This window comes from Trichosurus vulpecula, chromosome 2 (genome assembly GCF_011100635.1).
Source record: "Trichosurus vulpecula isolate mTriVul1 chromosome 2, mTriVul1.pri, whole genome shotgun sequence".
In the NCBI taxonomy this organism is placed as follows: domain Eukaryota; kingdom Metazoa; phylum Chordata; class Mammalia; order Diprotodontia; family Phalangeridae; genus Trichosurus; species Trichosurus vulpecula.
Window position 1 is genome coordinate 239,546,530 of NC_050574.1, and position 121,896 is coordinate 239,668,425.

At 38.2% G+C, this 121,896-nt stretch overlaps 1 protein-coding gene across 1 annotated transcript; it reads right to left on the reverse strand.

Annotated features, from left to right (window-relative positions):
* Positions 1 to 67,858: 67,858 nt before the first annotated feature.
* FRZB (frizzled related protein) lies at positions 67,859 to 121,109 on the reverse strand. Its single transcript, XM_036745739.1, has 6 exons — positions 120,587 to 121,109; positions 105,953 to 106,000; positions 79,760 to 79,825; positions 71,837 to 72,041; positions 71,429 to 71,492; positions 67,859 to 68,116 (listed from the first exon to the last, which is right to left on the reverse strand). The coding sequence occupies exons 1-6, from the start codon at positions 121,056 to 121,058 to the stop codon at positions 68,006 to 68,008; spliced, it is 966 nt and encodes a 321-aa protein (XP_036601634.1). The 5' UTR covers positions 121,059 to 121,109; the 3' UTR covers positions 67,859 to 68,005.
* Positions 121,110 to 121,896: the final 787 nt, after the last annotated feature.

Consider the following 121,896-nt stretch of genomic DNA (forward strand, 5'->3'; position numbering starts at 1 on the left):
GGAACTATGCCTAAAGGACAACCAATCTGTGCATACCCTTTGATCCAGCAATATTACTACTAGGTCTGTATCCCAAAGAGATCATTAAAAAGGGAAAAAGATCTACATGTGCCAAAGTATAATACCCCTTTTTATGGTAGCAAAATATTGGAAATTGAGGGGATTGCCATCAATTGGGGAATGATTGAACAAGATATGGTATATGAATGTAATGGAACACTATTGTGCAATAAGAAATGATGAACAGGCAGATTTTAGAAAATCCTGGAATGACTTGTACAAACTGATACAAAATGAAATGAGCAGAACCAGGAAAACACTGTATACAGTATCAGCAACATTGTGTAATGATCAGCTACGAACAACTCAGCTCTTCTCAGCAACACAATGATCCAAGACAAGTACAAAGCACTCACAAAGGAAAATGCTATCCACATCCAGATAAAGAACTGATAGACTCTGAATGCAGACAGGAGCATATTTTTCTCACTTACTTTATTCTTTCTCATGTTTTTTTCCTTTTGATCTGTTTCTTCTTCCACAATTGTGACTAATATGGAAGTAGTTTTACATGATAACACATGTATAAACTATATCAAACTGCCTACCATTTTCAGAAGAGGGGAAAGGAGGGAGGAAGGAAGAAAAATCTGGAACACAAAATCTTGTAAAAATGAATACTAAAAATTTTCCTGACATGTAACTGGGGAAAAAATAAAACACTCTAAAAAAGGCAATCAGTGAGTTTGGGAAGTTACAGGGCATTTATCTTGAGATTTTTTAAAATTTAATTTAATACAATCCTTTCAAAATCTCATGTTTTATATCACACATAGAAATAAATGCATATCCTTAAGCAATGAAATGAACACTAGAGTATTATTTTTATTTATCAATGGTCAGGTTCTTTTTCCTCTGCTTACTGATTTTTATTTTATCAGCTTATTATTAGAGTCAGGTTTTAATCCACTGCTCCCCCTAGCTGCCCTAAATAAATATTAGAATATACTAAGGTGTGTGGGCTGTATTTGCGATTTCATTAGCATGAGGAACTCCAAGTTTTGTCTTTTATGTTCTCAGATTGCTACCCGGAGCTCTGAAAAGTTAAGTGATTTACTCATTGTTACAGAGCTAGGATATAACTGGAGTTGGGACTTGACTCCAAAACTGGTCCTCTAGCCACAATGCCAGATTAACTCTCAGAATGCAATTATATTCTCCTAAATTATTTGGTACAGGAATTTTATTCTTTTTATTCCTCATAACTGATTCCCTGTCTCACTTCTACACAAGCTATTCCAAACCTCCTCTTCCTTCAAGACCTCCACAGATCCTCTTCAATCACCTCCCTTAGTCAAATGCCTTGTTTCTTAACTAAAAATATTTCTTAATTGAAGCTTTTTGCTGTGAGCTCTCTCCTATTTGTTTCATCTTGAAACCCCTTGACATCTTTTTCCACTTTTTATTCCTTTCTCCCAGTCTCTGAAAAAGAGGCGACTCCTCCATTTTAAGCCAAATTTCTTAAAAAAGCTTTCTATGCTCACTGTCTCCCCTCCTCCTCTCATTTGATCTTTGACCTTTTGCAATGTGAGTTCTGACCTCATCATTCAACTGAAACTGTTTTCATAAAAGGTATCAATGATCTAATAGTCTTTTCTCAGTCCTATTCCTTCTTGAACTCTATGCTGCATTTGACATCGTGGACCACCCTCTCATCCTCCAAACTCCCGTGTTTAGGAGTTTTTATTACACTAATTTTGACATGACACAATTTTCATGATGCTGCTTCCACTCTTACCTGTATGACTTCTTCTCTGTCTCCTTTACTGGCTTATCATGCCTCTTAACTGTGAATATTCTTCTAGGTTCTGCCCTAGATCTTCTCTTCTTCACTTCACACCCAACCTTTTCAGATCACATAGGTTTAACCATCATCCCTATGCACACAGCTCCCAAATCTAGTCTTTCCCCTGAGCTTCAGTCTTGCCTTGTCTATTGACATTTCAGACTAGATGTCATGGAAACGTCTAACTAAATACTTCTAAAACTGCACTAATTATCTTTTCACCTTTTACACATCTCTATTTCTGTCTAAAGCATCACCATCCTTCTAGATTCTCAAGTTCCTCAGCATTATCACTGAACTCCTCATTCCCTCCCACTCAACATATACAACAGTTGCCAAATCTTGCTATTTCTACCCTCAAAACATCTGCGTCTGACCCCTCCTCTCCATTCACACAGCTACCACCTTAGTCTAGCTCATCCCTTCACACCTAGATTATTACAGTACCCTCAACTCTCTCAGTATCCCAGTTGATCCTATACAATGCTATTAAATTTTCCTTAAAAAGGAGATCTTATCATGTGACTATATTGCTCAACCAACTCCAAGGGTTTCCTATTGTGTAAATTATTACATAAGTTCTACTGTGTAATAATTTCCTATTATCCTAAAATAAATATAAATTCTTTTTTTCCCTTATTGCTCTTAAAGCCCTTTATTTCTTGGCCCCAACCTATCTCTCCAGCCTCAGGTAACTGAACATTACTTACCTTTCCATATTCTTTGATCTATTGAAACCAACCTTCTCCTCCTCACAAACACCACTCAGCATTCTATCGCCTATCTCCAGGCCTTTGTGCTTGGCTGTAACACATGCCTGGAATGTTCTCTCTACTTACTTCTGTTCCACAGAGTACCTTTCTTCCTTTAAGATGGTGCTTAAGCACCATCTTCAGTATGAATCCTTTTCTGATCCCCCAACTGCTAGTACTCACCTATTCACACTACCTTGTATTTAGCCACTTTGTATATATTTGCATTTATTAACTTCATATTTATGTTGTATATATTTTATGTGTACTAATCTCTCCCATTATAACATAAGCACCTTACAAGTAAAGATTTCATTTTTTTGTACTTGTATTCCCAAAATCTGGCATATAGTAGGTTCCTAATAAACATTTTTTGATTAGTTAATGTGAAATATCAAAAATTCTACACCTAATTTTGTGTGCTTAGAACTATTTAGGAAGGTATTTAGAGAATATCAAAATAGTTGTTCAATTATTAGCTAAATTTGAGATACATTCTGTCTTGGATCATGAATCATCCTGAAAAATAGGGAAACTATGCAAATGATCATGACAACTTAGTGAAGAAGAAACTTCAAGTCCAAGGCTATTGGAAATTTTCCCTTTCTGGTGCAACTTAAAATCCCTAACAACCTAGGTAGAATTTGCTTCCCCTCATTAGAATTCCCTTATTTTGAAACATTCATTTTATCCATCTGATATATTCTTCCCCTCCAAGAATGAGGCAGAAATGGACATTAAAACACAAGAGTCAAGTATGCTAAAGTTTTCACTTCATTCAAAATAAATGGTTAAATTGCCGATTTTAAAACAAATATTTTGGTTTATAAGCCTTAAGGCCAAGTGAGGGAGACAGACAAGACAGAGAGACGAGTGTTTGATGGTTGTTATAAAAAAAGATTCCATGGCAAATCTCATCTATTTTAAATTATGTCCTTTGAGGAATGCAAAAGGTTCCAAAACCTGAACATTAAACTCAGTTTCAGAGTTGTGTTAGTAGAGCCAAGTTTCATGTTTACTAAAATGGAACTGTCATAACATTTGTCCTGCATGTTCCTACCTTGAGGACAGAGCTTCATTGGTTATTTAAAAAGAATATAAAAACAAACAAAAAAGCTTCCAGGTTGTCCTGTCCCCATACCTAGTCAAAAATATAACATATCTGAGATACTACCAAAATTGAATTCTACTGTCAGAAGTAAATAAAAATTTTAGGCAGTCTTCAAAGAAAAAATACAAGCTATCAACAACCATATGAAAAACTGCTCCAAATCACCAACAAGAAGTAAAAAGCAAGTTAAAGCAACTGAGAGTTTACATCACACACATTAAATTGGCAAAGATGAAAATGGCAGTTATTGGAGAGAAATTGAAGGACAGGCACACTGATGTACTATTGGTACAGCGTCAATTGGTCCTACTTTAAAAGTAGGAAATATTGGTCCTAATTGGAAAGCAATTTAGAATATGCCCAAAAAAATCATTATCCATATCTTTTGACCCTGAAATACTATTTCCAGAGATATAATGAAAAGAGGTCAAGGGATGAAGGAAGTAGCTCATAAAGATATTCATTGTAGATTCCTCTCTGCCTCCTTTTTAGCAAAGAACTGGAAAAATTAGGGATTGCCTGAACAAATTATGGTATATGACTATAATGGAATACCATTACTCTGTAAAAAATGATGAACATGATGAAATCAGAGACATCTGGAAAAACTTATATGAACTGATGAAGAGTGAAGTGAATAGAATTACAACAGTCTATAAGATTATAATAATATAAAGGAAAACAATTTTGAAAGACCTAAGAACTCTGATCAATGTAATGACCTCTCCTGGCAGAAAGGTGACAGGCCACAGAAAACATGTTGATTTGTTTTACTTAACTATACTTATTTTTTTTTATAAGGGAAGGTTCCTTTGGGGGAAGTTTGGACTGAGGGCTGGTGGATCATAAGAGTGATTCAAAAAAAGAGGAAAAGAATATACACATATAGACATAGATGAGAACAGAGGGGAGTTCAGAAGGGGATGTCAACCAGCAGGGCAGCTTTCTTACTATTAGGTTACATTTAATATAGTTTTTTTAAAACTATACAACTGACAGTCAGTTTCATAGCATTCTTTTTTTTCTGTTCTCTGTATGTTAAAATGTTCATGTTTATTGATTTTTATATGCATAATAACAAAATTTAATAAAAGTATACAAAAGTTTTCAAACTGATACAATGCCTCAGAAAATGGGTTTGGCTAAACCCTAAGATACCTTGTGCATATTTCATTTTTGATATCTGAAGTCATTTAATCCAATCTTCTCATTTTATAGAGGAGCCAACTGCAACCCAAGAAGTTTAGTGGCTTACACAGGGCCACATAGCTTGCTAATGGTAGAACCAGCACTACAAACCCACATTTCCTTACTCTACCGTGCCATCCTGCCTCCCTTAAAAATGTTAACTAATTTCCTGAGTAAATAAGAAATGGTGAATTCAATCTGATACTTATCACAAGAAACATAGGGTTCTACTTATAAATGTCTCAAACAGCAACTCTCAATTGTTAAGACCTGATTATTCCATTTTCTGATTTCTTCAGTGAGATCATTTTTGTCACTCACTAAGAGGCCTCCAAAAAGGAAGTGTGCCAGGAAGAGAAGTTGAAATTCATAATGGCTTGTATTGCTACTTATTAGCAGTGCCAGAGAAGTGTTTCCTGGAAAAATAAATTAAAAACGTTCATATGATTTTTTTTTATTATTTGTGGAATTTTGTCATGACTGAGAGCTTTTATACATTTTACCATTTCTTATTGTAATCTGTAGTTCAGAATCCCAATCTCTTGGTTTATATATAGTGGGATTGATCTTGATGGCTGAACCAAATTTCATTTTTTCTTTAGCTCCTCTTGTCACCACTCAAAGTTGCCTATAGATATAGATACATAGAGAGAATTATAATGTAGTTTGTGTATGGCTAACCTCAGAGGTAGGCAAATATACCCCTAGATCCTATACAAGTACTCAAGATAGCAATAAAAATAGCAGATCCAGGACAGCCTTTATTCTACCACAAACCCAAAAATGAAGAAAATACATAAAAGATTCATAGTATTTCACAAAAAGTTTTGGTCCAATTTTCAGCCCTCTCTGGTAAGACTATACAACATGTGGTTTGGATTCCGCTCCAAAGAAACAAATTTGGGGGTTGCTACAGAGGAAAACTTATCCCATTTGACCAGCACTGTCCAAATAAGTCCCAATAATAGCAGAGGATAAAAGCCAGGCCTCTTGTTTTCCCACATTATGGCTCAAGTTCCTTGCTGCTCCTCTAATATTGGCAGCCACATGTATGATAAATTTCTCATCTCCAAGATACTAGAAATACCCAGGAAATAACCCTTTCTCTCTTTTCAATAAACCTTATTATCACTCTGTAACTCTAAGTCTCTCATAAACTCAGTTCCTGTGCCTCTTAATTCAGACCCAAGCACTGATTGATTTGTCTATCAGGCTTAATGCAACAAGATACAAGAATGGAAACCAGAGCTCTTACCACACAACTATATAGTACTAATAAAAAATGAGAGAAATTCCTTTCAAAATACCTACAAAATGCATAATAGAGCTAGGAGATAACCTACCAAAACACACAAAAGGTTTATATAAATACAACCACAATACACTCTTTGCAGAAATAAAAGGACATTCAAATAACTGGCAATACAGTCACTATACATGTTTAGGTCATGCCAGTATAATAAAGATAATACTCCCTTCAGCAAATCACATATTTATTATTATACCAATAAAATTACTGAGGGGATACTCTTTGAAACTAGACAAAATTCATTTGGAAGTCAGAAGGTTTGTCCATTTATATTTGTCTCAAATATAATACCTTTTACTTGTTTGAGACCTGATTATTCCATTTTCTGACTATTCACATGCTTTCCTTCTCATCTTTTATTTCTCCAGTGAACCCACTTTTGTCACTCATTATCAGTAACTCCAGAAAGGAAGTATGCAAGGAAAGTAGCTGAAATCTCAAGGGAAAAGATGAAAAAAAGTATGATAGAAGCATAGCATTAGTAGATCTTAAATTATATTATACAGCAGCAGTCATCACAAGTATTTGCCACTCAAAATTAAAAAACAAAACTAGAAAAGTATATCAGTGGTACAACCTAGATAAGCAACAAACAGAACAACTGAAAATGGTAACCCACTGTTTGAGGAAACCATAAATATAAATTCCTTGAGGAAGAAATTCCCATTTGATAAGGTCTTCAGGAAAAGCTGGAAAACATTTTGACATAAATTAAGTTTAGACCACCATTTTACAGCACATGGCAGAATAATTTCCAAAGGATCCATGACCCAAATATAAAGTACCACAACATAAAAAAGAAGAGAAGATAGGGTATCTTTCACAGCTCTGACTAGAGGAAGAATTCTTAATCAAACAGAAAGAGGATTTCAAAAGATAAAATAGAAGGTTTTAAATATATAAAATTTAAAAGCTTTTATACAAAAAGAAATTAAGATGGAAATAGAACAGAAGCAATAGAGCTAGGAAAATATTTATATCAAATATCACTGGGGAAAGATTAATATTCAAAATATATGGGGAACTAATCCATATATATATTTCATGTATGTATATATGCCCACATATATCAATGCATATTATATATGTAACAAGAGACACTTCCCAATAGAGGAGTGATTTAAAAATATAAAAAATTTTCAAATTAAGAACTGCAAATCAGAAATGGCCAAATGAAAACATTCAATCACTAAATAATAAGATAAATACAAATTATATAGCTCTAAGGTTTTACCTTACACCATGCAAATTAGCAAAGACGACAAAAGATGGGAATGGTTAATGTTGGAAGGAATGATGCATTGTTGGTAGAGCTGTGAAGTGGTCCAGCCAGTCTAGACTTCATAAGGCAGCTGGTATCATAATGAATACTATGCATTGGATCTGGAGTCCAGAAGATTTGAGTTCAAATGTAGCTTCAGATACTTCCTTGCTGTGTGACCCTGGGTCACTTAATCTCCCTCAGCTTTCCTCAATCAACTTTGTGCACCAAGCCTGCAGGAGCAGATGATCTTTGACACATAACAGATGAGGCAAAATATAGTGTTCTCAATGAATTTTTTCAATCATTCTTCTTAGGGCATTCTAAGCATCCTGGGTCATGGCATCTGCTTTATCCAAGATGATGCATTTAAAACTTTTCTCAGTTGCTGTCTTCATGATAATAAAACTCAGGATTGAACTGTGCACGATATCTATTCTTCAGTCCTCTGAAGAATTCAGTTCCAAGATGGTAAGTTTAACTTTTTGTCTTTGCAGGATTACCATATTTCCCCATGCATAAGACGCACTCTTTTTCGAAAATTTTAGTCCATTTTAAAAACTAAAAACTGGGTGTATCTTACACAGTGGTTGTAGGTTTTTTTACTTGCATTTCCCGCTTTTTCGCACTTATTGTTGTAGATTTTTTTACTTGCTTTTCCCTCTTTTTCGTGCTTGTTTTTGCACTCATTGTTGTAGTTTTTTTTTAACTTGCATTTCCCGCTTTTGTTGTCTTTGTGCTCATTGTTTCACATTTGTTTCTGGTATATTAGGTTACGTCTTGCCACATTCTGCCCAGAAATGGCTCAGAAAAATTTTCATACAGTGCTAATTCAAGTTAAAAGTGATCCAGTTTGCAAAAGTGAATGGAAATCGTGCTGCTGAACGTAAGTTTGGTTCTCCTCCAACTGAGAAAACAATCCAAGACTGGCCCGGGAAGAAGAAACCCTACTGAAAACGCCACAGCAGAAGAAGGCCATGAGAGGCAAGTCAGCAAAATGGCCTGATTTAGAGAGGGAATTGAAGATGTGGATTGAAGAGCAAAGGGTGATTAGAATTTCTGTGTCCACAAAGATGGTACAGCATGAGGCAAGAAGAATTGCTGATGAAAAAGAAGTTACTAATTTCAAAGGAGGACACAATTGGTGCTTCAGGTTCATGAAACAAAATGGACTAAGCATGTGTACACACACCAGACTTGCACAAAAGATGCCTGAAAGCTATGAGCAGATGAATAAAACGAGTTCAATAACTTTATGTAATACTTCTTTTTTCAAATTTCGGGCCCAAAAATTAAGATGCCTCTTATACATGGGGAAATACGGTATTTAGCACAAGGCACTATGGTGGATATCTTTCCTAGAGGATGACTTGTCCTAGAGTAATCAGAGAAAAGTACATGTGATAGTCAATCTTTCCTGTAAATTTTTGAATCATGCTTAGAATATCCTAAATGAGAGATTAGATCATTTGGTGTCTGTGGCTGATATTTCTCAACCCAGGATCGGCTCCTGTCCTTGAATGCCAATGCTAATGCCTGCTGATATTGTTGCCTGATAGTGAAAGCTTCCATGGCAGTGCTAGCCCTAAGAGGCAGATGAGTCCTAATGACTTTGGGGATTCTGGAGGGGAACTAAAAATCACTGATTCAATTGCTAATGTGGAGCTATGACTGTGATTCAAAACTCCTATTGAAAACTATTGCTTTCAAACCTTTGCTCACTCACAGAAGTGCTGCTGTGGAGAACTATACAAACTCAAACTATGCATTTTCTAGAACTCCTGGGCTACATCAACATCCATCTGGCCAGAGACTTTTAGGGACTAAGAATATTAGGTTTGCAGCCTTTTGGTGAACGTTTTATTATTTTGCATTGTTTCTTTATCATCATGTACTAACTACTGCTTATTGATTCTCTGCTGAGTAAAAGCAGCTCTTTGTAGTAACCAAGCATTTCTGTATGCTTTCAATTCCTTTATGCCAAGGTTAGTAGGGCTTGACGACAGCTACTTTAGATAAGAGGTGGTGTTTAATAGTGGATAAGGACTCAAGACTGGTACTTGATAAAGTAAATCCACAAATCCATTCACCCTTCCTTGCTATTGACAATACATTAGTACAGTCCTGCACAGAATGGTAGAATTGGGGCAAAGAAGGTTGCTAACTCTCTGAGAAGCAGAGAGAGGTTAGGACTTTGTACTCCTTTCCAGTTGGATCTATTTGCTACCATCAGGGTGAGCATGGCACTGCCCAGAAACCAGTCCTGAACAGGACTGGCTGAGCAAATAGCTTTAAGCATCACTGCCAAGGGATTTAATTTACATGACCTAAGGAGGCTATATCATTGAGAAAACAAAGACTGGGAATTTGAGGGACAAAGCGAATTTGTTAATAGGACAAAATTTCCAAAGGGCATCGTTGAAGGAGTGACAGTTGAAGGAGTTGGCAGAAAAGGACGCAGACTGAGAAGGATGAGTAAGCTGAACAGGAATGAGAGTATGGAGATAGATGGCAGAGAGGTTTTTGTCCTGGCAAATGGTAGATCTAAATGATAAGAATTAGAACAAGATGAAGAAGTAGATGGCTCTCCTAGCCATAAAGCTGGGACAGTACCCAATATGGGCATCTACAAATTTAACCAGGGCCATGTTTCTAATTAGAATGATGGCATGATAGTGATTCTGACAATGGCATCTCCCATGGGGAAATGACTTGGTTTATACTTTGGCTAAGGAGAAGTAGAGATTTATGACTGATAAGAGGGTCCAATGATAAAGAAAGCCATGGGCCAATGGAATCTTCCTGGAAGAGCCCTTCAGTTCATATTAGGGTTGGACTTTAGAATGCTTCATTGGTACTTTGAGCCCTGAGACCATGTGTGGTTTTGAGGTTACAACTCTTCCCTGCAGCTGTATCTGAGAAGCAAAGAGGACAGAATAATGGAAGATGTAAATGTCTGACTAGCAGTTTTCTGAGATTCTCAAAGGTATATTCAGGAAAAAGTCAGCAGACCTGGAGTCTGAAAGTTGGAGTGTATGGTGGAGAAGGCCAACATCACTTAGGAGGGCTATTCCAACAGTCTAGGTAGTAGGAGGCGATGGCCAGGGAACAATAGATTTCAGAAGTTAAGGACTTGGGAGTAACAACTTCCCATTAATAAGACCTCACCATTTATGTAGTACTTCGAGTTTCTTCACAAAAATCCTGTAAGGCAACTAGTGAAAGTCCCATCATTTCCCTTTCACAGCTAAGGAACTGAAACAGAGAAGCTGCAATTTGCCTGGAGTCATGTAGCTATTAAGTTTTGGAACCAGGACTTAAAGCCAGTTCTCATCTCCAAGTTCACTACAAAACCAATCCATGGCCAAATCTTGTCATTTCTACCTTCAAAACAGCTCTCACGGGCATTATCGTTTCTCCACTCATAGTTTCATCAGCCCTAGTTCAAGACTTCAACACATCTCACCTGACTACTATGATCACCTTCTAAATGGTCTCTCTGCCTTGGCTCTTTCCATTCCAATCCAACTTAGCTGCCAAGGTGTTTTTTCTAAAGTACAGATCTGACTATATCACTGTCCTGCTCAGTGAACTTCAAAGGCTCCCTACCGCTTCCTGTTAAACTCTTCTGTTTGGCATTTAAAGCTTTTCATAACCAGGCCCCTTTCTACCTTCCCACTTTTTTATATCTTCCTTGTCTCCATAAGAGTTGTCTCCATAAACTAAGATCCAGCTACACTGATATATGTTATTTTCCATATGCAGTATCTCCCCTTTCCAGGCCTTTTCACTGTATGCTCCCCATGCTGGCAGGGTCTCCCTCAGCCCCATTTCTTAATATCCTTGGCTTTCTTCAAGACTCAACTCTGATCTCACCTTTACAGATTCCCCTTTCAAATTACCTTCATCTATTCTGTATACATCTTCTATGCACCTGGTTATTTACATGTCTTCCCCCTTCTTAGAATGTATACTCCTTGAAGCAGGGAGAGGGTCTTGCCTTTCTTTATGACAGTTTGACAGCTAGTAGTAAAATAATTCACTGAATTTTCCATTACTTCAAAGATATGACAAATGTTTTCCTCAAAAGACTCTTAAGAAAAGAAACACAATATGTATCAGCCATAGAATTTTCAGATTGTAAAGAAGGTCAGATTATCTATCCCAATTCCTTTATAGCAGAGGAAAAGGAGACCCAGAGAAGATAAGTGACTTGGCCAAGCTCATGGAGTCTGTTAAGTGACAAACCAGGTCTCTTCAAATCTCGGTCAATGATCTGTCCACTAAACCATATTACAGTTGGCTGGCACAGCGGATAGAGCGCTGGGCCTAGAAACAGGAAGACCTACGTTCAAATATGACCTCGGACACTTGCTAGTTGTGTGACCCTGGTCAAGTCATTTAGCCACTATTTGCCTGTTTTGTCACTGTAAAATGAGGATAATAATAGCACCTACTTTCCAGGGTTATTACGAGGACCAAATAAACTAATAATTATAGTTATAAACTGCTTAGCACAATGTCTGGCACATCGTAACTGCTATATGAATGTTAGCCATCATCGCCATCATCATCACTAACCTGATTCCAACTGGTACAAAAAATCTCTCAGATTTGGGACAAGTGACTGTTTCTATTCTATCATCTAAAGTCAATCCATCGAACACAAACCCAACAAAAACAGTTCCTAAACGTGAAACAATGGTTAGCATGTAATACTTTAGATTTTTAGATATATTTATAGACTTAATCTTGAAATATTCTTTAGCTTTATTAGAAGAAAACCTAAGCCAGATAGTGGAAAGTCTTATTTCCCTTAGAAAGATATATTGAAACTAGTTTTGCTGAAAGAGAAGCAAGAATAAAGATATTTCTCCTAGATGAAGCAGAATCACTGCAAGGGTTCTGAGGCACTTGGAGTACAAAGTTCCTCTGATTTCTGCTTACTCTGTCCCCTATGTCAAACAACAAATTCTTTAGATAGATACTCTGGGCTACTCTTTCTTATACCCCCTTTTCACTCTCAGGTCTTTATTTAAAGCTTTAAAATGGTGGTGGAGCATAGGCGGGAAAAGCAATGGATTATGATATGTGGGCATTAGCCCCAGCTTTACCACTCTGTCTACAGACAAAGGCATCATTTTATTCAGTCTTTATTAATAGCAGCAAGTGTTAGATACTTTGTGGACTAGAGCAGGGAGGAAAGGCAGAGACAGGGTGTGGGTGTAAGTATTATGCCACCTCATCATGCCATTTTTTCCACTTTAATTTCAGAAACACCAAAATAGACAATGGAAAAAACACATTTTCCAATTTTACAACTGGAAACGACATTGGTTTTTGTGGTTCATTAGAGAAGTGAGAAGCATCAGATAACATACCCACCTATTACATATACTCTTTGGTTCCACCTTGGTTATGGTCAGTTGATTTCCCTTGATGGAGATTTCCTCAGGCTAGTGCAATCTGTAACATGTGGTACACCAACAGGAAGTGCCATCTTAATGTTCCAAGGGAATTAGGGGTCAAAAAAATGCATTGAAGTTTTAGTATTTGAATCTGGGTTGCAAAAAATACCTTAATGTGCATCTGACAATTAAATTAGCCAAGTCCAACATGGTATCCAGTTGTTTGTTGCCAAATGCCAATTCTGAGAAAATAGCTAAATGGCATGTAGTATTTCTAGAGATGATGAGTGCCAATTTGTCTCTATGCCCAGCAACAGTAAAATATTTTTAATATCTATTATATGCTCACAGTGGGCTAAGTGAACTTAAAATAAAGACATCATGCCTGCCCTTAAGGTGAAAACACATCTGTTTTCACGCTTACAACATTAGGAACATAGAATGTCAGAACTGGAAAGGTCCACCAATTTGAGTCCAAGCCTTTCATTTTAAGTGGGGAAACTGAGGCATACAAAGGTGAAATGACTTATCTAAGATTATATGGGCAGAACTAGAACATAACACCAGGTTTTCCTAACTCCCAACTTGGTGTTCTTTTTGCTAGACCTTACTGACAAATGGACATTCGTAAAAGTCACTCAGAGAATTTTTATGAAATCTATACTTTAAAATATTTGAGGAGGTAGGGAGAAGTGATTGAAAATATTACTGAAAATGAGTCAATATGAAATTTGAAGTTTCTCTACATCTTAACCTCAAATTTCAGTAAACTTAGTAACAGGTCAGAGAAGTGGTTTGTTTTTTAAATGTGCACACTTAGCTTTCATTCACTAGGCATTTATAGAATATCCCTGAGGCCCAAATCACTGTGCTACATACTGCACCATGACTCAAATTCTTCTTTCCCTTTACCCTCCAAAAAAGAAGATTGCTCTGGGAATCAGAAATATATTAAAGTGATATGTAATTGTAAGAAGTCATAAACTTTTGCAAGTGACAGTTTAAAAACAGAAAAAGCTTCTAAATATGCCATGTCGGATTTACATGATGCCAACATACTTCGACTCATCCTGATGATGTAAGTTTTTGCATTGGTTCCCATTTGGTTCAGTTTCCTTGATCCCATAATCAATAGAGAGGAAAGGAACTTTTTTATGGCAGAGAGGGGTAAAAATGCCTACTAATATCATTTTCAGAGAATTATGTCCATGATCTCACCACACTCTGTTGAAGGTGAGTATACAATCTTTGTAAGGAAAGAACGAATGAAATCTGGCTATTAAATATCTTTTCTAATGTCTTTCCTCTCCACCTATTACTGCTGGTGGAGTAGAAAGAATATTGCCTCTGGAGTTGGAGGATCCTAGTTCAAATCCCTCTTTCACCTATAATGTTGGGCAAGTAAGCTCTCCAAGCCTTAGTTTCCTCATCTGTAAAACAAGTGGGGTAGAACTGATCCCTAAAGTTCCTTCCAGCTTGTCTCTGACCCTCCTCAGGAAAATGTTTTTGCAAGCTCAACAAAAGGCTTCCTAATTTTGTACAAGGCTTACTCAGATCTTCCTTTGCCCCAGATTTCAGGCAATAAAATGTGATCCAAGTTTAATTTCAGACTGATGCATATAGAAACTAGTCAGCAAGTAGTCCACATGTTCAGCCAGGCTGGGAGATCTCTAAAGAGCTATTGTAGTCAGTAAATTGTATTTCATGTCATACTCAATCAGTCTCTACCAAATTAACAGTGATTACAAGTTTCTCAACTTACCACAGGGAGGGCAAATAATTGATGGCAGCTGGTAGTATTTAATATAACACGGACCTCAGCAGATGAAGGAATTCTAGCCTAACCTTGAACAAAATTTGAATGGCCAAGAACATTAGTTAGAGGCAACGTCTCCTGCTATCTGATTCCTTCCCCTTTGCTAACCTTCATGAGTGTCTAAATATTTTTAAAATTACTCACAGAAGTTCTATGACCTCCTCAGGGACCAAGAGGAAAAGCAAGGTACCCAACAAGCGCTCTTCCAGGAATTGGAAACAGTCCCCTCAACAAGAAGAACCCTGCAATCATTCTACACAGACTTTTAAAAACAACAACAGTTATTTGCCTCACATTTTGCAAATGTTTCAAAACTCTAAGCAAGAACAGTGATATTGTGAGAGATCATTAACTTAGGGCTGCAAGAGACCTTGAACATCATCTATTCCAGCTCAATCCCCTCATTGTATAGGCAAGGAAAAAGAGGTAAAGTGACTCTATGTTTTAAAATATTTGTAATGTCTCCCTGTAGTTTGTTTTTCACAAAACTGATATTAAAGGAGAAGCAAAAATGACAAAACACTTTTTATGCAGCTTGGTTTTACAATCTTTCAACATGGTAAAATATTTGACCTACTTTGCTGAATTAAAATTCAAAGCTGAGTGTGTGTGTGTGCACTCATTTGCCTGTGTGCACAAGGGCTATGTATGTGTGTGTGTTCTTCAATATTATGCATGGATATTGGGGAGGAAGGAAATGTAAATATTTAACTACAGTGGCAATCATTTTGAAAGAGATACAAAATTATTCCAACCCTGAATAATCTCTGCAGTTTGAAGGAACCTTTATTACGACTTTAGCCTGAAAGTTCTTGAAGATGATCCATTTGCCTGGGTACTTTAGGAAAGGCAAAAATTGATGTTAGAAGGCATTTCTGAGGATATCTCTTTGACTTACTAAAAACAGAAGCACCAAAAAAATAGACTAATCTGGTTGTTTGTTTTTTGAATTGAACAAAGACTGCTGCTGTGTCAATGAAGGCATTTAAGGTCCGCATTCAAAGTAACAAAATAACTGTTTAAAAAGAAAAAGAAAAAAGCTAGGATATTAAGTTTACAAAAGAAAGAAAAATTAAGATTCATTGAGGTAAAAATATTTTTCCTATAATAGTATAATATGAAAACCAACTGGCAAATTATTAATAAGAGTAATAATAGCTGACACAAATGCTTTTAGTTTTGCAAAGCACTTTGTATTCATCATCTGACCTAATCAATTTGCATTAGGGAGCTTGAAATATTTAAATCAATTTCACTAAAACCACAATGGACTTGGAGTCCTTTACTACTAATTGGAGAACGGCTATTTGAAGTGTCTTATTGTCTCAGGGAGCAATTGAATAATGCTGAACTACTCCGATGTTTAAGCGATCTTTAAATTTCTGCATGCTTATTTCCATTACTCTATTCTAACAGTTTTACTCTTGAAAAAGTCATCCTGGCACACTTCAAATATGCTTCCAATATATACTTGTCATTTCCTAGGTCATAATGGACTTTGTTCTTACACACATATTGAAGGAGTGCATCTTGTTTGTCGGAATGAGTATACATGTGGATGTGGGGACTATAATTTTATTTCTTTTCTTGGGGTACAATACCTTGGAGTAATTTGGTTCTCTAGTGGGATAAGACTAGCCCCACTTAATTGAAATAACCTCAACCACTAGGGTCCCAGAGGAACTCCTGGGGTTCCAGGAAGTGAGCTCTTATGGCCCTTCCAACTCTCAGTGCTGTAAGCCTACCCTGATGCCTCCTCCTGCTGTGGTGGGAAGCCTTGCTTCTCTCTCTTTCTCTTTTTTTGTTTTTTTCCCACTGCAGGGTCTAAGTTTATTTATCTCTTCATTGATACAATAATCTAACACTGGCCATCGTGATCAACTTTTCCCATTACGTAGAAGTCAATATTCCCTTCAGCCTTCTCTGTCAGAATGTTTCATGTTTTTTAATTTTAGTTTTATTTTCAATTCCAAATTCTCTCTTGCCCTCTACCCCATTCCCCCACCCACTGAGAAAGCAAGAAATATGATACCCATTGTACATATGAAGTCATGCGAAATATATTTCTGCATTAGCCATGTACTGGAAGAAAAAAGCAAGAAAAATAAAGACAAAAAAATGCTTCAGTCTATACTCTGAGTTCATCAGTAGAAGCCTTATTTCTCAAAGGCTATGCCAGAGGAGCACAACCTCTGGAAATTGCATCAAAGCTTTTATAGATAATTTAACTGAGGCCCAGAGCAATTGAATGCCTTGATTAAGGACACAGAAAGGAAGCCAAAAAACTGCAACTTAAGCCTAGATCTTTTCATTCCAAAACCAGTGCTCCTTCTCCTACATTCTAGATCATTTATATTTTCAGCTAGGTGGCACAGTGGATAAACACACAGGGCCCGGAGTCAGAAAGACCTGATTTCAAATTCAGCCTCAAATACTTACTAGTTGTATGACCCTGTCCAAGTCATTTAACCACGGCTTCAGTTAACTCAACTGTAAAATGGAGATCCTAAAAGCACCAATCTCCCAGGGTTGTTTCAAGGATCAAACTATATAATACTTGTAAAGCTAATCAGTGCTTATAGTAGGCACTTAATAAATGCTTGTTTCCTTCCCTTATTAAGAGCCTACCCCTTACACATACACACTAATATGTACACTATTTACCTCATGGGAGTATTGTGAGGATCAAATAACAATATATATCATGGTTTGGCAAAACTATGGCCTATGAACCAAATCCAGACCACCAGCTATTTTTTGCATGGCCTGAAAACTAAGAATGATTTTTATATTTTTAAATGGTTAAAGAAAGGAATATATTTCATGGAACATGAAAATTATATGAAATTCAAACTTCAGTGTCCATAAATGAGGTTTAATTGGAATAGACATGCTCATTCCTCTACATATTGCCTATGGATGCTTTCACTATATAATGGCAAAGCTGAGTAGTTGTGACAGATGGTATGTGGCACTCATTGCTTCACACACCTCTGGATAGACTACAAATTTCCAGCAGATAGATTTTCAGAGCTCAAACTACAGTTCCAGTAGTACTTTTCAGACCCAAATGCAACAGCAAAAGAAATTTCAATATTTCAAAATCCATTTAACTGTACAATTGAGGAACTTCCCCCAACCTTCAATTGGAAGTGATTATCAGCAATGTAATGACATGCTAAAAGGCAGTATCAAGAGAAGAATCTAATGGAATTCTACAAATGCCTTCCAAGCAATGAATATACTCATTTAAAATCATATGCTTTTGTACTAATATCAGTATTTGGCCAAACTCATTTGTGGGAAAAGACACTTTCAAAGTTGAAATGCATAAAATGCCATTACAGATCAGCATTAACAGATGAACATTTGCAATCAATTTTAACGATAGAGAGCACTAACTCTGAACCCCAATTGAGTGAAATGTTATCCCCCTCCAAAATTCCATTCTTATCATTAGTAGACCTGTATCACAAAAATTGTTCATTGGGTCACATAGAGTCAGATGCAACTGAATGACTGAATAACAGCAACCATCACAAAAATTACACTCAATTATAATTATTATAATTTGAAATTTTTAATTAGAAATTTGTTTTGTCTCATTTTATTTAGGTATCTACTTAATATCTTCAATTTTGCCCACATGTAGCTTAAAATATTTACCATCTATTTCTTTAAACAAAAGTTTGCCTACATCTGGTATAAATAATTGTTAGATTACCTTGGGGTCCTTTTTACACCAAAGTCCTTTGGGTACTAATATGTGGCAAATCAAAGACTCTAGGGCTTGCCATTGAATGTAGGTAGGTAGATGATAGATAGATATACACAAGAATTTGGAACAAAGAATTAAAGTGATAGGTAATATCTCAGAGAAGATCCACCTGGAGTTTTATTTTTGCTCCTCTCTGCTCTCATTTATAGACACCAAAAGATGCTGAGAAATCAAAGAAAAACTACAGGGACTTATACACTGTTCTTTTGGAGTTTCTTTGGCAGAACAACCTCCTCCCCACCCCAAATATATTTGACAAAATCATATCTTCATAAGGAGATGTAGAGGAGCTATAAGTAATCTCTAACTCTAAGTCAGATAATTATCTGAGACAATGGACTTCAATTTAAGGCCCATTTTGTCTTAAAGACAGAGGCAAAACTTAACTATTTTGTGTTCTGTTCTTCTGAAAGGAAAAACCACATATAGCTAAGGCACTGAGAAGTCAGATCTTTCTTACAATAGAAAGGCAGCTGAAAATTTTTTCTTTGTCTGATAATGGATGTATAAAGATCCTTCTTCTCTCACTAAAAGAGCTGAAACTTATGCCTCTGGACAATAAGCTAAAAGAAATATGGATGAGCCCTCCCTTCCTTTTATAGGGAAACCTTAGCTGATAACTTAGCTGAAATTAGAAACAGCAACTCTCCATAACCATGTGCCCAGCAGAGCAACAACTAGTGGTGACCACTAGACCAGTGGGGAGCAATGCCTGGTAATGCTATATGAAATCAGAAGGGAGGAAGACCACAGGAGCAATCCCAAGACATGATAAGAAGACACCAGTGACCCCACAGCATCAGACATATTAGTCTGACCGCATATGTTCTTTACATATGTGCCTTTACCCAGATCTTCTCTAGAAATATTCCTTGTTCCCATTGATAGTGTTTCTGTTTATGGGACAGTGTATCCCAGGTAGATGGGGAAGATTCATTATTGCTATTTTTCATACTATACTATTTCCCTAAATGCCTTTCCCTTGAACCAATTATAGACTCAGATTTTCATCATGAAATGTATGTGCCAGTGGAGCCTTGTGAGCTATGATTGTTGTTGTTCGTCCTTGGGTTTTTTTTTTTTTTTTGAAGAGAACCAATTACATCATGGGATGATATGTTGATTTACATGTGAAATGGATTTAAGTGAGGCACAATTGCACAAAGTCATCAGCCTCACTCTGTCTTCCAGTCATTGAAGTACAGTTGAAAGACAAAAGTCAAGACAACCAGAGATGGTCTGGGATGACCTTGGCATCTTTGATGTCTGACCAAGTTCTAAGCTCTCCACGCTCAGCCCCCTTCATGGCTGCTGGAACAAATTTTCTCATCTACCCATTCCACCTGTGGAAGTCTTAACATGCTTGGAGTAGACATCTCCCTAACTCACTGATAGGTTTGAGTCCTGTCGCTTATCCTCAGCCTGATTTAGCCCATCCACTGAGACAGTTTTACCAGGGTGTGGCCACTGGGCATGCTATAGCTTCCTGGAACCACAGGTGAGAGCTGGGTGATAGGTGGATACCAAAGGTGGATGAACATCCCTCAAAAGGGCTGAGTTATAATTACTGAGTGACTATATACCTAGAGAGCACCATGAACCTGGGTGGACTTTCACAGGGTCCCTGAATAGGAGAAGCAAGTGCCCCAGGGCTACATTAACCCTGATTGGCTGAACTCCAAGAGGAACTGAATCTTCTTTTAGTGTATCTCACCACAGAGGAGTGAGAGGCCAAAGTATTTTGTTCACAGAGACATATATTTGCTAGCAGAGATTATTACAGTAGTGCATAAAAACTGGGATATGTTTAGCAGCTTCAAATTCAAGAGTGGAGCTGATACTTCATAACAAAAATTGAAAATTTATAAGAAAAAAGTAAAATTGGGTACCACATGCCCCAGCAGATGACTTTTATCAACTAAGGTAATTTAAAATGCTGCAGGAAAAACACATGGGCAAAAATGACGTCCAATAATAAAAGGCAAATTGACTTTATGTTTTAACTTTAGTCACCTGACTTGCTACAGTCTTTGCTGGTCTTTAATTATTCCAGCATCTTTATGAAGTCTAGATTTTTGTAGTCACCAAGTTTTGCTGGTGTCCAATGGGGCTGTTGTGTCTCTCAGGAATACATCCCCACAGGCTGTACTACAACCTCCTTTGTGCAACCATGTGGGAATTCCCCAACCTTTTCACAATCACAGCTAAAGAGGCAACAAAGACGTATGTATTCATTCAGTATACATTCTTAGCATTAATACTTAGCCTGAGATTGGTAAAGTTATCAGGCTAGTCCATATCCAATGCATTGTGCTTCTGCCTTAGTAAAATAAGCATTCAGTCAGGGCTCTCATGCTTTAAGGCTAGACACCAGTTTATAGGGCAAAAGGCAACAGAACCATTTAACTCTGAGTTAAGTGCTTTCCCATTAATTGGGCCACACATTGTTACAAGGACAATTGCAGCCAGTTTTGTCCTGAGAAGATTTGCAGGGTTTTTGTGTGTCTTTTGTCAGTTTCGACGTACAGCTTAGCCTTGATTTAGCAGACTGCAGGGTTCGACAGGACTTTTCTTAATTGCTTTTCATGCATACTTGGGAGAAACAGCAGGCAGCCTTTTACAAAGTTTCTGTAGCCAGCAACGGTAGCTTAAAGTGCTTGCTTTTCTTTGTTTGTTGTTGACAATTCAATTAGCATGCAAAAGCAGCTGGAGAGATTTAGGAGGAAGGGTCAAACTGGATTGCTGATAAAACTAGCTTTATTAACTAAGGAAAAGAAAGTGGAAAATTAACAAGGATGCATTTCTCTTCAATGTTTATTCAACTGCATTACTGGAGGCTAAAAAAAACAACCAGTTGTTTGAATTTGTGTGAAATTGAACTTAACATGGAAGGTTACAAACACGAGTTTTGTTTTCAACTACTCGTTGGTATCTGTCCATTTTCTGTTCTTTTTTGAGTTTCATCTAAGGTCACAGGCAGTAAGAAGAAACTTTTATGACCCCTTAAGATTTGAAACATAAAAAGTGACTTCCATTTTATCAAAAGAATGGAATTTTTAAAAATACTTCTTTAAACAGGCCTTCCTTGAACACTTTCTCCCAAATGAAAGATTTCTCTTCCTCCTAGGATGTCCCCTGACAGGTGGTTTAGATCTATCATTTCACTGTTAAGTCTTAACTTCTGCCTTTTACTGTAGTTATTTGTTTACATATCAAGCCCCTGCTATTAGACTGTAAACTCCTTGAGGGCAAGAATTCTCATTTATTTCTCCACTGGTCCTCCTCTGTGATCTAGGTACTGCAATTTTGAACTTAAGTAGCACTTAAGAAATGATTGATGAATTGAAAAATAAAATTTTATTATTTTGAAAGGTTATAGAGTACTTTAGACATCATTGAACTGAAAAAGAGAATATGGGCTACTACCCTACAGCACCCCCTATATATTGGCAGTAACAATGGATTAACCCCACTATACGATAGATTCTTCCCACTATAATAATGGCAAAGAAACAAGTTGATCCTTTTCATCCAAGTTCCTTCATCAACTATTACAATACCGTAATAATTGCAAAGCAACATGTAAATAACTTGATAGTAATTCAGTACAAACTTTCATACACAGCTGCCAAAGGGGCTTGGAGAAAAGGAAGGATCAAAGTCAGGTGGGATCAGAGAGGTTTTCTTGAGATGTATTACAGCTCCAGGATTTGACAAGAAGTTAATTGGGCTAGGATTTAGTACTGAAGTATCCCAGGGAGCACTTAGGATCTATTGAGAAGCAGTCTCTGGAGACAGGGAGGTTAGAGACAAATGCTTGGTTCTAAACTTCAGTCCTGGTGGCCTCAAATTTATCTCATGTAATTGGTACAATTTATCCTTGTTCTCCATTCACAGATTTCATGAAATAAACCTGATGGCCCTGTTTTCTTTCATTTGTGGGAGAAAAAAACCAAACATACACTTAATGAAATATCTTCCCGTCTAAATTTAGTCATGGAATCAAAGAACCAAAAGGGATCTTAGATATTTAACAATTACTAATCACTGCTTCCTCTAGCCCTAGTTTTCCTTGCAAAAGTGAAGTAGAAAATCTATCTGGGAAGTTTTCTTATATTCAGAAACCCGTGTCTCTACCTAATATTCCTGCTTCAGAACAGCTTTGATGTCAAAAGCCCTTGAGAATTACTCCATCTCCTGATGTCTTTCTAGCAGGACAGAGCTTTCACTGCCAGCTAAGAATTTATCTGATAAAGGGCTTTCAGTGTTTAGAGGCTTCGCTTATTTTTTGGAGCAATCCTTCTACAAAAGAATGTAATCCCTTTCTATCCATTTTCACAAAGTTGGAACTGGATTTAGGCACCACAGGCATCTTAAAGGGTGCAAAAGGGAGATTATGGTCATATCATGTTGCACATCCATTCATGTGACCATCCTTTTACAAATCAAGAAGCCTCTCTGTCAACCTTTCTTGCTAAGTCATTCAATGCACTCTCTTATCTCTTTGCTGAATAATTGTTTTCTGGATTACTGTTATATGTACTCACTGACCTGATACTTCTTTTGAAATCTGTAGGATTCTATCTAATTTTTGAAGGAGCTGAACATTAAAAAAAATTAAGTAGTACATAACTAGGTTTTTAAACAAATGTAGAGGACATTCCTCACATAGGCATTTGTGTCTATTGATACAACTAGGAAAAAAAGAGAAATAAATAGGTGCTTCTCTGTTTTAACAATCTACCATCATCAAAAAAATATTTATCTCCAACTACGACCCCATCTGAACCACTTGGAAAAGTTCATAAATCTTTATGGGCTTTTAAGCAAGTCACTTCTTCTCTTTGGGTCTCACTTTCCTCATCTGTGAAATGAAGTGATTGGACTAGATGATTTCTCAAGTCTCTTGATCGCTAACATTCTATTATTCTATGATTTAATAAAAGAGATGAGATCCTTGCACTCAACTCACGTTTGCAAGCTGAGCGCAGCTTAAAAAGGAAAGAAAATTGTAAAAATTAAATCCGGACAATACAGTCACAAAAGATCCTGATAGAAGAAAAAGGTAAAGGCATTTAAAGACACTGCTGTAGCTATGAAGAACTTTCTATCATAAAGGACTTACACAAGGATATTCTTTTGGAGATATTCTATGACTGTGACTCATGGGATAATATGGTCCCAGAAAAATGAAAAAGTGAATAGGATCCAAAGGGCAATAGTACGATGCATGATGGTGTTTTAAGCAGGCCTCAACATTATCACCAACAACGACATGGAAACGGATACAAAAGACATCATGGATGAGAACATATATGACCTTAAAAGGAGTCAGAATGGATAATTCAATTCAAATTGCAGAAAGAATAATTTGTAAGAGATCAATAATACCAGGACAGCAATGGTAGCCATAAAATACTAAAAGACCTAGAAAAACATTTCCAGTGTATTAGATTTTCTACAGAGGATTTATAGAAAGACATAGTCAAGAATCAAAGAGAATGAGAAAGTATAGAGGTAATATAACCTGAAATAAAACCTGATGAGATCACAGATCTAAATATGTGCAAAAACAGATTGACTTGACAAAGAAATATACAAAACAGTGACTCAAAACAGCAAGAATAGTACCAGAAAGGAAAAAGTTCAGAATGATTGGAGGCTTGAAAAAATTACAGTTTTTAAATAAAAGTCTTTTTAAGGAATGTTCAGAGAAAGAAGTCATGGAAAGAAGAGATAGGCCAACTACTTTTGATGGATGAAATAATATTAACAAATGACAGAAAGAAAATAGAATTATTTAACTCCTATTTTGCTCCCATCTTCTCTATCAAGCAGAATGATCCTTAAACTATAAAGCCTAGAGCTACACAAAAGTAGTATGGTCTATTTTGGGATATAATAGGTACTTTCTAAATGGAAATCTCACAAAACCCCTTCCATCTCTCATATCATGTGTATGTGAAAAATATCATTGAGACAATTAAGTCTAAGACAGATGAAGAAATATAAAGACTGCATCTTCCTGCTTTAAATTAATTCAGGTGTCTGGAGACAGACAAATTATTTTTGACAGCAAAATTTGGCAGCTCAGTAAATATGTGGGATGAGAGTGAGAAGCTGCATATGACTCCAAGGTTAACCTGGGTGACTAGAAGAATGATGATGCCACTGACAGAAAAAAGGAAGTTAGAAAGAGTTGTGGGTTTGGGGGCAGGGGAGAGAAGATAATTAATGCCTCTCATTTTGGACACATATGCCGATGGGGCGTCCAGTTCCAAATGTCTAGTATGCATTTGGTGATGCAGAACAAGAGTTTAGGAAAGCATGTCTTGATACATACTCCTAGCAGTCATCTGCATAAGGTGATGCTAATTAACATGGGAACTGATGAGGTCACAGAGAGCGCATTTCTGTGTGTTCCTGTTAATCCTTTGCTTTTGGAGAGGACCCATAATATGACAGGGTAACATCTTGACTCATGCATAAACTGGATTCAAGTGAGGCAGACTTGTGCAAAGTCAGCAGCCTCTCTCTTGCAAAGTTATCAAACTCCAGCAGCGAGACAAAAGTCAGGATGAATGATGATGGCCCAGGATGCAATAGATGACCTTGGCACCTTCGTGTTCTAATTTCTAAGTGTTCCACAGCACCTGCTTCAGCTGCCTTCATGGCTGTTGGAACAAACTGTTCTAATCTGCCCATTCCACAGGGGGAAGGTTTTCACATGCTTCAGGTAGACCTCCCTTTAATTCACTGAGGGTTTGAGGCCTGTTGGTTAACCCTCCACCTGGTGTAGTTTATCTGCCAAGATGGTTTACTGGTGTGTTGCCACTGCACATGCTACAGCTTCTTGGAGCCTCAGGTGAGAGTTGGGTGAATCGAGTGGACACCAAAGGTGGTTGAGCAGCCCTCACACCAGAGGTGCTAGTCCTCCCTGAATACTCCATACACCTCATTTGTGTGTAGAGAGAAAAGAGAAAGCCCAAGACAGAAATCTGAGTTATCTTCACAGTCAGATTCTCAGACTTTATAATTCATTGATAAAAAATTCCATAAATTGTAGAGGGAGAGTGTTGCAGTTGAAAGAAAGAGGATTGGTTCTGTAGTCAGAAAAGCTATGTTGAATCTTGGCTCTGCCACTTATTACCCATATGACACTGGACAAATCACTTTACCTCTCTGGGTCTCAGATTTACATATTTTAAAAGTACCGGATGACCCATAGAAACCCTTTTGGCATTAATTCTGTGATCAACTACATGGCTCAGAGCATAGAATATTAGGCCTAGAGTCACGAAGACCTGAGTTCAAATTTGACCTCAGACACTTACTAGCTGTGTGACCCTGGTCAAGTCACTTATCCTCTGTTTGCCTTAATCAACTGGAGAATGAAATGGTAAACTATTCCAGTATATTTGTCAAGAAAACCCCATGGAAACAAACAAGCAAAAGACAAACCAAAAAAAAGATACATTTAAGACTCAAAAAAAAAAAAGAAATGAAAAGAAAAAAGAGAAAAAAAGAAAACTCCATGGATAGCATGAGTGTGCTATGGTTCAGAGGGGGTCACCAAGAGTCAGACACAAGTGAACAACAACTGTGATCATACCCCAGACCATCTTAATCAGACCACTGACAATGAAGAACATCAGTCATCAAAAAACACATACACATCCTTTCCTACTGACTCACACAAACCCTTCCTGGCCAGATGAGCAGGAAAGACATTTACAGAAATTTACCATTGAGAAGCACAGAATTCTCAAGATTTTCTTTTTACAAACCTCCTTTAATCCCATGGACCTAGTCTTTGCCATATTCAGCAGAAGTCTCCAGTATTACTGTTGCTTTTCTTATCATGGGAGGTATTTGCCTAGACCAGCTAATAGGAAAATCAGGAACTTGATGTCCCTCAGATTTTGTAGCAACCCTGTGTTGAGCAAGTCTATTTAGTGCATTTTCCCCACAGCATATGTTCACATCATGTCTCTGTGTCACATTTTGGTAAGTCTCTCAATATTTCAAACTTTTTCATTATTATTGTTTCTGTCATGGTGATCCGTGATCCGTAATCTTTGTTGTTACTATTGTAAAAGTTTTGGAGTGCCATGAACCATGCCCATATAAGACAGCAAACTTAAGCAATTAATATTGTATGTGTCCTGACTGCTCCACCAACCCATCTTTCTCCCTCTCCTCGGGCCTCCTTATTCCCTAAGATACAACAATATTGAAATTAGTCCAGTTAATAATCCTACAATGCCCTCTAAGTGAAAGTAAAAGTCAATTGATGAGGCAGATTTCATTCATGTCTTATTTTAAGAAATTTCCACAGCCACCCCAGCCTTCAGCAGCTACCACTCTAATCAGTTAGCAGCCACCAACATCAAGGCCAAGACCCTCCACCAGCAAAAAGATTATAACTAATTTAAGGCTCAGATAATGGTTAGAATTTTTTAGCAGTATTTTTAAAAATTAGAATATGTACATTTTTAGACATAATACTATTGCACACTTAATAGACTAGCATAGTGTAAATATAACCTTTATATGCATTGGGAAACCAAAAAATTTGTGTGACTCACTTTACTGTAAACCCTCAATATCTCCAAGATACGCCAACACAGTGAGGTCCTGATTAGTATGACTAATGAATGCCATGAAGCAGATGCATATATTTGAACTCACACTATTCAAAGTTATAATTATATAAAATGTGACCACTGGTTCCAGCTCAGTGGAAATATGTAGTGTGAATCCAAATAAGGCAACCACTTCACAGGATTCATTGTTCACACTAATTGGGACCTAGTTGGATAGCTTAGAAATGAGACCTTTATCATAGAAACTTGTTGCAAAGATTCTTTCCATCCTCCCCTTGTTAATTACTAAATTAATCATCTTAGCCGCACTGGATTTGTTTGTGTGAAACCTCTTACATTTTTTGTCTTCCAAGATCCTCTCTACCCCTTGTTTGGTCAAGAACTCTTCCCTACCTATATAGTAAGAAGTAACTTCTTGCTTGTTCCTATAAATTGTTTATGATGTGCCTTTTATGTCTAGATCATATATCCATTTGTAGCTTATCTTTGTATATAATTGGTCTAAACCTAGTTTTTGCCAGACCGCTGTCCACTTTTCCTAGCAGGTTCTGTCAAATAGTGAATCATTCAGCCAGCAGCTAGGGTCTTTGGGTATATAAAACACTAAGATACTAGTTTCATTTGCTTTCATGTTGTGAGCATAATATGTTTCATTAATGGATCTCTCTTTTTAAACCACCGCCAAATTTTTTTGGATGATATCTGTTTGGGGAATAGTTTGATATCTGGTATGACTAGGCCTCATCTGTCACACTTTTCATTATTTGCTTGAGACTGCTGATCTTTTGTTCCAGATGAATTTAATTATTATTTTTTCTAGTTCTATAAACTGATCCTTGTAGTTTATCTAGTATTGCCCTAAATAATTAAGTGTATCTGGGTAATATTTTTATTTTTCTTATATTGTCTGAGACTCCCTATGAGCAATTAATATGTCTCTAATTATTTAAGTCTACGTGTCCATAAACCATTGTTTTGCAGTTGTCTTCATATAGTTCTTATATGTATCTTGGTAAGTGGACTCAAATTTGACCACAGGTCGGGCACAAGTAGTCTTTACGAACATTTGTGCACCTCATGTTTCTTTTGAACTAATGCAATTGTACTTTGTTCATAGAACACATCTTTTTTGATTTGAGCATGCTGTGCTGAGCAGTCCTGTGCCAGTGTCTCCCATGTCTCACAATCAATTCCAAAATTCTTCAGAGAGACCTTAAGAATATCCCTCTATCTCTTCTTCTGACCTCTACGTGAGTGCCTACTTTGTGTGAGTTCTCTGTGAAATAGTCTTTTAGGCAAGTATGCGTTTAGCATTAGAACAAAGTGGCCAGCCCATTGGAGTTGTGCTCTCTGCAGTAGAGTTTGAATGCTTGGCAGTTCAACTTGAGAAAAGACTTCAGTGTCTGGTACTTCATCTCACCAGGTGATCTCCTAAGAGAATTTAAATGGAAGGGATTCAGTTTCCTGGCATGGCATTTGTAGACTATCCAGGTTTCATAGGCATACAACAATGAGGTCAGCACAATGGCTCTGTAGACCTTCAGTTTGATAGGTGGTCTCATACCTCTTCTCTCGCACAGTTTTCTTTGAAGCCTCCCAAATAATGAGCTAGCTCTAGCAATGTGTGCATCAACCTCATCCTCTGTACATTCGTGGAAAGTATATTGCCTAAGTAAGTGAACTTATCCCACAGTATTCAAAATTTCTCCATTTGCTGTAACCAATGGTTCTACAGATGGATGGTGTGGTGCTGGCTGGTGAAGAACTTCTGTTTTCTTGGTGTTTATTGTTAAGCCAAAATTAGATCCATATCTGTTGCATCTCAGCCTCAGAGGCTGTACTGAGTGCACAATCATCTGTGAACAAAACATCACACACCAACTCTCCCTCCACTTTAGTCTTGGATTGTACCTTTTTCTAGTTAAACAACTTACCATCAGTATGGTAGCTGACCTTGATGCCATTTTCATCCTCGTTAAAGGCATCTGATAACATTACAGAAAATATCATGCTAAAAAAACATGGGAGCAAGCACACAGACCTGCTTCATTCCACTGGTGACTGAGAAATCATGAGAGCATTGTCCTGGGAAACAATACTCTTATGAAACTGAAATACAATACTGATGAATTTCTCTTGACAACCAAATTCTGCGATAATTTTCCAAAATCCCTCACAACTGACAAAGGCCTTCATTAGATTGATGAGTGTTGTGCACAGACCTACATTCTACCACTGGCATTTTTCCTGGAGTTGTCGAGCAGCAAACACCACCTTGACTATTCTTCAGCCATTTCTGAAGCCATCTTGGCTCTTGCGTAGATGCATCTTCCAGGTGGAAAGATCAGGAGGATTCTGGCAGGAATTTTGCTGGTAATGACTAAGAGAGAGACCTCACATCCTCCTCCCCCATCATAATTGTCATAGACCAACCTATTTCCCTTTTCTTTATAGAGATGGACAATGGAGGCATCCTTAAATTCCTAGAGGATAACCTCTTCTTGCCATGTTAACCTGGAAAATTTTGTTTGAGTAGTGGACCCCTTCCCTTGTAAATCTTAATTGGAATAGCATCTGCACCAGGCACTTTGCCACATGAAAGGATCATATGACATTCAAAACCTCTTCTTCAGTTAGAGGAGGATTGACTTCCACCTGAAGTATATGGTCAATGGCCTCACAATGACTGATGATCTGTTGAGAACACTATGGAAGTGGTCAGCCACTCTCTCCAGGATCATGTCCTTATCACTAATCAATATGGCTCCATCAACACTAAATACTTGAGATAAACCATAGTTCTTTGGGCTACAAATAGCCTTCAGGACATCATAAAAATGCTTTGCATTATTACTATCAGCGTAAAACTGAATTTCATCTGCCTTTTTACTGAGCCAAGAATCCTGCATTTCTCTAAGCTTCAATTTACTTAACTTTTGATGGAGTTAAATGCTCCCTTCTTAGAGACTGGCAACCTATTGTACAGGTAAACCCTTTGGAGTTTTTTTGTTTGTTTGTTTAGCAGCTTCTGAATTTCCATGCCATTTTTGTCAAACCAATCTTGATGTTTGCAAGTGTTCTGGGATGAGTAAATGCAATGCTGTACACCAAATCTCTAAAAGCTGCTCACTGCTTGTCTGCTCCACTCCAGCTTTCCCTCCAAGTTATCAACAAACTGTTCAGGCTTGGAGAAGTATTCTAATCTGTTGACATTATGCATTCTGGGACCATTGCTTTTGTTGAATGCAGATGTTTAGCTTGGAGAGGATGTCTATGATCAGTCCAGCACTTTGAGCCACATATTGTCTTCATCAGTCTCATATCCTGTCTCTTCTTCTTACAATGACATAGTTTATTGCATGCCAATGTTTTCTGCAAAGGTGCATCCATGAAATTTTATTGCATTTAGGTACATGGAAAACAGTGTTATGGTGAGGTCATGAGATGCACAAGTCTTCAGTAGTAAATAGTACATGGTAAGTGCTGTTTCTGACTCCATTCCTCCCAAGGACTCCCTGTCATGTATGGTAGTCTGTGCCTACTCTAGCATTAAAATCTTCCAGAATTATAAACATGTTCTCTTTTGGCACATTGACGATGAGGGTCTCCAGGTATTCATAAAATTTTTCTTTGACCTTATCAGGGTTTGTCATGGTGTGAGCATATGCACCAATGACGGTGGCATGGCACTTTCCTACAAGGGGCAATCGCATTGTTATGAGCTTGTCATTCACTCCTTTTGGGAAGCAAGCTGTTGACTAGATTAATTTTGATTGCAAAACCTATGCCAGCTTCATGGTGCTCCCCATCACTGTGGCCACTTCACAAAAACATGTATCCAGCTCTAACTTCAGTAAGCTGGTTTTCATTTGCCAGTCTTGTTTCACTAAGGGCTGCTATTTGGATGTGATACCTGCTGAGTTCTCTTGCAACAAGAACTATTCATCTTTCATGTCTACTGGATTTCATGTTGTCCATCAGCATGTACACATTCCATGTATCAATGATAAGTGGAATCGTTTTTGCAAAAGTTTTTGTAATTTTTTTGTGTTTTGACTGCAGAGTGGGATCCCTTCCTACCATGATAAGCAGGCCAGGGTTGAGTGAAGCAGACAATTTTAGGGCATCTTTTCAAGCCCCTTCCTCATAAGCAGTGAGAATTTTTAAAAAGGCTACTCAGTCACTCAGAGGGCTGCCAAATCCCACTGCTTCTTCAGTCCAGTGAGGAAAAGACCCTATGGCCTGGGCCTCCTGTGTGCAGAGTTGCAACTGCAGCTCCCAGAGTATCTGCACCTGCTACTTCAACACTTACCTGTCACCACAGGGCTTTGAGGTAGGTAAAAATGGTAAAATGGTATGGGTGATGTGTTTTACTCGCATGTAAATTGAATTTAAGTGAGGCAGAGCTGCACAAAGTCCTCTCACTCTCTCTTCCCAGGTCATCAAAGTCCAGTGACAACAAAAGTCAAGATGACTGGTGATGAACCAGGATTCAGTGGATAACTTTGGTGCCTTTGATATCTAACCAAGCTCTAAGCATCCACAGCACTTGCTTCAGCCACCTTCATAGCCATGGAACAAATTGTTCTCACCTGCCCATTTCGACAGGGGAAGTCTTCACATGCTTGGGGTAGACACTACCCTAACTCACCAACAGGCCCCCATCAGTAACCTTCAACTTGGTTTAGCTCCTCTGCCAAAATGCTTTACCAGGGTGTGGTCACTGTCTATGCTACTGCTTCTTGGGCAAGAATTGGGTGAATCAAGATGTTCACAAGTTCAGGCATATAGTGATTTGGGATTTAGATATTTTTGAAACCATACCAATCCATGAACTATTTTTTTCGATTTCAATCCTTTCTGCATAAGCTGACTGTCAGAATCTGAGTTACCACAACCATGAGATTGTGTTAAGGATCAAAGAAAGAGTTTTCTTGGTTAATAGCTTAATCCACCATGGCACCTTGACAAAGATACTTAACAATTTCAGTAAATAAATATTGATCCCCAATGTAAAAAGTCACATCATTTTTTAAAAAAAGCCTATTATTGGTAGCATAAAATGGGTTACTATTGATTGGCAAATGTCTAAACAAACTGTAGTACAAGAATGTAATGAAATATTGTCTCATAAGAAATAACAAACATAAGGAATTCAAATAAACATGGAAAACTTGTGTGAACTTATACAGAGTAAGGCAGTTTGATTGCAGTTTACTACTACTGGCCACAAGATGAGAAATCTCCTAGCACGTAAACAGATGTATAGCTTAGCTCTGTACATTATTTTTTCAGGCTTTAATTGTTCATGCAACTTCCCTCCAACTTTGTTATATTTACCATCTATTTTACCCCTTACTACAAGCAAATCATTCTTCCTTGAAAATACAAAGGAAGATTCAATGAATTTTACTCTTGGGAGTTCATGACAGTATTTCCCTCAATTCCCCCCACCCCAGGGACCCAAACAACAAACTACTGCATAAACAAGAATTCTTGACAATGATACAAGTTGTAAAGGTCTCAGGAGATCCTGATTTTTATTGTGATTGTCTGGGAACTTGCCTCCTAGAAGGAAAAGGGAATCCTCAACAAAGGACCTCTTTATAGCTGAAGGACTAAAGCCATACCATGGGAAGGAGCAGGAGAGAAGATCCATTGCCTCTTGCCATCACTGCTATGAAATGAGTTGCTTGGACTGTATCAGTGTCCATGTAAGTTCAGAGTCCCTTGGTGGGGAGTGGCAATAGGGAGCATGACTGTGCCACAAGTAATAGTAGGAAAACTATCTAGAACAAGGATGACCTAGTATATGATGGAAGATCATACTTCTTGCCTATGGGACTCTTTCAAGTTTTCAAGTTAAGACTTAAGCATGTAAAATAGCTAGAGAACAGAAGAATTTGTTCCTACTTTTTAGCCTGGTTTTTCTCCTGGTCCTGGCTATACCATTTCACTTCCATCAAATATAAGGTCCAGTAATCCCTTTCACATAATAGAAGTTCTTGATGGTCCATACCAATGGAAAACAGGATGATTTGGAACATGAAAACATAGATGAGGCACTGGAGTTTGCCGTATGGAAGTTAACCAAAATGTAAATCAAAGAAAACTATACTGTTATTCCATGGTCCCAAAACTCTTGTTCTGTTCTAGTTCATGTAATGATATATGAGGACTTAATGGACTATATTCAATGCACTGCAGATTGAACAGATCCTACAGACAATCACTGAATTGTATCCAGAGTGAAGAAGGAAGAAAAGGTCAAGCTGACATGCATTTGAAAAACTGTGCAGTATGTTTTATGATCTTAAGCTTCTTGCTACTTGAAAAGACCATATCTTTAACACCAACATTTTCCTTCTGATACTATATGGATAGGAATCAAGTACCATTCATGACTACAAAAGCATCAAAATTACAAGTGACCCAAGGTCAATGGGTAGATTTTTAGGCTGTAGCATATTGCTAAGGATCACTTTTAAATAAATTGCAACATTAAATATAATCATCAAAGATGTGTTTGACCGGAAAGGGAAGTGAGCCAGTTGCATAGGAAGAATGAGAAATAATAGATGGGTTGCCCATATGTTTCAACAATCTGGCTAGCAGCTGCTGTGGGGGGTGAAAGACCAACACAAGCCCAACAACAAGCATGCTACCAGCACACTGCAAAAGCCCAGGTTCTTTTCATCTGCTTTAGTAAGGAAAGCAACGTTAAGGAGTTGACAAGCTTGCTTTAATTCAGCATACAAATACCACTCACTTAGTTCAGGGGAAAAAGCCAGCACCCTGAACTTCGGAGCAAATACAAACAAATTACAAACATCAACAGACCAAATACAATTCATAGTGACCAATATCTGAGTTCAGCCCAGGAGCTCATGAAAGGGGCTGACCCAGTCACGCGCGCCACCATGGCTGTGGGTAAGAGCTCCAAAAAATAGAAAGCCAACCTCTGGTTTTATATCTTTTTCAGGGTCAAGGGTGAGTCACACATGCGACTCACCCACGTGACCTAAAATCGTCACAAAGAGGCGACTTAAGCCCACGTGGTCTAAAAGCCTCTGCTGTCCCAGACATGCCACTCAAACCCATGTAAACTAGGCCCTCCCCTGAGGCAAGGAGGACACCAAGGACTCCCAAACTAATCAAGGAAACAAAGGCCAAAGTCTTCAAGGGCTCTTGGCTGAACTGAGTGCTAAGAGCCCATTTAGATTGCCAACACACCATGTGCTACCGAGGGGGAGATTAGAAGAACTAGAAGATCTCGAGTATGGGTGGATCCATTATGGAGGTTGTACAGGAGATAAATGAGAATCACATTGGGTAAAAAGATGTTGGAGGGCTGCATTCTGTGTTAGGAAATATAATAACTACACTGATAAGATCACAGATATTCTATTTTACGCATTCAGAAATAACTAATGTCATTGGTAGTAGGGAGGGAGATAGATAGATAGATAGATAGATAGATAGATAGATAGAGAATAAAGCAGTTTGCTAGTATGTGACTAGCACTGTATTAAGTGCTAGGCACAAAAGCAAAAAGACAATCCCTACACTCAGGAAAGACAATGCATAAAAGGGAGCTAGAAAATGAGGGGAAGGAGATTTTTATGGAGGCACTTAATAAGTACTGGTTGACTACTTGTTGAGCAAGGATGCAACATTGATTCATTTGGGCACAGCTTCCCCGTTTCTATGCTACCTTTGATGATTTGTATGGTTAAACTAAGGGAAAAGTTAAATGACTCCTCTTACACCAGCTTTTTTATATTCATGTCAGTAGGAAGCTATATCAGCAACCCTGCCCTTATTCCCCTGAGCCAATTAAGATCATCAATACCTTTAGATGAAGCGTTAGCCTGGCCTTGGGATATTGCTCCCACTCAACTCATTCTCTGGACTTATTCTCTATGTCCGCGCCCACTGCCTTCCCACACTGGAGATGTCTCTGCCCTGAGACCCCACTTTCCTGATTGGGGATTCTCTCACAAGAACCACCATTTGAGGAGGAGTGTCAGTCATGTTCACTTCCTTTCCTGTTAGCTCAACTCACTCTTGTCCATTGGTAATATACAGAAACGCTAATGAGTTATATGCGTTTATTTTATATCCTACAACTTGCTGTGCTAGTAAATGTTTAACAATTGGCTATCCAAAAAAAAAAGTATGCACAACACACACATTTAAGTTTAATCTGCATTATTAATATTTTCTCCACCATTTTTTGAAGTCTAGACGATCGACAATACAACAAATCAAACGCTGTTGTGTAACATTTCCTGACCTCTGAGGCATAATTGCTCACAAGGAAATTTTAACAATTGACTCTCCTGAGCTGACTCCAGCACCTTCCTGCCTACAACTTTACTGGTTACTAATTTTTTCACTTGATTTTTAGTGGAATCTCTAGATTTCTCCAAGTATACCATCACATATGTCATTTGCAAGAAGCAATAATTTCATTTCTTCTTTGCCTATACGTATTCATTTAATTTCTTTTTCTTATTACTGTAACTAGCATCTCCAGAACTCTATCAAATAGAAGTGATGACAATGGATATTCTTGCTTTGTCCTGATCTTATTGGAAAGGACTCTATTTTTCTCCATTACATTTAATGCCGGCTCACAGTCTTAGATAAAAAGTATTCACTTTGTTGAGAAAATGTCCATTTAGTCCTGTATTTTCTCATTTTTTTAAACAGAAATAGGTGAATTTTGTCAAAAAACTTTTTCTGCATTTATTGACATGAATTTTTGTTGTTCTTTTTACCAAAAGGGTCAATAATGTTTATATTTTTTCTAATATTAAGCCAATACTGCCCTCCTGGTATAAATCTAACTTGGTCATAGTGTACAACTTTATGATGTTATTCTAGCCTCCTTACTAACATTTTATTTAAATTTTTTACATCAAGGTTCATTCTAGATGATAATCTGTAGTTTTCTTTTTCTGTTTCGACTCATCCTGGTTTAGGCGCCAAGACTATATTTGCAATAGGAGGGATTTGGTAGGATACCTTTTGCTTCTATTTTTGCAAACAGTTTGTATGATATTGAAATTGTTCATGCAAAGTTTGATAGAATTTACAGGTGAATCCATTTGATCCTGAGTGTTTTTCCTTTGGGAGTTCATTTATGGCTTGCTCAATTTCTCTTTCTGACATTGGGTTGTTTAGATTCTCTATTTCTTGTTCTGTTAATTTGAGAATTTTATGTTTTTTGTAAATATCCATCCATTTCATTTAAGTTGTTTGTTCCATTGGCATATAGTTGGGTAAAACTGTTTGTATTAACACCCTGTATTTCTTTATTTGTTGTGAATGTTCATTTATGTTTGATACTGATAACTTGGTTTTCTTTTTTATTCAAGGTAGCTAATTGTCTATTTTGTTTTTTTAACAGGTTTTTTACCTGTGTTTTTTAACAGGTTTTACCTATTGATTCAGTGACTTCCTGGCTTTTATTTTTGTTAATCTCTTTTTTGATTTTTAGTATTTTTATTTTGGTGCTTGTTTTTTAATTTTTGGTTTTCTAATTTTCTCTTGGTTACATAACCAATTCATTTTTCCATTCTTTCTTTTGTTCATGAAAGTATTTAGGGATATAAATTTCCCCTTAAGACTGCTTAGGTTACATTCAATTTAATAAATAATAGCTAACATTTATGTAGCACTATGTGCTAGGTAGTATGCTAAGCCCTTTATAATCATTATTTCATTTGATCCTCATAACAACCCTGGAGGTAAGTGTTATTATTATCCCCATTTTAGAGATGAGGAAACTGAACCAAAGAAGGGTTAAGTGACTTGCCTAAGGTCACGCTGCTAGATGTTTGGGACCTGATTTGAACTCAGGTCTTTTTGACTCCAGACCTGGCACTGTCCATTGAGCCACCTAACTGTTCCCAGAAATTCTGATCTGTTGTCTTGTTGCCATTATCTTTAATGAATTCCCTATTATTTCTATGACTTGTTCTTTGAATCACAGATTTTTATGATTAGTTATTTAGTCTCTAGTTGATTTTTAATCATTTCCTCAATGGTTATTTAATATAATTTTACTGAATCACGGTTAAGAAAGGATGAGTTTAATATTGCCCCTTTTCTGCATTACTTTGTGAGTTTTTTAAGTTCCAAAATATGGTAAATTTTTGTAGCGACACCATATGCTGCTGATATATGCTATATACGTATAGGTAAAGTATACATATAACATGTATATGCATTATACATACATGTGTGTATATATTCTATGTTTGTATTATACATATGCATACATATGTATATCTCTCAAAGCATATGATTCTTAGTAAAAATCAATCAAATGTATAATAGACACTAGCTATATGACTCTGGGTTAATCACTTACCTGCTCTGTCTGCTTTGTGCTTTACTTTCTTCATTTGTAAAAGGAGGGGACTGAATAATCTTCAAATTTCCTTAACCTCTAAATCTATGATTCTAGAGGGGGAAAAGTGTTCAACAGTATAAGTTGTACTGAATTCGAGACTTTCTTCCATGTTGATTTCAGACCACTAATGGCTTTGCCTATTCAAATCATTTTAAATTCCCCTTGCTATCCTATCATCTAGCCCACATCTTTCTATTTTCCCCCATAAGATCAACATGAGAAACTTGTCAAATACCTTGCTAATATCTGGGTGAACTAGATTGGGACATTTTTTCCTGCTCTAATCCCACAGTACTTCTATCCCTGACAGAGGCTTAGGAATCACATGTATCAGAACTTTCAGCAGCCTAGGATGGCATTCGTCTGGGCTAGGTCTCTTGGACTCATCAATGACAGCTTTTCTCTCATTGATAATCCCTTACTTATCTTGGGCATCGTCAAGTCAATAAACATTTATTAAGTGCTTACTATGTGCCAGGCATTGTGATAAGCACTGGTTTTCTTCTCTCTTCTTTTTTAGAAGGAGGCAAAGAAAGGCAAGAGACAGTTCTCAAGAAGCATGCAGTCAAATGGGAGAGACAGCACGCAAACAACTATGTACAGATAGGACACAGAAAACACATATAAGGTACATACAGCATAAATTGGGAATAATCTCAGAGAGAAGGAAGTAAAATTAATGAGGATCCAGAAAAGCTTCTTCTAGAAAGCATGACTTTAGCTGAGACTTCAAGGAAGTCAAGGAAGCCAGGATGCTCCCTACTGGCCATTTAGTCTTTCTTTTCTAGTCTGGAGATCATTTTTCCTTGGAAAATGAAATAGAAACAAAGTAAGATTTGAGCAGCTCTGCCTGAGAGAGGGGCCAAGCCATAAAGAATGGTGGAAGCTCTTTCCATGCTGGGCTGCTCACGTGAGGGAAGGCCAGCTGGTCTCTCTCTGTGCAATCTGGATCCATCAGTCCTCCTGGAGTGATCCACCGAGGTCTCATCATCATGACTGAACAGATGACCCTTCGGGGTACCTACCTTAAAGGCCACAATGTCTGGGTGACCCAGATCGCCAGGACTCCCTGTAGCCATAATGGCTTTTGTTTTCTTTGAATGGCTCAGCTTGCCTCATTGAGCCTCTGGACACTGTGGCTTGCTCTTCCGGGGCAGGAGGCCCGGGGAGCATGCCGGGAGGCAGACGGCTTCCTGTGTGGGGAGTCATGGGGCTGGCTGAGGGGAGGTGTTAGCTCCAGAACCTGGTCTACCCTAGGGGGAGGAGCCAACTCAGGAACCAATCGGCCCTGGTCATTTGGGCGGAGCTTGATGATGTCAGAAACCCTATAAGAGGGGAGAGGACAGCTTGAAGATTCTTCCTCTCTTTCCTTTTCCGGTTGGAGCCAGAGGCAGTTACAACGACCGTTACAGAGGCAGTTACGACCGTTACATCGTCAGTTTCAGTTGCAGCTTCAGTTTCAGAAACAGACACAGCTGAGGCAGGAGCTGCCAGCAGCAGAGCTGATCTACGGGAGGAAGCTGAACAAAGACTTCAGTCCAGTGGGTAATCTTATTACCATCAAGGGGGAAACATGATTTTGCTTTACGCAATCATGTTTCTCTGTAGCCTCCTGGTTACTCTTTCAAGGCGTACCTATTGGGCCTGGAAGATTATGACCAACATATCAAAATGGGGCTTCTGGTTCATGGGTTGGTTACTGTGGAGCCTAAATAAATGTTTTGATTCTTCTGCCTTCTACTTTGAGAGTTTCTTCTATCCGGCGATTCCGAACCTTTCAGACATGTTTATGATCCTCTTTGAGATTATAAACTCGGCCCTCCTGATACATTTGGCGCCCGAACAGGCCCCTTCTAGGACCTCAAAGACCTAGGTTTCCATAAAATCTTGTTCAGAGTACTGAAGTGGAAGAGGGACACACACTTTTCCCAACATGTCAGGACTGCTTAGCAGAGGTTAGGCACTCCACCTCTTCCCCTCAAGTGTTATTATTGCTTTCTGGAGGCTTATCAGGACTTCAGGGTCATTTGTATGACAAACTTGTGGTTACTGGGTGGGATGAGGGGAAGGGAAGAGCAGAAGCTAAAAAGACAGGAGAAGTAGAGAACTCTGCCATTCACTTGTTAGTTAGGAATGAGAGCTGGTGACCTTCCACAAGGAGGGGTGAGTCAATCAAGAAGCATTTCCCAAGCACCTACCATATGTCTGTCAGATACTGTGCTAGGTACTGGACAAGTCACACAGATGTTTGAGTCAGACCTTTTGTGTACTCTCCAGGCCTGAGGTTTCTGGCAACTTTAGCTGTAGAGAACTAATTGTATGATAGCTAACCTAAGGCATGTTGCCTAGGGAAGGTCTCAGACTAAAGGGGCAGCAACATGGCCCCTAAAGCTTAAGAAGCCAGGAGGAGAGCCTCAAAGTGGGCAGAGAATCATAGAAAGTAGCAGCAGAGGGCCACACTTCAGCAGGTAATAGCTCTAACAATGGATTGGTACAGCAGGAGCAGCCATGGGAAAGACCTAAGGAGCAGCAGAGGATACCATCTTCCAGAAGCACAGTGATAACACCAGACCATGCACATTCCGGCAGGAGAAGTGTTTCAGCTTCAATGGAAGGCAATCAGCCTCCCCAAATCCTTTACCTCATAGCATGGGTTTTCTAGGATTTATTCCTTTTTGTTACACCTATGTGAACCTGTGGGAGATTGTACCCATTTATGCATGGGTGGGGGAGCGTGTGAATGAATGGGGGACTAAGAATGATTCTAAATTTTAAAATTCTGGCTTTATGGCTTTATGGTTCCTGCCAGGTCTATTGGGAGAGGTAGCATTGAAAAGGGTCATAAACTGAGTATTAGTTCTACATTGAACCCAAAAAGTGTAATGACTGCAGAGCTTAGTGAGATATCCACTATGACACCATTGTGCATTGTTCAAAATCTTCACATGATAGTCATTTGCAAACTACTCAAAATTTAGAAAAATAAGGTCTCTACTAGAAAGTAGTATACATATGGTATAATGGAGGAGGAAGCAATCATTAGAAGAAGAATGATTTAACTTTTCTTCTAGTTTCAGAACTACCACCTTGGGTAAGCCACATAATCTACCTAGGCCTCAGTTTCTTTATCTGTAAAATAAGGAAGTTTGACAGATATGATTTCTATAGTCCTTTCCAGCTCTAAAATCAGATGTTCTATATCTCAAGTCTTTAATATTTAGGTTGCCAGACTTCATTTCCTTTTTTGAATGGATCAGAATCCATGCCTCTAATTTATTGCAGTAGAGGAGCTCCAACTGCCTTGACATAAAAGTTATCTGTGAAATGTTAACTAGTTATCTGAAGTGTGCATTTATGGCTACACTGACACAGGCTAAGTTATTTATCACATCAAGAAGCAGCATCTTGGCATCTCTAGGTGGAGCTCAGTATAACCATATACAGCAGTCAACATAGTTTATCAAAGATTGAAATGCCTTCTTGATGTGGTCTAATTTGAAGATCAATCTGCATTCAAAAATTTTAAAAGCACTCTACACAGATAGGGCAGATTAAGTTGTTTAAACTAAGGAACATGTGGGATTCATCAAGCTCTGATGTCCAATATAAATCACATCTTTGCTGAAGGGGTTAAACATGGAGTGTACTGCTGGGCCTCATCAGCAGCTGGCTAAGCCCCCTTTTCCTGTTTTCAAGGACTTTGGAAGTTTTAAGGAAGTAACATATGTCAAATGGCATTGTTAATGATAGTCACTAGCCACACTGATCATTTTCATAATTGGCAGTGTGCCAGCTTTAATATTCAGAATATGATAAAGGAATAGGGATACATTCCAAGCCTTTATATTCAACTTTAAACAGAGGTGTGTGAAGGCATTAGGAGAGAAAGACAAAGAGTTCACCATCTGTCTGAGGATAAGTTTCTGAACATGGATAGCTTTCCTTCCTAGAAAGCTCACCTATCATTAACAACAGATACTGATGGATTAGGGCAACTATAATTCTAAAAGGAAGTTGAAGGATTAAAGGCTTATGACACTGGAATTCGAATTTTCCATGGAGATATTCAAAATGCAAACATTAATATGTTTTTATAGGTCCTCTTTGCATCTGAAAGGGGTGGGAAGGCTAGTATTCCAATTGATCCAGGCAGTTAGGCAGTACAGTGGATAGAGCCCTGGGTCTAGAGTCAGGAAAACCTGAATTTAAGTCTAGCCTCAGACACTGACTACATGTGACCCTGGGCAAGTCACTTAACCTCTGTCCTATTCAGCTTCATCAACTTTAAAACAGGGATAATAATAGCAACATACCTCTCAGGGTTGTGAGAATTAAATAAAATAATATCTGTAAAAGCACTCGGCACAGTTTCATTTGCATAATCTCAGCACACCCACTGTTATTAGCTAATAGCTATTTCTCAAAGGATCGGTATACTGAAAAATGAGTTCTTTTGCTTGGCAGCTAGCTCACTGAAAGTGAGCAATCGATGAAGAAATATTTATTGATACAGCTTTTAATCCTAGTGGTTAAGATCAAGTAAAGAAATATTTACTGCATATCCACTATATGCACAGTAGTATGGCAAGCCCTGTGAGGGGATGTGTATAAGACATAGTCACTACCCACAAAGAACTCAAAGCCCTTTAGGGGAAAGGGTCATGGGGCAGAAAGATATTGGACTACTCTTCTCTGATTCCAAATACCATTTTGGGTCTCTAGCTTGTCCCCTCTCCAATTCATCCTTCACACAATTGCATTTTTAAAAAAAAATCCTAATTCTCAGGTTTTATTATGTTACTTTTTTGCTGACAAAAGTTCAGTGACTTCCCACAGTATAAAAATTTTAGATAGGCAGTCTTCTCAAACCTTTGAATGTCAGCTCATAGGTAACTGATTTATTTACCTTTGCATAAAGCCAGCTCTTTCTGATTCATTCAGTATGTGAAAACAACCAACTACATCCAGTCCATTGAGTAAGGAAATTCTTGGAATTCTAGGCTTTCATGCCTTTAACTTACCCCATTTCTGAATTCTAACAAAACTGAACTAGTAGCTACAAGCAGTTCCCCCATCTCATCCTATCGTCTCCCACCTGCTTGCATGTTTGCCACATCTACCCGTTGAAATGCTTCCACTGAGATTCCAACTCTAAAATTCTGTGTTTTTCTTCCTTCAGGGTTAAGTTTAAAGGAACTTCTTCCACAAAGCATTCTATGACCTGTACCCCATCCACATCTGTACACGCTTATCTTTCCCTCGTGTAGCACTTTGCCTAAATCTCCCGTCTGCTGTACTCTTATCAAACCTCCCTTATATTTTTATACATGTCATCCACTACTTGTATTTATTAGATTATGAGCTCTTTGGAAACAGGGATTGTGCTGGTTTTTAATCTTTGTATGCCCTAGAGTTCCACTGAAGTCCAACTCCAATGTAGCATCACGACTTGGAGATTGCTCTAGATTCAAAGACTAGGCCAATAGAGTGTTAGTTCTAGTTATTTCTGCCAAACTGGAAAAGTTTGGAAAAACAGTTCTGGCATTAGACTGTGCCTTCTTTCCAAGGGCCAGTCTAGCCACATATGGAGAGGCATGTTGGCCTTACATAATGAACTGGTGGCTGTGGCCACCAATGAAGGAGATGAATACAAGATGTCCCTCAGCAATTATAGTGACAGAAAAGGGAGTGGAGGGTATTAAAAATTATAGTTTTGGGGCCATCTACAATCATTAATTTAATCACTGGTCCTCCTAATGTGAGATCTTTTCCCAAGAGCTAAATCAGTTAGAAGAATCATTAGAGGAACTGAATTACATATGGACAATGTCACAGCAACTTAAACCATGAGAAAATTTTAATTAAATGGAAGGAAAACTTATAAGTTTCTCTTGGAAAGGCAAATAAAGGAAGTGTAGGAGGTAATTTATTACAAACCCAAAGGCAACGATAAATACAATTTCATGGAACACTTGGTCATCTGCTTTGTATTGCTTTTGATAAATATAATTTTTAAATTACCATGAATATAATTGCAGTTTCTATGCCAAAAATCTGTTGCAGAGAAGGAAGAAAAATTCTATTGTATTACCTAATTCTATTGTAATTACCTACTTACTCTACAACTTTCTCTCCCTGCTGCTAGGAGAAACAATAGTAATTTTAGGTGGAGTGAGGAAGGGAGGGAGGGAGGGAAAAAGAGAAAGAAGGGAGGAGGTGGGAGACAGAGAGGAAGAGACAGAGAGGGAGAGAGGGAGAGAGGGAGAGAGAGGGAGAGGGAGAGAGAGAGAGAGAGAGAGAGAAAGAGATGTAATACAGCAGCAATGCAGAGTAGTCAAGATCAGAGAAAAAGAGACACAGGAACTGTAGTCAAACATATAGTGCCATATAGAAACACAGAGTGCTATGGCTTCTTGTTATAACAAACTGCCACTTCTACTTACTGTGCTACATAATGGGTTAATTGTGAAAAGGTCAGATGTCCCTGCGAATGATCAGACAGCTGAGATGGGTAAGCAACAATCCTCTTAAGTTCCAAGTTACATTGGACCCTATGTTCCACATTCATGGGCCATGAATGAGCTGAATCTTCAGAGTCTCTGCATCTTCCAGTCACAAAGGAAATATGTTTTGAATATCCTGTGGGAACTATGTTGTTGGCACTCCTTTGACTGACATAGGTAGGACTCAAACTGTATGTGTCCTAGAACTCCTAAGTCCAGATCAATCATATGTTTGGGATCTAGGAGAGTATCATTATATATGGTATCTGTCATTAAGTTCTGTTTATTTATTGGTTTATGCTGAGTAAAAATATTATATGCAGCATTCCAATGTGTGCATTTTCTTCTTTAGGGAGCCAGCTCCATTACGTGGACATGTGAATGGAACTCTTAGAAATAGAGCCTACACAGAAGGAAGCAAGTGAGGGCTTGGATCTACATCCCAATTTGGAAGACAAAAAAATCCACACAACCCTAGAGAATGAATGTCAACACCCACATCACAAAGAAGATCTGAAAGGTCACTGACTCTCTGGTAGCCATGGAGAACAAAGCACTTGCTGTTTCCACCCCAGTGAGGCATGGGAAGCCACGGACTCCTCAGTGAGTGACCATCAGTAACATCTATTTGGTAAACTATAAAGAATTTGTCAAGAACTTAAAAACTAAGTAAACAAAACCTTGATATTTGGTGACTTCCATGACAGGCTGGGTACAAGGAAAGACAATGAAAATGTTAGAAAATATGGTTTAGGATTACAAAATGAAAGATGACAAATTCTGGTAGACTACTTGAAACTTCATTACTGTTCATCAAGGACATTCTCTTTAAAAGGATGTTCAAGTTCATCTGAAAAGCATTATTACTATATTACTGAGAATGACGGCTAGAAGATTCTGAACAGTACTATCAGACAAAATAGTGAAAACTAATGAATTGGTCAGTGTGGCCATAGAAAACATGGCTTCAGTATTAGCCAACCAAGATCATCCCAAGGAGATTTACAGATGAAAACAGAAAGATTAAATATACATATAAAATGGGAAAGATCTAACAGCATTTCTATAGCATTGTATTCACACACATACACACACGTACATCTCAGCATGAGAAAGGATCAAGAGGTCATTTATTCCAAGCTATAAGTAATCAGGAAATTCCTTTATGAGAATCCCAACAGAGGATTGCCTACTGTCTACTTGAAGACCTCCAATGAGGAGGAACATACTGCCTCATGAGTCAGGCCTTTCCATTCTTTTTTCAAAACTTATTCATTTTTAGTTTTCAACCTTCACTTCCGTAAGTTTTAAATTTTCTCCCCCCTCCCTCTTCCTTCCCTCCTCAAAATGGCATGCAATCCAATAATGGGATTTACACATACATTCCTATTAAATACATTTTCACCTTAGCCATGTTGCATAGAAGAACTGTAACGAATAGGAGAAACCATGAGAAAGAAAAACAAAACAAAAAAGAAAATAGTCTGCTTTGCTCTTCACTCCAACTCCATAGTTCTTTCTCTGGATGTGGATGGCATTCTCCATCATGAGTCCTTTGGAATTGATTTAGGTCCTTGCATTGCTGAGAAGGGCTAAGTCTATCAAAATTAGTCACTTCACACTGTGGCTGTTACTGTGTACAATGTTCTCCTGGTTCTGCTCACTTCACTCAGCATTAGTTCATATAAGTCTTTCCAGGTTTTTCTGAAGTCTGCTTGTTCATCATTTCTTATAGCACAATAGTATTCCATCACATTCATATACCACAACTTGTTCAGCCATTCCCCATCTGAGCATCTCCTCAATTTCCAGTTCTTGGCCACCACAAAAAGAGCTGCTATAAATTTTTTTGTACATGTGAGGCCTTTCCATTATTCAACAGTTCAAGTAACTAGGAAGTTTTCCCCCTCATGTTGAACCTAAATCTGCCTCTCAACACCTTCCCCCACCCCATTTCTCCCAATGTTGTCCTCTCTGGGGACAAGAAGAATACATTGAATCCTTCCTCTATACAAAATTTCTTCAAATTCTTGAAAATAGCTATCAAGTCCCTTCTCTTCTTTTTTTCTAGACTATAAACCTTTTAGGCTTTAAAATGGCTACAGGGCCTTTCAAATTAGGAGGAGCTACAGTACATCCAAGCTGTAGTGGTATCCAGCTCCCTGTGATTTTTTGAGCCTATGTAAGGTAATTAGGAAGTAGCCTCAGGGATGGTGTTTGTTCTTTGGAGGTTGAGAGTTTAGTTTTGAGGTACCAAAGGAAGGTGAGGAAAGAGAGGTAGCATTTGGGCTGAAAGCATTTGTTTGAGAAAAATTTGAGGGTGAAAGCTTGGAAAGAATGAGTAAGAAATTTCAGAGTAAGAGTTTTAAGGACTAGTTGCACAAGCTCTGACCTGAGAAGTTAAGATCATGACCAGGCTTAATTAATTAAAAATACATATATACACACATGTATATATGTATATAGACACACATATATGTATATATTATCTATACCCAAACAGAGAGAACAATGATATAAGAAGTTAACCATCAGACTTTCTAGCACATACTTTGTATCAATCAAATGTTTTCTGAGCACATTCTAGTTTCTTTGGAAAAAGAATGGAGGGAGGAGGATGGATCAGAGTGACCGAAAGCCTGGGGCATTCATGACTATGAGTTATAATAATAAAGGAGATGATGACATGTCTTCCTTTCTCCTGGCTAAACAATTTAGCCTAGAGAAGACAAGACTTGGCGGAACATGATAGTCACCTTCAAGCATTTGAAAGGCTATCCCATAAGAGAAAGATTAGATTTGCTCAGCTTAGCCCCAGAGGGTAGCAATGGACAGAGCAAATTCAGATATTGCCCTCAATTTCTTTCTTACTATGAGTTATATGGGCTGTGCATGTGCCTTAACCCTACGGTAGTCTGAAGGACTAGTGTAATGGTAATTTAAATTTGAAGATCTTTTCCACTCATTAGTAGGCCCATGTGACCTGCTTATGTCACAGGAAGCCTAAGTCACATGTGGTGGGAGGAGCTTGCTGCACGAGAGGAAAAGGAAAGGGTGGAGCAGGAAATAGAGCAGTTAGTGCTAAGGGAGAGAGCAGATGTGTGCTAGCTGTGCTGTGAGTGCTTGTTGGTGTCAAGGCCCCAGCAGGGAGCAGGAATGGTTATGGGATGGCGTCATTCTCTGCTGTGATAATGTGTATTAATTTCTTTGCTGCTATGATAGATTGGACTTACTGGTTTGGGGATCTGGTTCTCTATAGTGTCTAAATAAATGGTTTACTTCTTCTAGCTTCTATATGGAGAGTCTCTTATATTTTGTGAAACTACATAGGCATATTTACAATTATCGTCTATATTGTGATTATTATCTTGCTGATACAACTAGATAGGTCCCTGGAAGGAGGATGTGGGATTCACTGAAGGAAAGGGATTGTTTGATCCTCTAATAATTCCCAATAATTTTCCATTTGAGAGTTACGGGAGTCTCAAACCCAGAGTATTAATAATAACTTACATTCATATAGAGCTTTAAAGTTTGTAAATATATATGTATATATATACATATACGTATACATATATATATCTCACATCTCATTTTAGCTTCACAATAGTTCTAAATCCTGATTTATATCTTGCCATTAGACCCAGATGGCTCCGGAGGAGATAGTGAGGCTAGTGCACAGCACTCCCTCACTTAAATTGAATTCATTTGCATGTCATGGCATCACCTTCCTGATGTCATGGTCATTCAATAATGAAGGACAAACAACAACAAAGGATAGGTACTATCAGTATCATTACTTCATTTTACAGATTAGGAAACTGAAAGTGAAATGTTAGACAACTTTGCCAAAGTTGCACAGTCAGTAAGTCAGAGGCAGGATTTGAACTCAGGACTGCTTGACCCTTAAGTTGTAGCAGTCTATCTATTAAATCACACTGCCTCATTGAATCTATGACTATGTGTTTAAAGGACTATATAGGTCACTTGGAAGATCATGTTTCAGAGTCAGTATCAGAACCCTAAAGAGTTAGTTAGCCTTGTACCAATTGCTTTATCTCATCTCAAGATGAGAGGGGATGATGCACACACAGAAGATAGCCGAATGTGGCTTCTGATTGGGTCTAGTATCTATGTTTCTAGTCCTGGATGCAAATGGCCTGGTGTTTGCGCCCTCAATTGTTTCAGAGGGCTGAGGTATTGGTTTCCTCAGATAACAGTGAAATAGACCAAAGCTGGGCTATCTTGCCTTTCTGATTGGGAGGTACTAATGATCACACTTAGCATAGAAGAGAAGGAAAAAGAACCACTGAGGGAAACAGAGAAAAAGCTCTCAGAAAAGAAGAAGAACTAAGAGAGAACAAAAGCCAAGAGCAAAGAAGTTACCGAGTTGGGGGTTGAATAGTAAAGGAAGATAATTTGAAAGAACTCTGATCCATGAAATGACCAATCATGACTCCAGAAGAATGATAACAAATCATGCTTCCCACTTCTTGGCAGAGAAATTATGGATTAAAAGTGGAAAATGAGACGTATTTCAGGGCATAAACAACATGTACATTTATTTTACTTATTTGTTACAAGGGAATACTTTTTAGGAGGGAGGGAAACATTTAGGAGAGCCAGAAGATAGTGATAGTGATGTCTCTCCCTCTGAAAAATGAAGGGCACCTATGAAATATTTTAAAAATTCATAGAAGACAAAAGGAAATTCAAAAGGCCATAGACAAGTAGGGCAGTGTTAAATTTATTATGTACCTTAAAAAAACCAAGCTGTACATAATTGAGATTCATGATTTAATATACAATCCATTTTTCTGTTCTTTGTTTATAGGAATGATCATGTTGATGTTTTGAAGTTAATAATAATAAAAAGAACATTTTTTAATGGAGGGGTCTGGTCCACACTGTCAAATGCTACATAAGGACTTAAAAGACAGCAATTATGAGGTCACTGGTGGTACTGGAAAAAGGATTTGTTGTATAGAGGGGTCAAAAGTCGCAATGAGGGTGAGACAGGGTTAAGTAATGAGTAGATAGTGAGGAGGTGTAGACAGCAAGTATAAAATATGCTTCCTAGAATCCTGACAGGGAGAGAAATAGGAAGCTGGTGCAAAGAGATCACTGAGCCAAGGGAGTTTTTGTTATTTTTTCCTTTTAAGATAAGGGAGGCTTTAGCATGTCTGTAGATAGAGAAGAATAATTGAAGACCAGACAGGATGAGATAGAGTGGAGTGGAGAATGGAATCAGTGGAGTCAATGCAGTCAGATTCATGCAGAGAATAAAGAAAGAAAGAAATCAAGGGCACAAGTGGAACAGTTAGGCTTGGGCAGGAGGAAAGCCACCTAATCTTCCAAGATAAGAGGGAATGAAAAGCAGATAGGCGAAGATATGGACAGGTTTGAGAAATGGAGAAGAGGCAACAAATGTGGTCATGTTGGATGACTTCAGTCTTTTCAGTCAAGTAGGAAGCGAGATCAGTCAATAAATAAGTCAAGCCAACATGCATTTATCAGTCAACTACTATGTGCCAGGGGCTGCGCTAAGCACTAGAGATATAAAAACAAAAGTGAACCAGTCCTTGATCTCAAGGAGCTTACATTCTAATGAGGGAAAAGGCATCTACTGAATGAAAAGCAGCTGGGAATGGGCTGTCAGTGGGTTCAAGCATATCTGGCCCCTAAGGATCCTGGGGGTGGGGAGTGCAATATTCAAATCAAGCTGCAGCTTGAACTGAGGTATACAAATACATAATGAATGCAGGGAGCCATGGCTTTCCCAGCTAAGCTCAGTTGGGAAAGTGGACCTCATTCTCCATTGCCCAGGGTGAAAGAGACTTTTATCTAAGGAGCTCCCAAACAACCCTTATAACCTCCTCAAGAGAGGCCTCACACCTGCATGTGGACCTGAACCTGCACCTCAGGTAATCCAGCTGGGGGCAGCTGGCCATTGGCATGAATAATTATGCTGTGTGGGATTGTGTTTTCTGCTCTGTTTGTGACCCACCTGCCTTTCTGCCCTACCCCAGGTACACCTGGAGTCTGATGAAGGAAGAAAAAGTTTGGAATAGCTTCTGTGGAAAATAACTGTTCTGTTTCAGGACTAATGAAATCTGACAACTAGTCAACAGGCACTGATCTGAGTAGCTGGGATATCAAAAAAGGCAAATATAGTCCCTGCCTTCAAGAAGTTAGAATCCAATGTGAGAAAGAATATGCAAACAATTCATTCTCTTATTCTCCCTCTGTCTCTCTCCCCATATATGTATGTGTGTGTGTATATATATATACTACATATATAAACTATAAACACATACAAATAACTATATGTCTATCTCTCAACTATATCTATATCCCTCTCAGGATAGTTATTTGCATGTTCTTAAATAGTTTTGTGCGTATATGCATGTTTGTGTGTGTATGTATGTATAACATGCACTGAAAAAAAATTTTTCAATACTTCAATAAGATAGGAATGTTTATCAATTTATTATAACTGATAATGTATTGAGAATTAAGTTCTATTACCTTAATAAGTTAATTTGTCAACTTAGCATAACTGATTCCATTTTGCTGAAATCCTTCATTTTGTGATTGGGCTGTTTTGAGTAAGTTATTTTTCTATTAATTATTTTTCAATAAGATAAGCACTTGTGTGATATGATGTAGTAATGTGTGTGTGTCCTTAAAATGACAAACATATGTGAACCCTCCAAAAAGACAGACTACCAATGAAAAGTATTATAAACAACTTTATCAGTATGTTTGAAGTAAACTATCAGCTAGGTGGCTCAGTAGATAGAGCGCTGGCCCTGTAGTGGGGAAGACCTGAGTTCAAAAGTGACCCCAGATACCAGCTGTGTGACCCTGGGCAAGTAACTTAACCTCTGTCTGCCTCAGTTTCTTTACTTCTAAAATGGACCTAATAACAGCTCCTAACTTCAGAGTTGTGAGGATAAAACGAGGAAATATTTGTAAAGTGCTTGGAATAGTGCCTAACAAATAGTAGGTACTATATAAATTCCCACTCCTCACCCTGGCTTTCCTCTGACCTGGCAAACAAAGTAGGACGACTTATAGCTAAAAGTGTAAAAACACCTACCTGGGACCCCAGCCATCAGGTGCTCCTAAGTCTCCTCTAGGGCTGGCTGGCTCTGAATTCCCCGCACCTGAGTCTCCAGTAAGGCCTCTTTAGTTTGGGGTGATGCTGATTGGTTGGCGAGATTTTGCAGCTGGCCAATCATGGAGGGAGAAGCATGGCCTCTGATTGGCTAGAGAGGAAACCAGGTCGGATCTGGAGCCTATTGAAACCTCTAGGAAGTGCTAGAAACGTCAGTGTGTTTTGCTCTTAGAGGGCACTGTTTACACATTTAGATTGATAAAATTTGCATACATTGAGAAATGTAAGTCTAATTAGCATTAGTCGGCTTATGTAACAGCGATTGGCTAGACCAGTACGCCTTACTTACAGCGTATAAGATATATACAGAGTCGATAAAAGGTAATCTCAGAAACAAGGGTCTGGCAGCTGGAGGAGACAAGAAAGGCCTCCTGAAGAAGGTGGGATTTGGGCCAAATCTTGCAGGAAGCCTGCGAAACTAGGAAATGGAGGTGAGGAGAGAGACCATCACAGACACGGGAGGCAACCCACGAAAAGATCCAGAGTCGAGTTATGGAGTGGCAGGCGAGGAATAGCCAGGAGACCGGTGTTGCTGCATCAAAGAGTGTGTGTCGGAAGAGTAGGAAGGCGCCAAGTTGTGAAGGGCTTTAAAAGCCAGAAGGCTCTGTATATTTCATTCCGGAAGTAATAGGGAGCCATTGGGATTTATTGTACAATGGGGAGGAGTAGCATGGTCAGATCTGCATCTTGGAACAACTCATAGCTCAGTGGAAGGTGGATTGGAGCGGAGTGGCTTAATGCAGGGACATCACTTACAATTGCAGTAGTCCAGGTGACAGAGGATGAGTGCCTGCAATGAGGTGGTGGCAGTGTGAGTGGAAAAATGTTGCAAGGGAAGGAAGAACAAGATTTGACAAAAGACTGAATATGTGGAGGGAGCATGAGTGAGGAGCGGATAACACCAAAGTTGTGAACCTACAAGGTGAGAGGATGGTGGTTCCCTTGACAGTAATAAGAAAATTGGGAAAAGGAGAACGCGAGGGGGAGGCTAAAGACAAACGAGATGATCATTGAACCCTGTTACTTTGTGTTGTTAGATTTTAATTTTTATTCACTTAACTTACAAACCAGTCAGTCAGGAAAGCTTTATTAAGTGCCTGTCGTGTGCCAAGCACTATTCTAAGCACTGGAGGCAGAAAGCAGTCTCTGTCCTCAAGGAGCTCACAACTGATGTGGGAGACAGTATGCAATCAACTATGCACAAGCAGGATATATATATATATATATATATATATATATATATATATATATATATATATACACACATATATATGTATATATATATATAAAATATATATATAATGAGTATCATGTATATATGATAAATAGGAAGTAATCAATAGAGAAAAGGCATAGAAGTAAGGGGGATGGGAAAAGGCTTCCCATAGAAGGTGGCATTTTAACTGGCACTTGAAAGAAGCCAGGGAAGCCAGAAGGTGGAGATGAGGGGTATGTGTTGTTCAGTTGTGTCTTGGCAAAGACGCTGGAGTAGTTTGTCATTTCCTTGTCCAGCTCAACTGAGCTGGAGAGCAGGGCAACTGAGGCAAACAGGATTAAATAATTTGCCCAGGGTCACACAGCCAGTTAAGTGTCTGAGGCTGGATTTGAACTCAGGAACATGAGTCTTCCTGACTCCAAGCCTGGCATTCTGTGCATTATGGCGCCACCTAGCTGCCTGGCAAATAATAATACTAGCCAACATGGATTTTCATTGTGCTTAATAGATATCATCTCATTTGACCCTCATGATAACCCTGTGAAGTAAGTAGTATTATTGTCACCATTTTGGAGATAAGGAAACTAAGTCTCAAAGACCTTAAATGACTTACGTAGAGTCACTCAGTTAAGCATTGTTTTGGATGGGATTTGAATTTGGATCTTTCTCACTCCAAGGCTGTCATTCTATCCACCATGCTACAACACATCCCTCTGAACTTCACTTTGCAGATAGAAATCTGTTTGTACTTGCCAGTAATTACAAGGTTGGTACATTTTCAAATAGTTGCATTCATTTTTAAAAGCGTATAATAAAATAACACTTAAATGGATGTGACCTTAATATTAAAAATCATACTACAAAAAAAAATTAGAAGTGAAACAGAGGCTATACCTCTCACAGCTATGGGTAGGATATGTATTTTTAACCAAATAAGAGGCAGAAACAATTATAAAAGATAAAATTAAAATAAAAACTTTGATTACATGAAATTCAAGAACTTCTGTACAAACAAAATTAATACACAAAGTTAAGAAAGAAAGCAGTTGAATGGAAAATAATCTTAGTATCAGATTTCTCTGATAAGGGCTTGGAATCCAATATATAAACAATGAATAGATATATGACTAAAAGTCCTTCCCCAAGAAAGAAATGGTAAAAAGATATGAATAATTCTAAAAAGAGTTGCAAACTCTTAATGATCATGTGAAAGAATGCTCCAAGTGACTAATAATAAGTAACATATAAATCAAAACAACCCTAAGGTGTAACCTCATAAACTGAAAATTAGCAAAAATGACAAAACATGGGAATAGTTTATGTAGGAGGAGGAGTAGGAATATAGGCACACTAGTGCATTGTTGGTAGAGCTGTGAATTAATATAATCATTTTGGAAAGTAATTTGGAATCATGCTAATAAAATGACTGAAATGTCCCCTTTACAAAGAGGTTCCACTACCAGACCCAGACCTCAAAAAGGACATTGATAAGAAGAAAGTCCCCATATACGTCAAAATATTTATAGCAGCATTTTTTGTGATAGTAAAACTTGTAAACAAAGTGATGTCCATCAATTGAGAAATGGCTAAATAAACTGTGGAACATGAATGTATTGGAATATTATTGTGTTGTAAGAAATGATGAAGGTGATGAATACAAAGAACCATGGAAACATCTACATGACTTGATGCAGAGTAAGAAAGCAGACCCAAGAAAACAATAAACACAATAACTACAACAATGTAAATGGAAAGAAAAAACACCAAAAAATAAAAATAATTGTGGTAAAATTTAGAAGAACGCACATGGTCAAAAGAAGTGATATAAGAAAATATTCATACGTCTTTGTAAGATGGGAAATCCATAAGTACTTGCACATATTTTTCAGATTTTTTTGATGTGGTAATCAGTTATACTGATTTTTTCCTCTTTTTTAAACTTTTTTTTTACCTTTAAAAATATTATTTGTTATTTGGAAAGGGAAGGAAGAGGAATCCTGGAGGAAATTACAGTAATATAAGAAGAAATATAATACAAATTTAATTTTTTTTAAAACTTAAAGAGTGCTTCAAGTGCATCTCTTCCCCACTCCTTTACATTTTAACCTCTTCTCTTTTTCTCTATCCTTTCATCTCTCATAATTATTTTTATCCACCCCAACTTCTGCTCCTCAGTTGTAAAGAATGATATTTGTCTAGCAATTATAAGCTCTATTCTCTATCTCTCCACTAAGGGGCTCTTTTGTTCTGAGCCCACGCATATGAAGACCGGGTTTTGTCTTGAGAAGATCTTGTCCTCCAGTAAGAGGGGCAGGGCTCCCGTTCTCACACTCTTTGGCTCTTTTTAACCCTACCTAGGAGCCCTGGGGAAGATTACTTAAAGCTTAGTTTTCACTCGTGTCTAAGGTCTCTCAGAAAGAAAGAACAGAAAGGTACTCGTTGTACGATAGCAATCAGAGGAATTTGCTATTTATTTTCTTCACACAAAAGAAATCCTAAACCCAAAGATTTACAAATACTCATTGACAGAGATTTAAAACTGGATGCAGTAACTTATAAGTACATTATACTCTTGTCGGTAGGTTGAAACTTAAAACCATCATGCACAGAACAGTTTATGGGATTGCTAAATTCAGCATTTCACATTTTTCCCTCTGACTGCACTTTTCCAAACTACTCCCTCCAGGTCCATATCTCCCAAGCAAGCCAGGCCAGAGGCAGAGCTCCTCCTCCTGTTGGTAGTCATTCCCTCTGATACAGAAACTCTCCCTTGCAACCAGTCAGTTCACACCACAGAAACATGGATCTCAAGATCTCTCTAGCTCATAAGGCTAGACATTTGTATCTCAAGATCATGGTTCAGCCATCTGTACTCAAGAAAGAAATTAAATATAGGTGACAACCAGGGGCCAAAGACTTGGACTCTGGCTCTCCTAAACCCATGCATGTGCCTTAGCTGCTGTGTGCTTAGAGTTCACCATTTAAGCTGGCATGAGGGAAAGGCACCAGACCTACCCTAAACCTTCTGAAGAGAGGTTCTAAGATGTGTCCTGTGTTCAAGAGACAAGAAGAGGGAGTCTTAGGGCAGGTCACCTCCTCTTAAAGATCCACTGAAGTCTGCCTGTTCTTCCTCATCAGTGGCCAACAAGGATTGATTACATTCTCATCTCAAAGCATTAGCTCTTCAATACTGAGCCTCATATGTTCCTAGAATTCTCAGATGTGCTCCTATAGGTCCACCCCACCATGCGTGCCCTCTACAACACCTTTTTTCATTCCATTTTCACTTAATATACTGGATCACAGCCATAAAACAAACCCTAAGTGAGAGGAACAAAGAGAAAGTATAGTATGTATGTATCCTGTGTATAGGATATTACTATTTTGAGTCTCATTATAATTTAGGAAAGCCCCAAATGATGGCAGGTGAATAAGGAAAAGTGTAGAGACATTAAATGATATTTCCCAAAAAGCTAGTGGAACTTCTTGTTTTCCTTCTGAGTTTCACCTTTGCTTTGTTAAAACACTAATAAACCTATAATTTGAAGCCATGGAGCAATGAAAATATATAAACAAAAAATTATGAAAAATTGCATGTTTCTCCTAGAATTTTCATACTTTTTTTTACTGATTTCACATTATCCTTCACAGTGGTTCTGAGAGAAACTTGTCCTTTCATTCCTTTCTTTAAAAAAAAACTGTGAGGAAGGGGAGAACCAGTGAATCAACTCATCAGTAACTTATATGAAAGCCACTGAGAGGTGAAATGAGTTCCTACTGATCATACAACCAGTAAATGTCAAAGGCAATACTTAATCCCGGTCTTCTTGATTCCAATTACATTATGTGACACTGCCTATTTTTCCTATATAACTTGCATAAGTTTTTTTTGAAACAAGTTTTTGTCTTCTGTTTTTTACATCATCATAGCTATTCCTAGCACCCCCTCCCCTTCCTAGAATGCCATCTCATATAGCAAATAGTATTTTTAAATACAAAAAGAAAAAAGAAAGAGGAATAAAAATCGCAACTAATCAATTCATTGAAAAAGTTTTTAAAAAAACCCGTGTAACACTTGTGGACATCCCACCTCCACTTAGATAGAGGTGGGCTGGAGATGTGCTCTCATATCTCATCATTTGAGATCAGCTTGATTTTTATTAGTTTGTTACATTCACTTTTGAATTTTTAGTGTATGGTTGTTCTTTCCATTTCCATTGTAGTAGTTATTATGAATGCTATTTTCTTGGCTCTGCTTATTTCACTCTGCATCAGTTCATGTAGATCTTTCTATCTTTCTCTGTATTCATCACACACATCATTTCTTACAGCACAGTAATAGTCCATTACTATCACATGCCATGATCTGTTTAGCCATTCCCCAATCAATGGTCATCTACTTTGTTTCCAATTCTTTGGCATCACAAAAAGTGCTACTATAAATATATGTGTATATATATGCATATATATATATATGTGTATGTGTGTGTGTGTGTGTGTGTATATATATATATATATATATATATATATATATATATATATATATATATATATAGCAACTTTATTCTTATTTCTGGGTTCCTCAAGGTATAAGCCCAGTAATGGAGTTTCTGTTCAAATGGTGTGGACATTTTAGTCATTTTGTTTACATAATTCCCATTTTCCTTTCCAAAATGGTTATAACATTTTACAGCTCCAATAATGGTGTATTAAAGTGCCTCTCATTCCACAACCCTTCTAACACCGACTGTTGCAATTTTATGTCATCTTTGTCAATTTGTAGGTTTTGAGGTGAAGCCTCAGGTTTGTTTTGATTTGCATTTCTCTTATTAATGATTTAGAGAATTGTTTCACGTGGTTGTGAATACTTTGCAATTTACTTTGGAGAACTGCTTGTTCATATCCTTTGACTACTTAAATATTAAAGAATGGCTATTAGTCTTGTGTATGCTTATTACTTGTTTATATATCTTGGATACAAAACTATTATCAAAAAAATTTGATATAAAAGTCTTTTCCCATTTGATCACTTTTCTTCTTATCCTAGGCACGTTAATTCAACTGTGAAGAAGATTTTTAGTTTCATGACATCAGTCAAGTACTTTGTCTTCTCTAACTGCCTGAACCTTTTATTTGGTTTCTCTCTCACCAATAATTGTAAGAGGCATGTAATCTGCTTTTCTTCTAATTTTTTATAGTATGATCCTTAATATTAAGGTTACATATCCATTTAGAATATATTGTTGAATATGATATAAGTGTCATTAAGTCTAAATGTAGCCAGACTGCTTTCTAGTTTTCCCAGAATATTTTTTAATCAAATAAGGAGATTTTTTTTCCCTGGGCAATTTGTTTTTTACTTTATCAAAACTGTGTTATTGAATTCCATTGTTTCGGATTCTCCCTTGCCTAATCTCTTCCACTGAGCTATCTCTTTGTTTTTTAACCAATACCAGATGGCTTTGATGCTTGCTGCTTTATAATATAATTTGAGGTCTAGAAGTGCAATCCCCTCTTCATCCCTATTCATTTTCCTCATTTCCCTTGATATTCTAAATCTTTTGTTTTTCCAAATGAATTTTGGCATTATTTTATCAATTTATATAAAATATCCCCTTAGTAATTTGATTGGCATAGCATTAAAAATATAAATTAACTTTAGTAGCATTGCTATTTTTATATGAGCAAAACCTGGCCATAAGCATGAATATTCCTCCAGCTGTTTGGGTAGTTCTTAATTTCTCTAAAGAGCAATTTGTAATTGAATATCATATATATGGAATATGCATAAACATATACATATATATCTTTTCTGTGCTATGGTAGGTTGATCCCCAGATATTTTATGCATTTTTTAGTTATTTGGAGTGGCCTTTCCCTTTCTATTATTGCTTCCTGGGTTTTGTTATTATATAGAAATGCTTTTGATTTTTGAGGACCTATTTTGTAGCCTTCACATTTGCTGAAGCTATTGTAATGATTAGTATCTTTGCTGATTCCCTAGGATTTTCCAGGTAGACCATCATATCATCAGCAAATAGGAGTGTTTTTTTCCTTCTCTTTGTCTATCTTTACTCCTTTCATTTCTTTTTCTTGTCTTATTGCTTTTGCTAGCATTTCCAGAATTACATCAACTGATAGTGGAAAGATGGACATTTTTGCTTCATTCATGTATTTATTGGAAAAAGTTCTAGAGTATGAGAATAAGTCTTCCTGACTTTAGGTGTGGCATTCTATCCACTACACCATCTAGCCACCCTGTCTTCCTGTTAGATTTATCCAATAATTTTTAAATTACATCTCCTGGATCTATTTTCCAGATCAGTTTCCTTTCCAATGAGATATTTCACATTGTCTTCTATTTTTTTTATTCTTTTGGTTTTGTTTTATAATTTCTTGTTTTCTCATAAAGTCATTAGCTTCCATTTACTACATTCTAATTTTTAAGGAATTATTTTCTTCAGGGAGCTTTTAGGCCTCCTTTTCCCTTTGGCCAATTCTGCTTTTTAAGGCATTCTTCTCCTCATTGGCTTTTTGGACCTCTTTTGCCATGTGGGTTAGTCTATTTTTAAGGTGTTATTTTCTTCAGCATTTTGGGGTCTCCTCTAGTAAACTATTGACTCATTTTTCATGACTTTCTTGTATCACTCTTATTCCTCTTCCCAATTTTTCCTCTACTTCTCTTACTCGATTTTCAAAATCCTTTTTGAGCTCTTCCATGGCCTGTGACCAATTCATATTTTTCTTGGAGGTTTTTGATGTAGGAGCTTTGACTTTGTTGTCTTCTTCTGTTTGTATATTTTGATCTTCCTTGTCCCTAAAGTAAGATTCTATAGTCTGACTTTTTTCCACTGTTTGCTCATTTTCCCAGCCAATTACTTGACTTTTTAGCTCTCTGTTAAGGTAGGACTCTGCTTCCAGTGTGGAGGGTGTACTGTCCCAAGCTTCAGGGGTTTTGTACAGCTGTTTTCAGAGATATTTCTAGGGACCTGTAAATTTTAAGTTCTTTCAAGGTTATATGATCAAAGGAGAGGTATTTACTCCTCTCCTGGCCTGTGTTCTGGTCTGTGAGTGACCACAAGCACTCTTTTCTGCCTTGGAAATGTGAGGAGGATTCCCTCTCCACTGCTGCCACAAGCTTGGCCATACCAGCACTCCTCCTTGTCCCAGGACTGCCACCAGACTACAACCCAGATTGAAACAGGGCAAAGCAAGAGAATCCTGCCTCAGCGTCAGCAAAGAGATCCCTGCAATTCCCCTCTGATCAGCCCACTCAATCCCCCCAGTATCTCTGGGCCAAGAGCTCCTGAGGCAGCCACTGCCACTGCCACTGCCACCACAGCCACTGCCACTACTACTACCACTGCTGCTGCCTTGGGGCTGGGGCCAGACCATGCTCCTCTCTCACCCAGGTCTGACAGACATTTTCTATTGCCCTTCTAAGTTATCTTTGACATTTGTGGGTTAAGAAGTCTGGAAATGCCCATGCTGGACTGCGCTTTTCTCTCAGACTGAAACAATAGACCTTCCTTGTCAACCTTCCAGGTTGTCTTGGGCTGAAAATGTGTTTCATTTTGTCATTTTGTTGATTCTACTGCTCTAGAATTTGTTTAGAGTCATTTTTACAGGTATTTGGAGGGGTTTGGGAGAGATCAAATGAGTCCCTGCTTTTATGCTGCCATCTTGGCTCTGCCCTCCTGTTAGACTTGTGCAAAACTGAGAGATATTGAAATCTCCCATCCCACTTTTTCTTATCCACTTTGTCATTCTTCTTCATTTTTTGTGATTGTTTAGTCCATTCACATTTAATGTTATAAGAGTTAGATTTATATTTTCCTTCATTTGTCTCTAATTTGGGGGGTTTTTTCAAGTTATGATTTTTTCCCTCTTTTGCTGTAAATGCAGTATATGTCTCTTCACTTATGTTAACTTAATTTTGTAAGGTAGTCTTATTCTCACTGGATCTCTTCCCCCCATACTGATTACTCCTTTTATTTGTTACACCTTCCCCTTTGAAGTTTTGCTTATGAATTCCTTTTCCCTTCCTGCTTTTATCTGATTAATTTCTTCCCTCTTTTTTTTACTCTCAGTTAATCAAGTAGATTTCCCTTCTTAACCTCCCATATTCATTAGTTTTTTTATTTCATTTTTGTGATCGTATCAAGAGTGAATTTCTCTCACCCTCTTCATTATGCATCGTCTCTTTCTGTCTACTCTAAATATTCATTCTCTTGTTCATGACCCCCATAATTACCTAATCCCTCTCTAGTCCCTGTGTTCCTTGTGTAATCAAAAATTCTAATTTATCCATTCTGGGTTCTTTCCTCTAGGCAGTTTCTGAGACTCTCTCGTAGAGCTTGCCTCATGGGGTCCCCTTTTCCCTCGTGCCTCACTTCCATAACAATGCCAATTCTTGCAGGTGACCCTCCACCACCCACTACTGATTTCTACTCTCCTCCTGGTTACCTTCTTTCACCATTTGCCTCGAAATCTCCTCCTTGGGTGCATTCCCTTCCACTCCCCCAGATACCAGTTGCCCCCAAGAGTTATAACTCTTCCCTTTCTGAGGCAGAATAAATTATCTTTGCAAGCACTAAATCTTTCAGATAATACCCAGCACAAAGCATCTCTCTTCACCTCTAGAAACATTCATCAGTGGAATTTCCTCTCACCACCAAAGCAAGTCCTCTTTCCTCCCATTCCCCCCAATCCTTCCTCCCTCCTCCTCACCCACTCCTCTGCAGGCTCTTCTAATTCTGAGAAACCACAGGGGTCACTTTCCCTTTGTTGCTAGACCTTGATTTGACCCAGGCACATCACACAATCTGCTATGCCTCCTTTATCCCCTCCCTCCCTTTCATTCACCTTCTAATTTTGTAATGTGGTCCCATTCACCTGTAGGCAGGATGTCACAAGGCTCTGACCATAGTGCTCCAGGTCTGCCTCTCTCTCCACTGTTACCTCCACCTGACTTCTGCTTTCACCTCTGTCTCTGTTTACATTTAGAAAGTATTCTCTTACTGGTCTCTTTAATGTCACTCCATTGCTGTTGCTGTCCTTGGCTGCAACATTCATTTACCCCTACTAAGAATGTTTCTAATACCTTTTTATCATTGAATACACATCTTTTTTCACTTATGGTTAAGCTCAGATTTGCAGGATAGGTCACCCTTAGCTTGGAACACAATATTCCATTCCCTCCTGTGTTTCCTGCTGGGTGCAGAATATTGTATTATTCAAATTTCCTTTACTTGTATATGAAAGTCTTTCTCCTGGTCACTTGCAGAACCTGTTTCGGAATTGAATTGCCTAATTAATCACCATGTGTCTTGGAATTTGTTACCTTGGATTTTTTTCTGAAGATTATATATAAATTCTTTCCATTGGTATTTAATTTTCTATCTCGAGAAGTTCTGGGCAGTTTTTTGTATTTTTTTTTTTGCATTATGGTATTTGAGGTTTTTTTACTTACCATGTTCTTGTAGGAGATCTATGATCCTTAGATTGTCTCTATACATCCTGTCTTCAAGAGCAGTATGTTTTGTTTGGCTGGGGAGCATATTTTCTTTTAATGTTTTTGGTTGTTTTTTTTTTCCTTCTTCTTTTAAATAGTCCTTCACTTCTATTTGCATTGCTAAATTCTATTTGCATTCCTATGTGCGTTGTTGTCTTTTTTGTTTCTTTGAAGAGATTTGCCATTACAAATTCTAGTTTTTCTATTTTGCTCATTATTTTTGCTGTATAGTCCACAAATTCTGCTCTAGTAATTATCATTTCTCTTTGTTTTTTTTTTTTTGACAGGGCAATTGGGATTAAGTGACTTGCCCAAGGTCACACAGCTAGTACATGTGTCAAGTGTCTGAGGTCACATTTGAACTCAGGTCTTCCTGACTCCAGGGGCCAGTGCTCTACTCACTGCACCGCCTAGCTGCCCCTATCATTTCTCTTTTAAACCACTCAAGGTGTTGTAGTTCTATGCCCTCCTCAAATTCCACAAGGTCCTCTGTCTCATCAAATTTTGGATCATTTTCCCTTTTTTTGTAGTATTTATTCATAGGTGCCTGAAATTGTTTACTAGATCTGGAGGCCAAATTTCCGTCTGCTGTTAGTTTTTCCTGTTGATTTATCTGTTTATGATTAAGGTTTTTGAGTTTTCTTCTTTCTGAAATCTTTGGTAATTTTAGTCTTTTCCCCTTATTTTCCCCTGTTGCTCATTTTCTGATTCCTTCCCTTCCTTTCCCCACTCCCCCACCCCAACCCCAAGGCATACACATGGTATCTTGTCACATTCTTTCTGTACCTTAGCTCTCTGACCCAGCAGTTCAGAGCACTGCCACAGTGATGCCAATGCAGCCAGGGATGATTTCTGTTGTTTGCAGTTTAGGTCTCTGAGGCTCTGGGAGGAGGGGGATGTGGGTTGTGAGGTTGGGCATTATTTCAAATCCAGATTTGTGTTCTGCCTCTTTCCCGTTGTTCCTCTGCTCTCCTCAAGATATCTTCTATAGCATAGAACTGTGCCACCATGCTAGTGACCAAGGCCCCTACAAATTTCTGCAGCCTGGAGCTAGATCTTCACCGTACTGGAAAGAGAGAAGAGACTGTGGTATGGAGTTGGGTTTACTGCAAGCCCATGGGTAGAGTCCTTGGGTCAGCTAGTATAGCCTTGATGCTAGTAGCATAATGGGCCATGGTTAAAAGGATGCCGCATGAGTTCAGGGTAGGCATCAGTTTATGTTGTTCTTTTAAACCTTCTGGATATCCTAGACCATGGAGACAACTTAAGTATCTTTGGTGCATAATTTCTGTTTTGGAGAGTTTGGAGAGGTCATGAGGATTAGAGAAAATAACTAATCCTCTATCTTGTTGGTCACATGATGTAGAAATATTTTTGTTCTTATCAATAGGAAAGTTACATAGGCAAAATTATACTTGCTGATGTTTTAAAATGTTTATAAAGTTAGGGGCCATATTTAACTAAAATATCAAATATGGTGGATTCTCTGAAACTTCTATCCTGCCTTCATTGTTTTTACCTCTTTGCTATCATAAGTTTCTGAATATCTAGGTACATTATTTCAAACGTATAAAATAAATGCTAAAACTAACCATAAAAATGAACACCAATTCTAGTCTTAGTAGCTTTGCATATTGAAATATAACAACAGATATTTTCTTGTGGGTAATGATAAACTGCTATTTACTCACAGAGATCATGGCTCTGGATCTATCCAATTAAATAATATGTAGCAGATGTGAAAAAGCATGTTTTCTTTAAAAAAAATTCTATACAATGCATGGCCCTGAATCAAATGACAGTGTGTGTGTGTGCTATCGTAGAATACTGACAGCATCCATGAATAGAGCTCAGTCCAAGTTAGTCATTACCTTAATTTTTACCAGATTCTCCAGCACATTATTCAGTATTCATTTTGTTAGTGTTTTGGCATACATGTCCAGGAATTTTAAAATACTAAAGGTGAATGGAAATGTTTCTAAAAAAATTGTTTAACTTTGTAAGTTCCCAAATCACCAACATGTAAACACAAAAGCAAATTCATTACAATGAATGACTGGTAGAAACTAAAGGAAAAAAAAGAAGTACTAAGTCATAGAATCTAAGAATTGAATGTGGCCTCAGAGGCCATTTAGTACAAGCCCTATTGAACAAAAGTCCCTTCTACATCGTACCTGACTAGTGGTCATTCAACCTTTGCTTGAAGTCCTTCGCAGAGTGGGGAACATCCTGAGGAGGCCTTTTCCATGTTGGTCTAGCTCTACCTGATAGGATGCTTTTCCTTACATTAAGTTTAAACCTCTGTTTATAACTTAGTTCTTCCCACTTCTGCCAAACATAATAAGTCTAATGCCTTTTCCATAGCTCTTCAAATGCATGATGGCAGCTCTCCTGTCTCCCCCAAGTCTTCTCTTCTGGAAGCTAGATACTCTCATTTTCAGTCTTCCATCCACCTTTATATATATGAACTTGAGGATCTTTTCACCATCCTTCTTGTACTTCTCTGTATGCTTTCTAGTTTCTCAGTGTTTTTCCTAAGACGTGGTACCCAGAACTAACCATCATACTCTGAATGTTGTCTAACAAATACAGCATGAAACAATATTATGTTAGACAGTCAGAAGTGGGTTTAGAGGAAGACAAGTGACAACCAGTATATGCCATGGAAAACTTCCTAGGATTTATCAACTTGATCTCCAAAGTTGGATGGAGTTCCCATATTGGGATGCTATGACCATATAAACATCAGTTATTAAATGTTAACAGTAATCATTTTTATTCTTTTTTTACAGGGAGGAAGGCAGGGCAATTGGGGTTAAGTGACTTGCCCAAGGTCATACAGCTAGTGTGTCAAGTGTCTGAGGTCGAATTTGAACTCAGGTCCTCCCGACTCCAGGGCCAGTGCTCTACTTACTGTGCCATCTAGCTGCCCCTAATCATTTTTATTCTGGTGGCTGGAAGTGCAACCATCATCAAGTAATAATACCTAACAAGAGGTGCAATGCAAATGACTTAAAAGGCAAAATGATTGAAATTATGCAAATTGAATTACCCAACATTCAATATCTTTTACTTTATTCATGATGCTATTTTACATTTATGAATTCATTTATACTCTCAGTAACCTGAAAGTTGACTGCTAAAGAGGTGAAGCAGAAAACTGCTTCTCCTGGCAGTCCACCAAAGTTTAGTGTTTTCTTAGGGTGCTGAATTCTACAGAAGTGAACTTCAGGAATACAATTCTCACTTTAAGTGTATTATTATTTCATATTTATTGAGCATAAATTATGTTAAGCACCTTACTTAGAAATTTGAAATAAATATGATCTTTGCTTCAGGAATTTCACAGTGAAAAAATTGTCTGGAACCATGTATGTGATCAGAATATCCACTTTAATGTCAGTAATATTTCATGACTTAACATGGCTCTTCATTTTCTCTAGGAAAATAGGACCACATTGCATTGGGATACTATTTCCTTTAGCTCTAACATACCTACTTTCCCCTCTTATCCCTATGGATCAGGAAGAAGGGAAGAGAATTAGTTGGAAAGTCAATATTGTGCAAAACCTCCATGATGGCATATTCCCCAGACCCCAGAAGTTCCACATAAGGGTATAGTCCAGGAGAGGTTAGAATCTTGTGATTATAGTTAGTCTTCTGGATGTAGTGTTCCCTAACTCTCCTATGATAAACTAAAGCGATGTTCCTGTTCCCCCAAAATTGGGATGTAGGAAGTGATGTTCTTCCCTTATCCAGCTGGGAGCAAAGATGCAATTGGTAAACAATAAAATAAAAAACATGTTCTGGTAGTAATAGCCACCAGCTATTAATCTGACAGACTTAGAGACCAGAGCTATAACTAGGATAGGATGACAGGTGCTAAGCCCTAAGGCCCTGAAATTTAGATGGTGCATGTCATGCTGCTAGTTTTTATGTGCTGTTTGTCTCAAGCACCAAAATCACTAGTTATAGTTCTTTTCGTGATTCCTTGATGAAAGGAGAAAAGTCGCAGAATTTTAGCTTGGAAGGACTGTCAGTGGTCCTTTAGTTCACCACAAATTCCAAAATGAATCCCTACTACAAACCAACAAATGGTCATCCAGCTTGAAGTCCTCCAGTGGTGAGGGGTGGGGGTGAAGGGTTGGGGAAGGGTGTGCAGTACACTCTCTCTTGCCACTATTAGACAGCTCTAATTGTTGAGAAGTTTTTCCTGACGTCACATTTGAGATTTGCTCTGTAGTTTTTATCCATTCTTCCTCGTTCTTCCCTCTAGTGCTCAAAAAAATCAGTTTAATCCCTTTTCCATAGGACAGCCCTTCAAATGCTCGAAGGTAGATCTCATGAAGTTCTGTTCTATTCTTAGATGGACCTCTGGAATCGTGAGGGAGAACTGAGTTAAAGAAAACTCTCAATCCTTTATTATTCATGCTCTATTTCTGATGTGAGGAATCTATTATAGAGTGATCCTTCTACTATGGTATTGAGCTTATAAAAGGAAACACAATGGCAGTTTGCATCATAATTGTTTTATTTTCCATATACCATAGCTCAAAAGTTGGGTTTTCTACAATATCATGATATGTCAATGCAGGAAAATCAATGGACTTCCAAATGACTGACATAGGCTCTAAAACATCCTATTTTAAGAAGGAAGTGAAGGCATCACTTTTCAAAGTATACCTTAGAGATCAAAATGCACCGCAGGTAATGAAATATGTATTAAGTTCAAAACTCAGAATATTATCTCTCTAGATAGCTATAATCCCTTTTATCAGACATTTACTGAACATTAAACATGGCTATTTATGTAGGAATAGACATAAGAACACCCCCATGAAATCCAAATGATAAAGTGCAGACCAGTCGCACCAAGAGACAGGTCTGATAATTCAGTCATCTGTAACACATCACATGCTACACACACACACACACACACACGCACATACGCACATGCGCACACTCACCAAATACAGAACCCCCAAAATCTGCACACAGAAAGTGATGTTCCTGCCCAGATGGAAGCAAAGCTGCAAAGACAGTCAAGAAATTCTCGAGTAGAAGCAGCCAGCTGTTATCCTGACAGACTCAGAGACCAAAGACATAATTTGGGCAAGGTGATTGGGGCTATCAGAAAACTAATAATACTCTAAATTATCTTAGCAGTTTGGGGAGCTATCTAACATTTCTCAGAAAGGTTAAACCATTTAAAAACAACACACGGATGCATACATCCATACTTCTTTCCATTTTTGTTCTGGTTGATACAGTAAATCAGGCTTATATTTCAGAAGGGAAAAAAGACTTACACCAGTGGTTTATTCAAAAGGAAACAAATTAAACAGAGCTATACTGATAACAACAGATGTCTGGTTATAATTCACTCCCTAATTTTGATTAGTCAACTCTATTGTCAAAAGGAAAATGCTACTGTTAACACCAACAGCTACCAGTTAAAATTGTGCTTTTCAGAACATCAGAACAAATGCTTTTCCCTCAGATTCTAAAGCTATTTATTTTGTTTCTCACTAATCTTGAGAATAATTCTTCCTTCAGGTTCTCTTAAAGTTTTCTTCTATGCCTGACTACACTGTCTACACAATCATTTGCTATCCAACTGCCATTTTATGTATGCATTTTAAAAACTCTAAATTTTTCCTGCATATGAGGAGGGATAAAAACGATTAAAAGTGTGGCTGCCATCAGTCTGCCAGAATCTACTTTACACCGGATCCCATCCCTCTATATGTGGCAAACATCTCTATGTCCTTAAAATATCATTGGCAAATCCAGATGCCCCCATCTGGTTGCTATGAACTGCAGTAAATATCCTAGGATTAGTTTTTTCAGCTCATTGGGGAAGTTTTCTCCATGATTAGTGAAATAGAATATATATATTTATATATTTTTAACATTTTGTACCCAGACAAAAAAAGCAGAAAACAGAAGGGAAAATAAGACTAATATCAGTTACAATTTGATTTTGTAGTAAACAATCGAGTATAACGTGCAATAGTGCAATTTTTCCTTTGCTGCTCCAACAATGCAAGTCTTACAAGGGAATCCATTGGTTTTCACGTTTCTCATTTCACATTCAGTTGCGTGCTTGCCGCTGGTTATTGTTCCTGCCAGACTTCTGTGTGGAATCACTTTGACCAGATTCAGTTTTGCTTAACCCAATGTGACGGAGCTTCAGATCCCATCGCTGTGGAATTTAAACCAGAAAATGTTCATACTTTCATTGGAAATAATAAAAAAAAAGTCATGATTTCTCAGTTGTCCTAAAAACTGATAATTCTGCAAAAATGAAGTGTCGATCCATAGAAACAATTTAATTCAACAAGCATTTACCAAGTGCAAGACACTATTTTAGGTACTGGAGATACAACAGACCAAACAAAAAAATAGTCCCTTTCCTCAAGGAGCCAATATTCTACTCTCAGAGGATATATGGCATAACCCGCTTGAAGGCAGGAAATTTTCCTCTTTTTTTAAATTTGTCTTTGTGCCCCCAGGGTCTAACAAATACCTTGCACGTAGTAGGCATTTATGAATGCTTGAACAGGATTAAATATTTAAACATTCAATCAACAAGTCAGTCAAAAAGCATTTATGCACTCAGGATACAGTGAAAAGCAAAAGACGTCCTTGTTCTCAAGATCTCACAGTTTAATGGGGGGATAACACGAAAACTATGTGTAAACAAGATATATGCCAGATCAACTGGGGATAATCAACAGAAGGAAAGTACTGTAAGAAAGATCAGGAAAGGCTTCTTAGAGAAAGTGAAATTTTAGATGGATTTGAAGGAAGCCAGGGGGTGAAATGAACAGGAAGAGAGTTTCAGGTATAAGGGACAGCCAGTGAAAAAAGCCCAGGAAGGAAGAGCACCAATGGCTAGGAGGATCAGGAAAGGTTTTCCGAATGAGATAGCACCCAAGTTGACCTAAAAGGTATGTCAAGAGTCTCTCCTTCGTTCAATTTCTTATTGCATTCAGTTTGTATTTCTTCCATGCAGTATACATCTATGAGTGTGTATGTATACATGTATGTATATATGCACATAAATATACACACACACATATATGTATGTGTATAGTATTATAGACATTTAAGGTCATGTCTCATATCCCCTAGACTGTAGGATCCTTGGGCCCAGAAACCATGTCTTTTACCTTTACATCCCTAGCTGTAGTCATTTCATAGATGTTTTTTGAAATGATTCTTTTAAAAATGTATTAAGCATCTACTATGATCAAGATCCTGTACTATAGGCGGGGTATTCATCAACAGGAGTTTCCTAAGCCTCTAAAGTAGGGGAGGATGAGGAAGGGCATCTCACAGTAACAGGCACATGAGTTCAGCATTGAAGGAAACCAGGAATTCTTAGAGGTAGAGGGGAAGAGGGAGTTCATTACAAATAGCTAATCCAGAGGCAGGAAGGTGGGAGATAAAATAAGGAATTTAGGGAAAAGTAAATTAACTGGACCACAGGTTAGAAAAATTAATGTTCTGTGAACCTGAAAAAGAAGATTGGCATCAGGCTATTACTCAGGTTAATGCCAAGTTGAACAGTTGTTTTTTTTATCCTTGAGGCCAGAGGGAATCATGACATGGTAAGATTTGTGCTTTAAAACCATTATTTTATTAACTGTTGAGATTGATTAGAGAAGGTAGAGATAGACTTCTAAGAAATACATAAACCATCCTTCTGCTTAATTCTTGAGTTTCCTCTCAAAAGATTCAGGATTCTTTCTTGTAAGTACTCAGGATAGGAATTTATATTCCCTTTAAATCTATATTTTGAAAGGCGTGCTTGAAAATAAAGAATACACCTATCTATCATGTAAATGCTAACGTTTTACCAAGTAAGCAAAAGACTTTGACTAATAAAGGCATCAAGCATCCTAGTATTTGTTACTGTAATATAATTGATTTTGTGACGGATAGGAAAAGAAATTAAAATGTCTATTTCCATTTTTGAATTACCCTATGTTAAAATAGCCCTTCCTATTTTGTTGACATCTTCCACTCAATCTTGTTAAAGAAAAGAGTAGGAACCTTTAATTTTCTTGATACTTTTTTATGTTTAAAAAATATGCTATATCTCCCAATTCATTTTTATTTCAGCACCCCATTATGATACAGACCTAACAATGTCTAAGATGAGAAACTGCAAAAAATATGTCTTATTTAACTCTTGGGTTAGCAGCTGAGATGGAAAATTAGCTTACCGAAAATGACCACTTTTCTGTCTAATGAAGCCTGACTGACATTCACTGTGAAACACATAAAGCTTTGTCTAAACATACACAAATTAAACTGAAAACTGAGGCAAGGATCTCAGTCGCTCAAGTACCCCCACCTCTACCCCCACTACTCCCAAAACACAGGCCTGAATTGCCCAAGTGACTCAGTTCTTCACTTTGTTTTATCTTGTGTGGACCCATTTACAGATAATGAACCATCTCATTGTAAAACTTCCGCAAATTCCCTATGAATTATGATGGGAAATGACATTATGTTCCCTGCTAGGAAACAGAAGCAGAGGGTGGTGTGTCCTAGATTTTCAAATGGTAATTTATGACTATGTTGTTTTGGCATGAGGAGCAGCAAACACTATTAGATGACCTAAGTCAAGGGAGTAATGAAAATTCTTCAAATGAGCACAGGAATTTAGGACAAATTCCTGTTCTGCATCGGCAAGCAGAAAACAAAGACAATAAGAAATCCCAACATGGTTGAAGAAGAGTGTTTTTCCTTTCACATGTGCCAAAATTAGTGAAGAGAGTTGGTTATAGGGAGCCCTGCCTGCCTGCCTGAACTTGAAACCAACCTTGCTTTCGACAAATGCACTGGGAAGCAGTAAAGAGGAAGACGGGGGTGGGGATGAGGATGGGGACTCATGCAAAATAATGGCCTTTGCATTTTTTTAAGGTCACTTAAACATAGACTTGTCTGCTATGTCAAGTGCCAGATGTACAAGATAAACTGCCCAAGGGTTGTTTAATTTAAACACTAAATGTTTCCCAAGCCTTCAAGCTTGTGGAAGGGAGAGGATATATTGTACTCCGTCTAGGTTCCATCCCTTTTTTTTAGATTCTTTGCCCCCTTATGAACATGCCTTCCCCACATTCTTCTCCTTTAAACAGACCTGATAAGTTTAACTATGTTAGTGCCGCAAGAAGAAAAATGAAATCTTTCACTGGAAAAGAGCATTCTGTCCCGCTTTTAAAATTTATCAGTCCCTGGAATTTGAGGGTCATGAGTTTTAAAGGCTAGATTAAAGTTCTAGGGGACTTGTTCAACTCTCAGATATGTAAATTAATCAGGCAGTTTGCTGAATTGATGAACATAAATGTCATAAGATAGATTCATTTTCTTAGCACATGTACTTTAGATTTTAATACTCCCTACACTTAAACATGGCAAAAGGGAACCTGGCCTATTTAAACGGCATAGGTCTGGTTTTCTTTGTTTTCTATTATGGCTTTTAAGATGTAAAACATAGGCTTACCTTAACTTTTTTACCAAGACGATCCTTCCATTTCTCAGCTATTGAACCTTCCACCAAGAGCAACCTACATTTTTCAAAGAAGCAATATGTAACAACATATGTGTATATAAATATATAGATATATTTGTATTTGTTCTTATATATGTATCTTTAAGTATATATGTATTTATATCTGTATACACATATTTTTATATTCTGCATAAATATATAAGCACATTGTAATCAATAAAAATTATAATGGAGTAATGGTAAAGATAGCCTCAATTCCATGTTCCACAATTCTGGAACATTATAGAGGGAAATCTAATATTGAGTTCTTCAAGCAAAGCCAGAATGGCTACAATTTGGGGGTTGGGGGGAGGGGACAGGAAGCAAAATGTAGTATTTTAGGTAATAGGCAACAAATACCTAGAGCGTTCTTCATCTTCATAGCCCATGATGAGATATTCCTCATTAACACTGAGTGGAGGGCATAAGCAACCTGAATTTGTGTAAAGATTAATTGTATCCCTTGGGATGTTCACTAAAGAAGATTTCAGAATCTCCTTTACTTCCACTACTGCAGTAACATCATGGCACTTAGTCTTTACTTCCTTCACTTTTGCCCGAATAACTGAGGAGAAAAAAGAGGAATAAAGTTGAAATCATAATAATGCAATACACATTCAAATCAGGGTCCCTTGTTTGCTGATTTCTGTGGATTTGAATTCTCTTCCAGCCAAGGTCCAATGAGCCATACTAAAGTCAATGAGAAGAGATACAGACAGATAAATCAGAAAACACTTGGACTAAACTTCAAAGTCATTTAAAAAATAAAAACATGGCATGCGGGTTGTGGTGTATCCCTGGAATCCTTGCTGCTGGTGGGGCTGAAGCTGGAGGATCTCTTGGGCTTGAGAGTTTGAATTACAGTGGGCTAAACAATTAAATGTCCACACTTGGCATTAATATGGTCTGCTCTTCCCTGCCACAGCAGCAAACCCACCTGGCCTGGAACACAGCTCAGGTCAAAGTTCCCATGCCAATCTGAGTGGAAACAGCTCATTAGTAATCTTTGTACTTCCAGCATGGGCAAAATAGGGAGATCCAGTCTTAAAACAAAACGAAACATGGCACTTGGTTGGTGCCTGTCTTTTGGTACTCACAGAATTTAAGAATTGAAAGGAACCTTAGCAGCCATCTAGTCCAACCCATACACAAAAGGAATCCCATCTCATCATATACTATGTTTTCCTATGGTTAATTTTATACTTTCACAGCAGCCAACTGCCAAAAAAGTCCATCTATGTTAACATCCTTATTCCCTTATTGATGTTATAGGTATATGTATATATGCATGTATATATGCATATATGCATATATACATATATTATGTAATGCAATTATTCCCAAAGAATCAAAATTGCAGGTGACCCAAAAGGAAAGATACATGGAAGGTGTAATTAGGCTATTAGCCTGTAACACCAAGTATGATTTACATACAAGAAGTAGCATGAAAGAAATCATCAGTGAAATACATCACGTAGAGAGGAAGTAGGAAAGTCATGAGAGAGGCAGTATGGTACCATAGAAAATGTACTAGTTTTAGAGTCAGTGGCTCTGGGTTCAAATTCAGTTCTTCTTTTTACTACTTAGGCAGCTTCCTCATCTAGATACACACATGTACACTTAGCATATTGTGTAGACCTCCTATGAAGTAACAATGGGAGAACATGGCCAAGAATCACACAAGATGAGAAGAAATGATGGGTTAAAATCTGTACTACTGGAGAAAGGACATGCATTCATGATTCTACAGATGCATATTATAATAATAATAATAACAAACAATAACAAAAACTAACAAACAAAAAATAACAAAACAAACATTAGAGCTATAAAGTTTGCAATGCTTGCCACATCCCTTATCTCATTTGGTCTTCATAATAACCCCATAAAATAAGAACTACAGGAACTGTGATCTCCATTTTCTTCTGTCTATATATGCCTCCAAACTATTGCTTGCCATTTCCTAAATTCATCCCATTCCCTCCTACCTCTGGCTTTTTTTCCCTTTGAGAATATGTACAAAGCACACAGAATAGGTGCTGCACAAATGAGCATGTACTTGCTTTATTTCTCCTACTAGACTGGTAAGCCTTTTGAGGGCATGTACATTATCTTCTTTATAGTCACCCAAGCCCCTAGCACAGTCCCTACTTGCCCTTAATTACTTTGATGTATTTTTGTTGAATTGAATTAAATGAACCCACTGATCCCTCATCATTCCCAACCCTAATCTACTTCCAATTTGTATGTGCTATTTCAGTCCCAGATAAAATACTATGACATAATTTTCTCCAAAAAAATTTTATTCAAAAACATGTGTATAGGCTCTATTGCTTCCCATAAGGATTTAATATATATAGTCAGCATTAAATCCAGTGTATGTAAAGACAGAGAATCAGCATGGCATAATGGATGGCGTGAGGGATTTAATTAGGGTCAGGAAAAACTGGGGTTCAAATCCTACTTTTGACACATTCTAGCAAGTGACTATAGACAGAACTCTTAGTCTTAACACAGCCTTCCAAGATATCTACCAAAGTATAGATGTATTCCATTAGACGAAATCACAGATCTTTAATAATGATAATGATGATTATGACATTTACAACTCATTTTAACATTTGTAAAACACTTTACAAATATTAACTTATTTGATCCTCACAACAACCCTTGGAAGTAGGTGCTATTATTATCCTCGTTTTATATGTGAAGAAACTGAGGTAGATAGAATTGTGACTTGCCCAGCACATAGCATCTTAGGCTGGATTGGAACTCAGGTCTTCCTGACTCCAGGCTTAGTATTCTATCTTCTGTGCCACCTAGCTCCCTTCATGTACGTAAAGAGGTACTATTGAAATTCACAGCATTTATCTTGATTTCCCTCTTATTTATCCAAATACTTTCCTAACGAAAGTAGGATAGTTTGCTTAGCATCAGAAATGTGGATTGAATGATATTTCTGTAACTATCATCATCACCATCATCATCATCAATTTTCCTTGCCCTATTTGTATGACATTTCAAATTCTGACCCACCAACTCTAAGCATTCTGATCTTCAGATAAATGTGCCCTCACTGCCCACCTGTTTCCTCCTTTCCTACTTTGTTTCCCTACAGATTGTTTTATATTCTCTCTTTAAATTAGTCTTCAGCCTCCTGCTGAAAAGGAAGGCATCACACTTTACTCTACATGTGACTAGATCTGCCCTCCTTTATTTAAAAAAAAAACTTTTTTATCATAAACTTAATCACCAACAAACACAAACATTCCAAAATACAAAGAACAAAATTGCCATACATGTTTACGTCCCCTTCTTAATTTTTTTTGTTTTCTTAGTATATTTTAAAATGTTTTCTTGATGTTTCTTTCTTAGTCCTTATTCTTTTACATCTGTCACTATATATTCATACCTCTTGCCAGCAAAAAATGAGCCTTCTCTTGTAACAAAAAAAGTACAGTTAGGCCAAACAAAGCAACATGTAAGCTGTGTCTGAAATAATATGGTCGCTGCTTTGATCAGAGTTCTAAAGCCTTTCATAGCTGTTTTCTTTTTCATCAGTGTGGTCACAGTATAAACTGTTCTTTGAGTTCTGCTCATTTCACTTTGCATCAGTTCATACAAATCTTCCCAAATTTCTTAATTGGTCATAGTTGTAATTTTTATGATGTAATAATATTACATTATAATCATATTCCACAACTTTTTCAGCCATTCTCTAACTCATGGGTGCCTATTTTTTGTCTAGTTCTTTGCTACAACAATAACAAAAAAAAATCTATTTTCCCTCCTACCTGCTGAGTGGCTGCCATTCCAGGCACTTTTATGCTTCTTTCCTTAGTTTTATATGCCAAGTTGTATGTAATTAATATAGTATTAATGCTGTTAATTTCTCTCCCTCCTGAGAGGGAAATCATGGCCCAAATTGCCCCAAAGGTGCAGTAATTGATAAATCCATTAAAAAAAATTAACAACCACAAGTTACAAAAAAGATCACAAAAGACAAAACAGACAATTTTGATTATAAGAAAGTGAAAAACTTTTGTGCAAACAAAATTAATTAGATTAGAATAAAAGGAACCAACAATTGGCAGAGTGGAGGGATCTTTGCATCAGCTAACTCTAATAAAAGTCTGTTATGTAAGACATGTAGGAAATTGTTACGTATTTAAGCCCAAGAGCCATTCCCAGACATAGCAACACTTGTGAAAGGAAAAAAAAATCTGGGAGGTGAGTATTCATTAAATAGAGAATGGCTGAACAAATAATGGTATGTTGATGTGAAATAATGCTGCACCTTAAGAAATGAAAAAAATACAAAAAATAAAGAGAAAGTTAGAAAGACATATAAATGGTATGCTGAGCAAAATAAGCAGAACCAAGAAACTATATATACATGTACATATGTATAATGTATTCATAAACATGCCTCCATATATACATATATGTATACATAAATTATATAATTATGATTCTATAAATGTATAATTATATAGAAATAATTTTATCTATATAGTGACCACAATATAAAGTAAAATATAAAAAAGTGTAATATAAAATAAAATGACACAAACCTATCAGAACTTGTCTCCAGAGAAATATACTTTTGGGCAGATAAGTGGTAGTGTATTGCAGATGTGGAATGAGGCATGCTATGTCAGACATGACCAATGTGTTGTATTGTTTTTTCTTAACTGTCACTTCTTTGTTATAAGGCAGAGTTCTATGGGGAAATGGGGTCTTGGGAGAAAATAACAACCATGTAAACAAAGGAACAACAAAACATTTTTAACATATAATAAAACAAACTATAAACCATCCTACTGCTCTCACTGTCCAATTGAGAATTGAGGAAGAGGGGAGGTGGAAGAAAGAGAATTTGGACCTGAAAATAAAATAAAATTTTAGAAATAAATATATCAGAGCCTGCATGATATAGTGAAGAAAACTCATCCTGAAGTGAAAACTATCCATGAGGACTAGCTCTGACACTTATGACACTTACTAGCTATGTGGTCTTGGCCCAGTCACTAATTCTCCTTGGGCTTCAGTTTTCTCATCTGTAAAATGGGAATAATAGTTACACTACCTACTTCAGAGTTGTTTTTGTTTTAGGTAAGAAAAGTTAATGGTTAATCTTATAGCAGTATAAAAGTGCAAGTGATTATAATTTCCCTGAGTGAAATCTGGTGTTTTTTTAAAGCTCTGATTTTTGTTCATTCTGTTTTCCCACACAACAACACAGTGACAAGTTTAAACAGACAAAGTTCTTGTGGGATTTTTAGTCTTGTCAAAAGTCAAACTACTCAAATCCTCTGAGAGGCCCTTTTTTTCCCTGAGACTGCTACTCAATTTTTAGATAAAAGGAGTTTCAAATAAACATTCAGATGTTTGGATGCTTGGATAAACTGTTCCTTTCAACCTTTCAAGGTTCATTCATTACTGAGAAAGACAGGGACTCAAACAACATATTCATAATGAAAGGGGATCGAGTTACCCTGCTGAAGCAACAATTCAAAAGAAACATAATTTCTTCAATCTGGATCCACCTTCTTCACTAAAGCAGATCACAACCTCTCTAGTGCTCCATGGTTAGTCTATACAAGGAGAGCTATTGTAGTTAGAGAAGAACTCTAGTAAAAAGTGACCTTGACATGGGATCAGGAGATCTGGGTTTTTATCCAAGCTCTAACATTTACGAGCTATATGACACCCTAAGCATAACAAACTCTCTCAATTTTATTTTCCTTATTTGTAAATTAGAGAGGATAATACTTGCACTAAAGGCCTAACATGTGCAGAAAATGTGTAGACCTTAAAGCACTTTAGAAATACAGATTGTTATCATTCTTTTGATTTTTTTGTGGCCAAAATAAATAATCACCTAGTGGCCAAACCTCTGGTGATGTGTGTCTCCAAACAGGGATAGGATGCTCTAGCTAAGGTTAATTTAACTGTTGCTACTCAACTCTGGTAAAGTGTCGGGTGATAGAGGTGGGATTCTAATATTTTCAACAGGCTAAGTACTGGGTTGAATCTAATCGGGTGAAATTGAATAGTTAGCAGTGGAAAAGGGAGACAGCATGGCATGATGGATAGAGAGCTGAACTCAAACCCAGGAATACCTGGGTTCAAGTCATCCATCTGACTTTGTGACCTTGGGTAAGTCATGTAACCTCTCAGTTCTGTTGTTGTTCTAGTCCAGTTGTTTCAGTTGTATCTGACTTTTTGTGACCCTATTTGGGGCTTTCTTGGCAAAGATACTGGGAAGGTTTGCCATTTCCTTCTCCAGCTTATTTTACAGATAAGGAAATTGAGGTAAACTGGGTTAAGTGACTTGCCCAGGGTCACACAGCTAGCAAAGTGTCTGAGGCCAAATTTGAACTCAGGAAGATGAGTTTTCCTGACTCTAGGCCCTGCACTACCCACTGGACCACCTAGCTGTCTTCTCAGTGCTCTGGGCAACTTTTAAGGTAAAAGTTGCAGAGACCTGCATTGGTAAAGGAAGCTTTTTTACCAGGGAGTTCCGTATGCTACTAAAACTACAATTCCAGCCCCTATCTCAACCAATGTAAAGTCTTACACTCTGATTCAAAAAGCCTGTTACAAAAATACAGGATGGGGAATGCATGGTTAGGTAGCAATTTGTCTGAAAAAGATCTGAGGGTTTTAGTGGGCTGCAAGCATATTGCGTTAATGTGAGATAACAACCAAAAAGCTAGTTCAATCTAATACACTGAGAAGCACAAAGTCCTGAAAGCAGGTGAGAGTCCCACTATACTGTGTCCTTATGAGACCATATAAAGTACTGTGTTCAGTTCCCAGCATTTTATTTTAGAAAAGACATTGATAAACTAAAGACTATCCCAAGAATATCCAGCATGGTGACGGGTGTGTATATCTTGAAATGTGAGGATCTACTAAAGGAATTAGGGAAGTTTAAGATGTACAAGAAATAATAGTCAACATGAAAACTGTCCTCCATTAACTGAAACTCAGCCATGTTCAAGAGGGATCAGATTTGTTCTCTGTGGCCCCAGCAAGCACAACTAGGAACAATGGACGGAAGGTAAGGCAATGAAAATTTCTGATCAACATAAGGAAAAACTACTTAACACTTCACTAATAGGGCTTCCCATATTTATAGTCCTAGCCCATTTCTCTAATAAAATTCTCGAGAAGTACAAACAAAATTATTGTATCAATTTATTTATATCCTGTTTCACCTAAAATGGGGCACTAAAGTTTCACAGTGAAACAGTTTTAGTACAGAATAAATTTGATTCAATTAACTAATAATGTATAATTATTTAATTTGCTGCCTTTTTAATATTAATAGTCCCCTGAGGAGACATCAACTAGTATTTCATGAACCTCATCTGTGCTAAAAAGAAAAAGAAGAAAACACTTACAGGATTAAGTCCTCACTTTCTACCAACCACCTCTTTGGCCCTTTTCTAATATTATATTGGTATTTATGATGACTGACATTCTGTAAGATTCTAAAGCACTTTTCAAATAAATATTCTTTTATGTTCAGCATACTTTTCATGTTGGATATATTTTTGCATATCATAAATTAATTCATTCAACAGACATTTTTTAAGGACCTACCCAAGGTGAGAAGCAGTGTGATACAGTGGTTAGAAGACTGGCCTTAGAATCAAGAAGATTTGGGTTCAAGTCAGGCCATAGCTATATAATTGGCATTGTGTGTGTGTGTGTGTGTGTGTGTGTGTATGTGTACACATGCAATCTGTCAGTCACTGGGATTACAAAAATCAAAAAAGGCACTCTCCATCTTCATTTCATGTATATATAATATATATATATATAATATAAAGTAATGGACACTCATAAATTCCATTTCTTGCCCATACTGAAACAATTTCTTGTCCATACTATGACCAAATAATAAATAGGTTCCAGGAATATCAAAACTTTAAAAAGACAGACCTTCTTTCCAACTCTATATGTACTTTACAACACCTGCCAGTATTTTCTATGTGATTCAACCTGAATGAAGTTAACAAATTTGATTTTTCCTTATTTTGAAATCTGAGGCTGTTCATCTTTGTGAAATTAGGAACAAGATATCAGGAACATCCACAGTTCAGAATTACATTCTCGTTTCTGACTCCTTTGTAATCATATATCCTTCACAACAGAAATTACATGAAAAGTTCTGCCCGTATAAATTTAAAGCCAGTATTCAAAATAACAATCAATTCCTTGGCTTCCTACACCCCATGAATACTAAATTTACTCTATAGTTACTCTTACCGTAGTTATAATTATTCCGGAAATAGGTCTTCTGTGTGGCTCTTACAGGCTTACATTTGCAGCGTTCTGAAAGAAAGGTAACAAGTTAGCTGTAAATGAAGAAAAGTACAGATCTGTCATCTCAAAATCAACTTCCCCTTTTATTGATTGGCTTACTTCTTTTTAAGGCATGAAACAAATTTGGCAGTTTGTTGGTTCTTAGATAATTGGATTGTCACTGGGAAATTACTGACTTCTTTTTATGACTCCAAGCTTCTCTCTAAAATACAGGGCCATCTTTTCAACACCCATATTCTTATGGTGGTGATATATGGCTGAAAGTCAAGGAATGCTACAGTCTCCATAGAACTGAAAATAAGGATCACAGAAAGAGTCCACATAGTGTTTGTCAGCAGTTTGCAACACATTAAAACTAGGATTATACAGAAGAAGTGATGTGAGAATTGACACCAAAGAAATATGTGAGCAAAAAAGATGGGCCAGCCTTTCTGTTCCAATGTCATAAGAATGGAGAGAAGGCCCCCATTTTGTTTGTCTAACCTCTTAGGTTGAACTTATGGGAGGACATGGACCAGAGTCACACAAGATGTGTAGGCACAGATGGGTAAAGAGCTACAGTGGACAGCTAGGTGGTGCAGTGGATGGAGCACTAGGGTTGGAGTCAGGAAGACTCATCTTCATGAGTTCAAATCTGGCCTCAGATACTTACCAGCTGTGTGAGCCTGGGCAAGTCACTTAACCCTGTTTGCCTCAGTTCCTTATCTATACAAAGGGGTTGGTGAAGGAAATGGCAACCCACTCTAGTATTTTTGCCAAGAAAACCCCAAAATGGAGTCACAAAGAGTCAGATATGACTGAAATGACACAACATCATTGCAAAGAGTAGCCACATTGATGAGATTATGAATCCTACTGGAATGCTGGAGTGGGAGCTCATTCTTAGAAATTCATATCTGGTCTCTTTCTCTAGGAAAAGTAGTAACACAGGGTGGTGGGAAGGGAAAGGACCTCATGGTCTTAATACATACTAGAATGAGATATGATCGTAGGAGAATTGATCTCATGGACCTTGGTGAATAGTTTATCAGCACACAAATGAAACCAGTTAGAATCACCAAAAGAATTTAGTAGCTGTTCACCACAAATCATTTCACCTCTCTCAGGGACTCCATTTCTTTAATCTGTAAAATGAGTGGATTGGACTGGGTGACCACAACAACCCTGTGAGGCAGGTATTATAGGTGGTATTATTACAATTTTATAGATGAGGAAAGTGAGGGTTCAAGAAGATAAAGGACTGAACTGTGGATATAGTAAAGTTCTCCTCACATTTAATCTCCCCTTTTGACACTCAGCAGTTCTTCCAAATATCTAAATTAAATCTTTCTTGCTGACAGCTAGTATGCTCCCTCTCGTACCATCTTCTATAGAGAAGAACTTCTCTATAAAAATATTTCAGATTTTTTAAAACATTATTAAATCATACTTCTGTTGTTATGAATCCTCATAAAACTCTATGAAACAAATAGTGTAAATAAATCATCTCCATCTGGCAGATGAGGAAACAAACTCAGGGAGGTGAAATAGCTTTCCCACAATCCCAAAACTAGTAGATAAGTTAGAGCTAGGACTCAAACCCAGCTCTTCTCTCTCCAAGTTCAGGACTCTTTCTGAAATAGCCCCAATTTTTCTTTCTTTTTTTTAAACTCTTAAATGCCTTCCACCCCCTCCCCGGTTTATGTAGTTAATTCTGTTATTCTTTTCTCAACCCTCTCCGATTTCTTCATCTTCTTCCTGAAATACTGGTACTCTAACAAGGGCATGGCTAAGTAATGTTTCTTGTTTCAGGGAGGATCAATCTTCTTATTACAAAATAATATCTCCCATCTACGTATATGTTGTTAAGGTCAACCCATCTCTGAACCTCAGATTAGTGTGAGAATCAGAAAAGTGATGGGACTCTCTCTTGATCACATAGCTAGCTAGTGCCAGAGGCAGGCTTTTACCTGGGCCTTCCTGTCCAATACTCCATCTTCTATTCGCTGCTATTTCTTTTCACAGCAATTTTTTTACTAGCAATTTTTTAAAAGGCCATTCTAAGTCTAAATAGTTATTAGAACTGTGTGAATGCTTCAGAAACTGTAACTAGGGAAGAAGCTGGTGAAATTATATTATTGTCCTTTGTAGATGTGGGAAGAGAGGAATCCTGGTGAGGAAAAGTAGATGAAGACAAAAGGGAAGTAGGGGGATCAGTCTTTGGGGCCCACAGAAGAAAAGAAATGAGGTGCCTAGGGAAGTTGCTGGGACTGACAAGTGTTTCTGGAACGGTTACAGAGGAGCAGGATTTTCTAATCCCCAATAGCTCCTTCTCTAGAGTCCCCATGTGACTCCTCACTCCGGGGTTCTTGTTTCAGCTCTTTACCTCGCACCAGCCCTATTTATTCTTGCCCCTCTCTTCCCCTTCCCACATTTCCCAATCCTATCTCATTTCCAGATTCCTTCCCTGGGGTTATCAGAATTCACACCAAAGAAAACTAGCCATATAACAGCACATTAGTAAGAAGCTCCAGTGAGAAAATACCACACCATCACTCACTCTCTCTCACACACACACACACACACACACATACACACACCCCACAAATACTTGCTGGTTGACAGTTATACCCATGGCCCAACATGGGAGCCCCAAGAGTGTCCTGGAGCTTATGAAGTATTTCCTCCTACTGCCTGAAATGTAGGGAAGGTCAGGGAGGGCTCTGCTTCCATTGAAGTGGAGAGAGGAATAGATTGTGTCTTAAATTGTTCATCTGGATGCATTTTCCCAGAAAACACCGATATACACAGTCATTCATTCGTACAGTTCCATTAGTGTAGTGTTACCCTCTCAGGTAGATTATAGATTTAAAACCAAACAAGGAATCTTGTAGGGGAAAAGTGAAAGTCAGGAGACAGAATCACAGAATTTCAGAGTTGAAAGTGATGTCAATATCCATCTACTCCAACCCATTCCAGAAAAAAAAGGACCCCTCCCTACAACATTCCAAACAAATATCATTCAGCCTCTACCTAAAAGACCTCCTCCAGAAGCAGCCTATTTCAAGTATGGATAGTATTATGGTGTGTTCCCTTATATCAAGCCTAAAAGCGCCTCCCTTTAACTGCCGACTGTGGTTCCTTGTTCTTCCTCTTAGGGCCAAAGACAACAAGGGTTAATACCTTTTCCACCGTTACCATGTCCCACTGTGTCTTCTCTCCTGCAGGCTAGTCGTCCTCCTCTGGATGCACATTAGCTTATTAATGACCTTACCAATATTCTGGGCCTAGAACTAATCACTGTACTATGGATGTGCTCTGACCAGGGGAGTCATAGGTTTGAATCCTGGCTTCAACATTGGCAAGCTGTTTGAGCATAGGCAAGCCATTTAGTTTATTTAAGCCTTCTTATTTCCTCATCTTTAATATGGGAATGATAATTTCACTTCCTACTTCCCAGTGTTGTTCTAAGGAAAGTTATTTGTAAACCATTTTAGCCCTCAAAAGGCTATTGTTAGTTCACTTTGAAGACTTTCTCTTTTCACTAGAAAGCCCTAGATTAAATCTCATTTGGATGGTAGGGAGGTAGCAATTCACATTAACATATTGATTGTCCTTCCTACTATTCCTCCCCTTTTTGGCCCGGCCCAGGTGTTTGCTTATTTGACTAAGTAAATTTCTGAGCTGGATATATTTTTAGTCTTTTCTAAAATCATAAAGCTCAGTTTGTGTATGTAATTATGTTCTGAGGGATGAGAGAGTGCCATTTCTAGTCCCCACCCTTTTCCTTAAACTCTGGGGACCAAAAGAAAATTGGACAGAGTAGTAAACTCCTCTGAGACTTCCTTGAGGCATTGTGGATGATCTCATTGGCCAGGTCTCCCTGATTTTCCAGCAGGAGGTTCTCAAGTCCCAGATATTCCAGGAACCCCTACACAAGTACCAGATGGGACAAGATAGATAAGAGGGGTCCTGGGACCATTTTGACTTAAAGTGACTCAAAGACTATTTTAGGATAATAATGGGGCAGTACAGGCCCCTAACTTTAAATTAACAGAAGAAATAAAACCCAAGAAGTGGCTCTTTCCAACCTTTCCTTCCAGCAAGGGCAGAGATTTGGGCCCATGAAATCATCTTTTCCTCCCTCATTAGAGCATTCCCATTCTACCAAGCTAACCCCAGAAACACCGGGCACGGCTGCAGAAACAGCAATGATGGAGGCACTCGCAGGACTTTATGTCTAATAGTCATGGAGGACAATAACCATTAGCATAATAATAACAGACATTTCAATAGGTTGAGGCAGCTAGGGGACATAGTAGGGATCTAGAGTCAGGAGATCTGAATTCAAATGTGACCTCGGACTTTCACCAGCTGTGTGACCCTGGGCACATCACTCAACATATTTGCTTCGGTTTCCTCATTTATAAAATAAGGATTCTAATAGCACCCACCGCAGGATTGTTGTGAGTATGAATGAGATATATTTTAAGCTCTTAGCACAGTACCTGGCAAATAGTAAGCACCACAGAAATGTTAACTATAATTATAATTTAATAAATCATTTTATTATTTAAATAATTATTTAGTAGTGGATTTATAGAGTGCTTTCTGAACAATAAACAGAGAAGTAGAGAATGTATTTTCTTTATTCAGAGGAAACTGAAAAGATAAATAATCCGCTGAATTTCGACATCATGTCAAAACTGAGATTCAAGCCCAGAATTTTTACCTCTAAATCCAAGGTTCTTTCCATTATTCCACACTAAATTCCATAATTCATTCCATTCCATATGTGTCACATTAACTTTGCTATAAGTTTTAGTTTCAACACAAGACCGTCTATAGCCTTAGTCTTTCTCTATCATACAACATGGTCATCCACACAGAACTTAAGAATATTAAAGAGAACAGTATTGGCCACCACATATGGAAGCTCATCTGCGGTCCTGGCAAAAGAGCCCCTAAAGAAAACACTGTTATGATATCATAGGATCAGGTTCAATGGACACACTTAAGCAACAGTTTCCTTGCCTGTGCTGAGGATGCAGGGGAAATGTTTTTTTATGAGCACCTTTTGAAGTAGGACTTTGAATACTTTTTACAAGTTCATATATAGATTTCTATTTAAGTGTAATGATTTTTTTTTTACAGTTTTCATAGACATTTGCCCCCTTTAATGATGCTACAACTATTTCTTATTTTTTTCCTTTAAAAGCTCTTCATAAGAGCTGGCATTTATATAGCTCTTTAAAGTTTACAAAGCCCTTTATATAGGTTATCTTCTTGGATCCTCCTAATAACCCTCAGGGATAAGTGCTGCTAGATTGTTCCTAGTTTACAGATGAGGAATCTGATGTTGAAAGAAGTTAAATGACTTGCCCAAGGTCACGTGGCTGGTAAGCGTCTGAAGCAGGACTCAAGCTCTGGTATTCCTGACTCCAAGTCCAATGCGCTAACCATTATACTACCTAGTTGTCTCTTTTTTGGTATTATACTGAAAAAAAATAAAAAAAAGATAGTTTTCAATTTTGAAGAATTATCTTAAATCACCTTAGGAACCAAAAAAGATGTATTCTGGTTGAAGATAATTAATTATCTAATACTGGGTAAAGTTCAAAATGTAACTAAACCTCAGATAACACAGTGAACACCACCTGGTCTCACTGAACCCAAAGTCACTATTTGCATCTACTCACTGGTGAAAGAATTGGTAGACTCTACTAGCTCCCCATTACCTTTAGGGTCAAATATAAAACTCCCCTGTTAGGTGCTTAAATTCCCTTAATCATTGACCCCAGTAGACCTCTGCAGCCTTTCATAAGTGGTACAGTCTCCCCAAACTGAGCTTCCTGCTGCTCCTCACGTACAGCATTCCATCTCCTGTTTTTATGTCTTTACACAAACTGGCCTTCATGCCTCACCTTGGCCTCTTAGAATCCAAAGTTTCCTTCAAATTTCAGCTCAGGCACCATCTTCTATGTGAAATCTCTCCTGACCTCCCTAGCCCCGAGCAGGCAGTTCCTTGGCCCCACAAGAAAAATGACCTTGTCTTTATTTTTGTATATTCTTACATACAGGCACATTTTCTCTCTCCAATAGAATGTAAGGTCTTTGTGGACAGCGAATGTTTAATTTCTATCTCTGTATCTCCAGTGCAGTAGTACAATGTTTAGCATATGGTAGGTCTAAGTAAGTGCTTCTTGATTGATTAATCTTTGGTGGAGGGAGCGGGGGAGAATGGGAGACATTTTGCGACAAGATCCAGAGAAGGCGCTAGTGATAAAGGGAGCTGTAATAACAGCTAGAATTTGTGTGTGCATACGTGTGTGTGTGTGTGTGTGTGTGTGTGCGTGCATGTGTGGGTAGCTTTAAGGTTTGCAAAGTGCTTTACGACTCTCTCCTTTTATCTTCTACAACAATCATGGAAGGTAGGTTCTATTATTATTTCCATTTTGTAGATGAAGAAACTGAGTCAGATTGAGGTTAAGTGACTTGCCCAGGATCACACAGTTAGTACGTGTCTAAGACTGGATTTGAACTTGGGTCTTCCTGACTCTGGGTCTAACATTCTATCCACTGCCCCATCTACCTGAATCTATTGTGATAATTATCATCTTCTCTTCACTGATTCAGCCCTAACGCTGGAACAAACAACGGATGGACAGATATGAAGTTCTTGATAAGTTTGCCAGTACATATCAACAGTTGTCAGCATGGATAGGTACTAGGGGGAAACGTTCTGGCAACAACCATTCCCATCCCCTACAGATGTTTAAACACAAAACATTCCTAAATCCAACAACTATTTAGTGAGTAATGGTTGAAAAAAACCTTTCCAAAATGCAAAAAAAAGTTTAATGCTGCAAATAAGCCTCAACATGTTTTACAGACAATGTTTCAAACATTATTTAATACATTGGAGACTAAGCCATTGTATCTTTTATAGAAGAGTCTCCTTGCCCAGATCTCATAGCTAAGAAGCGGGCAGATGTTCAATTGTTAGCAATCACAGACATTATTAAAATAGAAAACAAAGCACAACCACCCTAGAAAGCATCTCACTGCACCTCAAGGCTTCTAGAGAAAAGGACCCTTGAGAAAGTTCCATTCCAATAAAACTGTGAAGACGTGTTTTTCTACTTCAATACAGAAAGAGGGAAAGGAAGTACAGCAGAGAGAAGGCAGAGAGGAAGGAAGCCAGGGCAGCCAAAAGAAAGTGTTTTAGTTCCTTTGGAGGCAAATAAAATGCACAAGCTTTTGTTAACCGGTAGATATTATTTTTCTAAGCACCATAAATTCAACTTCTATTCATACATTTGCAAGAAACATGTTAAAATGTGGAAACCCCACGGGGGATAACACTCTTACTAAAAATTCCAAGTTCTAGAAGAGGCATCTGTTAGTGACAGGCAGCTGTTCCAAAGAAAGCAAAAGCAGCTTCATTGTCTCAACAGCATTTGGTCATGATTGATGCTGAGCGCTATTTTCTCAAAAAGGACACTCAGTACTGATATCCTCCATATGCTTTAAAAATATATCTAATTGATTTGTATGGATGAAGGATCTCGAAGCCCACAATTAACGGTGTGTAACATCTAAGCTAACTGTATTCTGCAGAAGACATTCCCTCATAGCACTCTTTTCTGTATTCCCTTTGGAAAAAAAATGTGAGGTTGTCTTCTGCTGAGTGTCTTCTTTCACAGATGATTTATTTTAGCTTAAAGACCTCATAAATTTTAAAAGAAAAAATGTTTTTATTTGTGAATGAAGACAATGCTCCTAAAGAAATGATCAAGGTTTTCTTTGAATTACAAAAACATCCTCCAGCACATATATATGGATACAGACTTGCGCTTTTTTGTCTATTTAAAAATAATGTAGAAAAGGAAGTACCTGGGGGTTTGCAATTCTTTAGGAATTTGTGAATGTTTGGAGTATAAAAAGCTTGCTGAATAAATACTCTGGCTTTCCCTGAATAGTTCTAACACCCATGCAAGTACGTTATAATCTTTATTTTAAAATTATTTTTAAAAATTCATTTTATTTTATTTTCAATTTCAGATTCTTTCCTTCTCCTATTCACTTAGAAGGCAAGAAAAAGAAAACCCATTACAAATATGTAATGCAAAACAAATTTCCTAATTAGATCTATCAAGAAGGAAGGAAAGAAGGAACAAAGGAAGGAAGGAAGAAAAGAAGGAAGGAAGGGAGAGAGGAAGGGAGGGAGGAAGGAAGGGAGAGAGGGAGGCAGGAAGGAAGGAAGGGAGGGAGACAGGGAAGGAGGGAAGAAAAGGGAAGATGCTTCAATTTGCAGTCAGTCCCTCATTTCTCTATCTGGAGATGGACAGAGCGTTATGGCATGAGTTCTTTGGAATTGAGGTTGGTCATTGTGTTGGTGTGAATTACTAAATCTCTCAAAGTTGATTATCTTTATGATATTGCTGTTATTTTATAAATTGTTCTCCTTACTCAGCTTTAGATGAGTTCATAGAAGTCTTCCCAGGTTTTTCTGAAACCATCCCTTCATCATCTCTTTACAATGCAGTATCATTTCATCACATTCACGTGTCATAACTTGTTCAGCCATTCCCCAATTAATGGGGAACCAGTTTCCAATTCTTTACCACAACAAAAAGGACTGGTATAAATATTTTTGCATATTTGGGTCCTTTCCTCCTTCTCTGATCTCTTTGGGGTATAGATTTAATAGCAGTATTTCAGGGTCAAAGAGTATGCACAGTTTAATAACTTTTGGAGCATAAAATCCAAATTCCTCTCCAAAATCATTAGACTACTTCACAGCTCCACCAAGAGTGAATTAGTGTGCCTGTTTTCCCACAGCTCCTCCAGCATTCATCATTTACCCTTTCTGTCATCTTAGCCAATCTGTTGGGTGTGAGGTGGTACCTCAGAATTGTTTGAATTTATATTTCTCTAATTATTAATCATTCAAGGAATTTTTTGAGCAGCTAAGTGTCACAGTGGAAAGACTATGGGGCCTGAAGTCAGGAAGACATGAGTTCAATTCTGGCCTCAGACTAAACGTACTAGTTGTATGACCCTGGAAAAGTCACTTAAACCTGTTTGCCTCAGTTTCCTCATTTGTGAAATGATCTGGTTGGTTGGTTGTTGTCCTTCGTCCTAACATCACTATGTTAGAGTCAAGGTACAGTGTGTCCCACTGTAGCTGATCAAGACCAACAAAAGCTCAGAAGGTTACATTACAATTTGTGCACAAATAGTCTTTATGAGCATTCAGAATGAAGATGTCTCTAAATTTGCACATCTCGTGTTTCTTTCAAGCTACTGCAATTCTGCTTTGCTCATAGAGCAAAGCACCTTCTCTTATGAGGGCACACCATGCTGGCTAGTCCTGTGCCAATGTCTCCCATGTCACACAATCAATTCCAAAGTTCTTAAGAGAGACCTTGAGAGTATCTTTGTATCACTTTTTCTGACCACCATGTGAGCATTTGTCCTGTTTGAGTTCTCCATAAAGTCTTTTTTGCAAGTATATGTTTAGCGTTCAAAAACAACACAGTCAGCCCATCAGAGTTAGCTAGCTACTGGCTTATGTGTTTTATTGTTTTTTAACTCCCAGTTTTATTTATAAATTCAATTATTCTTTTACTTTCAATTTTGTTAATCTCCTTTGATTTTCAAGATTTTTATTTTGGTGCTTAGTTGGGGGTTTTTTTAATTTGTTGGTTTTCTAGGGTTTGTTTTTAGTTGCAGGCCCAATTTGTTGAACATATAAGTAACTTGCATAGGATAAGTTAGACTACATGAGGATACAGCAATATTTTCTGGATGAAAACTTTTTTTAGGAATTAAGACAGGGATTAAGACTATAGAGAAATACTATTGCAATGTTTCTACATGTATTTTATGAGTTATTTACATTCACAAGGAACAACATGAAGAACAGACAGAAAGGCAACCTTGGAATCAAGACAACATAAGTTCAAATCCTACCTCTGATATGTACTAGCTTTGTGACCATTCAAAAGTCACCTAAGCACTCTACAAGCTGTTTACCTGATCAGAATGGACTTGCATGACAGGATAACATAGTCGTGTAAATTTTCTGTAAATGCCCTGCAATTGTGAACAAACCCTTGGTCTATGTTCAAGAAAAGTTCAGGAGGAAAATTTACAAGTCAATAAAACACTCTTACAACCTTCTTTTTATAGTAGTTTTTTAACTGTCCTAGCAAGAGAATTTTATCTGTAGTGCTTTCAATTTTTTCACATAATAAGGATTATTATTATTTGATGCTAATAGTAAGAGCTATCATTTGTATATCTCTTTAAGGTTTGCAAATGTATAAATATGTTCTTATTTGATCCTCACAACAACCTGAGGGGGTAGGTTCTATTATTATCTTCATTTTACAAATGAGAAAACTGAAGCAGATGAAGGTTGAGTATCTTGCCCAGGGTCACACAGATTACAAATCTCAAATTCAAAGAACTTTCAGATGCCATCTAGGGCAACCTGTAGCTGAATAAGAATACCTTATAAAACATAGTATATAAATGGTTATCTAGCTTTTACTTGAAGACCTCTAGTGAGGAGGAACCCACTACTTCCCAAGGCAATCCATTCAACTTTTGGATAAACAACTGTTAGAAATTGTTTTCTTACACTGGGCTAAAAATCTGCTTTCTCTGCAGCTTCAACCATTACTCCTAGTACTTCCTTCAGTTTAAGCCCTGCTCTCTAATGGCATTTCAAACATTGAAGACAGCTATCATATTTATCCTAGGTCTCCTCTTTTCTAGGCTAATATCTTCCAACACCTCCAGCCAGTCCTCATACTAAATAATCTAGAACTCCTTTACCACCTTAAATATCCTCTTCTTGACTCTCTATAATTTATCAATATCCTTCTCAAAATGTGGCATCAAACTGAACACAGGATATGATCTGAGCAGGGCACAAGAGAGTGAAACTATAAGACATCCCTCTTTCTGTACACTATTTCAGAAATTATTAGTGTTTCTGGCTGCTAAGTGGTACTACTGATTCATACGAAGCTTGAGTCTATTAAAACCCCAGATCTTTTTTAGATGAACTAGTAAATGGTCAGGCCAAACCCATCTTTTACTTGTGGAATTGTTTGTTTGTTTAACTCAAGCATAAGACTATTTTTATCCTTATTAAATTCCATCTCTTTAAATCTGGTCCCATATTCTAATCTGTTGAGCTCTTTTTGGACCTCGACTCATTTACACAACATGCTGCCTATCTCTCCCAGCATTGTATCATCTATAAATCTGATAAGCATGACATATATGTCTTTACCCAAGTCATTGATAAAAAATGTTAAACATCATGGTGACCAGAACACATACCTTTCCACAAAAGTCTTTTGAGCTTATCCCGATCTTTCTTTAGACTATTCAAGGTCCCTGAACATTTTCCATTTCATGTACAGACAGAAGAGGGGGAAAAGAGTACAGTCATTTATGTGCTGACTAAAATTACAGAATCTTAGAGACCGCAAAGGCTATTTAGACCAACCTGCACCTAAACAGGAATTCTCTCAGCACTAACCCTGAGCTTGAACCTCTCCAATAATTGGGAGGCTACTATCTCTCAAGACAGCTATGGTAGGAACAGTATCCTAACCCTCCCTCCTCCCACCCATATAGATTAGGCTACTTTTCCTTTTAAAAAGTATCAAGATACTCCTGAAACCTTTGTTGGCTCAGGGAAGCAGGGGCTGAGAATGGATAAGATCACTTCCTCATCCCTTGGGCACAAAGCAGTCATGAGAAGTTAGAGGGGCTCTCAGATGCTTGGCTGGTGGATGGATCCAAGCATTTGGCTTTCATTTAGCCAAATCAATTCAAAGGATTCTTAGTGTCTATCTTTGTTGAATATCCTTCTCCTGCTAAGTAAATCTCTTTTGGCTAACTGTTGGATGACCTACAAGTGTCTCCTTTTGTTCCAGTTTCTAACCTGAAACACCATGGGACAGTTCTGAGTCAGACCCAGCCTGGAAGGGAAGCCTATTCTACTTTGAAGCAGTTCTCGTTGTTAGGAAATTTTCCCTTATGTTGTGCTGAAATCAATCTTCTGCAAATTCCATGCATTGTTCCTAGTTGTGTCCTCTGGAGCAGAGCACATTAAGTCTAATGTCTTTTCTACACAACAATCCTCCAAATTCCTGAAATAGCAATACTAAGAGAACATGGTCACCAGCCCCACCTCGCCGTTTTGGTCATCATAACTGGTTTTTCTTCAACTTATCAATATTCTTCTGAAATGTTTTGTGCAGGACTAAACACAATACTACAGATGTAGGCTGAGAAAGGAAGAGATGGGTAGGACTCAGTTCCCTCATTCCGAGTACTATGCCTTGTTTAGTGAGAGAATAGATTCTCTCATTGCTTTGCTATTCAAGTCAAATTGAGTGCAGGACACTGAAACTCCCCCTCATTTACACACAAACTGTTGTCTAGTCATATTTTTACTCTATATTTGTCCAGCTGATCTTTTAACCCTATTAAATTTCTTCTATTTTGATCAGACTCATTGTTCCAACACAGGAGTGGGGAACTAGCGGCCTTAAAGCCACTTGTGGCCTGCTAGATCTTGTGGCCTTTTGCCTGAATCCAAATTTTACTTGAATTTGCAAAATGTAAATTGGATTTAGGCAAAAGGCTGCACTTAAGGATATAGAAGGCCACATGTGGCCTCAAGGTCACGGGTTCCCACCCCTGTTCTAACCTGTCAAATCTTTTTGGAGGCTGACTGTTGTCCAGTATGGTAGCACCCGCCATCACCTCCAGTTTTGTGTCATCTGCAAATTTGATAAGCATGGCATCTTTGCCTTTATCCAAGTCATTGATAGAACTTTTAAGTGGTCTATGGCTCCAATTCTCCCTTAACTATCATTGTCTCAGGCCTGAAAAGGCTCTTTCCACAAGTGTAGGCAACTCTGCCTTTGGAAGCTAGAGCTTGTATTATCTAAATTTGTACCAAATTCTTATATATTTTTTAAACATACTTTTCTAGTGACACTGCAGGTTTTCCCAACTTAGTTTTTCACTCAGGCAGCCAGTTGCCTAATGAAACCATATCGCCTTTCAAGAATAGAATACTTTTAAACTTATTTCAACAGAAAAAAATGTGTCTAAATGGAAAAAAAAGCGATTCCTCCAACACCTTTCATTTGACCTCTGATTCCATGTTTTCAATCATTCATGACACATTTTTGCTTTTGTATTTTGCATTCACTTCAAAAATACCATGATCCAAACAAAACTTATCATCTCCAGAAACAAAAAGTAACTTCCCTGTTTCTGTCAAATGCACATCCATTTTCCTATTTTCCTGGTCTTATATCTTTTTATAACCTTTTAACCCCCTCCTCTCCTATCCAATCAGTTATCAAGTCTTGATGAATCATCCGTTTGGTACATTTCCAATTGCTCCTTTGTCTTCTTCTGTTACCACTTAGGGGTCTTCATCATGCTATGCCTGTATTTAATTACAGTGCTCCCTCTAGTTAGTCTACCTACCTCCAGAATCTTCTTCCACCCAATCCATTCAGCAGAACATTGACATATTAATTAATTTCAACAAATTAACTGTTTGCTATCTATAAGGCACTGGGCTAAATTTAGGAGAGAGGCGGGGAATGGCACTGTTGCTGCCCTAAAAGAGGGTAGGGTACATACTAAAATATTATTTTGATCATACTTTATCTCCTGCTCAAAAATCTACAATGGTTCTATATTTTTTCTGTTGGAGTAAATTAAAATTCTTCCTTCTCACATTTGAGGAGGCTGTCTTTAATTTTATCACCCCCTTTCTTCTCTTTTTCAACCAGAATGGTCTAACCACTATCACCATACAAACATGTCTTTATGTCTGTGCTCATGCTATTAACTAACCTGGAAATATTTTCCCTTTTATGTATTTCCCCAAATCTTATCCTTCCCCTATAGTTCAGCTCATGCTATTTCCTCCAAGCCCTTTCCTACTACCACAATCCACAATGATCTCTCCATTCCCTAACTTTCTACAGTACCTATTATCCATACGCACATTGCTTGACATTTACTCACTACACATTTAGCCCTCTTTTTTCTAGTCCAAATGTGATTCCATAAGTATGGGGAGTTCTGAGTTTCAAATTTCCATCTACTGGTTCATCAATGTAAATCAGATCTTCTGAAACTTACAGTCATAAGCAGTTCTCTGGGGGCACCTCCTGAGAGGTTAGGGTGTCCATGTTCACATAGCCAGCATGTACGATAAAGGGGACTTGAAACCAAGTATTCTAGGATTTATGATATTCTATAGCAGAGATGTCAAATTCTTGCCACAGAACTTCTGATTGCTGCAGGAACTAGATTGAAATGTAATTGAGAAATACTTAACAAAACAAAAATACAGTACAACATAGATAGTGCTAACCTGCCATTTCTATTTGAGTTTGACACCAGTGCTCTACAATATTCCGTGGGTGACTTGGAATAAATGGTTTTGACATGGTTTCATTCTGTGACAGCAATGGTCATGTGCACATATCTTTACTGACATTTAGTAGAGTCCGAACATCTAATTTTGGCTAGATGAAACTGGATAGAGCTGAATTCCCACCTTTAATTAGTTCTCTGCCATTTGAATTCTGGATTTCTGGTCATACATATGTTTCTTTTGTTGTGTTTTTAATTCTGTGGTTGTAAAGAATGGATTCTATTCAAAGGAACGTGCAAAAGTTGTAGCTCTTCATTATTCAAAGGGCATACTTCAACATCAGAGATATTGTAATGGCTGGCTATTGGTGTGAGCAAGTCAAGCATTTTAAGGATCATTCAAGCCTACAATGACATAGGAAAGTGCAGTTGAAAACAAAAAAACAAGATGCCAAGAACTGGCAAACGATCGCTGAAAAACAACCTAATTAGTCCCTAGAAAACAAGCAGACCTTCAAAGGGACTTGGCAGCTAGAGGAGTTATTATGTTGCTCTACATGTGGCCCAGGCTTCTTGAATTTGGAAGAACAGGAAGAAGACTAGTTTTTTTTTTTAAAAGCCAACAGGTGTTAACTATTGCTATGAAGAAGCAAAGTTTATCTTACACAAGACAGAACAAAGACTAGAATACTGTGAACTGGGAAAAAGTAACACTGATGAGATAGCTGGAGGTATTCAATTGGAGTTTATTAAGTAGATATTTATTTAGTTTTCAAAGAAATTTGTGAATTTGTTTTTGTATTTGTAAAATTTGTACCTGGAAAAAGTTCCTCAAATTAAAAAAAAATTGGTGTGTTTTTGCTTATTCCTCTAACTTTTCCTAATGTTCAACTAAAAAAGGTAACATCTTCCCTTTTCCCTGGTAGTTGATCAGTGATAAGTAGCTTTTATAGAATTGTATTATAAATTTCAGTGTACACTTTTTAAGTGTTCAAATAAAATGACACATTTTTCAAAATTTTTTTAAAAAGAAAAACAATAGATCATAGCAGACACACATTTATCTGGGAAATGGGGACAGCATTGTATAGGGGTAAAATCATAGAACAAGACCTAATCAAAGTTAGACTTAGAAAAATGAGTTTTTCATGAAAGGTAAATTTAATATCCATCATGATGAAGTACATTCTCATGATGAAGAATATGTCCATATCTTGTGAATTCAATTTCAACTCATGAAAATAAAAGAGTTCAGGAGGGGAAAGAGGATATGTTGAATATTAGAAGTTTTTAGGATATATGAACTTGTAAGGTTTATTGTATAAGTCAATAGTTATTTATTTTATCTATCCCAGTTAATTCTTACCCTACCATAATTATTTCATATGTGTATATCTAAAGCAAAAAGTATTATATATCTAAATCCTAATATTAAAGCTTTTGTTACACAGTTTTCCCCTGTTCTAAATGGTTTCACTTTATTCCCACCCTCTAAGGCCAGAGATGTCTCTTTATCTCTGAAATAGCTAGAAAGATCTCCCCTTAGTCTGGAGTTTCCATAGCTACCAGAGCTCCCTCAGGACTCTGTGGGCATATCTATGCTGTGGGAAATGACAGTATCTCTTGACTGCAAAATGATATTAATACTTGTCTCAATCTTCAGAGCAAAGAGAGATAGAGGTATCCAAAATTAGTGAGGAAAACATTCCTCTGCACCCCAATCTCAAAAGCTATTTCTCTTTACACTCCAAAGACAGCAAAATCACCTGTCTTCAGAGTCAAAGATCTAGGTGTAGGTTTCCAAAGTAAGGGCTGGGGCCTGACCCCACGGCCCATATAATCAGCCAATCAGAAGACAAGAAGATCAGTTGCAAACCATGTCCCCATGATACCCAATTATAGAATGTGTCTCTAACACAGTGACACAACTTTATCCTCTATTACTCTCCCCAACCCCTTCACTAGGAAAGCTCCCAATCTCCCTGCTACTCAAGCAGGGGGTGGGTCCCCCACAGCAATTATGACCTAACTATTAATGAGCAGTCACAGTAGCAGCTATGCAAGTGCCATTGGGAAAACTTCTTGCTTGCCATCTTCAGCCTATCTTAGCCCCGACCCCCACCCCTAACTATTAGCTTGTGATTGCAGGTGATGCTCTGTGCTCCTGGGCTAGATGAGTAGGACCTTGCCCTTTCCTTTTTGTTTTGGATGGAACAGGGTGAGATGCCCAGGGTAAGTAGGTATGATCAGATTACGAATTTGCATCTCAGGCCTTATTATATTATCTTTCCTTTCCCTCTTCTGAGCTTCCTTATTACTGCGGGAGGACTGCCTTTTTTCCAGTCATCCAGATTCACAACCTCAGTGTCATCTTTGACTCCTCTTTCAATGAGTTGCCAAATCTTGTCACTTCTACCACCACAATCTCTCTCAAATCCACCCCCTCTATTCACACAGCAACCACTCTAATTCAGGGCCTCATCACCTCTTGCTCAGATTATTGCGGTGGCTTCCTAATTATTCTCCCTGCCTCATGTCTCCCCTTTCCAATCCAATTCCCACACAGCTATCACAGTGATTTTCTTAAAACAGGAGTCTGATCTTTATACTCTCCTACTCAATAAACTCCAATAGCTCCCTGTTAACTCTAGAAAAAAAATTATTTCATTTAATTTCATTTTTTATTTCTAATTTTTGCATATTTTATAGTATATATAATTATTAGTATAGTAGTATATTATATAATTTTTAAATAAGTAAATCTTCATAAAATTGAAGAGGATGCTCAAAAATATTTTTCTGATAGGGGTATACAATCAAAAAAGATTAAAGATCACTGGTCTTCAGGACATAGTACCGTCAGAGGATGTGAGTTAAAATCTTGGCTCTGCGGTTTTGGAAAATTAATGTTGTACCGTATTAGTTACTGTGATCCATCCTCTTTCTCATTTTGATTACCCCAAGAATGTGAAGAGTTCCCCTGGAAGAATGGGCAGATGAGAACAATTTGTTCCAATGGCCATAAAGGCAGCTGAAGCAGACTTCAATGACCCAGGAAGAAAGAGTCAGGCTGATGACTGTGTGCAACTCTGCCTCACTTAAATCCAGTTCACATGCAAATGAAGACATCACCTGGATGTCACTGGTCCTCTTCGAAATTGAAGGACAAACAAGTTCTGCGCCCCACCTCCAACGATGAAGCAATAGGGAGGAACATGAGGGGCTCACAGTTGGAAGAATTGAAACACTGCATGGGAGCCTTATCCCCTCAATTGTGAGTCAAGAATTTAGAAAACCTTACTAGATGAATCACATACTAGGTGGAAATAAATGGATACAGATCGATAAATAGGATTCAGTGGAGCTCGATCGACTGTGGCTTCTTATGACAATTTTCTAAGTACCAAATCTTAATACTTCCACGGTTCCTTGTGAGCAGCAGAGCTGTGTTGATTACACAATCGTAGCAATCAATTTTTTGGTTGTATCTGATTCTGCTGGACTCATCTAGATTTAGCCATAGCCCACTGCAACAGAGGGGCCAGAAGGCCTACCACATGGTCATCTAGATTTTGATACAGCAAGATTGCAAAAGGTCCATTGACTGCAGCAATAGCTACTCAAACCAGAATTCCCCTACTGCATAAAACTTTTTTTTTTTAACCTAGAGAAATCTCAAGAAAAACCTCTGGAAAAAAGAAAAGATAATTATTTTTCCAGCAAAGACGAGCCACTGTGACTCAGTTAAACAAGAACTTATCAAGCATCTACTTTGTGTAAGGTACTGTTCTGGATGCTAGGACTATAAAGAGAAAACGAAAAAAAATCAGTTCCTGTCCTCAAGGAGCTTACACTTTACTGGGAGCATATAGTAAATAGATAAGTATAAAAGTGATAATTTGAGAAAGGGGACAAGAGTAGCAGCAATAAAAACCTACACACAAGCTTGAAGATACACCTTATACCAATTCCCCCCCCATAAGGATAAGTGCCTTTTATTCAAGCTAGAAAAAGTAAAGAAACATAATTTAGAAGTGCTTTAAACTATATAACTCATTTTCCCAGCATTTAATTCAAGAGTTAATTAAATAGGATTTTTTTAAGTTTTCTGAAATTATAAACTGGGGAAAAAACTGAAATTTGTTTCATGTTCAGCGACACATGGAAAAAGGAACAAACCTGACAGGAAGTCGAAAGTATTATATTAAGACCTAAAAATGCAAGGATAATATTTGCTCAATTTAGTTATAAAAGCAAACCTCCAGTGATTTGATTCATAGTAATGTGTAACTTTCAACAAGGAATTCTGAGATTGACAGGACTAATATTACATTAATAAGAAAAGGAAATTTAGTATATTCCCTTGGGATTTATGTCTTTGGCAAAGTAACAGCAAGCCTTTCAAAAGCATGCTGTTCATTTAGAATGTACAATATCCTAAGATAGGCTGTGTAAGTTTGATAGCTTTCTTCCATGATTAAATGATTCAGTCACCCTCCAAAAGTGCTGTTTAACAAAAAGGCAGAACAAACTCCAAAAAATCAGGACATCTTCTACCCAATGTTAAATATCCAAGTGAAAACTGAAAAAGATTCATTCCAATATCTAGAAGTGTTGTCTATATCACACCCCATAAAACACCAATGAATGTAGTCTGGCTAAATTTCTTTTTTTCATCCCAACGTTTGACATCATGGAGATCCAGCTATATCTTGTACTCAGGTTCTTAGAACTATATCATATATGTATATTTGATTTTTAAAAAATTTTAATGCAGACATAATTTTTGTCTGAAGTGGAGGGATATCTAGATGGGGGGGGGCGTCTTATCACTATCCTCCCCAGAAACTTTTAGTCACTTCCTCTTTCCGATAAAGACAGCTTCTTAACCTAGTATTCAGTTTTCCATGATCTAGATGCAACCTGCCTTTCTTGCTATATACCCGGTACTTCCTTCCACAACACCCTTTATTTCAGCCAAAATGGTGCATGTGCCATCATATGAATTTATTTGTGCTGTGCCTTCCTGATTCTGTATTTCTGCCCAAGAAGCTTACAAGTTAAAGGTTTAATGATATGGCACATAGGTAAAAAAGTAAAATAAAAGGCATTTTAAAGACTATAAGTGATATAAATATAGGACTATATGAATTTGAAGAAGGAAATAATCATTTATTGGTCAAGGTGGGGAAAATCAGCGAAACCATCATGGAAGGGTAAGGGAAAGGAATAAACACCAATTAAACACCTGTTGTGTAAGTCCTTTACACATATTTGATCCTCACAACAATCCTGGAAGGTGGGTGCTACTATTATCCTCATTTTCCAGTTGAGAAAATGAGGCATGCAGAGGATAAGTGACTTTCCCAGGATCACAAAGCTGGCAAGTGTCCAAGGCTGAATTTCAACTTGGATCTGGAATAAATGGCATTTGAGCTCAACACTGAAGTTTAATGTAGATATTTAGAGATGGAGAAGATCACATGGGCAAAAATAGAGAGTCAGGAAGGCATAGCACAAACAACATTCATGCAATGGCACATGAATCATTTTGGCTAAAATATAGGATTTGTAGAAAGGGGTCCTGAGGGGACGTGGCTAGAAAAGCAGGTTGCATCTAGATCATGGAAGATCAAATGCTAGGTTAAGAAGTTGTCTTTATGGGAAAGAGGAAGTGACTAAGGGTTACTGAGCAGGATGGTTATAAGATATATTAACTTGGCAATTAACATTAACAACCTACTCAATGTAGTAGCCAAGGGAGAGGTTAGAAAATAGGAAACCAGTTAAGAAGCTTTACAACAATAGTCCAGGCATTAGTGATAAGGGAATAATGAAAGGAAAGAAGTTAAGCAATGTTCACATTTAGTGAAAGGAATAAAGTAAAGAGGATTCAGCAAAGAAAACAGGACTGGATGGAAAGGTAGGAAGAGAACCATGACAGTACAGTGTCACAAAGTCAAAGACCAAGAGTAAGTAGAAGACAAGTCTAGGTGTCATTTGCCACAGAGGTTAGAAGGAAGATGAGAACTGAAAATATTTAACTCCTTGGATCACAACCATATCTGTTGTTTAATCGATTAGTCATGCCTGACTCTTTGTGATACCATTTGGGGTTTTCTTGGCAGAGATACTAGAGTAGTTGCCATTTCCTTCTCCAGTTCATTTTATAAGTGAGGAAACTGAGGCAAACAGGGTTAAGTGGCTTGCCCAGGGTCACACAGCTAGTAAGCGTCTGAGGCCAGATTTGAGTTCAGGTTCTCCTGGCTCCATGGTAGGCATTCTATCCACTGTGCCACCTAGCTGCCCTTTCACAACCATAATCTTGATGTTAACTGTATTTATTATTTTTCATGAAATTGGTTCTTTTTTCAAGGAGTATAAGTTTACCTAAATAAATATGGAGGAGATGGTCACAAGTACTTGCACAAAAGACAGGATCATACCTTCCCTATAAAGGAATAGTCTTGTCAGTCATCTATCATCCTTAAGCACCTACTATGGGTCAGGCACTGTGCTAATTGCTGGAATACAAAGAAATGCAAAAGACAATCCCTCCTGTCAAGGAGCTCATAGTTTAAGGGCCTATGTGGGGGCCACTGAAGTCACAGCATATATTACACAAGAGGGTATGACCAAGCAGACCGAGGAACCCAATGCAACAGGATCTTAACTAGCAATAACTAGACCTGCAGCAAATTCAGCTGCTCTCAGAGGTCACACAAATGTCATAGGAGGGCAATCCTATCATTAGCACAGCTGATTTAGAAGAATGGACCACCTATGCCACTGTAGGGGTGAGCAGGGGGTGGAAGAGAGAGAGAGATAGGTTTTAGTTGTATTACCAGACCACATAGTAAAGCAGAGAGCTGATTACCATGGGATAGAAGATTCCACCTTCCTTCCTCCAGATGTCATTGCCCTGGGACAAAGCCCTTTTTGCCCATGCTAAGTAGGGTCTTGGTACATCTACCACTCTGCTTTAGAAAGAGAGAGAGAGAGAGAGAGAGAGAGGAGAGAGAGAGAGAGAAGAGGAGAGAGGAGAGAGAGAGGGAGAGAGAGAGAGAGAGGGAGAGAGAGAGAGAGAGATTAGAGAGAGAGAGAGAGAGAGAGAGGAGAGATGAGAGAGAGAGAGAGAGAGAAGAGCAGTTCCTTTGGCAGCTTTTTAATTGACCTAAGCAAAAATCTACTTAAAGGAAAATCTGGAAGAAGGCAACTTCTGAACCCAGGGCTAAAAGTGCTAATGAGATTCTTAATGTACAAAGGATCGTTACATCATAGAATCAGAAAGTGAGCTAAAAACAAACACAGAAATCATCAATCCCAATCACTTGGGGGGAAATGGAGGTTCAGAGAAGCTCACTTCCTTGTTCAGTGTTACACGGGTAGGTTACAACTAGCTAGTAGCTGATGAATTTTTAATTATATCCTTTTAAATATTTCCTTCCTTAGAATATTTTACATATTGGGGTTGTGGGTGCACATCACTGCATCAATTTTCAAACCCAAGAGCTCACAAACTGGCCTCAACCACTAAATGAAAAATTAGAAACATTTTTCTGACAATTCATGTGAAAATGGATTTTATAAAAAAAAAAAAGAAAATGGATTTTATGTTTGATCTAGATAACTACTTAAACTCACTGCTTTAATTACTGTGGTTTAATGGAAAGAGCAAGAGATTTGAAGTCACAGTTGCTCGGTCAAATCTTGTCTCTAACACTTAACTAGCTGTGTGGCCTCAAGAAAGTCACTTCACCTATATGATCCTCAGTTTACTCACCTGTAAAATGAAGGGGTTCAATTAGCTCAGGGGTTCTTAACTGTTTTATGTCACAGGCCCCTTTGGCAGCTTGGTGAAGCCTTTGGCCCCCTTCTGAGGCAGCTAGGTGGCACAGTGCTGGGCCTGGAGTCAGGAACACCAGAGTTCAAATCTCATGGAAACAACAAACATGAATTCGGAGAGATTTCAAGAGATAGAGGAGGATATGGTCCACAGGCTCACAAAGAGTCCGACATGACTGAATGTCTGAACAAAAACGAGTTCAAATCTAGTTTCAGACACTTACTGGCCAAGTGATGCGGGCAAGTAATTTAGCCTTTCTCAGCCTCACTTTAGTGGGGATAAATAAACAGCATCTGCCTCCCAGGGTGGTTGAGATGTTCAAATGAGGTAACATTTATAAAGCATTTAGCATAGTACCTGGCACACAGTAGACACTAACTGAATGCTTGTTCCCTTCCCCTTCTCAGAATATAGCTGGTTACTTATTCGTAATTGAAGAAAATGTCAACATTCAGACAAGAGGTTAGTGGAAATAAAGATAATTTTTTTTTCTATTTAAGTTCACAGACTATGAAATCGACCCAAAATGGGTTCCACGTTAAAAACCTTTGAATGAGTTGATTTCCAAGGTTCCTCTGTCTCTACATCCTGTGAATACTGGATCTATGGCATAAACCAAGATTCTCATTGCTTATCACCTAGAAAGTACTTATTCTTTATTGTGATGGTGATATAGAACATTATTAAATTTTGTCTTAAATCACAAATGGGAAACAGTGCAGGGTCATTACCCAAAAACACAGGTACTAATTAAACTTAGGGTCAGCCAAAAAGTGAGTCCCCTTTTCTCTTCTTTTTTGGAGGGGGGGAAGGCAGGGCAATTGGGGTTAAGTGACTTGCCCAAGGTCACACAGCTAGTAAGCGTGTCAAGTGTCTGAGGCCACATATGAACTCAGGTGCTCCTGGCTCCAGGGCTGATGCTCTACTCACTGAGACACCTAGCTGCGCCCCGCTTTTTTCTCTTTTAATTCTCCCTAACAGTATTATTGCATTTTTGTCAGGCATCTGAGTGTGGATAAATGTAACTTAACCAAGAATGGGAAGAAAGGAAGGTCTAACTCTAGAACTCTATATGAAGACAATTTAACTCTTTAGAACTAAATGAAAAAAGAAGGGCTTGTATGAATTACAGTATTACAATACAGCTTTGCTATTTCCTGTTTCATCACAACCACCTTGGACTGTTTCCTTACTCCCCAGAGTTCAGTTTGGATGAAGTATATATTCTTGTTAAGAGCATGTGAACATGTCCCCATGCAATTTCACAACCAAGATGGTGAGGATTTGTTTGTCTTTTAATCATTTGCATTTCATCAAGAAACAAGAATAACGTTATAAATCCAGAACAGTAAACACAGAGAGACCCAGTCTGCATTTGGGGTTGTTTCACCCACTAAGCTGTCTTGACATGTCACCGTAGTATGGTGCCAGTGATTCAGATCCTTTAAAAAACATGTTGAACTACTACAGGAGCTATGTATGTTGGACTGTTGTGTTGTCACCGCGGTTATGCCTGTGTGCTTGGCTGCAGGATCACTCTGAGACCCATTCTAACCATAACTTCTGGTCAAACAGATTGGTGCAGTCCATCTGAGAGGCACTGTGGCCCTGTGACAGGAGCAGTGCCCTTAGAGTTGAAGGACTGGCTTTGAATCCTGGCTTTGCTGTCTATTAGCTCTATTAGGACCACAACCAATCCCTTAACCTCTGTGAGCCTCTTTCCTCAATTGAATTCAATTCAAGGAATATTCATTAAGCATCACATTAGCACCTAAGGTAGGCTAGCAAGGTGCACTTCATGCCTGCTTTCCTTTCACCCACCCCTGCCCTGACTCCTGAGCTGTCCAGACCCCATAAGTGACCCAGGAGGCAAGAGGGAAAAGAGTCACAGCTGCTCACACCTCTTTACATTGTCTGAGTAGAGAGTTATCAGCTAAAGTGTTCAAGAAATGGAGGGCCACTGGCCCTTACCATTTGCTTGCCAGTTCATCCTAAGGTGCACCAACCATTACCATCTGCCCTGTTGCTACTCCCCTCCCCAGAACCTCTCCATTACCATTTCATCTGCTGATGCACCCCGAGGACCCCAAAACCTTGCTATCTGCAGTGTCACCAAAAGACCTTAGGACTTCCAGACCTTTCTGACGACCCTGCAGCTGAACTCTCATATGTACCGTCTCCCCCAATTAGAATGTGAGCTCCTTGAGAGTAGGGATTGTTTCCTTTTCCTTTTTGTAACTCCAGCATTTTAAGTTTTCATTCATTCATTCATTTACCAGCATTCATTCACTAGCACCACCTAGGTGCTAGGTTCTAGGCATACAAAGAATAAAAAATTAAAGAGTCCTTATCCTCCAGGATATAACATTTTACTGAAGAAAAACAACATGAATACAGATATGTAAATACAAAGTTATTTTTTATTGGATGAGGGGAGTCCTTTATGTTAACATATAAAGAGATTGTTTATCTGGTCTTAGACATTTTCACCATATTCTTTGTGCCCTTTTTTCCCCAGAGTGCTATAAGGAGGACTTTCTACCTCTCTCCCAACGCCCTCCACCCCCACTCTAGGTATACCCTAAAAGAAAGGTGTAAAGGAAAAAATAAAATAGTTTTTTTAAAAGGCTGACAATACTCTGTCACTCTTTTATATGTCAAAACTCAGCATTAGCTCTTCCAACAAGAATCTGTCCTCATTAGATTCCAAGACCATCTTGGAGGTAATTCCAATCACTGGAAACCAATCAAGAGTTTTACCACTTCTTAACAATGTGAATGCACATACCCATACACTTTAGGGGGAAAAAGAGTTGTACTAATTAAATTGGTGGAGGAGAACTCCCTTGAAAACACCCCTACCTCATAGTGTCATTTAGAAAAAAGTCCTTTGTAAATCATGAAGTTTCTATAGCTTCTATTTATTAAACATTTTACAAAATGCTTTATGTATGGTATCCTCACAATGACCTCATGGTAGATAGTAATTGCAAGTATTACTACATCTATTTTGCAGATGACCAAACTGAGGTTACAGACTGTTGTGGCAGAGGCAGGACTTGAACTCGGGGCTGCTGATTCCATTTCTTCTGCTTACCTAGTTATGTGATACTATCTCTTTATTCTCTATCTAGAACTATTAAAAGGAGGATAGGCATACAGGAAAACAGAAAGACTGCCAGTCTTGGAGTTTAGAAGATCGGGGCTCCAATTCTGCTTCTGACACACACTAGTCATGAGTAAATCCATTAATCTTTAGATGGCCCTAGTCAATTCTCTGAGATAGATGATGGCCTGCATCAATGGAATAAATGTCCACACTAGGAGTTCCATCCCCTGATGAAATGACAAGTCTGAATCCCTCCCCAGTACTGGTCACTCCAATAATATTACCATGAAGTCAAAAGATATTAATTGCTTTGTTAAAAAAAAACATTGAAATTATTCACAGAACTGTCCTAATGCTGACCATGATAATCAGTGTCTTCCAACCAAGTTAGGGCTTTAAAAAAAAATAAAAGAGCCCATGGAAATCTGAATATATTCCCAAGACAAAATTATGTTAAATTGTTTTTCATTTAAAATGCAAATGTGCCATACAGCTTTTTAAGGAGGGGATGAAAAGTGCCATTAAAACAAGGACATTTGATGTAAACCCTCCCACACTAACCTACCATTGACTTGGTCTCAGACTACTCAAGCCCAGAGTTGCAAGGTTAGCAAACTCTTTGCCATTTCACACAATATATTTCAGCTTTAATAAAAATGGCTCTTTGGGGAAAAAAGAGAATTTAGTTATGATTTTTGATGTTATTAATTAAAAGAAAAACAAATAAATCAGAATGCAAGTATTTGATAGATAAGTTACTCACCACTGCTGGCGCCTCTACAGTTTCCATTGCTAGAATCCATAGGAAAATCTGAAATTGATTCACAAAAAGAATTATTAGCATATTTGTTTTCGGAATGTTGATATTAACTCACAAATATTGATTAATGTGTAAGGCACTGTTCTGTAGTGTAAGTATGACCCCCATTATGGCTCACTGGGTCAGATCCTTTCCTTTTCCCTCGGTTCCTTCCTTCCCCCATCTCACCCAGTGCAGCAGCCATCATAACCCTACCCCCAAGTGCTGATGGACACATAAGTTTTGAACTGTTCCGTTATTGACCTAAGCCAGTCTCTCCCTCCTTGGGCAAACTGATGGTCCCCCTACCCTTGAAGATTCACCATACTGGTGCCTGACTTAAAGCAGATCAAGTGGTCAGTGTTAGCTCCACCGAAGCTCAGAACTCCCGAGCTCAAGTGATGCACCAGCCCCAACCCCCCCTAGTAGAAGGGATTATAGAAATGCCCCATTATGACTAGCTATCCAGTACTTTCTTAAGGGAATTTTACTAGAACAGTAATAATAATGTACAACTGAAAGTTGGTAGTACATATCTCATAAGAACCTTATCAGATAGATGGTAGAAATATTACTATCCTAGGAGCGGTTAGGTGGTACAATGAATAGAGCATAGAACCTGGAATTAGGAGACCCGAGTTCAAATGCAGCCTCAGAAGCCTAATAGCTGTGTGACCCCGGGCAAGTCACTTATCCTTTGATTGCTTCAGGTTCCTCATCTGTAAAATGAGGAAAATAATAACATCTACTTCCCAGTGTTGTTGCAAAGGACCGAATGAGATAATAATTGTAAAAAAATGCTCAGCACAGCGCCTGGCACAGAGTAAGCGCCATAGAAATGTTAGTTATTCTTATTGTTATTTTAACAATGAGAAAACTGAGGCTCTGGAAGGTTAAGTAGCTTGTCTAATGTCACATGACTAGCAAGTGTGGAAGATAAGAATCACACCCAGGTTTTCTAACTCTTAAGTCCAGTGTTCTTGCCAATACATGAGGGAGGCCACCTCTAGGACTGTTGTAGATTTCTTATTAAAAATTTTAAAATAATAGCAGCTAACATTAATACATAAAGCAACGAATTGATCTCAGTTGATATAACTGGGTCTTGAGGCAGGGAAGACCTGGGTTCAAGTGCTGCCTTTGACACCTACTGGAAGTCATTTAACTGCTTAGTGACCCAGGTGACTGTAAGATTGTATGTTGAAGAGCAGTTGCCTCTTTGCATTGGTACAGGGAATGTCATTACTAGGAGTTCAAATGATCGAATGGATGAAGGATATATTTATATATGTGCCTGGCACATAGTAAACTCTTAATAAATGTCTGTTCCTTCCACCACCACCCTACCACCCCTTCTCTAAGAGTTCCTGACATGAAAGAAAGTCCTAGGTCCAGTGAAATAAAAAGCAACAAAAATACTGACACCAATATAGTACTTTAAGTTTTATTTATATATGTAATAATTATGGGTAATGCACACTCAGAGTGCATACATTTTCTAGATCTATAACAATGAATTCCATTAAAATTGTATCTATGTATTTATTTACATGATTTTAATATTTCTATTTATTTTGTTAAATGAAAATTATCATTTTGTTACAGCCAAGAAAGCATATATTTTTCTAAACTAGTATAAATTCACTTCAGCTTTGAGTTTTGGAAAATAATGCAATTGTCATTCTAATTTTTTGGTTTCTTGCTCAGTGAAAATATGTACTGAGAATTCAAATAATGTGACAATTTCATGGGATTCATTATTTGCATCAATGAGGCCTAGCTGTAAACAATAACTTGTTTACCTTATTCCAGAAGGAACTGGAAGAAAAAGGATTTGAAACCAAAATAATTATCCACCTTTCCTAAGGAAGATATCAAATAATCAAGTTTAGGGAAGGTCAGCTTTCCTTGTCTCTGGTGTTTTGGATTTCTCTGAGAGGTGATTCAGTTCATTGTCGGCAAAGTGGTAGAATGTGTAATCTAGACCGCTGGTGTCAAACTCCAGTGGAAATGGAGCCTCTAAAGCCTAAATAAAGATCTCTGCAGTTCACAATATGATATAGAAAACCACTTATTAACATTATCTATGTTCTACTGTATTTTTATTTTGTTAAATATTTCCCAGTTACATTTTAATCTGATTCCTGCAAGCTATTCACCACATCTGACATCTCTGATCTAGACAACGATCACCAAATTTTTTTATTGTTCACCTCCATCAGTAAAAATTTTTGTACATGACCCCAATATGTGTCTATTTACTTTCTCATAAAATATATGCATATATTACTCTGCTAATAATTATGTGCCTTATGAAATAAATGACATTTTAATTTTAAAAGGATAATATAGTAAAATACTCATTGATGCCAAAGTCAATGAGGAACCATTAGAATTTATGGAGTAGTGAAGTGACATGGCTAGATCTGAGATTTAGGAAAATCATTTGGCAGCTCTGTGGTGAAAGGGTTGTACTGGGGAGACTTGAGGCATGAAGACCAATTAGGAGTCTACTGCAGTAGCCCAGGGGGAGGTTATAAATTACTGAACTATGGTGGTGACTATGTCAGTGGAGAAGAGGATTTATATGACAGATTTTATGAAAGTAGAAATGACAAGATTTCGGACTGACTGGATAAGTGAGGGGAGGAGGGGGAAGGAGTCAAAGATAAGGCCAAAGTTGAGTATCTGAGTATCTGGTGGTACCCTTGACAGAAATTAAAAAGTTCAGAAGAGGGGAAGAGAATGAGTTCTCTTGTAGACATACTGCATTTGAAATGCCTATGAAAATCACTTTTAAATAAGCACTTCATATTGTGGGGAGAGAGAGAGACAGAGACAGAGAGAGAGAGAGAGACACACACACACACACACAGAGACAGAGAGACAGACAGAGAGAGACAGACAGAGAGAGAGACAGACAGAGAAAGAAACAGAGGGAGATAGAGAAACAGAGATTGAGACTGAGATCTGGGCCCATAAATCACTAAAAATGAGCAAATGTACAAAGAGAAGTCCTAGAACCAAGCCTTGGGATACACCCAAAGGTGTGGTGTGTGATATGGATATTGATCCAGAAAAGGAGATTTGGAAGGAGTGCTCAGGCAGGTAGGAGATGAACCAAGTGAGAGCAAAAAGGAGAGAGTAAGTACCAGGAAAGGAAGGATGATCAGTAGTGTCAAATGCTGCAGAAAGATGAGGAATGATAGAGACGGGTGAAAGACCATGACACTTGGATCACTGGTAACTTTGAAGAGTAAAGTTTCAACTAAGAAAGGATGGGGAAGTTGGGAACCTCGAAGCCAAGAAGGGTGGTGGTGCTTTACAAGGAAACAGCGATATTCAGAAGAGGGAGGGTTTGGGTTTTTTGGTGTTGGGTTTTTTTTTTGGGGGGGGGGATAATATAATTTACAATCCATTCACTCCTGCTTATCTTGGGCTAAATATTCTCATAAAAAAATTACAAGTGGGAGAGGGGAGATGCTTCTTCCACCATCGGAAATGCTTATATTAAAATGTAAATAGTCAAAAAACATTTATCAAGTACCTACTATGGGCTAGGAACTGTGCTAAGTGGTGGGGATACAAAAGAAAGACAAAAACACAAAAGTTTCTTTCAAACTCCAACATAGATAAGTTTGGGATTAACTCTCCTTTTGAACTATCAAGGCTGCTTCTCTGTTCCCTTGGCACAAATAAATGAGAACTGACCTTTTTTCCCCTATGACTGAAAAGGGACAATTAAATACAGCAAACATTTATAAGTGAGTCCTACATATAAAGCATACCATCCAAGAATCTGGAAATATAAAGACAAAAATAAAAGTCCCTTTCCTTAAGGAGCTTACACCCTAGGGAGGAGGAAGGGATTCAACATGTGCATGGCAAAGTAAATAGAAAGTAAGTTGGTGAGAGAGGAGTACTTCAACAAGTAGGAGGAAGAGGGGGAACTTTCATAGGAGCATTGGCCCTTGAATGAAGATTCTGAGAGACTAAATTCAATAAACACGTTACTAACTTGTGCTAGGCACGGAAGAGACAAAGACAAAACAAAAATCAATTCCTGTTCTTCTGAACTAAGCTTCTACTGGGGGCTGCAACACACAGAGATGAGTAAATACAAGCTATAACTGTGGGAAGCCAGGGGGCACAGTGGAGAGAGTGCCAGGCCTGGAGTCAGAAAGCCTCAGATTCCTGAGTTCAAATCTGACCTGACACTTGCTAGCTGTATGACCCTGGGCAAGTCACTTAACCCCTATTTGCCTCAGTTTCCTCAACTGTAAAATGAGTTGGAAAAGGAAATGGCAAACTACTCCAACATCTTTGCCAAGAAAACCCCAAATGATATCACAGAACCAGAAACAACTGAAAAAGCTAATAATTACTGTTTTAATTCATTATTAGAATGCAGCTGATGTCTTCATGAATGAAATTTCATTTTTACCAGGTTCCACTGTTCCTCACTGCTTCTCAGTCCCAGATTAAAATAGTTATAAGGTATAACTATATGGTGTACTGGAGTCAAAGGTCCTGAGTTCAAATCCCAGTTCTACTTAGTACTTCTGTAAACCTGAGCAAGCTCCTTTACCTTTATAGGTCTCAGTTTTCTCATCTGTCAAAAGGAGGATTCAGATTTCTCAGGGCTTCCCACCTCTTAATTTAGCAGCCTATGCAAAGAATAACCTATAAATAAAACTGAACATATCATGAAATAGATTATTAACAACTATTTTCCCTTTATGTCATCCAAAGTAATTTATAATTTCTCAAAAGGAGAAGTAATAAAATTAATTTCTCTCTTGCTTCTTACATATTCCATTTCTTTAGATCATCCCATTTCCCCCTTCACAACCCTGTGTATCACACTAAGTAATTCTTCCTTCTTGGTATTTATTCCCTCAAATATGTGTAGCCTGGAGCTAAAGAAAAGGCTCTCTGTTCTTCCTAGAGTAGAGAAGTGATTCTGCTGCAGTTCATACATGTGAAAGTTTGCTTCCTTTAGATTCTGCCAAGGTTGGGAAGACCCTGAGTAATCATTTGAGCAAGAGATGTAGTAACATAAGCTATGGTAGTCAAGAAAGCCAAACCCAATGGACAAATGAGTAGAGAGCCTTTGGCAAACCCAGTGAGTGTGCTATGTATATCTTTATTAAATATCAGCATATAATAGGTGTTATGGCATACTTTGTTTCAATGTTTCTGAGATGAAGTAAACTGCCTTTAAGGGACTGTCTTGAATCTGAGATTCACATCTATTTTCATTCAGGAATATTCAAATTGTTAGTTCTAAAACAAAAATAAGATCTGCCTTTCCACTTACATTTCAACAATGAAGCATAATACATAATTAAGAAATTAAGTGACTTGCCCAGGGTCACACAGCTAGTAAGTATCTAAGGTAGTATTTGAACTCAGGTGTTCCTGGCCCTAGGCCCAGCAGTTTATCCATTGTGCTACCAGCTGTCCTGCATCTGATTTGTGTGCTTTTAAAATGACAATGTCTAAGTTGAATCAAGAGGCAGTGAGACATAACCAATAGAGAAGTGGCCTTGAATGAGCAAGGTTCATATTCTACCTATCATGATTCTTGGCAAGTCCCTCAAACTCTCTGTGCCCCAGACAACTCTCCAAAACTGTACATTACAGAGTATGAGTCCATCTGTATTGGCTGGAGTTTCCTTTGTGGACTTTCCTATACCAGTGAAATCACAGGTCCTCTAAAAAGGAGGGGGCGGGGGGCAGGTAATAAGCATTTAGGGAAGGGAATGAGTATTTATTAATTGCTTCCTATGTGCCAAGCTCTGTGCTAGGCACTTTTATAAATATTATCTTATTTGATCCTTACAACAATCCTGGGAAGTATTATTCCAGTTTTGTAAGAAATGAAGCAGAGGTTAAATGACTTGCCCAAGATCACACAGCTAGTAAGAGTCTGAGGCCACATTTAAACTCAAGTCTTACTGACTGAGGCCCAGTTTTCTCTCCACTGTATCAGCTAAATCTAATTGTTTTCAAAAAAAAGGATTTAATAGACATGGAAGTTCAGAAATAATTCTTGGTCTTTATATAACAAATGCATAACAAATCAGTACCAGGCATCCTCAGCTTGGCACTGGACCCTGAGTACAGGGGCTTTGTGCATTAAAAAGAAACAATTAGCAGGATATAAGTCAAGATACAAGATGATCTGATTTCTAATTAAAGGAAAGATTAGGGATTTTCCAAGTTAGGAGGGGAAGAGCCAACAGATGCAATTCCCTGAAATCAAGTGTCTGTATTCCATCAAAGGAACTGAAAAACAACATATTGAGCAGCATGGGACCAGTTTTCAGATAAGACATATGGGTTGCTTGAGATGTGTAATTGTAAGAAAAATCCTTGCATTAATCTTTAGATCTGACTGGGTTTCTGGTCAGCATAATCTAGGTCCTTAGTTAGGGGTCTCTAAGTAACAAATAGAGGTGGTCCAGCTTCTCAGCCATGCAGGGCTAGCTTCATATAATACAATAGAATTTTCTCACAATCCCCATAATTGAATAAAGTTTTCTCACAAGACAGAAATTGGACTAGATCCATAACTGAATAGAAAGGGAACTGTGCTAGATGCAGAATTGAGTCACAAGATGGAATCAGTGTGGTTCACTCAATTCCCACAATTTTGTTAGTAGTTTGTTGTTGAGTTGTTTCAGTCATGTCCTACTCTCTTGTGACCCTATATGAGGTTTTTTTGGCAAAGATTCTGGAGTGGTTTGCCATTTCCTTCTCCAGCTCATTTTACAGATGAGGCACTAAGGCAAATGGGGTTAAGTGACTTGCCCAGGGTCATATGGCTAGTAAGGGTCTGAAGCCATATTTGAACTCAGGTCCTCTTTATTTATTTTTTTAATTTAATTTTTAATTAATTAATTAATTAGATTTTAATTTATTTTCAATTTCCCAGTTACATGTAAAAACAATTTAAACATTCATTTTTAAAACTCTGAGCTCCAAATTCTCTCCTTCCTCCCCAACCCCCTCACTAAGAAGGCAAGCAATTCAGTATAGGTCATATATGTATAGTCATGCAAAACACTTCCATAATAGTCATATTGTGAAAGACTAACTATATTTCCTTGTATCCTACCCCCCCCACCCCGTTTATTCTATTCTCTATCTCCTTTCACCCTGTCCCTCCTCAAAAGTGTTTTGCTTCCGACTACCTCATCCTTCAATATGCCTTTCCTTCTCTCACGACTCCCTTCTCTTATCGCCTTCCACCCTACTTTCCTGTAGGGTAAGATAGATTTCTATACCCAATTGAGTGTGTATGTTTTTCCTTCTTTGAGTCAAGTCCTCTTCATTCCAGGGCCAGCATTCTATCCACTTCACTACCTAACAGCAGTTTGACTACAACTTTGTAAAGCAGAGCCCTGATCCTGGCATGGGACTTTCTATTTAAAAGTACTTTCTAATTTAGCTAATTTGAAGACAGAGGACATTTAATGATAAAGGAATTTCCTGGACTAGAATTTCTCTTTGTCCCTCATCTGACTGCAGTATAAGGTTCAATCTTGGGCTCATGATATAAAGAATATCTTCCTAAAACTATAATCTGAACAACAGCAGGTCCTCTCTCCTTCCCCCCTTTGTTCTGGGGACACTGGAGAAAATGAAATGAGTTAAATCCTCCTAACCTTGATCCCTCCCACCAGTCCAGTCCCAGCCTAGTGCCCTACCACCATAACCCAGGCTGGCTGGTTGGAAAAGCAAGCAATTTATACTGAATACCATAACTCAGCCCTGGTTCTTTGGAGAGCCTGTCTTGGCAAACTGCTTTGTAGGTGTAAAGTCCAACTATGTCATTTCATTACCTAAAAAATGATCTCTTCTGGCCATTACATAGTAACTTAAAAGTATGACTAGAGTCATGCCTTGCAAAAGTCCTCAGAGGAGTTTATCGACTTTGGTTGTTGAAGAATTCAGCTTAATTATCATCACAATTTGGACAAGCAGCCCTGATATGACAGAGGATCAGTCTTGGAGTCACAAAGACCTAGATTCAAGTCCTTATTTTGACACACACTGGCAATGTGACTGCAGGAAAGTCACTACCTTTTCTGTGCCTCATGTGGTTCCCTAGAACTAAAAGTTACAGAATTGTTCTTAATATGCAACAAGTGGAAGGAATTTCTATACCTTGAGCTCTCCTATTGATGAAATCACAAGTTTCCACCCTACCTCCTTCCTGGCTGCCCCCAAATCACAGTGATTTCTGAACAAATGTAGAATGGCAGTAAATGTTAACAATGGGTCACAGCAAATGAGAACTTGCCCTTCTTAAGAAATCACAATCTAATATACACCCAAAACATACCTAAGTTGGCTGCTGGCATAAACAATTTTTTTTTAAATTCCAATGGCACTAATGTTTTGTTGTTGTTGTTGAAGGAATTTTTTTAGTTCAGTAGCTCACTCAAAATAAATATTAAATGAAAACCTAAGCCAAAACAAACAAACCCTATTCCAAATTTAACTTGTAAAGTTCCCCTCAGAAAAATTAAAAAGTGAAATAGGAAGAGATAAAGAGATATTTATATGTCTATTGCAATTAATGTGAATAATATCAGGGACTTCAAATGTATTCAAGATCTAATACAACAAATATTCCCTTCATCAATGGAGAGAGCTGAACTTTCAATGCAAAATCACTAGATGGGAAGCTATCTTCCTAAGAATCTGTAGTACATAGGCATTATATTATCTTAAAAGGGTAAAATAAAGGGATTTCTAAAAGAATCAATGTTCAGTCACTTGATTCTGGACTTACTGGTTAAGTGCAATGAGATCCTCAAAGAATTTGTTGTTGCAATGCATCTGAGTGTGTGTGTTTGCACACACAAGCGCATGCGCACAAACACCTTTGTGTTTTTCCTCATTCTCCTTCTAGACTTTTTTTTTCTATTAGGGATAGGGCTGTAAGAATCATGAATATTATAGCATTTGGGGGGAAAAAAACCTCAGAAATCAGCTTCCCATTGACTGAAAGAATGTTTTCATGCATCTCACCCTAGAACCATTCAATGAGGTTATTGTGCTACATTTGGTCTGGTCCTCAGTAATAGGTAACTTGGGGGCATTTTTACTGAAACTGCCTCTCTTCAGCATCAAAAGGGATTGCTGTGAGAAGCTCGTGACCTGGCCAAGCCACCTTCAGGTCAGATCTCTCTATAAGGTCATTTTTAAAGCCCCACAGTTCCTGTGAGAGAAGAGTTTACAAATACTTTGCAATGTGAGCCATTGCCACCACCCTGTCCTCAAACATGGTCTGAAAGAAACACCGGCTTTAACAGGTTCTAAATGATTGATAAGCCAAGACAAATTCTGCTTCAGACTTTTCTACAGCCTGTCTCTATAATGAATCCTGAGGCACAAGACTGCTGTTTGAGCACATTGCAGGTTAGGTTGAAAAGTCTAGTGGTATTATATAATCAGCTCTTGGTTCAGTATCAGTGATAACAACTTACATTTCTGTAGCACTTTAAACTGACAAAAATTTGCCCACACTGGGGCAGAGCCAAGATGGCAGCTCGAAAGCAGGGCCGTGCCTACGGCTGTCCCCCAGGAGCCTCCAAACACCAATAAAGAATGGCTCTGAGCAAATTCCAGAACTGTGGAACCCACGAAATAGCAGAGGGAAGCAGGGCTCCAGCCCGGGACAGCCTAGATGGTCACTGGGTAAAGTCTATCGCATGGAGCTGGGAGCGGAGAGGAGCAGAGCCCAGTGTGAACCACGCCCAGACCAACCAGACCAGGAGTCAGGCAGAATAGGCCCTAGTGCCCTGAATCAGTGAGCTGTGGCAGTTACCAGACTTCTCAACCCACAAACACTGAAGTCAACAGAGAATGTTGGTGGGAAAAGCTGCTGGGACAGAGTGAAAGGAGTTTGGGGTTCAGCCACCGCCCCAGGGGCAGCAGAGGTGGTGCAGCTCTGAGGACAGAACTACAGCTGCAGTTGCTTCCAGGCCCAGGCTAGGTAGGAGGAATTAAGTGGTGGATCAGAGCAGGAGTGCAGAGCCTGCTTAAGATCTGAGTCAGGTCCAGGTTGGCAGTTCTTGGGGGAGGAGAAGCGCTGCTGTGGCAGAGCTTGCTGTGTAGAAATAACTCTGAAAACAACAGCGCAGGTCCTCAAGCTTGGGACAAAGTACTTTCTACTCTGCAAGCAGTCATACCCCCACGAAAAACTCAAGAGTCAAGTAGTTGGCTGGGAACATGGCCAGGCAGCAAAAACAGACTCAGATTCAGACTCAGACTTTGGAATCTTTATTTGGTGACAAAGAAGACCAAAACATACAGCCAGAAGAAGTCAACAAAGTCAAAGAGCCTACATCAAAAGCTTCCAAGAAAAACATGAACTGGTCTCAGGCCATGGAAGAGCTCAAAAAGGATTTGGAAAAGCAAGTTAGAGAAGTAGAGGAAAAATTGGGAAGAGAAATGAGAGTGATGAGAGAAAACCATGAAAAACAAGGCAATGACTTGCTAAAGGAGACCCAAAAAAATACTGAAGAAAATAACACCTTAAAAAATAGACTAATTGAAATGGCAAAAGAGCTCCAAAAAGCCAACGAGGAGAAGAATGCCTTGAAAGGCAGAATTAGCCAAATGGAAAAGGAGGTCCAAAAGACCACTGAAGAAAATACTACCTTAAAAATGAGACTAGAGCAAGTGGAAGCTAGTGACTTTATGAGAAGTCAAGATATTATAAAACAGAACCAAAGGAATGAAAAAGTGGAAGACAATGTGAAATATCTCATTGGAAAAAACACTGACCTGGAAAATAGATCCAGGAGAGATAATTTAAAAACTATATTGGACTACCTGAAAGCCATGATCAAAAAAAGAGCCTAGATATCATCTTTCAAGAAATTATCAAGGAGAACTGCCCTGATATTCTTGAGCCAGAGGGTAAAAAAGAAATTGAAAGAATCCACCAATAGCCTCCTCAAAAAGATCCCAAAAAGAAAACTCCTTGGAATATTGTCGCCAAATTCCAGAGCTCCCAGATCAAGGAGAAAATACTGCAAGCAACCAGAAAGAAATAATTTGAGTATTGTGGAAACACAATCAGAATTACACAAGATCTAGCAGCTTCTACATTAAGGGATCAAAGGGTTTGGAATATGATATTCTGGAGGTCAATGAAGCTAGGATTAAAACCAAGAATCACCTACCCAGCAAAAATGAGTATCATGCTCCAAGGCAAAATATGGATTTTCAATAAAATAGAAGACTTTCAAGCTTTCTCAGTGAAAAGACCAGACCTGAATAGAAAATTTGACTTTCAAACACAAGAATCAAGAGAAGCAAGAAAAGGTAAACAAGAAAGAGAAATCATGAGGGACTTACTAAAGTGGAACTGTTTTGTTTACATTCCTACATGGAAAGATGATGTGTATAATTCATGAGACCTCAGTATTAGGGTAGCTGAAGAGAATATACAGAGATATATATATGTGTATGTGTGTGTGTGTGTGTGTGTGTGTGTGTGTGTGTGTGTGTAAGGGCACAGGGGAGTTGAATATGAAGGGATGATATCTAAAAAAATAAAATCAAATTAAGGAATGAGAGAGGAATATATTGAGAGAAGGAGAATGGGAGAGATAGAATGGGGTTAATTATCTTGCATAAAAGTGGCAAGAGAAAGCAGTTCTGTTGGAAGGAAGAGGGGACAGGTGAGGGGGAATGAGTGAATCTTCTCTCATGGGATTTGACCTGAGAAAGGAATAACATACACACTCAATTGGGTATCTTACCCCACAGGAAAGAAGGAGGAAGGAGATAAAAAAGGGGGGACAACATATGGGAGGGCAGATAGGGGGAGGAGGTAATCAAAAGCAAACACTTTTGAAAAGGGACAGGGTCAAGGGAGAAAACTGGATAAAGGGGGATAAGATAGGAAGGAGTAAAATATAGTTAGTCTTTCACAACATGAGTATTGTGGAAGGGTTTTGCATAATGATACACATGTGGCCTATGTTGAATTGCTTGCCTTCTTAGGGAGGGTGGGTGGGGAGGGAAAAGGGGAGAGAATTTGGAACTCAAAGTTTTAAAAGAAGATGTTCAAAAAAAAAGTTTCTGCATGCAACTAGGAAATACGATATACAGGCAATGGGGCATAAACATCTATCTTGCCCTACAAGAAAGTAAGAGAAAAGGCAATGGTGGGGAGTGGGGTGACAGAAGGGAGGGCTGACTGGGGAATCAGAATATATGCCATTCTGGAGTGGGGGGGAGGGTAGAAATGGGGAGAAAATTTGTAATTCAAACTCTTGTGAAAATTAATGCTGAAAACTAAAACTATTAAATAAAAAAAAACTTTGCCCACAATCACAATGTATGGTAGATAGCACAAGTATTATTATTGTCCCATTTTTTGCAGATATGGAAATTTATTTCAGTGACAGGATTCAAACCCCAGTCTCTTCACCTTAAGCTTAGTGCCCATTCCCCTACACCACACTACCATGCCATAGGAATAAAACAAATTTCAGAAAGGTGTTAATGATGGAGAGATAGAGACTGAACCTGGGATTTCATTGGTATAGGGAACTTGCAAGTGAGGATTCCTGTTACCAGTGAAGGTCAGCACCTTCTCTGCAGCTTACACTCTGAGAGAACTTCCTGGAGCACTGACTAGTGACAAAGCAACTTTGCCAAGGGTCATATAGTCAGTATGTCAGAGGCATGACTTGACTATGCCAAGCCACCTCTCAAAGATAATAAAAGATGGTGAACCATGCAGGAATCACAGAAACTTTTTTTGAGGAGTACTTCAGTAGCCAAAGCTTGCTAAGTACTACTACCAAAAAGCAACATTATGATTTCTTCTTCCCCTGTTTAGCTAAGGCTGGGTGAACCAATATGCACAGAAACTAGGAAAAGACAACAAAATGACAGTATAAGAGGGCCCATAATTTTTCTCAAGACAGTGTTCTGATCATCAATAGTTACCTGTAGTTAGTTAGTTATATATTGAGGGCAAGGAAAAATTGGATCTTTTTTTTAAGTGAAAAGTAACAGAGAAGGCAACAAATAGGTACACTTAGAAATGAGAAGAGTTCATCTGAAATGTGAGAGCAAAGCTGTTTTTTTTTAATGGCTCTAAAGTACTGAGTTTACTTTTAAAATTGATGACCAATAAAATTAGAAGTCTGGGCTAGATGGTAGAAGTGGGGTTTTAGTTAGATTAAACAGACCAGAGTGAATTTGTCTCATTAGGATATTAGATCTCATGGAGGGCACAACTGGAATGAAATGTAATGTGCAAACAATGATTGGTTCCATTCTGTATAGAGCTGCAATAAAGTTTTATGGGCAAGTGTGGGCAGGGCAAGATAGAAGCAAATGGGGAGTTAAAGGGATTAGGCTGCCTGGAGGGCTGCTTGGACAGTGGAGGTAAATGTTGAATGAAGAAGGAAGAGTAAGATTAAGAATAGGATTATTCTTGGTGAGGGCATAATAATAAAAGACTTTATAAAGATCTCTGCAAATTTTTAAATGCAATTTAAATATCAGTTATCATCCAAAAACTCTTTTCCAGTTGACTTTAAAAGATGCATTTAAAAAAAAAGATTTAGTAATGAGACAGGAGAAAAGTAGAAATTCACCAATAGTGCACAGAATTTTTTTATAACTGTTTCCAGCATGGACTGAAGAACTATTTATCTCAGTGAAGCTAGAGAGGGAATTTAAGGTAAAGACAGTTGCCCAAATTAGAATTTGGCCAGTACACTGCAGTTACAAACTATGCATTGTAGCAAGGTTACATAAAAAGTGGCTGCAAGAGGAAAAGGAGCCCAGTTTTCTGTTTTACCCAAACATCACAACAGAAGGTCAAAAAGAAGGCGCTTTCTCTCAAAATGAGATATGTGAGGGTCTATATTTTAAAAGCCTTGTGTAGGGAACTTTCTCGACCAACCCAGATCACAACTCATTTCTTACTTAATAGCTGGGTCCTAGGGAATTGCTTGAGGAACAGAGAGATGTGCCAACACTACATAAGACAGTAAGCAACAGAGGTCCATTGGAACCTAGGACCTCCTAATTTCCAACCATAATGCTATCTAGAACTCTATGCTGCCTAAAGGGACAGAAAATGAATAAGTGAAGTTATGCAGAAAACTGGGAAGAAGGCTTTGTTGTGGAAGATTAAGAAGGACTAAAGAAATGTTAAGAGAAATACAGACTAGTCAAAGAAGTTTGCTGGTGTAGGTAAAGTGTCATGCCTTTGAGTTCATGAGAGGTAGAAAGAGAGGGGTTACTTAACTGTCCATTAGATATCTAATATGAAAGGAATGGATGGAGTATTAAGGGAATGAGAGATCATGTATCAGAGGGCAAGGAGCATCAGTTTGGAAGGGTAGTGAATCAAGATTAGGAGGGATTCTTGCTGGGTGCAGAAATGATTAAGGGTGTGAATATCATTCTGAAATAGGAGATTAGATCAAAAGGAGAAAGGTAAAGTGAGATGAGGCGAAGGCAAGGAACCAGGACTAGAAGTGGAATAGGATCCAAAAAGGGAAAGGGTTATTTAGGAGGGGTAGGGACAGATCCAATACTCACCAGCTCCATCTGCAGTCACTATGGCCTCAGGAGAGATGCAGACACCCCTATCATAGACGGGCAGTTCTTCACAGGCCAAGCTCTCTGGCCACGAGTGGCGGTATTTGATGAGGACGGGCTCACACCCCTGCCGAGCTCTCTCACACACAGACTTGCAAGGCTTGATGGGCTCGTGCTGGAAGTCAATAGTACAGATAGGCGCATACATCGCACAGAGGAAGAATAGCAGGTCTGGGCTGCATCGGGTACCCAGCAGGCCTTCAAATTGTTCGATGGCCAAGATAGCATTCGCCTGGGTGCTGTGGTGCAGGTGGTTGGGCATCTTAGTCATGTTCCAGGGTAGGGACTTGCACAGGGGGATACGCACAGGTTCACAGGCTGCACTCTGGGCTCCGGGCACCTGGCTAAGGAAGATGCCTGCTACGGCAAACAGAAGCAGCAGCAACATCTCTCCAGAGCTGCAGTCAACCATAATCCCGGTAGAATGGGATAGAGAGACTAGAAAGCTAAAGGAGGCGCAGAAACCCTTTGCCTCTTCTTTCCTCCTTTCTCAATGATCACTGAGTTTCTTCCCTCGGAGCAGTCTTCCAGCCTTTCTTGGATCAGATTCCCCTACTAATGTCCTAACGGCTTCTCACAAAAGTCACTGCTGGGGCGGCTGCTGCTGCTGCTCTCAGTTCTCACCAGCATCTATTCATTTCCCTTCTCTCAGGCAGAAACATCAGACTTCCCAGATAAATCAGATGAGAGGAAAACAAGAGGAAAAAACAAACACAAAAGTGGAATTCAGCTGTTTGTGGTAGGAGATGCAGGTCCGCTGTATCCCAGAAAGCAGCTAAAAGAAGCATGAAATTCTCCAAAGAGAGAAAAGAGGAGGAAAGGGGGGAAAGCAAGACGGTGGGGGAGGGGAGAAGTGGGGGTGGGGGAGGGGAGAAAAGAAAAGTGGAGAGAAAATGCCTTATTCCCAAAGATGATCAGAGGAAAGAACTGAGTAAGAGTTTGCAAGTCTTGAAGTTTAGTGGCTGAGGGAGAGGGTGCGCAGGCACTGAATTTCTGAGTAGTGTTTTGGCTGCTAGGAGGTAGAGGACCAGCTTTGAAATGAGGTCTGTGCTTCCAGCCCAGCTCCTTTTCACGTTCGCACCTCATGGCCAAAGAGGGAGCTCCTCCTCCTGCCGGAGTCCCAGCCCTCTCCAGCCTTCTCCTCTTCTCAGAAAAGAGGGGGAGGGAAGAGAAGGTGATGGGGGACGTTAGTGAGAGGGGGATGCAGATGGGGATGGGGGAGGGGAAATTAAAGAGCTAGGCAGATGCGA

What these genes read in the sequence shown, in the direction of transcription:
- FRZB (XM_036745739.1), bottom strand. Translation starts at nt 121,058, where the DNA reads ATGGTTGACTGCAGCTCTGGAGAGATGTTGCTGCTGCTTCTGTTTGCC. An exon ending in AGTGACTGCAGATGGAGCTG is followed by an intron (nt 106,001 to 120,586) that starts GTGAGTATTGGA and finishes AATCAATTTCAG; the next exon opens with ATTTTCCTATGGATTCTAGC. An exon ending in GTCTTGGTAAAAAAGTTAAG is followed by an intron (nt 68,117 to 71,428) that starts GTAAGCCTATGT and finishes TAAATTCCACAG; the next exon opens with CGATGGGATCTGAAGCTCCG.